This window comes from Megalops cyprinoides, chromosome 6, assembly GCF_013368585.1.
Source record: "Megalops cyprinoides isolate fMegCyp1 chromosome 6, fMegCyp1.pri, whole genome shotgun sequence".
NCBI lineage: Eukaryota > Metazoa > Chordata > Actinopteri > Elopiformes > Megalopidae > Megalops > Megalops cyprinoides.
In genome coordinates, this window is record NC_050588.1 from 29,893,992 (window position 1) to 30,038,170 (window position 144,179).

The 144,179-nt window shown below is 40.7% G+C and overlaps 7 protein-coding genes across 8 annotated transcripts; 2 read left to right on the forward strand and 5 right to left on the reverse strand.

The window, feature by feature from the left end:
* Window positions 1-385: 385 nt before the first annotated feature.
* si:dkey-49n23.1 (semaphorin-3D) lies at window positions 386-44,020 on the reverse strand. Its single transcript, XM_036531773.1, has 18 exons — window positions 43,923-44,020; window positions 23,846-24,086; window positions 10,340-10,503; window positions 9,782-9,841; window positions 9,211-9,330; window positions 8,578-8,671; window positions 7,789-7,917; window positions 7,201-7,343; window positions 6,846-6,960; window positions 6,610-6,679; window positions 5,922-6,066; window positions 4,891-5,113; window positions 3,413-3,501; window positions 2,573-2,614; window positions 2,136-2,293; window positions 1,287-1,351; window positions 1,001-1,134; window positions 386-844 (listed from the first exon to the last, which is right to left on the reverse strand). Exons 2-18 carry the CDS (start codon window positions 23,997-23,999, stop codon window positions 386-388), a joined length of 2,364 nt encoding a protein of 787 aa, XP_036387666.1. The 5' UTR covers window positions 24,000-24,086; window positions 43,923-44,020.
* Window positions 44,021-45,164: 1,144 nt separating this feature from the next.
* Window positions 45,165-57,949, reverse strand: ssuh2.1 (ssu-2 homolog, tandem duplicate 1). Its single transcript, XM_036532134.1, has 12 exons — window positions 57,737-57,949; window positions 52,594-52,695; window positions 52,339-52,423; window positions 51,458-51,587; window positions 48,972-49,032; window positions 48,728-48,852; window positions 48,072-48,134; window positions 47,454-47,533; window positions 47,098-47,190; window positions 46,755-46,860; window positions 46,538-46,645; window positions 45,165-46,206 (listed from the first exon to the last, which is right to left on the reverse strand). Exons 1-12 carry the CDS (start codon window positions 57,759-57,761, stop codon window positions 46,072-46,074), a joined length of 1,113 nt encoding a protein of 370 aa, XP_036388027.1. The 5' UTR covers window positions 57,762-57,949; the 3' UTR covers window positions 45,165-46,071.
* A 1,525-nt stretch (window positions 57,950-59,474) lies between these two features.
* On the reverse strand, window positions 59,475-68,271 carry ssuh2.2 (ssu-2 homolog, tandem duplicate 2). Of its 2 annotated transcripts, none has more exons than XM_036531424.1 (13): window positions 68,171-68,271; window positions 66,903-66,967; window positions 64,855-64,953; window positions 64,526-64,598; window positions 64,158-64,287; window positions 63,061-63,121; window positions 62,562-62,683; window positions 61,683-61,745; window positions 61,456-61,535; window positions 61,262-61,354; window positions 60,795-60,900; window positions 60,371-60,478; window positions 59,475-60,026 (listed from the first exon to the last, which is right to left on the reverse strand). In XM_036531424.1, the coding sequence occupies exons 1-13, from the start codon at window positions 68,191-68,193 to the stop codon at window positions 59,883-59,885; spliced, it is 1,167 nt and encodes a 388-aa protein (XP_036387317.1). In that variant the 5' UTR covers window positions 68,194-68,271; the 3' UTR covers window positions 59,475-59,882. The 2 variants fall into 2 exon arrangements, with proteins under 2 accessions (XP_036387317.1, XP_036387316.1); XM_036531423.1 differs by having other exon boundaries at window positions 64,849-64,953.
* Window positions 68,272-68,572: 301 nt separating this feature from the next.
* Window positions 68,573-77,179, reverse strand: LOC118779453 (protein SSUH2 homolog). The gene is made up of 12 exons (XM_036531575.1): window positions 77,032-77,179; window positions 76,354-76,458; window positions 75,281-75,353; window positions 74,916-75,045; window positions 73,885-73,945; window positions 72,824-72,945; window positions 72,052-72,114; window positions 71,812-71,894; window positions 71,518-71,610; window positions 70,963-71,068; window positions 70,695-70,802; window positions 68,573-69,923 (listed from the first exon to the last, which is right to left on the reverse strand). Exons 1-12 carry the CDS (start codon window positions 77,054-77,056, stop codon window positions 69,783-69,785), a joined length of 1,110 nt encoding a protein of 369 aa, XP_036387468.1. The 5' UTR covers window positions 77,057-77,179; the 3' UTR covers window positions 68,573-69,782.
* Window positions 77,180-80,160: 2,981 nt separating this feature from the next.
* On the forward strand, window positions 80,161-82,872 carry rpl32 (ribosomal protein L32). The gene is made up of 4 exons (XM_036531359.1): window positions 80,161-80,197; window positions 81,123-81,223; window positions 81,424-81,605; window positions 82,688-82,872. The coding sequence occupies exons 2-4, from the start codon at window positions 81,128-81,130 to the stop codon at window positions 82,815-82,817; spliced, it is 408 nt and encodes a 135-aa protein (XP_036387252.1). The 5' UTR covers window positions 80,161-80,197; window positions 81,123-81,127; the 3' UTR covers window positions 82,818-82,872.
* Window positions 82,873-83,553: 681 nt separating this feature from the next.
* Window positions 83,554-92,192, reverse strand: cand2 (cullin-associated and neddylation-dissociated 2 (putative)). Its single transcript, XM_036532217.1, has 15 exons — window positions 92,008-92,192; window positions 90,777-90,920; window positions 90,216-90,370; window positions 89,831-89,954; window positions 89,398-89,654; window positions 88,800-88,905; window positions 88,491-88,636; window positions 87,827-88,119; window positions 87,444-87,585; window positions 85,665-87,176; window positions 85,479-85,574; window positions 85,203-85,372; window positions 84,716-84,880; window positions 84,276-84,383; window positions 83,554-83,796 (listed from the first exon to the last, which is right to left on the reverse strand). The coding sequence occupies exons 1-15, from the start codon at window positions 92,073-92,075 to the stop codon at window positions 83,566-83,568; spliced, it is 3,717 nt and encodes a 1,238-aa protein (XP_036388110.1). The 5' UTR covers window positions 92,076-92,192; the 3' UTR covers window positions 83,554-83,565.
* A 204-nt stretch (window positions 92,193-92,396) lies between these two features.
* On the forward strand, window positions 92,397-99,714 carry sec13 (SEC13 homolog, nuclear pore and COPII coat complex component). Its single transcript, XM_036531648.1, has 9 exons — window positions 92,397-92,563; window positions 93,240-93,284; window positions 93,624-93,739; window positions 93,851-94,002; window positions 94,192-94,325; window positions 94,782-94,915; window positions 95,026-95,146; window positions 97,805-97,951; window positions 99,328-99,714. Exons 1-9 carry the CDS (start codon window positions 92,561-92,563, stop codon window positions 99,436-99,438), a joined length of 963 nt encoding a protein of 320 aa, XP_036387541.1. The 5' UTR covers window positions 92,397-92,560; the 3' UTR covers window positions 99,439-99,714.
* Window positions 99,715-144,179: the final 44,465 nt, after the last annotated feature.

Sequence of the window (144,179 nt, forward strand, 5' to 3'; positions counted from 1 at the left end):
CTCTACGAGCATGGCCAAAACACATGAGGGTCTGGACATCTGGGGTTGAGTGAGAGTGACATACTGTGGCAAGCTTCCTGTGTGACTGAGAGAAGAGTCCTGGGAAAGGGCATATGGCACCTGCTTAGCTGAGCTTGTGATAGGTGCTCAACGCATTCCCAGGGAGACCAGTTCATGTCAGTGAGCTCCTCCAAAATGAGTGAAGAAGAACTGAAGCAGACATCAAAAGTACTAACATAAAATGTCTTCAGGGAACACTGCAAAGACAGGGTCATAGATAGAAACCTAGATTTGGTGAACCTATCCGCTGCACACAGTCAGTTAAAACTAGCTTTAACCCTTAAGAACTCTTTCACCCCCCCCCCTTCCCCCTTCGAGGCGCTCCTCACTGGGGTGGCGGGTACAGGGGGTTGTGCCTGCGGACCCGGGCCTTCCTGCTCTCCTGCTTCCACTTCAGGCTGCGCAGCTTGTGCTGCCGCCGCTTGTCGCGGTACCAGAGCTGCTCGCAGTACTCGTCCGCGGTCAGGCTGCTCACGCCCACCAGGTGCAGGTCCTTGTAGTTCCGCAGGGCCGGCGACCGGCCGAACTGGGGGGGGCTCCCCGTGTTCTTCAGCCCCGCCGTCGCTGCTGCCTCCGCCTCCGCCTCTGCCTTCGCTCCCGCCACCCGGCTGAGCTCCGTGGCCACCTGCTGCTGCGGGATCACCTGCAGGTTATACCGGACCAGCGCGTGGGAGAAGGAGTGCTCCAGGGCTGTGCAGGTATACAGCCCCGTGTCGCCCGGCTCCAGGTGCTGGATCAGGATTCCCCGCTTCATGTGAACGATGCGATCCTCGTGCGACAGCAGCTGAAAGGAACACAGAGAGGGTGCAGGGAAATGTTTTTCTTCAAGACAAGGGGTGTCTTGTTTGCCTGTGTTCTGGCAGAATCTTTAACAACATCTGCAACCAAACCTAACTGTGATAGATTTTTTTCCACCACATGATGTTCCCCACAAACTCACCTCCCTGCTGGTCTGGGCCTGGGGCTGCTGCACTGTCCACTTAACTGCTGTCTGCTGGGATCTGGGCACACACTCCAAGAATGTGGAATTGCTCTCCACCCCATAGATGACCTTCTCCTCAGTGCCTTCTGAACCTGTGAGCACAGTTACCAATTTACCGTGCAATCTTCATCATGTTGGCACATAGACATCACCACTAGAGGGAGTGCTGAAATTTAGGAACCTTATATGTATAACAGTGATAAGGATCTGAATATCCCTGCAAAAGATTGATAATGACAATTACCATCCTCCAAGTCATGGCATTGGCTCCTGGGATCCCCATACCTGACATCCTGTCTCCGGGCACGCCTGTGCAGTAGGAGGAAAAGCCAAAGGCAAGTCTCTTGTAAAGATGTTTGTCTGACACGAGCTCCATTTCAACCCCAATTATTTTGCAACATAGCCCTGGGAGGCGTTTAATTCAGTAAACAACTGTATTTAATTTTCTACTGCAATAAAGAATTACTGGAATACTGGAACCATTCAGCTGCGATGGACTACAGAACATGAATGTGCTTTGAGGACTTCCCTGGATTTCAAAGCTCCTACGCTCAAGAGTGTTTTATCAGAATGTGAAGTAAGATTAATTTCATCTTTAGAAAATACCTACTTTCCTGCAGTAAATTAATTCCATGCCTCATTTAAAATGAAGAATTTGCTGTCAAATTTTTCTTATTCCTCCATCCCAGAGCAATAATCAATTAGCTCTCAGCGGGGGCACAGTGTGATACATTGTACTTGCTGCCTGAGTTAAATCCCTTAAAACAATTTTGTTGATTAAGTTAATATGGCATATAGCCACCACTGTTCACAAAGGCAAGGACTGCTTTGTGACTTGTATAGAAACCAGGGGGTCTAACATGCCAATTCATTTTATCAATGACATGTTTACAGAACTCTGACTGGTTTGATCTGGTTTGTCATTACACAGAAAACATTTGAGCAAGGGGAATTTTAACAAACCCAGTCTTCTTGGACCTAAAAGATTTTTAAAAATGTGTGCCTAAGAACCTATTTTCTTTACTTAGGTTTTCATCCATGGCTGACCCATGATGGTGTGAAGTTGACAGGGGTCGACAGGAGTGGGGCTCACCTCTTGTTGCTAGGGAAGTAGCTGCTGCAGACATTGCCGTCCCAGGCGCAGTAGGGGTCCCTGGCCAGGTAGCAGTCTGCGCAGGCCTGCCCATACAGCTCACAGCGCTGCAGTGCCAACTGGACTACGCCCACATCGCTGCTCACATACAGCAGTTGCTGCACACAGAAATGGAGGGAAGCCTCAGTCTCTCCTGCGAGGATTACTCTGCTTCTTAGTGACATCTCCACTTAGCACTGTTGCAGCAAGGTATATGGATATGCTGCCACATAGTATTAGATTTTTAAGTGTCACAAATCAAATACAGAATCTTTCATACATTGACAGTGAAGCGATTTTCCTTTAATAACCAGACTCATGTAAAGCTGAATATAAAATGTCCTTTTACACTGATCTAAACCCTGTTGTAGTTCACATGTCTTCCATGGAAAACTCACCCGCTTTGTTGAAAGCTCCATTCTGAGAATAGGGGTTGGCTTCTGTCAAGAGAGAAGACATTGTGTTAACACACAGCAGACAAAAAACACCTCTAAACAATTGAGACTTTGAGGGGTGTTTGTTCAGCCAACCTTGTGCAAGTTACAAAACCTTTTCCAGCCCACTGGTTCAGTTCAACCTGGGAAAACTGAAAGCCAATGGCCACTGCTGCTAACACTGACTTTTCTTTTCAAATGACTTTGTGAAGGCTTCAGACGATTAACCCCCAATCACAGACCTCCTGCTAACTCCTTGAGGAATACCACTAAGGCCCAAGCCTTCAGAGCTGGCACCCCACAGCGATGTGATATAACCTCTGTTCTTCCCACAGGAAAACTCATTAAATAGCCAGGGTCCCTTTACCTCTCTGCTCAACATGCCAGGGCCTCTCAAGCCAAACCCTCTAAATTGCTGAGCTCCGTCCAACATCATATTTATTTAATCTTGTTCAGGGCAATTGTGACATGTGCCCCATTGTTTACAGTTCAGTTGAAAATGGGTTATCTCCTGTTTAATTTCGTAAAGAAAATAAATGGGTTCTCTATCTCTGTTTGCTGTTTTTCCACACGTTTTCCCCTAGGCTCTCCATTTTGTACACTTTTTTGGGATCCCTGGGAAAACTTAACCAAACTGTTTTTCCTCTCAGGGGTTATTTCTGTTCTGTCTCCTCACACAGAAAACAACAACCCATCCTGGAGGCATCCCATCGCACAGAAAAGACGCAGATAGGAAAATGCCATGGGTGAGAAACAAGATCAAAGCCAAGTACATTTTTCCACAGTCACACCCTGGTGCCGTACCTGAAACACAGTCAACTCCTCCAGGATGACCTCCTCTGTCTCCCAGGCTTCGTTGGGAATGGAGACGACCTTCAGCATTTTGCTGTTGTCTGAAGAGCAAAGCAGTTACCCATTATCTGACACCTGTCCCCACAAAGGAACGCCTTCTACAGTTACGTGATGGAAATTCAACAACTGACGCCATTTTAGCAGGAAAGACCAATCAGCTGTGATTCTACTCACACAGGCATTTATGCAAAGTTCAGCAGCATTTTATATTTCCAGTTTAAGAGGTATAACCGGAGGGCACTGTTAACATTCTTCTGTGGTACACAGCAGTTACATGGTTACCATCAAGATACCAGCAATAAACATGCCCCATGTGCAGAGCTCCTTTGAGAATTTATGTGGTACCCTTAGTGGCAAAAGCAGCTGTTGCCCTGCTGAAGCTGTTGGCCCTCTCGAACCCTGAACAGGTCCCCATGTAAGCATGTCTGTCAGTCAGTACATAGTACCTAAGCATGTTTGCCTTGGGGTCTCCTTTTGTGTGAGATGATACACTTAGGAATGGCAGAGTTCAGTGACACTCACACAAAGAGGGCAAACGGCAAGCAGACAGGCAACACTTCACTTCAGAATGTCAAGACGGTCCCAGGACATCCTGGTAAAGATGAGTGTGGGAATCGTCCTGTGTCTAAACAAGGAGGCTTGCTTAACGGCGAATGTCTCCAGCCAGGCCATTGAGTTTGTGTACTAAACTGTTCATTTTTGGCTTTGGAAAGTTCAAATTGCTAAACCTATGCAATGCATATTAGCTGAAAGTGACAAATTAAATACAAAACCATATACTATATGAGGTTTGCTGTCTGTGATTGCTTTTGTTTACAAAGTGTCTTGCATTTTTATTTAAAACTTAATCTATTGATTGAGATACTGTTCAGCAAAGAGTTCTCCTAATAGAACACAAGAACTGTGGCAAGAAACATAAGCTAATTGTCAAAATGCAAATTACTGATCAGATAAGTTACTGGTTTCCATTTTCCACGTAAAGGGATTTAACCCTTAAAGTTACAGGTCATCGGTCATTTTAGTCATCCACATGAGCTGGCATATGAGCCTTGTCACTTGTGAAATTAGGAAGGTGCAGGATCTGAAAGCTTTTAACCTACTGGAGAAAGCTGTCGACCTGAGGAGCCCTCTGACCTGGGGTCAGCTTCCTGAGGTTAAATATCCTGGGTCGTAAATCAGTCGAGACAGCTCTGACAGAACACCCCTATCCCCAGTCGGATTTATGAACACTGAGCATCTCATGTGTTTTTTACTTATGAAACCATGACTGTTTGTACATGCTGTGCTATAAAACCCACATCTAAAGGCTTTTTTGCTGATTTTGGCCTAGATTCAGTTTATAATTATTTTTGGGGTTCAGAAGCAGTACCGCTACCTCTCGCATACTGCAGTTTGATGTATGCAGCCTTAATCATAGAAAACTTACGTACCTGTCCCAAGGTAGAGCACGTCGTAAGGACCGTCCTCTGCCTCCACCCTGTCCACCACTATCCTCTGCAGCCTGTAGGGGGCGCTGACCCTCATGAAGACAGGCCTCCTGTTGATGGGCAGCACTGGCTCCCACATCAGCTGGTGTCCTCTCATGAAGCTCACAACATTGTCTGGGAAGTCACGCGTGGACTTGTGAAGGGGGTCATAGGTCTCGCTGGGACACTGAGCAAGAGTAGCACAGATAGGCAAATTGTGAAATCTGGGAAGAGACACGCCTCCACTGGCGTATTTTCACAACATTTCCAAAGAAAAGAATATGAGCTCAATGGGATTTCCAGGCTAGGGGAAATGTGTGTTCAAAGTTAGAATGTTGGAAAATCTTCCTTCAGGCAAAGGCAGAGTTTATTCAGATTGTTCCAGTACATTCCATTCAAAAGGTTTCTAGAATTCAAAATTAAATTAAATTATCCCATATTCTCTGTATTAAAACCAACAACTTAATTCACAGTGTAGGATCCAAATAAACAGGTGAATACATATCACTGTTCTTTACAAATGATGGGTCAGTGATATACCCCAGTGACCATCACAAATATATTGTTTCATAAAGACTATTATCCTTATTAGTTTTCCTGAATTTGCTGTTCTTGCAGTTATTTTACGTGTGTACTGCATGTGCAGTGACTCTACTCAAAGGTTAAAATTACACCATTAAAATGGAAAAACTATTTAATTGCCAATAATTATATTAAGGTGAAATTCCTGAACCTACTACTAAATCACTACATCCAAGAGCCAGCACCACCGCCAAGTCCGTTCCCTCTGAGGAGCTCTCTCAGAACAAAACAACACACCTTGTGCCCAGCGCCCTCCCCGACGCATTAATGCATCCCTGAGAGAATGTGAAGAGGTCAGGAGGGACGGCCAGCGGTTATATCACCGCCCTCTCTCTCTCTCTCGGATGCTGGCCCTCTGTCTGATCCCCCTCTTCCCTCTCCAAACAGACCGCTCTCCCCTGGAGAGAACTCACAGTGCCGGGTCTCGGGTACGGGATCCTCCCCTTGTACTCCACCCAGCGGTAATCTGGACCCTCCTTGTGGGCGTAGGGCCCGTTGAAGGCAGCCCGGATGGAGGCCATGGAGTATACGCAGACGGCGGAGCCCCTAAACACAGAGCTTTTGGGGGAGGAGAGAGAGAGGAAACAGGCTTGAGTTTTCATGGATGTGGGTTAGAATAACACAGCCAGCCAGGACTCTCCCAACACTGACACCGTGGTTACCCTTTTGACCTGGCAGCGCTCGGGCGGGAGTGTGCACGTGTGAGATTGATTGTCCTCATATGTCAGGAGCAGATAGGAGGTTTTCTCTGACATCCTGTTGTCTTTTGGGGTGTTCCTCGCTCATTTTTGGCAATCACAGTCAATTCCATTAAATTTATGAGAGGTAAAGATTTCACAAGATAATCACTTATGAATTGGCTGAGATGTTATTTTTGAATCAGCCATCCAACTCTTTCAAATGTTAACTCCTTTGAAATCAAGCTGGTTTTCATCTGAAAGCATAGTAATCTCAAAAAGGTACCATATTAAAATGTTCACAAGTGAACCATATTCTGTTCAGTTATAAATAAAAAACTTTTTTACTATCTGCAGATAACGTTTTGAGCAGCTGAATCACATTCTGTTCTCCATTGTATGGCACTATACAATTGCCTCTCACCTTGAAGTGGAGAAGACTCCATAGATGATTGGATTCTGCGAGTCTTTAGTTTCCAGCACAAAGATGTCCTCTGAAAGCACACAGAGGTCAACACTGAGTCAGACACGCTTGAGAGAACAGAGGCAAACAGTAACAGAACAAGCTTATTGTACAGCTGGAGCGCAGGTTAGAAGGTAACATCTCAGTTTGATTCGCCTCGGCCCTGCAGAGCAAAGCTGAATGTTGTATTACTGTACCCAGCTCATCAAAGTGCGTGTCCAAGCCATCGGGGCCAGGAACTGAGCACACCAGCCTGGCCTTCAGGAAGGTGGTCCAGCGATTAATCAGACTCCTCTTTCCCCCAACATCATTCTGAGAGGGGCACATGAAGAGAAGCATAATCAGGGATAAGACACAGACTGTTCTACACACTGAGCTGGTGCACACTATAACACAGAGAATCTTACAAAGGCTTGCCTCAAGCTGCATGAATACTGTATGAACTTACGCTCAGAGTCTCTGACTGCACTTCATCATACTCAGACAGGGCTCTGGCGGAAGGCTGCATACGTGTGTATGCCTAAAATCTGCAAACAGGGTCCCGGCTCTCACCTTGCACACCCGTGCCACCCTGCTGTAGATGCGCTTGTCCCACTGGCTGGACTCCACTGCCGTTTCTTTGAAGAAGAAGTAGACCTTGTCATCATCTGGGCTGTGGGTGTCTGGGATCGAGAAGGAGCCCACAAACTCTGGCTCTGTGGGAGCAATTAACACAGAACTGAGTGGAACAGTCAAACGGTGAACAGAAAGTACAGCCAGATGGGTGAACACACACAAGCACTCTGTGTAATCCCCCCCCCCCCCCCCCCCCCCCACCCAAACAGTTTACAGCAGAATTAACTGTTAGATTATTGCCATTTAGCAGATGCTCTTGTCAAGAGAGACTAACAAAGTGTACTTAATAACGTGGCATGAAAAGTTGCACAAATAGGACATCACTAACCAGATGACTGAACAAGCGTCAGTGATAAAAACACTGAGATCACAAGAGTTCAGTACGGTCTTGGGACACAGACTAAAAAACTAAACCAGAATAAGGAAAAAGTTAAGAAGTAATTGTGCCTGGTTGTCATAAACTTCAGTGGTGCTGTGCAAACACGCAGTTCCTGCCTCTGCCCCTTTCCTCTAGGCTCCTCTCACCGTTTAGCCAGTGGTCCTGGTAGGCCTCTGTACGAATGTAGTGCTGGTTGCTGCTGTACACTGAGGTTCGGAATAAGGCAGCGTTGTTGCCCATGAAGTCCACAGATGTTCCAGCATAGAGGTCTCCATCTGGCATGAAACCGTGAGATAACTTGACTTAGAACCACATGAAAGTGAAAATGATAGGTTCCAGAACTAAGGCGCAATTGGTTATTCACTACGCCACATCTCCATCATGGTCAGTTGGCCTGTTTTTCTTTTTAAGAAACATGACCTCAGTTCCATCCATACAGCCAAAGGTAAATTTCAGATTCCACATATATTTTTGGAACTTCAGATACACACACACCATAAAATCTCTAACTGAAATCTTTATCCTCAGTGACAGCCTGCAATTAGGTACCATATGTTTCATTTCCCAAAGTCCAAGGGGACTGGCGTCCCCAGAAGAAGTAAAGAGAAATTGGAAAAGAAACATTGCGATTTCTTTCATTTCCTGACTGCAGCACCGGACAGTTGACTGGCACACCAGCCAGCCCACCTTTCTCCGGGTTTCCTGTTCAATAATAAGCCGCTGAAGACTGCGGATGTGGTTGGATTGTTCAGAAAAGGCAGGCCTGCCAGTAATCACTCAGGCTTGTTCCTCTTAAAGCAGAGGGGCCTGAGAGGGTGACAGACTGGCTGATGTTTTTCATCATGATTAATAAAGGAAGGTAATGGAGAGGTGTTGGCTGTGAATCCTGTCGGTGTTGGCGAGTGAGTGTCTGTTAAGCCTGAGTGGGGGCTCACCACTCAGCCTGGCAGTGAAGGGCTCCAGCGGGCTGTAGGGACATTTTCCCCGTCCCGATTCCACAGAGTGAAGCAGCAGCCGGAATGAAGGCTCCTGGGAGAGATGGAGAAACATCATTTCTCTTTCATCATGCCTTTATTACACTTTGTACTCCTCTAAGGGTCAGCCAGATAGACTTCAATATTAAGATAAAATAAGTAAAATATATGCCAAATATATGTTAAAACATCTCAAAATGTCAAATTATGTGATACATAGGAAATATATCCATTATTACTTCTGAACAGTGTACCGTTCGATATATATATGTATATATATATATATGTATAAAATATCATATATATATATATATATATATGAAATATCTTGTAGATATATGATACATGACAAACATTTTGACATATATCACCATGTTCTTTATGATGATTTACTTTTTTAATTTCTATTACTTTTTCATATGGCACAAAGCTGTATTGTATATTTTGATAGCATGCTCACAGCTCCTGTTTGGCACGCACTGTCTGCTTTTTAAATCACAAACAGGTCTTCCGAAACCAGTGCATGTTTGGATGACAGAAAGAGTCAGGTGAATCCGTCACGTCTCATGAAGGATCCGTGATCATCTCCCTCACCTCTGTGTTGTGACCCAGATCGATGTAGGTGCAGAGCGGGTGGTACGCTCCAGTTCCACACACGTATACATGGGTTTTATTGAAGGGCTGCAGGAGTCTCACATAATTGGCACAATCCATCTGCAGCATTCACACAAAGGAACATTGCGTCAGACCAGTAAGTTATACTGCTCAGGGTACCGAATTTGTGAAAAGCCCGAAGAGTGAACATGCATGGAGGAATGCCATGCTCCCTGCCCTAAATTACATGGCGTATTTCGTTGGTCTTTTTTTGTTATTGCAGCTGAGATGGACGCCACATCCCATGACAAAGAGGACCTACTCAACTCCCCAGGGTCCCTTAAAACTTCAACATCTCCCACGAGTGCAATAAGTGAAAAGGAGTACTTTAGGCCATGTTCCACTTAATGATGGGAGTTCGGGCCTGTTGTAGGGGGGCCTGTAAATTCCCAGTGTGCTGCTGACTCTTGTTAAGTTGCCCAGACAGTCTTATGGAAAACTCTGTCCACTGTCACCCTGCAACCCCCGCCCCCACCACCACCTTCATTATAGGTGAGACTGTCCTCCTTACCTCATTCTTCCCAGCCGACCTGCAGTGTTCGACATGCTCTTTCACAGCCGGCCAACGAATCTAAACGAGAAAGCGACACGTCGCTAGGGCGACACTCACAAGCACATTGCCTACAACATCCTGACACTTCCCTTAAACACAGGCATAAAATTTTGGATTCATTTCAGATTTTGTTCTGGTGTTGACAGATATATGGAGAGTGAGAAAAGAGACAACAAGGGCAACTCTCCAACAAGTCCAATCACTGGCATGGAGCTGTTGTTAAAATCAGCAATGCAATGTCAAAACAATGGGAATGGCCAGAGACCACATACAGCTGACATAAAACAGTACAGGTACAAATGTTCCAATAAAACCTTTGTGATGTGCCTTTGTGGTACAATCCTCAGACTAAACCTCAGCCGTCAATAGGCAACGGCACCAACCGGTTGTGTTGCTGCATTTCACAATTTATGACATCTGTAAAGGGCAAGAGCTGAAAACTAAAATTAATCTTAATTTATAATAACCTCCTGAGCCTACACACACACACGCACGCACGCACACACAGGCACTGACCTTGCGTGGTGGCAGTGCCAGGTTGTCGGAGTGCAGCATGTAGATGTGGTCCCGCCCCCCGACCAGCAGCCAGCCCCGGTCTTCATCCAGCAGCAGTGCCTGGTAACCCCCTTCCCCAGCCTGACCACCCCAGAACACTGCCGAGCTGTTCCTCGCCTGTAGGTCTGAGAGAGGGAGAGCAGCATGAAGAACAGCGGAACTCCATTCCAGACCGCACAATTACAACAAACATCACAAAGTTAGTGCATCAAAAAGCTATGCTCTACACTGTAACCTATTACTTTATCCATTTTGATAACATATGCATTTGATTCTTGAGTTAATGTACTGCTATCCCACACTCTAACACTGATGAGAGATGAATTAGCAGGCTTAGTGAGCTGTACTTACTATAGACTTTCCTATCACTCAAGCCTTGTTCATTTAGTGACAGCAAACCATTCTGGAACCTTTTAAAACTCTTTTTGGAAATGAGGTCCATCAACAATCAAGTTGCTAATAAAGCTGAAAACGTATGCAGAAAACTAATGATATGTGAGCTGTATGTTACAACATTGCCCCTTTTTGCATGCTCAGGCCAGGCCCCGTCATGCACTCACCTCCCTCCCGGGGGACTGGGAGTTTAACTAAGCAGAAAATGACCTGCACAATCACTGCAAATTAACCTCGCACACCCTCCCCTGTCTGCTTCATTCAGCGCTCCGTTCTGGCCTCACTGGGACCGTTCCTGTCATCATCGTGGACCCTAAACAACAGTTTCTCTCAAATGTGTTTCCCATTTCCAGGGAGGAACAACAATGAGGTGGAAACCGCTATGACAGACCACCGACAGCAATCCTGAACACGGTCCAGGTTCAACCACAAAAATTTATTTCAGCTGAGTTTGTTTAACCGCAGAATGCTAGGTTTCATAATCAAGTTCTAACAAGATAAAAAGCTCTTCTTGTGGATACATTGGGAATGTGGATACATTGTCGAGATATTAGCAATGAGGTGTGCAAATCTTCTGTATGAGGTTTATGAAGATAATTATCATATTTAATAACTGATACAATCATAAATGCATGATGCAGCTCTATATTTTGAGGATGACATAGAGACAGTTTTAACATTTCATTAATGTCTTTAAACATTCTCCAAAATCATTTACCTTGGTCTTGACTGGTAAGTACATTTGTCATGCAATGTTATGAGTAATGTCCTGTACTGAGCAGTGAACCTGTTGTTGTAGTAATCCTGCGCAATTCTTAAAGGCATACCTTAATTTTTCACCTTTCAGCTGAGGGAGAGAGAGCAGAACTTTGGCACCACTCTGTTATCTCCTAAAACCCTAGACCCCTGAAGTGGTTTAATTTGGCCCAAAACTATGTTTCCAGGTGCAGGAGTGGCATTATTAATTTCCTGCAGTACACACATGAAACTTCAGAACTTCATTTCAAAGCAATTACTCCTGATTTTGGCTTCCTTCCTTGGCAATGCCCCCTGCTCATCCTTATTTGAATTTTAGTTGGATAAAAAAAAACTCTTTGCACTGTGAGCTCTTGGAGGCAGGCAGTATGTCCCCGCAGCTTTCAGCCTGCTGATGTTTAATTGAGTGGACAAGAGTCCAAGATGAATGATACTCTTGCCCAAATCCAGGGGCTTCACTATTCACATTTGCATAGACAGCAAGTCAGTGTTCTGGAAACTTCAAACTAGATTACAGAGAGCTACAGGCCAAGCGTTCCACTCGGGTGTCCCAAACAACATTCTACATTGGACAACAAACCAGAGCTTCATCTACTCTGGGAGAGCTTGAGCTATGTTAGGTTATAGAGACAACCCTGCACAGAGAGTAAAAAAATTACACCCACTCATCATTTGTGTCTGTTGTGTCTGTGATGAAGCATTGCTAAAGGCAGGTTTAAGACCCAGCTACAACACTGAGATATATTCAGACTTTCAAGACAGAATGGCTAGGTGCTTATTTTTTCCATTTTCCTTTCTACCCCTACACACACACACACACACACATATGAATTCAAATTTCACATAAAGTACCTTCTGCTGCCCTTGGTCCTACTACATGGCCAATATGATTAGAAAACACTAAATGCATTATACAAATCTCCCAGTTACCTCTCACAGCACCTCTTACTATTGACTGTATATGTGTGCGAACTACACTGCTTGTCAGGGCTCTTGCTTCTTGGCCCTGCCCATCCACGCCCAATGTCATAAACACTAATGTTGACTCTACATCTCAGAAATCACCATTAGCATTTTGCCATTCTAGCAATATTTCCCAAATTGTCATTGGAAGTACTCTTGACCATAAATCAAAGTCACCATCAGCTCAACAGTCCTAGGACTTCTGATATTGATCATAACTATATTTCCAACATACTATATTATATATATTGATCATGCTATATTTCCAATAAATTAACAGTAGAGGTCTGTGTTTAAATAGTAAAAGTGAATGGTGAAAAATGATTTGAATAAGGGAAAAAGATTCTTAATACAAGACACTAGGATAGTATTAAAACATGCCAGGTCCTCCCTGAATGCCAGAAAAAAAGATCAGTATCTCTCTAGATGACTCATGTACAAGTGGTCAATCCATCACTATGCTCTAATATAGCAAAAACCTTGTCATGCTGTCATGGCACCTGATACATCAATTTCCATTTCCACAGTCCCAATTTAAATTCCAAACAGCTTTTACAATCCTTTGCCCAGACAACAGCAGAGACTAGGATTTGGAATCCATTGAGACAATGAAATAAATCCAGTGGTAAAAGTCACAGACTGACTACCCACATAATTCCTTTATATTCTAAATATGGCATTAAATCTATTCAATGTTATGTTCCATTAAGGCGTTAAATGTACCTCAGACCTATTTTTAATCACTTTAGGATTAGCCAATCCATCAAATATTTATAACAGCACGAAGGACTTCACACGGATTTGAAAAACCATTTTGTCTGAAGTGGATTCACCCAACACTGTTTACATTCCAGAGCTCTGCATAAAATGAAATCAAGAGACCGTTTCATGAACTGATGACGTTAACACCGGCCACCTATATCAATGCTCTTGCAATGAACTAGCTCTCTATTTTTGTTCCATTTCAAACATTTGCATGACCAAATGATTCCAGATCTGCTCTTTGACCATCAGATGTTTCACTCTGCAACTTTTAGTGATGAACATCTGTTCATAATTCCAGCTACGTGCTGTTATCAAGCTTGTTGTGCACACTCTGGCACTGTGCAGTTTAAAGCTCAGGACATGGCAAAGAAGCCGGAAGGTTAATAAAGGGGTTAACTGCTTTTCTGGTAAATCTGTTATTACGCCACATGATTCACTCCAACAAGGCTGGCTATCACTGTGTTTGTTGTCGTGAATTGTATTTTATTGAGTATGGAAAACAAGGCTTTTGTGGGGGTCGTCTCCAAATGGCATTTGGGAATGGTCCTGGAAAAGTGGACTCATTCCATCTGGCACTAGCTCACACATTCACTTCTGCATGGAAATATGTGTCTGACTGGATGACAAGCAGGAGACAACCAAAACATTAAAGGATGAATAAATATGGAAAAAGATGAATTCTTGTAAAAAGATTACATGACCAGAGGGCAGGAACACAGAGTGCCTGCAGTACCAAAGTGGGTCAAAGGTTAACGCTTTCAGCACACCAGACCTCTTACCTGTGATGAAACTGAGTATGGATCCTTCGTGTGAACTGAATCTGTGAATACTATAAATCACCTCTAACTGATTTTTGCCTCTACAGAACAGTCACTTGAGCAGATCAGACTCAACAAACCCACAATGAAAAGAGTGCATTTTAAATACAGTCTTTACTTCATCTATATGTCTTACAGCATCCTGTGTATTTTTTATCACACAGAGGGATTTCCACACTACTAGTAAATGTTTATCGAAAGACTCCAATGTAATGAAGAGGTAAAACGTGCTTCTCTGTCCATCAAGCTAAACCTCCACTGATTACTTTTGATTGGGCAGAGCCCGGGGCAAGACTTGATTCTGTTTCGTCATAGAGTTTTGAGAGGTTGGCTGCTGAAAGCCCTGGGATTTAAGGGGTCAAGGGTGATTGGTTAATTACTGCCTGTGATATAGTGAAAGAGTAGGGTACCAGGATTAAGGCTCTGGCATGACTTTGGCCACCTGGTAATTCCTATCTACAGAGGATCTTTTCTTCCCCATTCCCCTGGGACTGCCAACTGAACAGGGACATATTCAGAGTTTAAGCCAATCAGATTTTACACTAATCCATCTAACCAATTCCACAGCTGGTATGCTCTAATCTCAATCAGATCAAGTACCTCTTGTATAAGGATTGCATGTGTAAGTATTTCCTTGTATGACCTATGTTAATTATAAAAAAGAAACATGTCCAATGTTTCTGAATACAGCAAAAAACACTGGTTCCATATAGTCCAAACATCTGTCTAACAGAGTTACACATACAATCATGGTTTAAGTGTTTAAAGGACTTTGCTTTTTAATGAAATATTAAAGATGTGAAAGAGTACAGCTTTAACTATATTGAAAGACTTCTGATTTATGTCAGCTCCAGAAATGTGAGGCTGATTGCATAGGTTTATGGAGACAGAATGTTTTTAATTGTGGCCTTTCAGAGCTAAATGAGTTTGGAATGTCTAGAGAAGTCTGGCTCATTAATGTGGTAGACTGATTATAAAAAGGAAGCCATTTGCACTAAACATTAAAAGTAGAAAAAAAAATCACAGCTGTGTTTGCCAATTATCAACTGTAAGGCATCGTCTGTCACACAATTATCTTTTATTGAAATCTCAGCACTTCCAGTGCGGGTCTTTGATTAAAAGAACCACTCCAGTGACACGGAAAACATACTCAAGAGATTTTGTGAATCAATGTGGAAACACAAACACGTACTCCCAAGTGCTTTAAGAGAAACAGAATCACACAAAAAATGCCTTGTTATCTGAGTTGCAAACTTTGGGTAATCAAACCAGCCGAATCCCTTTGATAACCAGTGTTGAGATCTTTCATCCACCTCTATCATTTCTGTAGTCAAGAGACATTGTTATATGAAAAGAGGGACAGATGCCTGAAGAGTGTTAGGCAGTTTGGTGCTCTACTGTGACTGTTAACAGTGGATTGGAACAATACCTAGTGTGTAATGCACCATACTGTATATGTCTGGTAAATTGGAGACATGTGGTAATGAAAGCCACTTGTATGAGAGATGACAAGAGACCATTAACAGAGTTTATAGTTATGGAAGACTGACTGGTGATGAATTAAGGTAAGACTTATGTCAGGATATCACAATATTAAAAACATTATTGATAATAATGAAGTAATAATTACATTACTTAGCTGCCAATGTAGGTCAGATCACTCTCCCTAATATATGCAAAATCCCTATGAATTATGACATACATGGTCTAGTATGTAGTGTGCATTCGTTTGGATACTGTCCAGTTTGACTTTTACACAAACGGCACTGAAACTTTTAAAGTCTGTATTAGTTCTAGGATAAATTTTGTTCTTAATGTGGAATAGGTCAGCCTGCAGTACATCTTTCTGTACATGTACTTACTTCCATATCAATTTGCAGCCAGATTTTTTTTCTCGATTCTTTTCCCAACTGCTCTTTTAATGATGGCCATGCCTTCTTGTTCAGTCACCCAGGACCACACCCCTGTTTGAGTCTTCAGGGCTTCACTTGTCTTGACTGGTCGGTTGAGATTTATTATACCTCTCCAGTATGCATTGTTTTCCTACACTCTTAATTTCGTGAGCCATGTTAGCACGGTAGGAGCATGAGAGTAATTAACACGCTTAAAGGGAATGAGTCACAAATGACAGAACACAGCATGCCTATTTCAGTCTAATCTACCGAGAGTACAGCCAAAAAGTTACTCATACTATATAAAGGGAGGCTAGACCTTGTACAATTCCCTAAAGGGTGTATAAAGACAGTCTTAAAACACTAATTTTATATGTGAAGTCAGCAGCGAGCTGTTGACGTGTAGACATAATTAGAAAAATGCAACACAAAATGCAACAAGGCAAATAGAATACTGCTGTTGTTCTGGTGTGCTGCAGTCTTGTACAGTAACATGTAGTTCCCACTACCATTTACAGACAACCCCTGAAGAGGTCTGCAACATTTTCAATTACCATCCCTATTCACTCCTTCTTCTTACAATCATCACATAGTCCCTTTGAAGCTGAAGAAGTTTCAAACCCACTCACTTTCTCTGTTCTTTTCCTGGCCTCAGTTGAGTTGGGTCAACAGTGTCCTCCCACCCCCAATTACACACAGCAAAGCTCTGAAGAAGGCAGCAAAGGGTCACCTATCTATCAGGGCAAAGGAGGCGACAGAGGACCGAGAAGGAGAGTAGAAAGCCTTTCAGTCTCACTCCGCTGTGCAATGCTGAAAGAACCACACCTCTGTGGGGTCTAGGCTGAGCATGAAATAAAATGAGAACTCTGAGAAGCATTTTTTTAACAGCGTAGCTATGCAACCAGTCCCTGAAACTGAGGACCCACCACCTCCTTAAAATGAATGCCGCATTCACTCTGTTGTCAATTGTAAACAGCAGAACATGAAAGTGAGCTTTTCAAGGAGCGTTCTCATTGTTCCACTGTTTCCAGTACAGTATTTAAAGGTCTGAACAATGGTGCACCGTTCTCACCAGCAGGGTCTTTCCCCCTGGACAAAGCTGTGGAGCAGGGGCAGACAATGTGCCTCCAATAGGATTGAAGAGCTGCCATTCAACAGGGCAATTTTTATACTAGAGTCCATATGGAGAAAAGTAATTTAGGCCTAAGCCAATTTCACCCCCCCTGACATTTAAGGGCTTCTTGTTCATATCAAAAAAATGTTGCTGTGCCAACAGCCTGTTCAAAACTGGACGGTTTTAACAAATCATTAATTTTTCTTTTCCAAAACTGGCAAATAAGAATTCAGTTTCACAATAGTTTGTTTTCAGCACCCCTCTCTGTTTAGGAAACAAGGAGTGGAAACACAGGCATGCATGGAGTGAAAGCAAAAAAAAATATATATGGCTTTACATCTACTAATGCTTCATTTATCAGTCCTGGTTTAACTCTTTGTAGGAATACACATAAAGAAATGGATGAGCTAAAAAAAAACAGGGATGGCCATACACGCATACAGGCAGAGATTATCCCAGTTTGTGAGCGGTAAAACTGTAGGGTGTCAATGTAGCCCTCCTCACAGCCAGCGGATGCTGCATGAGAGCTCTGCCACAGAGAGGCACAACACAGGGGAGAGCTGGGATCGGCTGAGGGCCCATGTCACAACGGTGACGGCTCACAGCCGACGACAGCTCTCACACGGCGACACGCACTCTCCCAGCACTGTCTCTACAACAGTGCCCCCGGTCCTCTGCTCCAGATGAACTCTCCCCAGTGGTGGGAGAATGTGGAGCTCGCAAGCAAGGCCCATTGTTTGCCTTGAAATCTCGCCATGGATCACTTTTCTTTGTGTACATTCCAGGCGGTTTCAACGCCGCGTTAGTTCCAGTGTTTTTGAAAATAAATGATAAGGTAAATTCAACTGGCGTGTGCTTTGATGGCCTTCCAGCTCTAAATTATTAATTGTATCATTTCTTTTCTGGTAACCCAAACACAAGATGCAGAAGTCGGCTGAACAAACATTCCTTGCGCAGCTGGTGATGAACATCCTCTCCATCATGGCCCGCCTAAGCAGCAACCTGCTGGAGTTCATTAACTAACAATTACCAGCGACTCCTGTTTTCAACGAAGAGGTGCATAGTCCATTACTTTGAGTATTTTTACATACATCTACTGAATGTACATAATTAAAGGATGCATATCTGCTCATTTGTAGGGTTTGGGAGTTTCAGAACACTAAAAAAGATTCTCTCTTTCTGGGATGTGTGTTATGTATATACATGTTTGTGTGAGCGCATCCGTGTGTGCATGTGTGTGTGTGTGTGTGTGTGTATTTTCACCAGTCTGTTTGTGTGTGTTCGTATGTGTGTACGCGTGTGCAAATCTCTCGCATCTTCACCCTGAGCCAGACAGATGTGACAAGCTGTCCACAGCCACAAGAGGTCACACGTAAGACACAGCGCAGACCTAGCGCATGGACAGTGAGCTCTGACGGCCACAGGTGTTCAACTCTATTACACAGTGCGCACATTGTTCAGCTCCCGGTGTGACTCAGGAAATGAACTGTAATGCCAATGGTTTTCCTCTCATTGTCTTTAATGACGTCCACCTGACAAAGCTATTCAAGAGGAACAACACACTGTTCACCATGCAGCCAGCAGAACTGAACTGGACAAAGCTGAAGATTCATGGTGACAGAGTGGTGAATAAGTTGAAAAAAGAGTGAAAGATTTTATGTGAAAAAAAAACTGTTGTTGGCTAAGAGCAGGGAAAGCAGCCATAGTATTGGTAGACTCCCTCACAAACTAATTCAATGGATAACTTACAGAGTGAATGGCTCCTGCAGTGACAGTATTTCACCACCAGCAAAGCTGCCACTGCACAGTGCCTGATCAGTTCTTCTTCAAGTAAAATGCCTCTCCTGATAAGAGGTCTATCTCACTGCAGAGGAGGAAATGACAGCAGTTTGCTGCTCCTGAGCGTGATGAACATCGATGTTACACACCACTCATGAGTTAATAAACACAGCTGTCAGTCAAGTGCCAGACAGCATGCCTTCACACTCCATAAACCATCCATAATTACCACAGCACTCTCCATTGTCCCACATCATTCAACGCCCATCCACTCCCAGACACATCCGACATATCATGGTTTCCACAGCACAGGCAAAAAAATATTAAGAGGTCTCTATTCACGGCTTCTCACTTTGTCAGCTGGGCGGATACATAACTAAGGAGAAATGAAATCTAATCTACAAAAACCCACTGTGACTTTTCAACCCTACCATGTATCCTCACAGCCAGACCGACAGTGTGCCGAGCCCCTGCGGTTTCCTGGCCAGAGCCAGACCTCACTCCTCTGTCGTTGAAAAGACAGACCCAGATAGCCATCGCCAGCACTCTGTGATACCTAAGCAGTAGCCATTGTGCTCCTTTCCTGTGAGTCAAAAGCACAGATTCTCTAAGTCGCAGAATCCCTGTTTTTCCACAGCCTTGCTGTTATTGGATCCCACACTTCAAAAACATCTTTGGGGGATGTTGTCATTCATTTTCATTACTCCAATGTGAGCACATTCTCTCTGGTTTATGTGTCATGCCATGCACGTCGGTTCATCAGCTGCACTGTGCTTTCATCTTGGTGGCAAATTATTTGGTTAGATTGCTCTCTGGATGTTATTGATAAAAAGACGGAGAGATGAAAGGATAACTAACCATGCAAAAATATGTAAAATGCTGCATGAAAAAGCAAGATTCACAAATTTCCTTGGCTGGATAAATATCTATTTCTAGATTGGCTACATGTTTATACATGTGTGATTACTTATTTGTTTATCCAACCAGTCATATCCAATAGAAATGCCAGAGGCACAATGGCATGATTTTTTTTCAGTGGTGCTATTGTTTCTCAAATCAACAGAAATGATTACAGGTCACAGTATCACCGCTCTTAAGTGTCCCAGGGGAACAAAGGAATGCATTTGCCCATCAGATGGAAAAGGCCTCTGATCTCCTCTCAGCGCCGCTCAAGCTCTGAACAAGCGTGCGTGTGTGGAGAGCGTGACTGATTGTGCTTGGTAATAATGGCCATGCTGTGGGAAAGCCATCACGATAAGTGGAAGGCATTACTCTCAAGGTGAAATAATCTCACTTCAAAACTTAATTCACAGAGCAATGGCAGCGGAGTCCCGCAATCACCTTCTTTGCAATCAATCGCATTCCAGCCGTCGCTGAAATAAGGAAATGCGCTGAAAACCAAACTTAACCCGCTTAGTGGAGCACTGATAAATTCTCCTTAAATGCATACGCTTTGTCAGATGAAGTATGAGGGCAATTGCTCTGTGATTTGTGGCAGTTCTGGGTGACCTCCCTGGGTTTCACTTTATTAAGGCTTTGATGGCTCTATGGCCCCCCTCCCCCTACCACCAGCCCCCCATCCTCCCAGCAGAGAGCTTCATGGCCTACATATCCCCGCCACAAGTCAAGGATACAATGCGGGTGGGGGTTCTGTTTAGGGGTCCCGGAACTGCCTTCTGATTTCCCAGATGACTTAATGAATTCTTTAAGCTTTTTGTTTTCCTTTCAAAAGCGTATGCGTGTTTAGAGTCAGAGACAGAGAGGTTGTTGCACTCTGCACTGCAGACAGTCCATTGCCTCTCAACACTGGAAAGGGGTCTCACGCCAGGCCTGATCCAGTCTGTCAGCATAAGCTCCAGGAATGATGGGTCATTACTTAAGATCAGATAAGTGCATGCGAGCAGCAGAAGAACCCACATGCCTTTATTATTACTTTTGCTCTCCTGTCATGAGTAAACATGTTTTTTCTGCTTTGCCCTACAAAAAATGAGTTTTAAAAAAAAAATTATTGTAGATTACTATCACTGTCATATTTCTTGGAAGTGTTGGCAAATTCTCTTGGAGAAAGCAACAGTTGTAGCGCCAAGCTTCAGGCTAAGTGATGAGCGTTCTCGGCTCCCTCGAGTGCAATTGAATCCCCTATAAAACATACGGGCTGCTCTGTTCTAGCTGGCATTGCGTAGCTCTGTTTTGTTCGTTATGTTAACAAAATGTTCTGCAACACTTAAGACCCTGGAGAGGGCAAAGGGTGTGAGTTTAATTGCTTGAGTGCCAGAGTGAAGGTGCTAGAACATACATCGCTGCTCTCAGAAGACCACGCCCCTCGCCTGCGGTGCGAGGGATGCCTGACTCCAGCTCTGTGAGTCAACCCAGACTCTGCTGGCAGTCTAAGACAAACTAGACCCCAGCGCTGCCTCTGTACAGCAATGCAATCATTTACTATCTAGCTTCATCTCTTATCTCTCAAAGGGAAAGGGCTGCTGTATTTATCAGCTGCCCTCATGCTACAGGGAGAGAGAAGGGGCACAACAGGCAAGCTGGAAGCAGAGGAAGCAGGCTGGATTCCACACCCAGGAGAAGAACCCTCACGTCAAGAGCCGAGCCGTGGCTGACCGCGAGACCCAGGGTGTTCCCGCATCCATCCCCCCAACCCCAGGACACCCATCCCTAATTAACGGCATTCTTCACTCCAGTCAGCGGCTCTGCTTTGTGTCCAGGTCCTGACGGATTCATTAGCCCCTGCCGAACCAGGGCGGACTGTGTCATCCCGAGTCTTCACGCTCATCCCATCGCACCTCGTTACCATGGACACGCTAGGGTCACAGAGCCAAAGGTCACTACATGACACCACATGGCACCAACCACCCCACTGACAGGCCCTGCTTTCCACATACCTAGCAGCCATTATGTACCAGACGTGCTTGAAACAGCGGCATAGCATTGTAACAGCCAAGTTTTCCAAATGAATGGGAATTTTTTTTGTTTAGTATGTTTTTGCTCATCATATGAAACCCAAAAATTGTGAGACAGTGATGTCAGGATCCTGGTATCTCTGCATTACTTGTATAATTGCAGCTGTCTCAATGATGATAAAGGGTGTGAAGTTGAAACTTTTTTCTCCGATATGAAGTCACTCTCATCTACAGGCCTGTTTACCTTGGTCTTCATCCATACTTCAGGGGAAGTTTCTCATACAAAGTAAAGAGCAAACTTCACACGCAAAAACTAGAAAAAAAGCTGCAAGAGTCATTGGGGTGTACATTTCATCTGTCTGTCAGTGCAGCCTTTGGCTCTTGAGGTTAAATAAGCGACAAAAGAGGAAGTTGACTCCATTCAAAGACAATAAAACCATCTGTGCCAATTACCCATGTAATTTCAACTGCTGTCTATACATAACTGCTACATTCTCTAAGGAATACATGCAAAGATGACAGCAACTGTGTCACAGTCAAACAGTTCTACTTTGACACCTGAGGCCCCAGGTCAAGCCAGTGTGTCAACAGCTGTCTTAAACTGGAGTGAAATGTTCATGTCTTTTTGGCATTATTACACATTTGTCACAATGGTGATGCATTGAAAAGAGTGTCCATGAGACTCAACTAACAGGTGTCAAAGAACCCCCAACCTGCCACCTGAACACACACACACACACATACACGGACAGGCACACACACACACACACACACACACACACACACACATACACACCTCTGTCACTGAGGTATAGATGGTGGAAATGATCTCCACATCTGTTACCAAGGTCGTATGTTGGCTCCTTCATTCCCAACATATCTCAACCTATTCTCTTTTTCCCTAACTTTGAATTTCAAATACATGATACTCTTCCTGTGAGAATTACAAATCTCTCCCCGCCACTTGGCCATCAGGACTAATGCTCAAGTCAATGCGTGCTTGCTGGCCTTTTTGCCATTTATTTACTACATGCAATAAACCCATTCTCTGAAGTAATGAACATTTGCTTTTTGTCCCTGTCGTTATATGGGTAGGATATCATGGGAAGCACACTGGCACTTGGAAATTACATCCAGGCCATTCTCTCCTTGTGCACATTTTCCCATCAGGAAGCCAGTGGAGTCTGTTCAGTTCCTGAGGTCAGTCCCTGTGGTCAGCTGTGACGTGGTGATAGGGAGAGGACTTTGAGGATGGGTCTCCAGACATGGGAGTAAGCCAGAAAAACTTCTCAGGGGATAGATGATGAAACTTTCTTGGTGGTGGTGAAGTCATTGCTATTGTTGCTTTTTGAATGCTCCATCCTTGTCCTCTGCATTCTGGACACTTGATGGTGTTTACTTAAGGTCAACAAAACATACTAAAAATGGTTGCAATCGCGGCTGGGAGAGTATTTGTGTGGTATTTTGTGACGCCACCCTTGAATCTGCAGGCATTAAATTGTGATTGTTTTTTTGCAGACCAACTTGTTTGCTTTTGGCTTTAGAGATAAAATAAGCCGGTGGTTTCCTGTGGTCTTTGTCTAGGACAGCTGCTGTCTGGTGATTTGGACAAAGTCAAATTAATGACCTGTGGATTTCCTCAAGCCATACAGTAGGTAAAGAGAGACAGCATCAAAGCTGATCCTGTGATCTCTCCATTCAGACACAGTGTTGATAGTGCTCTTTATGGTGGGAGTCTTGGCGGTTTCCACAGAGACATTGTTGGACCGATGTCAGGCATTACCTCACATGAGATAAAACAATACAATAAAACACCTCCTCCCCTCCTCATGTCTCTCACATTCAATTTTTAAGTTGAATTTTAAAAATATTTTGCATTAAAAAAAAAACAACACACCTCCAACACATATATGCACTCACTCGTGAATGGCAAAAATGTGTTATATGGGCAAAAATCTTTGAACCATCAACAGACGATCAAAAAGCCTTTCGTTTAGTTCTTTGCTCTATGATGAAGCACACCTATACTCAGTTCTGTAGAGTATGTATTGGGGGGGCGTTGAGCAGTGACCCACCTGCATATGAGAGCTCCATTCTGGGGGCGCTCTGGGTCCAGGAGATGGAGGCCACAGCAGGCAGCAGCAAGTGGAGGACAGACAGCAGCAGCAGATAGGTGTGTCCTGGCCCCACCCACCCACACACATGCTTCCGCATTCCCAAGATGCCCATGTCCGGCTTCTTCTGGTTTGCGCGTGCAGGGCGTTGTCTCTCTGTCACATCACCCTCACGCTGGCCTCAGCAGCATCCGAGAGCAGCCTGGGAGACACATTTACATTTACATTTATTTATTTGGCAGACGCTTTTATCCAAAGAGACTTACAAGTGAGGCAGAGTACAACACAAGCAAAAAGTCACATAAGGAGTCAACAGTATTAGAAGTGCTTCATGACCAGGTTTCAAAAACTGGCCAGACTAGGTACAAGCTAGCTGCTAGAGATATGAGTGCATTAAACCATTAGATCTGTTTTTATAGTAAAGGAAAACAAAGATTAAGACAAGAGAAGTTGTTTTAGGTAGGAATGATTCAGGTGATCAGGTGAGCGTGTCTTCAGATGTTTCTTGAAGGTAGTGAGGGACTCAGCAGAACAGATGAATTGTGGACGTTCATTCCACCTTCGTGCGACAACAGAGATGGTTCTGGATGGTGATTTTGTGCTGCGATGTGATGGGTAACATATGAGGGAGAGGCCAAAGAAGTGATGCCCACCTCACCCCAATGCTGGACTGACACGGTGCTAGAACACCCACAGAGGTGGGAGGCAAGACCAAAAGCTCAGGTAAGCTCTTGAACTTCCCTCTTTTAATCTCTAAACTGAGCTTTCTGCAACCAGGCTTTCCGAAAGATGTATTGCTTACCGCTGCGGTATTTCACACAAGCCTCATAGCTGGCAGCAGGCACCTGATGATTTCCACATCTGGGCATACATCCAAATTGGTAGGCTCTAGTGACTTTCAAACAATGCTGCTATGAAAACAACCCATTCAATCACCGTTTATTACACTGATTGCCAGTTAAGTTGTCCAAAGTTTTTAGTCTTTGCAACCTGAATAAATATCTACAGTGACTCGGTCCACCTTTGTGCTCAGGACATTTATGACTGACAGGTTGTTGTCGCCAAAGACAATAAGATATGGCCATACTGTGGGGGTAAAACGTGCATTTTTCTCTTCTGCTCAGGTCAAGGTTCCTTCTTCTTAACAAGACTAAAAAGCTCTCCAACCAGCATTCCGGAACAATGGTACCAGAGTGTTGACATGCATCCTAACTTGGAGGCTGAAGAGCACGTATCTGTCCAGCACGAGCATTGGGGGGTCACTTGATGTAATGACAAACAGCCACGCTTCACAAAGTACGACCCACTTGGGTCAGTGGGGTTTGGGGAAGTACTTAAGAGGAAAGAGATAACAGACGATCCCTTTGGGGACTTGGCCTCAAAAAACATGCATGTTTATTGCACACTGGACGGAAACCTGATGTCGAGGTGCTCGGTCAGTGTGAACAACATTGGCGGACTCATTTCAGGTTGAGGGAAAAAATAACACATTGTGTAGTAAAATGTTCCCATGACTAATCAGTTCAGCCATCTTCATTTTTTTTTCCTGCCGAGGTCAAACAAAGTAAACAAGTCACTTGTATAACTTCAAACATTTTAACTACTTCCCTCCCTCAGCTGTCAAATAAAGGTGAAGCCAACCCAAATAAACACAGTGCCCCAACAATAATAACAACGAAGCTGGGTTTCACTCAGAAACACCATAGTAATATTGGATTTTGTTATGAATATCCAGCTCGCTTACTTGATTACAACCTCTCTTAAACGGAAATAGGTTAAGAGTTAATAAATAGGGAACTCTGCACAGACTTCCCCCTTAACTGGCTGTTGTCATGGTAACATATTTGCATGGTTGGCTGTGGAACTACGCTGGCGCCATTAAGTAGACTTCCAAAGAAGAGGTAAATGCTGATAGACCAGGGATGGGCAAAACATTAACATTTACACATTAAGGTAGAAAAAGTACCAGAGATATCACCTTACAGGGGATTACCATCAGCTTAAGTGAATACTCACATTGCCCCTCACAATGTCGCACCACGCAGTATGTCAAACTTTATCCATCAAAAGACTAGCATGTATGACACATTCAAAGGTTAATTCACCGTAATAAAGCCAAAGGCCTAGTTTATACAACAGGGCAGACAAATGAACTACTTTTATACAGTCTTTTTTATGTTTCTAGTAGTTTGTCATGTTAATAGCTTCTTTTTATCAAAGTTTCCCAAGAGTCTGATAGATTTAATCAGGATGTGTGGGGAAAAAGCTGCTTAAAATTTGTGAGCATTTCATCCTCAAAGCATTCTGTCATGAAAAGGGCACAACTGGAAAGGCATCAAATGGTAAGAGGAGGTGACACTTTTATGGCCGCTCTTACACAACACGTTAATTCCCCCCCCCCCCCCCCCCCAATTTATCACCCCTCTCTACCTCCACCTCCACCTCCGTGGGCCTGGACAGCGGCCGAGGCCTGCCTTTTACTGCAGAGAGGCCTGGTTGCAAGTGTGGGTTTCAGGGAGAGATTAGGGAGATCGCAGAGTCTATTACGCTTTTCAGACCGGTCACAGAGCACTTCATCTTCTCCTAATGGGAATGAGGGAACAGCCCTGAGTTATTGACTACATATGTGAAAAACGCGCATGACTGAAAAAATCATAACAACAATACCGGAGAGAATAAATGTGATCCATCACAGTTTCTCGGCAATTCATTATAATTTAATTAGCTTTTTTTTTAAATGCAGGTGTCAGCAGTTACCAAATTCAGGTGGGGAAAAAAGAGATTTGTATTACATATCATAAGTTACCATTAAAACAGCAGCTCTCCCTATTTGGTGACCTTGATTTATAAGGAATAACAAAGACATGGCTTCAATCATCATCAGAAATCCTAGAAAGGCTTCTGGCTGCATCTCACTGGCTACTTAAGGAAGCAAGTGCTATTCAAGAAATGACTGCAGATCCTTTACCACTGTAACACAATAGCTCAATGACCCTCTAAGTCACACTTCTCTATAGGCTAAGCTGCTGTATTGCCCATTTCACAGGCTGGCTTTGTCCATTTCTGCATAAAGAACTTTGAAAAACAAACAAACACGTTGTGGGAAAATGACCTGAGCTGCGATGGGAAGAGGAAGCACTCGATATTCGGCCACTTCCAGATGGCATGTCTGTTGAGTGTGCGGTGAAATGTAATGCCTGTTTGTGTACAGGAAATAGGTCCAGTTTCCTTGGACACAGACCTTTCCTATCAGCTTTGTTGGGTGAAAAAAACAGCCCCAGGCCACAGTCCTCAGGTTTGAGAGGTCAGAAATGATCTAACACAAAAGCATGAAAAACACCGAAAGTACATTAATTTGTTTTTACTGACTCATATAAGACTGTACACAACCCAAAAAGTAGAGACAGCTGTTTGTGTTACATTAAAGGAGGGTGGATCTGATTGAGGAGACTTTGGGCATTCAAGTCATAGATAGGAAAGCACAACAAAAATGTCTTCACTATATTTCCTTAGCTGTAGTGGGGGAAAAAAAATAACAAAAAATGAGTAGTGATACAGCTGCATCTAAGTGATACTCAGTGATAGAGGTACAGGGTACTGCTGATTTCCTGGACAGTTGCCTTCATGCCTCTCTCCCTCTCTTTAATGTGCCAGTATTCAGTGAAAGATGAGAAACCAGTGGAGTTCCTGCTTTGGCAGCTCTTTGGCTATCTTTAACCGGAGAAGTAGAATATCTTCCAGAATTAAACAATATGCCATCACTTTGTAAATGGTCTTTGTTAAAAATCTGGACAAGAACATTAATCGCTTGTTTTTTATCAGACTTCTTTGGGGGAAGTATTTCTGAATGATGCTTGGTAAAGAGCGTAATATATAATATGGACAAAGAAATATCACTGAAAGTCAAACCAGTTTCACATGGACATTAAACTGAAGGCTTAACTGTAGCCTCATGCACTAGCTCTTGCATGCATGGCTGATACTGGAGTATCATGCTTGATCGTTTACAGAGGAATAAAAAAAAAACAACATGTAATGCATCCCAGAACACAAAGTTACTTACTTCTTTGAAGACCAGAACAGTCACACCCCCTGTTTACAAAATGTTTTCAACTGTGATTCTGGAGCACAAAGTGTACCTTTCTTCATTATGAACATATGAATTGTGAGACGCCCTTTCATCTCTGCATTACTTTTATAATTATAGCTGATATCAACCTCCTTCCCTGATACAAAGTCCCTCCCTCCTATGAACTTGTTTAGCTTGGTCTTCATCCACATTTCCCCAACATTTTCTTAAAAAAAAAATTCAAGGGAGGGACTAATGCTGCAATAAGTTATGGTTTCAAATCTGTTTGTAATACATTTCACCATTAACAGATGAATATAAAACCCTTTTACTCCAGTAAACTTCTTTAAACTGAATATGAATATCCCGTCTCTTAACAAAGCAGTGATTTTTTTCTGAGAATACACCTCAAATTACACAGACTATTTACAACAACATGTATTTCATGGTGATTTTGAGCGTTTCTTCTGTAATAAACTATTGAGCTGATTTAATTCAGACCTTTAGAGAATCACATCAGTTTAAAGACAGGAATGAAAACATGTTCTGGCTGCCTAAATGCTGATATGAGATGTGGAACGGTGCCTGTCAGACAGGAGATAAGACCTTAATAAATTTCTCTGGATTGACACCAGCTGAATGAAAAGCAAGTCCTCTCATTAGTGTCCTTAGTGAGCTGTGAAAAGACCTGCCACCCTGACAGCTGAGAACACTGAGCCCAACCAGCTGAAAAACAAGCACCCGAGCCCCATTCCTCATCCCGCACAAAGACATCTGAGGATGTGTGCAGCACACCCATTCTGCCCGCTACCTCATTCTGATTCTACCTCCTTCTGATCCACTTTCACAATTCAATCACAACCCCGGCCTTTTCAGTGTAGCATCTCAGAACGGGCCTAACCCTTCAGCCTCTTACTGTAGCCTCATTATGTAGTGTCCCGCCTTGCCTGATTTGAGGTGACAGGAAGGCAAGCCCTGTCCCAGTCCCGAGGGCCTGGGAGCATAAGCTAGGAGCAACACATCTCATGACGCAGGCTTTGGCACTATAAGCTTTTGGCACAACAGTTGGGCTGCCACTTGGTAGTAACGGGCAAGGCTTAGCAACACATACTGAGTGCCAAGTCACACCATAATTAGCCCACTGCTGCGCTCATTCAAGGCCGCGCCAGCTTTTCTAGAGGCCCGACAGAGAGAAAGACTGAATGAATTTTTCCTGCATTCTTCTTTTGTTTTGTTTTTCTTTTCCAGGAACCCTCCCATTCTGCAAGGACAGGAGCAGATTTGAATTGAAGCGCCAACGTTGAAAGCCGAATGAGAAATGAGGTTTGAGAAAGCGTTACTCCTGAGGAGACGACGCTCTGAAGCAATCCTCCATTCATTACACAGCCGGAGTTTCTTTGCATTGGGGTAAACGTCTGGTTCAGTTCACTCCATTCATTAACATCTCTGTGCTACTCAACAGCTGATAAAGGCAGCAAAACAAGGGCTAACATCTGCACTGCTGAGGAAAAGGAGCATCGTCGTTTTCCACCCTCTGCTGAGGACGAGGTGCGAACACACTGGCGTGCTGCCAGGTCACCAAGACAAACACGTCTGTGCGCAATCCGTCGGGGGGCCGACATTCCACGTCCGACGTACACACGTCACAAGACAGACTTTGTTTAAACACACGGAGCCGCACTCCTGAAGCTGGTGCCACAACCTGTCCCTGTCCTGCATGACGGAGAGGAACCAAGTCCTTAGAACACTTTCATGGCAATCAATAACCAACGGACTCAGAATGAAAGAAATGAAAATAAGCGGAGTCTTTGGCTTTTGTTCCTCAGTAGGAGAAAGAGAGGCGGAGCGGGCTAGCAGGCTGTTGCATGCTTCAACTCACAGTATTGCTCTGCCTGCCACACCAGAGGGGGCAGCTGGGTCACAGCACGGGCACTGATGCAGAGATTTGGGGAGGGGAACAAAGCACACAGAGAGCAATAAAATCAGCCTCCTGTTGCTGTTGGTGTCCACTCTTGTGTCCTCCATCTTCTGCGTGGTTCAGAGTCCTTCTTTGATGTCTGAACCGCAGACATCGAGCCCAAGAGGTCATTTAAACAAAACATCACACTGATCACGGGGAAGAGTGTGGGTGTTTTGGGTGATACACATTAACAGAGAACACTCCCACATCACTTGCAATGCATGCCTCCTAAACGCTACAATAAACTACCCCTCTGATCCAGAATTCTTACCAGGTTCCAATCAGCAGAACGGAACATGCACTGACTCATGCTGCTCACTCCTCTGGCACATACCAGACACTGGGAACTACTAAGCACTAGATTCCTCAGTTCCAGATACCAACATCTGTCTGGGTGACTGGGTTGGGTGGCGGGGGGGGGGGGGGGGGGGGGGGGGGGTTAGTGTAGAAAAATAAAGATTTACGGTCCCTTCCGAAAGCCAGGTCTGCTGCTTTGAAAAGACCCAGCACTAGCCATTAGGGTGAAACTGGATAGGCAAGCGTTTCAAGCTCCAGAGGTATCTGCGGAAGCTTCACTTTTCTTTGTGAAAGAATAAAAGAACATCATCAAAAGCCAGTGGTAAAGTTAAATGTTAAACACTAAAACAGGACAAAAGGCTCAGTATCTGCCTTCAGCCTGGTGCTTATTAAAGCCGAATAGCGTTTACCATTGCAAGTCTACTTTCACAAGCCTCCATTGCCTTTATAGCACTGACTGGCGTTGTGTGGCCTGGACTGCTATTCTTTGCTCTATTGTTGCTTCCAGCCCCTCACCAGACAACAACAATGAAGGAGAGAAGGCCATTCTCTCAGGGTGTGTATTTGCGCGTGCACGTGTGCATTCTTGGCCTATTTTTAATTTCCTCACAGCTGAACTATTCATGCACCACGTAAACCTGTGTAGCAGTCTGATCCGTCAGTGCACCTGTGGAATGAATGCAACATATGTATCTGTTTCAATGTCAAGTTAATTTTACACTCTGGTATATCACGCACCTGTCCTAACATTTCAAAATATGGATAAATATGTAGAGATCCGAGTGAGGCAAGCACCCACTTCCCCCATACACACACACATAGACAAACACACACACACACACAGTGATCTTCCTCCAGTGTCACAGTAGGAGCAGTGCACAAAGTAGGGGAAGTGAGGACTCCTCCATGTTCTTCTCTTTGGATTCTCTCTGTCTGTCTCTCTCTCTCTCTCTCTCTCTCTCACACACACACACACACACACACACACAGATGCACACACACAATTCACAACACTTACATGACTAAAATTATATTCTTAGTACTCATGATAAGCCAGCCAGAGTTGCTTTTGTGTGGGAGAACTATTTCTGCACAGTTCCCGTAGGTTTGGGTTGGCATGGTCCAAAACTTGCATTCAATTTATGTTTTCACTAAAATATTCTTCCACGTATGCTTCATCTCACATTATTAGAAGAAACATTAGACACACTACAGTCAGAGCAGAGACCAGTGTCTGGATCACGGGTGCTGAAAGATCTAGTGCAGCAATTTCAACCAAAACTCAGCTTCCTTGGCAGAGATTCATCGGCTGGCCAGTATACAGTCTAAACTCCACAAATCACATAGAACTGGATTCATATTGAAAGGATAAATGATTTTTTTGCTTCTTTTTTTTTTAGAAACAATGAACGAATGTCTCACCAAAAGACAGCTAAACAAATAAACTGACACACTAACATATAAATACATACAATATTACAGCTTTAGTATGCATTTTTATGCGTGTAATTCTAATCTGCATAAAATCAATAAGCAGTACGCATATTGACCTACAATCCAATTATACTGAATTCCAAGATCAATATTATAAGGCCTTCTTGCTCTTTTTAGTCAAAGAAACTGAAAACAAATCATACTCCTTAGAATGTACATCAAAGGCAGAGATTGGCATGCCTCATTAATAGTAATACAATGTTGGCTTGTTTCCCCTGCCTCTCTTACATGTTCAGAGAGGCACTGTTACCCAACCCAGTGCCTTTCTGCCTCATGGTATATAAAATATCCCATCAAAAGAATAAATGATAGTCATTTCGACAGCAGAATCAAGAAACTAATGGCCACTTTTGCTCTTTGATGATGTCATGCAACATTCAAGGCTGTGCCTTAGATCGCTGAGTGTCAATCTTGGTCTGGCCCTGAGAGAACAGGCAGAATCCTGAAGACCCTGGCAACCCTAAAACAAGCAGCTGATTGTAGACTGCATGGAAGGGGCTGAGAAAGTCTTCTTTCCCTAATCCGACAGGGGGGTATTCAGAGTGATTCATTTGGTATTCCAAGACGTCTGATCCCATGCAAACCCGCTGAATGACGTCTGATATCTCCACAAAGCACCCCACTGAAAGAAAGACCCCTTCCTCCTCACCCTGCTCTCCAGCTGGAAAGTAGTAACCAAGACCCGGCTATTGTCTGCTCTGAAACACGTTTTCTTAGGCCTCATTTCCAGGACCATCTGGGAATCATAAGACAACAGCATCCATCTGTGCAGAAAGGTTGGGAAAAAAATCACGGTCAGGTAATCTATTAAGGTCTTCCTTTCTACAAACTGTGAGCCATATACCAAGTTATATTGTACATACTGGAGCACCAATCTCATGAGTTTCCACCACGAGAACTGCAAATAAACAAGCACTGAGATCTGTATATTTTGAAATTGGGGGTTATCTCTAGTCAGAAATGACGAAACAGAAGTTGAAATATTTACAAACCAGAAGCACCACATAAATAACTGACTTTTTGAGAAAAAAAAATCTATTCTGGTCTTCACTCTCTGTCATGTGGGAAGATGCAGTATTTATCTTAATATCAGAAAATGAAATTATGCTTCTGTTTGCCTCTAAAATCCCATGAGCATTCACTGCTCTATTGGACAGACAGAAAGAAAAACTGGAATTAACCCACAGCAAAACTAGAGCAGGTACTGCAGTGCATTATCAGCACCCTTGAGTATGGTAATCCCAATGCACGTGCTTCTCATGACAGACGATACTTCTCTAACGCACACATTCTTACGGGGACAGGAAAAGGAAACCAGTGGACAGTAGCAGCACAATGCACTTCACTTCCTCATATGGTAAAGCAACTGTAACTTGATTTGCATTGACGCTGAAAACAAACAAAAACACAATACACGGTGACGTGACCTTGCAGAGCTCAGTATGCCAAGACTCCTTCGTGGCTGACCTGACTTCCCCACACCCCCCTCTCCTCCATTCCTGTCAGGAATGAGTAAAAATCCTCCTGGGAAGATCCCCGTTGCCTCCAGCTCCAGACCTCTGGGGATGGTCCCCAGATCCGGTGACACAGGCAGTATCCTGGCAGCCTTTTGTGGCGACTTCCTGTGTGACCTCCACACCACTGCGGTAGCACGCAACGCAACCGCACTGGCAGAGGTGGGGCAAACACAGAGAAACGGGCCCTTCTCTCTCTTTATGATCCTTTTACCGTATGTAAAAGTCAGCTTGTAAAGATGGTCAGTCTAGACACCCAATTGTTCCTGCTCTTGTTTAGTCTCGCAACACGGTGCGTCAACAAGCGAACAACACCAGCAGGATGACAGCCCAGCTGTGCTTGGCTAAATATATCAATAGGGACATGTTTTTGTAGATACGTACCTTTGGCCCACCAAAAACATAGGAAGTACCTCAGTGGCAGGAGAACTTCAACTAAAGTGACACAGGAGTAAGTGTTAATACCCAGCATTATCTGCAAAGTTTCAGACAATACAAACTGCTACAGGCGCTGCATAGTTACAGACACACCCTCACATCCAAGGTGTGAGGCTAAGTAAAACATGGGGCACAACTCCTTCTTAACTCCATTATTACAATGACTAATGTTAAATATATTCATCTATTACTTTACATCAATGCAGAGATGAAAACCAAACCCTCCAAAAAAGGACCACAAGATTAAAAAAAAAAAAAAAACAGAAACGTGTGGAGTCAGTACCTTGTAGCACCTGGCAGAGGTAAGAATTGGGTGTGACTGCTGTGTTTGTGGGAGCTGATATATTATATGGTCCCTATTCCAAACAGGTATTTTGCTCTAATCTAATCTAATCTAATTTATCTAATAAGGACACAGTGCACTTGTTAGGTACATACATGCCTACCAATCTGAATGAATCCAGAATCCCAGCCTACCTTAAAACATTCCTCTCAACACTTGTTTATTAAAAGTGGCAGCAGAGCCAGTCTGATTATAGGTGGCTTTCCCATACTCTGCAATGTACTACAGTACTACACATATTCATGTGCATGTGCATGTGTGTATGGGTGTGTGTGTGTGTGTGTGTGTGTGTGTGTGTGTGTGTGTGTGTGTGCGCGCGCGCATGCACAATGGTGATTATTTTACTCTTTTTATGTAGCTCATTAAGTCCTTGCTGGGATCAGAGTCTGTGCATAATGACTTCTGTGCATGTGCACTCATGCTTGCAAACAGTGAGGTGAAGCATGGCAGGGAGTAGGTTTCGCATATGTGCAGCCCTCTGCTCTTCACACTTCCTATTTGGAGGAAAAAGCCTCCACCATTTTCCTTACAGAAACCTAATTAGAAGGCACTGCACTTCCTTGGAATTAGGCAAAGCATTTCCAGAGATCTCTGCTGGTCTAAAGCTGTTTCCCTGGGGCATACACCAAACTTTTACTTAAGGCTGGGATCAGCACAAATTAGAGGGTACAATCTATCCATCTGTATTTGTGGCTAATTAAGATGCATTGGGGAATGTTTTTACTTAGCTATAAAGGAAAGGAACAGACATAAATTGAGGCGAGGGATGAATTCCAAGTACCTTGAGATTGTCCTGGCTGAAGTTTTGAAAGGTATCAACTGATCCCTGTTTGATTTAAATAGGCCAAATTCAGACAGACCTGAAAGTATTGAAGCAAAACACCAAGCCCAATACAGAGCCTGTCTAAACAAATACCCTGTGCAAGGAAAGGTCAGTTTTGTGCATTATTTCAGAACCTGGCACATAAAAGATTTATACAAGGACACCTAATCCTAAACAGATATAGTAAGGAATGTAAAATTATGAGTTGGTTCCTAATCCATTTTCTCGGGCCTATTAGACCTTTGCGCATTTGTTTCCATTAAAGCATCTTACATTCACGCAAGAGCTGAGAGCTGCAGGACACTGCAGGGGGGAAATAAATCAGAGACAAAAGCAGAGGTCTGACAATAGTGTTTTATCTCTGTGTGCACCCCTCCGGACACATACTTTGAGATAATCTGGCTGTGATTTATCTCGAGCCTCTTGGCCTCAAGAATTCCACCACTGCCACTTATAAAGAGAGAAAGAACAGTACGGGTTTGTTGCAGGGAGGAGTGGACTCTTCAGGAGAGTCCAGACTGACGTGAATTGAGCCGCGAGGTCAGGCCAGACTCCCACCCAGAGGCACAGAGCCACGCTGGAGCTGTTCTGGCTCCAGGTGGGGCTCCGTCAGCGGCCAAAGCTGGGAGGGTGTTGAGAGGGCTATAAACTGATAAGGACTCATCAAAAGGTACATTAGAGTATGTGAGACTGCAGTACGAGCAGCAGCACTTAACGGCTACAATGGCAACTGCTCGCCTCTAGAGGAGGTGCAAATGCTCAGTCTAGTAGCTTATCTAAAGCTCAGAGATGGCTGCTGTCCACCCGTTATCTGTAGCTCTGTGTCTTGCTGCGCCTACCACAGCAGTGCCTAACTCCATTGTCATCGCGGACACCAGCACTCTGTCAGATACTGAGCCGCTGCTTGGGATACACACTGGGTCTGTACGGAGAAGGCCTCGCACAGGCCTACCTAACTGGCTTTAAACGAATGACACGCTGGAATTCCAGTCCAGGGGTCTGACTCCAGCGAAGTCAAAACCTCAACAGCTGCTTGATCTGTAGCAATGAAAAGCTTCCCCCCACAACGCTAAGTTCTTTGGAACTGACTTGCCTACAGAGAAACAATAGCAAACAAAAATAGTTCATTCACATCAGACACATTGTTCTCCTGTGATTAAAATAAACTTCTGCAGTTGGGAAATAATATTTTTAGTAGTTTTGCTAACATTTGTTAACAGAATATGGCATGGTTTATCTTCAGCAAGGCATTATTAAGCTTGGTCATATTCTTATTTAGATTAAAAAGGTTGTATTGATATTTCTGAGGAAGCCACCCCCACCCTGGCCCACATGGAACTGCTTTCCCGCTTTCCTGGTTTCTTCCTGATGTTGGCGCCATACCTCAGACTCACTCAGAATCACTACCGGAAGGAAACACACCACTTGGCTCAACTACATTATTGTTGACTTCAAGCAGATAAGAAGCAATTCATTAATATAATGACTGAGAAATACAATGGGTAATTAAGTTTTTTAGTAGACCCTGCATGTGCTGGTTCTCCCCTTTGCAGCATTCGACACGTAACCATTAACTAAAGGATTTTGACTGAGGATACAGGTGAGCCTCCTTTAAGGCGTAAACAGTAGTTAAGAAACCAAACTGTTAACACAACACAGCATTCAGCTTACATGGTTGTTAGAGGACAGGTTCCAGCTTAATGGTTCTTTAACAATAGCAACACTAAAACTCACTCAATATGATCATACAGATAGACTGTTTGTATTACTGTTGGTAACACTGGTTGGTAACCTGTTGGTAACACAGCTGGCTCATTTAGAACTGAAGAACTATACTGAATATAATCTGTGACCTGTAATGGAAAATGTGGGTTGCCAGCCTGTCCACAGCAACATTGATACAACATTTATGCTAAGATCCACTCCTTTGTCAAAAAGACCAAGACCAAGATGACAGACATATTGGGCAGTGCTTGCTGTCAACTCAGAAATGCAAAACAGGATTCCACGATTCCACCAGAGGATATTTTTTTCCACACCAGAGGATGAGAGCAACCCTTGTTCAACTCAGTATCCCTAACAACCCCTCCATGCTCACTCACACCCCCCCAAACCCCAGGGGCAGGTGAGAGGATGATCCACGTCTGTCATCGCCCATGTGAGGTCAAAACACTGACAGCCGGGCAAAACGCAGGCCCTCATTACTGGACATGCCTGTCATGACTGGAGCTACCACTTAAGACTAAGAGGGAGCAGGGGGGCCCTCCTATATCTTAAAAATAGGGTCTCATTTAAAACAGATTAAGGCATGCATTTCCGGCACTTGATCTAAACAGACGGTGACGTCCTCATCCCTTAATGCTTAACCATCTGAGTTTACCATCTGAGCATTAGAGCATTCTCAAAAGTCACATTTGTCACCATATTCAGGCATGAGCAGAGGGAAGATAGGGCTAGAGAGCAAATCCTTGATCTGAACTGATAAATGTCCCTGGAATAGTGAGGAGAGAGCTACTGAGGAAGCAACTGCATCAGAGCGCTGTGCAGTTAATCAGCCAAGATGATAGCATAAAAGCAAGACATACCACCCACGCCATACTCGGCCAGTGAGTATGTGAACAGACAGGGGACTCAGGACAAAGTACTTTCATGAATATATCAAATTGTCCGCCACTGATGTTTTGTTTTAGATAAATATCTGTTGATTATTTTGCTCGATAAAGGACAATCTTAACTGTCAATTTTCCTCATGGTGTGAATGAAAGAGAGGAGCCACCGTGTAACCTCGTTTTATTTTCAGTATCTACTGTCTCCTCCTTGATTTGCATCGTTACATTTTCACAAGTGCTCTCAGAAAACGGGGTGGCTGCTTTCTCTGTGGGAAAAATCGCTTTCAAATTGACCCAGCTACTCTTTCCACGCACTCCCTACAAGTACGGAAGTGACAAAGCATGCTGCTGTACACCAGTGGCTGCAAGGGGACACTGTGTGACATTCTTTTTGGGTGGTCTGCGTCCCCATCTCTCTTTCTCTCCCTCCTCTCACGCGGGAAACAGCAGGGGGAAAAAAAAAAAATCTCTTTAAACAACCGAACCGATAATGACAATGCCCTATTCACAAAGGCCTGACTGCTCATCACATATACTTATTAATGTTAATTCAGCTTCCAACGCAACCTTTGTTCTCAGAGCAGAGTCTAGAACATTACTGCTCCACAGTATGCTCACACAGCTGACACATACCCACACCCGTGTCCACACCCATATGCCCTCCAGAGCAAAATAATATGGGGGGGCGGGGTGTTATATAACAAACACATGTGCTGTGGTCCAGCTAACCAATAGCCTAAATAACCAGTAAGTTTCTTTTTCTGCATGGTATCAATCAACATGGCAACTACACAATTTATACTTACATTAAGTATCAGCCCCTGGTCGCACACAAAACAGCAAGAGCTCGAACGCTCACTTCCGATGACTAAACCCTCCTGCAGCCGCCCTGCGTTGTCCTCCAGCCAGCTCCTTCCCTTACCTCAGCTCTCCAGCAGAACATGCATATATTAAATCCAATAACCGTCATTCCTGCTGTTTGGGGAGTCCACATAAAATTCAATTAAGACGTGTCTCTGTTGATTCTTGGGGCTCATTGTGTTGGCAGAGGGTTCAAGCATTAATTTGATGAATAATACAGAGGGCTAGTACTCAACTGGGGGCAAAAGAGACAGTCTAGTGCCACTGTTGTATCTTGTTTTGCATTGGAATGGAAATCCATGGCAAGAGATATGGAGGGAAATATGCTTTTTTGGCACTCTTCACTTGACAAAGCCCAGCAAAAACAATGCACTAGACTCAGAGGCTCTCTTGCTCTCATTGTTGGCAATAATACGGTCTTTCTGAAATAAGGTGCTGTTTCATCCTGGAAACATTCATGTGTATGTGAGTCAAAACTGTAAACGAACTAGAAATAATCGGAATAAAAACCCTTTGCCAGCTCAGACCGACTAGTCTCAACAGGAGCAAAGCCCTAATCAACAGTACATGAATAATCTCTATGGTGTTAAGGGTATTCCAACCACAGCCAGATAAAAATCTTACATGATAACATTGGAATTAGGGGTAGTTTAAAGTAGTAGCAAAACAGTTACAACACTACGAGAGAGCCAACAGTTATGATACCACAAGGGAAGTCTGTCCCCCATATCGTCTACTTCTAATGTACTTCAGTGTTTTTTTCTGTGAAATTGCTAATCCCCACAAATAAAGTGGTACTCCACCATTATTATTAATCTCTTTACAAAGATCAGGTGAATGTTTATAGTGCTGGAAGCTTTTCTTCAGGAATGGAGTGAAACAGAGGGTCATGAGCTGGACTTTGGGCTAGGACACTGCTGTTGTGGAATTCTTCCCGAGCTGTACACGGATTGTTACTGTCATCAAGTGAACTTGGTGTCAGCGATTGCATCCTGTCACCTTGTCCTGTCAACAGCTAACGGACCTAACTCACATGCTTTTGTGAGATATAAACCTACAGTATATCTCCCTGAGGACTACTAGCAAGATACTCTCATGATCTCAGTCTTTTCTCTCAGGTTTCCTTTTTTTTTTTTTTTTCTGTTCTCAACCTTTCCATTTGTTCATCCTAAAAGTATGATCTAACAATTAATGTTGACAGTCTTGTTCTTATTTGTTTGATGACATAGCCTAAGATGTTCCGGTAAAAATCCAGTTAATGACAGGTGATGTGAAAATGTATGTGACGCTGCCCTCAGTTAGGGCTACTGTCAAGCAAATAAACTCTGTAATGTAATAAGGGAGACCCTCAGACTCCAAGTCTTCCGCTTCCTCTCCGTCTCTCTAAAATATTGTATTCATAATTAGAAGTAAGCAAAAGAAATGCAAGCATAATGCCAAATTAAGTCTCAGTATGGACTGAGAGTCTCGGCACTCAATACGTCATTATTCCCCGGTCAGAAATAAACACAATCTGGTCTAATATGAGACATACATGAAGCTGTTTCAGTAGGTGTTTTTACACACTATTTGCTTTGTTTATTGCCTGTCTTTACCACCTAGCGCCCATATTCATTCCTTTATTTTCAAACATATACAGATGTGACATAATGAGTGATTGTTTGTGGTTCCTCAGAGATACATATTCTGATCGTGGAAATAAGGACAAGAGTCCTTATTGGACTCACCAGTGGAGCCCAAACTGACCCAGTCATCCACCTCCATCACCCTAGCTTTCCCTCACCCCTCACCCACTGCAACCCTGTCAGTCCCGGCTGAGAATAAGCAGACCGTGAATTGGGTAGCAGGACCCTGGGGGGAGTGACTGAGAAAGATGGCAGGATGGTAACATCAGAGCCTGATCCCATGAGAGGGGTTATGGGGTTAATTTGAGGAAAAAACCTGCCTCAAGTTAAACTGGGCCGCGCAAGAGCGTCCTGACTGCCTTCAACCTCAGTCTGAGTCCTGGCAGAGTCCCTTTAGGTAAACTCACATGATTAATAACAATAAACTGGGGCTGCTTGAGAAAACATCACCGAGCTCTCCCTCAACACACTGGGGGCCTATTTGAAACACGCGTGGTCATTTAATAAGTCAGGAAGGATCCACACGTGGCAGCTTGGAGAGTCTCACTCTCTGAAGCAGCTTAGCCTCATCACTGTACGGGAAATTAGAAAGGACCGTGAATGCATAATGCAGAGAAACTAGTTCTGGATAAGACATACTGCATGTCTCCTGAAAGTATTTGACCTGCGTCACAGGAAAATCATGACAATGACTATTTATGACTGCGACGGATCATATGCCAACACTAAATGAACACAGATCTACATAGAATAAAAAACAGACTGAAAGGATCTCTTGTACTATTATAAAGTATATCTCTCCTTTGTCGTCATGCAGTGGTGATTTTCCAGCCCATGTGCGTGTGCATGTTCAATGCAAAGCACATTTAGAGGCTTGATATATTATGTAAGTCTTACAGCAAAAACAGTGTAGTAGTCATGGAAATGGAGTATGAGGGGTATCAATTTCTCCCTCTGTCTTCTAATCTAGACTAATAATAGAAAATCTTGTAAATGCCCATGATTAAATCATCATTTAGGTAGGAAAACAACTGAAGAGTTTGAATTCCTAAGCAGCAAAAGTCTTTCAGAGGCTGTTTTTCTTTTGTGGATTTTAGTTTCGATAAAACAAAAACCTCATTTGAAAGTTTCCTCCAGATTTGGTAAAAAGGGTTAAATACAGCCAATGCCAGGACTCAAAGAACAATTGTTACTTGCATTTTGGAAATTAATGTTAGTTCATGAGCCACAATTTTCAAAATACATTTCATGGTCTATGAAATCAAATCATCTCTGCTTATACAGTCTCACACTTTGCCAAAGCACTAATATCATTTAAAACAACCGTTTTGATGCATTCTATATAGAGGGTAATTATCAGGGATCACAGGCAGCATTTGCCACACCTTGCTGACTGATCTCCTGACCACTGTAATACAGCTACATGCTGCACAGATAAGCACTGTGAACCCTTTAGCAGAGCTGTGCCAGGTGCAGATAAGCCTCCAACTGGAGAATACCCTGTCAACTTAGGATGCGTGCTGAAAAGGTCCATTCTCACAAGCTTGCTTTCAGTGATATTCACATTTCAGAATGGAAATGCCCTCGGCTGTCATTTTGATTTTACAACCCAACAAGAAAAAAAGACTAGAGTGATGGGTGAGAGTTGGGACCATTTAATGGCCTGAATCACTTCATGAGCAAAACTCCCCACAGGAAGGTTTAAACTATGCCAACTGCAAATATGCTCTCTCCCCTTCCACACTCATATCTCCTCCCTCCCTCTCTCTCTCTCTCTCTCTCTCTCTCACTCTCTCTTTCTCTCTCTCTCCCCCCCCCCCCCCCCCCCACTCACTGTTATATTTGAGTAAAAGCCTTTCAGCATTCAACGCCTAACCTATAGCCTTTTGATGTATAGTGAGGAAAGAAGAGTGAGGCTTATTGTTTCACATTAGATAAGTTCTCAATATTTATTGCTTCTGGTTTCACATTCATTCCAGCATGTGCATTCTTGGAGCAACCGGGGCCACAACGTTTGAACGCTGATGACATTTTGTATATGAAAGAACTGAAAAACCACATCTTAGATTGAGAGTGGGGGGGCATACAAAATGTAATGTAATGTATACTGTATGAAAAATAACAGCAAATGTCATAAAATCCACAAAATTCCAGTGGCCTCTAATTAAAACTAACACATGCTGCTTTTAACAGTGGAAAAAGAAGAGTGGGTTGGATATAGCATCTTGAACAGTGTGCTCTGGCATCATATTGGCTGAAATCCCAACAGGCTTTATGCCAAACTACTAAAAGGTCAAGACACTTCACATTAGAGTATAAAACCACTAAGTGCGGCGCAAAAGTTATTCTCTGGTCAGACAAAATGGGCAGATTGCAGCGTTTAAACTCCCCAGTCTCATCAATACACAAAAACACATCAAAAAAACTCAAGACCCAAGATAATATTGCAGATTCCAAATGCATGCATAATCCCAGACCCTCCCAAATCATTGATATCATGTGTGTGTGTGTGTGTGTGTGTGTGTGTGTGTGTGCGTGTGTGTAATGTGTACTCTATGAAAAAAATAACAACAAATGTCATAAGAATTCCACAAAATCCCAGTGTATGTGTGTGTGTGTGTGTGTGTGTATTTATCTATAGCTTGAGCTTGAAGCTTGAGGACCAACAACTGCTGGCATGGCCGGAAACAACAAAGCAGAGTGACACAGGCTGTGTGGAGGAGTAAACTACATAACAGGAAAGGGACACAATGCGAGGGATGTTACTCAGCTCTTACAAAGACCATGGGAACCCTGCACTGCAAGGCCTGGTGTAACTTCACTTGTGCCTTCTTGTCACAGAACGAGCCTTCCAGGACACTTCAGGAACTTTTTGACATGCATATAAGTACCTATTGTAAAGCTTTGGATAACCGGACATTACGGATACGACAGGAGGTCACATTACACTTTAATGGAATTCCCAGTTTTCCCGCAGAAATTTATTCAAACTGTTATTCCCACAGTTCTGTGATGTCCATTTGCCAAAGCAGGTCCAGCGCCTAGAAGCAAGTCACAAAAAATCCTGAAGAACTACAAGCTTTCCACATAAAGTAAATCTCAGCTCCTAAAGAAAGACTGACATGCTGAACGCTTCTCCATCTTGCATCCTCTCTATGGTCATAGAAATATGGAGGTAGGTGGTAAAATGAGGACAAAGTCAAGTATGATCAATAAAGGCAGTCCAGGCCATGTATGGCACTTAAGAGAGACTGAATGATTTGTGTTGCGTCACTTGCAGCATAACAGTAGTTAACCCCCAGTCATTTTCCTTTAAGATAAACTCAGAAACACAAATGTCATCTTATTTCAGTTGTTGGGACGATATGAAAAAAAAAAAAAAAAAAAAAACGCTTGCCACTATAGATTATGTCTGATGCGGTTCGAAAACGCCCATTTAAATCGAGACATCAGAAGACATATCTCTTAAATATAAAAACGAAACAAATGTTATTAAAAGATGGCAGTATATTCTATTACATTGGCTATTAACCGCAAACTTTCAGAACTGTTTACGCTCCTTACTCTATTCTTGTTTCCAAATATTCAAAATAATAGCTTCGATTATCACTGCATATTTAACTGAGGCAATTTTGCTGTTTAAAAAAGTAGTCTATTCCATGGACTAAAATAGGATGAAAATGGATAGCTTTTCCACGTGAGCCGTTGACATAACGGCGCACTAAACTCTCCGTAACTTAGACACACTGGACACACAGTGCAACTAATTTTATTCACATACTTAAAAGCAATAGCAAGGTGGATTACATTAACTAATTAAAGCAAACCAGTCGCTCTCATCGCTTGTTTGCCCTATTTGGGCACAAACCTTCTTTTCTTTTTTTACCCGTCCACTGTCACTAAATCATTTTTGTAATTCAGTTTAACACCCATCCCAGCAATATAACCGTTAAAATATACACAGACGAATACCATAAAAGTCGCAGTATTCGTGGTAAAACTTACCAAAAATGTTCTCGTTCTGTGCCTCTTTGAAACAAATAACTCCACACAATTATCCTCTTATGACGGGACGCAGCCCTTACAGCGCACTGTACCTTAAGCGAAGCAGTGACGTCTATCTCATCTCACTGCCTCAACATCATAAACAAACGTTCGGCGTGTGAGAAAAGCCACTCCTTCTGAGCGTCTTATTCATTTGCCTATTATTTGCTGTCCAAACTGATTTGACTAATGTCCGAGTTGGTGTGATGCGTATTTGCTCTCATAACGCACAGTGTGCAAAAGATTATTTTTCGCAGGTGTTCTGATAATTAAACTCAGTGGACTCTAAGTCGGTTTCTACGGGATGTATAAGTTTAAGGAGGGGAGACTAAAAATGGAAAATGCCTTCGGAAATGAGATGCATTTTATATGACTGTTTATGCCCCTTATGTCAGACATTTATGTCATGTATCCTATTCACATGTTTTCTACCTAGCATAGCTTGATTAACCTGGCTAATGACTCAAGCAAGAATAATTGCTTGATAGAACCCATTTTTAGGTCTGTGATCAATATATGATGTACACTTTGCATATACAGCAAAATGACTACATGTATGTTGTGATGAAATAATTTTGAAAACAAAGGACAAAAGTGACAATGTAGTACACAATGTTTTCTGTTACCCCCTCCTGTGTCCATGTGGTCTCAGATTTGAGGTTTACTACACTTAAGTGAATGGGAGCCCCTCTGGTGATTAGGAGAAGACACGCAGACTAACCACTAGTCCTAACATAAGCAGACCACACGTCAACTGGTACAAAACTGTGAACACATTTCTGGCATGAGAAATCAAGCCAAAGTGCAACTGAGACATGTAAACATTTTCATCACCAACAGCTGAAAAGTGATACATGCCAAGAATGTTCTGGGTTTGGTACAAGGACAAATCAGAAGACATTTCAAAAAAAGACACAGCACTCTTAAATAGGGTCCAGATTTTTATTATTTTGAATGTACAATGTCTTATAAATGTGCTTAAACAATTAAAAATTCTTACTGTGTAAATATAATTTGACATATACAAAACAGACTCACATAAACTGTTATGTTCATGTAAATAAAGAAAATCTCATCAAAAGCACAAACTATGTAGTTCAAGGTGACACAAACCATCTTCCAACTGAGTTCAAAGCAGCCCTTTTTGTGAGAGTAGCACAAAGTGCTGGAGCTTTGTTTTGGTGCAATGCACTTGTGGTCGTGACTGAAGAGTCCTTGGATTTTTTTCCCTGCTAGAGGCCCACTCATCTTCAGGTTGTGGCGGTAACCCCAAGACCAGCGCAATGAGGTGGACCCAAAGTAGACCAAGTGCACATCTGAGAACACCTCAGTCTGCTCCAGGGAGGGTAAACCAGCCAACACAATGGGCCATCACTGAGGGACAGTTGACCATTGAGATTAAAAAAGCTTTCCAGTTTACAGGCTATTAATATGAGCTGACTAACATAACTTAAACCCAACACACCCTCCACCCTTTGGCTTACTTCTAGGATGGTCTTGTGCGTGTATTTAGCCTGGTTAAGGCTATCCTAATTTGAATAGGATGTGAGAGGTCTTCATTATAATGGAAGTGATCTTTCAGACAGATCACAACTGACACCTGTGACTGCACTTCAGCCTTGATGCCAAGCAATGACTTCCACCCCCAGCCCACTTTACCCCACTAAGTGCAATAGTGGGGTAAAGCATCAGTGTAGACAAACATGACCTTTATATACCAGCCGTTAATGTATAAATATACCATTTAAGGTGTCAATGTCTTCTTCATAAGTCTCCTATGAATGCTGAGCAGAGGTTATGTGAAAGTTGCCAGTCTGAATGCAAGTGAAACTTGGAGGAATGCACATCTGTACATGCTTCCCTCTGATTTAAAGAGGAATTATACAGTAAGTGTATAAAGTACCATCCTCAAAATAAGGCCACTTGTAAATGCAGAGCTCAAAAAGGCTGGGGAAGTCATAAATGGTATTGGTTATCAAATCTAACCAATCAGACATAGACTCTTCTTTATTAAATGTGTTAACAAATACAGTTTTCTCTAACATAACTAGGATAACAATAAAATCTGCATTAGAGTCTGATGTATTCTCAACTTTATGCCTCCAACTGACTACAAAATACAGCAACTGGATGGATATTTTGGGGAATAAACTTTGTTTTCGATTCCGTAGACAAAGTAATTGTAGTCTTTCCCATTGTAGCTGTAGAAGGCATGAGTAAGAGGGACCAGTTCAATGGTTTGACGCTGTAGAGAAAGAGATAGCATGTTTTCAATCAAAAGCAAGGGGTTGCAAAAAGGTTTCTATGAATATTCCTAGCTGTACCAAATAATTCATTTCACCAAAGCCAGCTCTAGTCAATAATGACACCTACAGGGAAGAGTATGTAACTACACATTTTCCACAAAATGGACAAAGACAGTATGAAGTGCAAGAACCCCGAGCAATTATTGTTAGAACCCACACAGCAAGTCAACAACATGATGAGTAATTTATCTTTTTGCCTTGAGGGGTATTTAGGCTGGACAGAATATCTGTATAATAGGATATGTTACCACAGGTTTCTGTGCAGCTCACCTGCTGAAAGATACGGCTTATGGCGGAGAACCTGCTGAGGTGCTCCTCACACATCTTCCTGGACATTTCACAGATCTCTTGGTCAGGGAAACCCACAATAGGATAGACCTTATGTGGAGGATCGGATGTAAAATAAGTTAATAAGTTAGTATTCATTGTTGATATTACCTCCACAGACATATCCTGAATGCAAAAAATTTACAGTACAGATCCATACCAGCACACTTTCATCCACGAAAAATGGATCCCCAGACACCTTTTCAAACTTCTTCACTGGGAATTCGGGTAATCGATCTGGGATAAACTCAAATGTGTGGTTCTTCCTGAGGATCAGATAGAGGGGAACATGATAGTAGGGACATTCTGGGATGCAGTACACTATGACACAAAGGAATAAAGCCCAGCCTCTACATAACACTTACATGGCTCACAACTACATCCTGATTGTGGTGCTCTTTGCTGCACTTACAGTTACTTCTGTGTGTATGCTCAATAACCAGTGTGTGAAGGTTACTTCACAGGAATAAACCACAAATCACATTCAAATGAACAAGTTTTACCGTTTGATGGTCAGCTGTATGAAGTGCATCAGGTTCTGGTGCCCTTTGCACGAGGAACATACTTGAGAACCTTTTCCGTGACAGTGGATGCATCTATAAGCAAGACAGTGAAAGCACACTCACTTTGAAATTACCCGTGACGTGCAGTAACCAGCAAATCAAATTATGCCACTTATGGTCTTTGCATCTTACACAACCAAGACATTCATGAAATGAGACATGTTATGGGTCTTTTTTTTGCATTTGGCCAATGAAAACAACATGTCTGCATGAAGTCAGTTTGTGAAACAGTAAATAAACTTTATTCAGCATTAATGAGCATTTAGCAGACAGCCAGAGAATCAGCCTTTTCCTACCTTTTTCTTCCTGTGCCATGACAATGACTGCACCTTTTTTTCCTAGCACGGCCATTACCACGACAAAATGTACACAAAACCTAAAAGCAAAAAATAGACAAACACAAAAAAAAAAAGCACAAATGGCAAAGTTTCCAATGGCATCATGAAAATCAAGGTAGTGGCCTTTGGGCCTTTGGGTCTTTGGGTAAGACTAAATATTCCCCAAAGTTTCAATTTATCACTTCAAATCCCAAATATATTAAATGTATCAGGACAGACCTGATAGCCCTTGTGGGAAGCATTCTGTACCAGAATTTTTATTGAACATTGTGGGAATCTTTGGACTGCCATCTACATTCAATCGCAAAGTATACAAATGCTTGCAGAAAAAAGGTCTCCCAGCACGATGTTTGAAATATACTCCCTTGAGCCACAATCAGTAATACTGCGACAAGTGGGAAAAAAAAAACAGCTGACATTTTCTGACATTGCAGACATTTAAGAGGAGGCACACTGGCAGTGCTTAAACAATGGCGTCTTTGTTCAGTGGAATTACGTGACTATAATGTTGCTTTTGTGGAGTTGCGTGACAGAGAGAGAACCCGAAGGGCAGAACATGGAGGAGTCCTCACTCACCTTCCTTTTGCCGTGGCAACGCTTGCATTGCACCCTGCCCCTGCCCTGACACTTGTGACACATCTGGAGAAGGAACAAAGTCATGGATACAAAAACACCCACGCATGCACGCACACACGCGCACAGACAGACAGACAGACACACACAGTGTATGTATGAATACACAGAAAACAGTCATAAATGTTCAAGAATGAAAAAAACAGAATCACACACAAATAGAACTCCCGGACACATGGGATTCTGACACCTCTGTGAAGTTCTGATTTAATCCCAGTATGTTAGAAAAAGTCTCCTGTAGTGCGATTCTGGTCTGATAGTGTGGTGCACACAGTACACCTGCTGGGTTATGTTGTCCAGATAACCCTAATCATGTGGTGTGAACTGGCCCTGCAACCAGAAAAAAAACCCTACACAAATTGTGGATTTGTTTTCCACCAATTAAACACTTTGATTTATTTCAATGCACTTCACATGAAGAAGATTATGTACCCCACTAGCTCCACTAGTGAACAATGCATTCAGTGGCTAAACCCAACATGATTTAATTTACTGGACTAGCTAGCAGCAGCTATCACCATTACAAAGAGGGGAAGGCTCAATTTTATGTAGGGGTCTGACAGTAGCTAAAACTCCTCAGTGGAAGGAAGATGGTTCACCTTGATGAAGGATGAATGTGGCACACGTACATCCAGAGTGGAATCAACAAACAGGTGAGGGGGCTGCACCATCACGTCCCAAGGAGGAGGGCTCATCCCATACTGGGGTCCATCCACAAACTGATCTGGAAAGACGAAGTAGAAGACCATATCATAGGTGCTGGATTAACAAACTTGGTATAACTTTTCAGACGCATCATGTCATCAAAGCCAAGCATTTCCATAGCGTTAATGTGTGACATACCAGTGTATGGTTCGAACTTCCAGGTGCTTGATCTCGACTCTGTGAATGTTTCCAAGCGGTACTACAGAAGAACAAAAACAAACATTTGTTTCCAAATAAATCAGACTCTGACCTAGCGAGGAATGAGTCTTCACCTGTCACCAGAAAACTGTCCTGACTTGGTAGTCAGTAACATGTTTTTATTCAGATCTTGATCTTGGCAAGAGTGGCAATAAATAAGTGGTCATCCACTGCTCCCTGGAGCATATAAGAGGGCCATCTCTTCCAGCTGACAAAGTCCCTTTATCCTCCACTGGGACAAAATGCAGTGATGTGTGTGCCATCTATGCAGCCCATGATCTGAGGAATTTAGTTTATTCAACTCTCCCATGCACAATGATTACCTTACAGTTCATCTGTGAACATTGTACTGATTCCCAGCCATATACTTGATGCTGCTTCCATTTGTAGGGGCCAGTAGAAATACACAAGGCAAGTGGAACAGGTAAGGTTTAATAAAACTCTCCATAATTTTGCATAATTTGCTGAATGAGATTTGCAACATATGCATCCAAATTTTACCATTACCACCAATCCTGGCTTATGATCAACAGTGCCTGCTCACTTTCACCCATTGTATTGTCTACAAGTGTTTCAGTGTGTCATGAGTAGCAAATTACCTCAGATATAAACTATCAAATATCCATGTTCTGTTTGCTCATATTGATCAGAATAGTTTTTTGCAGTAAGCCACTTTGCAAAATGACTAAGAAAAAGATAAAGTTAAAAGTAGCAACTCTCAAGTCTCACAGATAAAGTGAAAAACATGAAAATTTCCACATGTCCCATCAGGACATTCTGAATACTGTGTGCACAGGAATATAAGTGGTGGTTCCATTTAGTAATCAGAACATGACATGACCAGGATAAGCACTGTTATTCAGAATACTGGGCACATGTAAACACCGTCGCTGTGTGTGTGAGGAGTGTGTGCATGCAGGAAGCCAGCAATTTGCTAATAAGTCAAACCCATCAAATTAAACATGTGGACCTTCAGACTACACGTCTTTGTTCTGTGGGTGTGACGGGTCAATGTGCAGCCTCCTAAACTGTTTTTTTTTTTTCAAATAAATCATTTGGGATGTTTTAAAATTTAAAATACTAATTCAGCCAGAACTAACACAGCTGTCATGACTGATAACCTCTGCAACGCTGACAAAACCTGTGTGCTGATCAGACACAAATCATGTAAAAAAACAAGAAATGTCTTTATTCCAGTGTTACTAAATAAAACAACTTAAGAAGTCAGCTGCATACTGGTTAACAAACAGTCTCTTAATACTTTATCTATACATTACATTTGAGGCTACTACATATTTTTGAGCGTTAATGGGGTAAGGAGAAGGGCAATTATCAATCAGTCATTGTTTTTTAATCTTTTTATAGGCTTTTGCTGATTATAAATGCACAAATGACATCAATCAACACAAATTATGAGGTAAACAAAAATTATAACATCAACAACAAAACAGAAATAAATAGCCTGGTTGCTGTATTACTTCCCTACAACTATCATTTTAGGAATTTTTGTACATTTCTTGTGTTAACACAAGCTCTGTCATCATGCTAGATCGCAGTAAGCCCTGCAAGAAGAACTGGTTTCAAAAGACCGACGAATATGAAGCTGCATTTATCTGTACCTTGCCTGGCCAACCTTTGGAACTTTGTCATGCAGTGCATCTAATATTGTTGACTCTGTATGGTTTTTCGCTGCTGTTGTATTGTACCTCACTTGCAAGTCACTTTGGATAAAAGCATCTGCCAAATGAATAAATGTAAATGTAATGTAAATGTAGTTCAGCCAAAATGAAGAATAGGCCAATTTAAAAGCCGTGGCTTTTCTGTATGAGTCTTCATAATTAGCATAACATGTATTTTGCCATTTTGCCACATTAGCCAAGTTTCATAATCCTCCATTAATTTTGACTAGCTAGGTAACCAAGTTTGCTGGCTGCCAAGTTAGCTAAATTCTAACAGTATGAAACATTATGCTATTTGAACTTGTAGCCCACCCTCTGTGTGTGTGTGTGTGTGTGTGTGTGTAATTAAATGAATAAGGCTCATATTAATACATAATACTGAGTCATTCGACCAACACTCTTAAATTTCATGAATCGAGGTTTTTTTTGTCAAAGCACTATTTTTTCTGCAGTGGAATGTAAAACATGTTTTTTCTATACAGCAGGCTACTCCTGCATGAGACAGCCATCTCTTCAACTGAACTAGAACTGAAATGCTTGGAATGCAAAAGAGAAAGCCTAACCCCTCATAGAATACCATCCAATATCACCCAGTAATGTTTAAGGATATTCTTTTATTTGGAACAGTTTGTAAAAGGTTTGTCTATGATTAGATTTTGCTGCCTCACTTGTGACTGACATAATAATCAATATATTTGTTATATTCCTGTTTCTTCCTGCTCTGACACTGGACTGTGGCACACTTACACGGTACACAGTGAAAGGCCTCAGGTCCTTAAACACCATATTACGGGCTGGCTTACTGCTGTAAGTCCACTTCTTCCCCACAAACTGCAGCAACGCTTCCCTGGCTATATCTTCGGTCACCACAGGCACCCTGCAGGGAACATGGCGACACTGTTCTGGTAAATGTCTTCCAACAGATTACACAGTACCTTCTACTGTCTGATCTGAGTTTACATAGTGCTGTGAGGAAGAAATACTAATTTGGCTGCAAAAATTGTGTCACCCGAGGGTCTAAGAGTTACTGCTCCTATGGTTATTGCTCCCCATGTATGTTGCAAATAGCAAATGTTCTTCCCACTTTAGTGTCTGCAACAGCTAGAGGTGACATTCTAGAAGCTGAAAACATTGCAAGCATGCCTGGCATGTAGCAGAACGATCACTGGTTCCGGTAAGAATCCAGTAGTACTCAGAGTTAAGAAATAGTTTCTGAGGGGATGAAATAAATAAATAAATGATTTTAATTTAAAAACAGGAATTTTTCCACAAACTCTTAGATGTGCAAGCCCTCAATGGAAACAATGTGTTCTGGTTTTCAGGGATTTGCTAAGCAACTCATTCAGAATAATTTCAAATAAAGATGGAGTGTTGTGCTGGTATTGAATAATACTGAAGGGTACAGGTTCAAACTAGACCACGGGGTAGGTTTTTTTGTATTGGGACACTGGCACAAGCCTAATTGGAGTTTGTGAAAACTGTCCAGTTTGGTATGAAAATCATTCGGGAACATTTAAAATAAAGACTGATATCATTGAAAAGGCTCAGCTCAGTATGTTGAGTCTCAAACTGGAATCTCCAATATTACCATGTAGGTTAGCCATCATTATAGTTACATTTGCCATCACCTGACATCAGGGACTGCTGAACCTCTGTCATTCTCTGGTACAGACACATGATCCTTAGGAGGAGGGTATAGCATGTCTGTACAATCTGAAAGGACAGACACAGCACATCAGATAAAACTGCAAAGAGGTAGCTGGGATGAGAGTATAAACAGGGGCCTAATTATACTGCGTTTCACAGCAGGCCCCATCTTTCTCGCTTTTCCAGATGCAACAGAAGCTGAGAGTGCATGGTAATGAATGCGTTCCAGCACTCACCCTGGTCTGGGAACATTCCCTCATATCCTGTAACATTGTCTAACCAGCCAGGAGGAGGCGCTGATGGTCCCTCCTCAGGGAAATCTTGATCAGAGTCACCTGCTAGAATGAAACACCAACGTCAGTACACAGATTAATGATTCAAGATTACCCCTGTAGAGTCTTAGAAAATAAATGTCTGATAGAGTTTAGATGACATCTAAGCTCATTCCCTGAGGCTCGTTTTCAACTACACACTTCTTCCAGAAAGTTATGAAAAGTCATTTAAAACACCACTAACACATCATTTTAAAAATAAAAATATAAACTAAAACAATAACACTTCACAGAACAACCTTAAACACCCTCCAAGGCAACTGAGTACAATGCAATAGACTCAATGCATTCTAATGAATCTTTCACTGTCCTTTGGCACGCTGAAAGAAAAACAAACTACAGGATAAGGAAGTGAGATGGAATTTCCAAGACATCAGGAAAAACTAGGAAAAAACAATTCAGTTAGAGGAAATGTCACTGTCATTCTGGGACACCACCCAAATGATGACAAATGTTATCAATACACCGATGCACAGCTTCAAGTGAATCTGGGTAAACCATGATCATCCAGAACATAACCTGAATGGGGTCTCAAATACCAGTAACAAACACAAATAATACAACAATCTATAATAATAATAATAATAATACTATGGCCTCTGGAACCACACTGCCTGCATGCTTAATTGGTGCCTGCCAAGTACTAAAAATGAAAAACATGTTGTACTGATATGGATTGGTTTTGTGACCAAACACAATGATGTTAAAAGAAAAGACCAGTCCCCTTCAGCTATGGTCAAACTCACGGTTGATGAATAAATGAGGCAGGCTTAACAATCTAACAATGTACCCAAAATACATCACTGTTGTGGCTGGGGTGGGTCTCTAGCAGTTGAAGGGAAGACATTGTTTTCATCTATTTCTGGAAGGCATTTATGGCCCCCTTAACTCATTTTCAGTGGTGGCCTTAGCATTTACAAGGAGCTCATGTTGCTGCCGGTGTATTTCTAACTTCGAATCTACAAAATGAAACTACAAGCTGTGCCCGCCGTATCCTGTTAAAAACAAAACTGTCGGAGCAGACGGGTGGCTCATTCATTTATGAAGTTCATTCCACGCTGCCTTAGTTTTGATATGAGTCCGAACTGTGCCATTCACTGATAATGAACAGGAGAAGCAGTGGAATGCAAATGGATTGGTTAGCCAGTGTCCACTTGTCTCAGCATGTGGGACCATCTAGCACCTCGCGAAGCACTTATCAGTCCCCTAGATGTCATCAGTGAGGATGTGCTTATCCTCTAAACGCCATTTGCTTCGCTGCAGTGTGCTGTGAGACGCGTAGCGTGGAAAAACGGCCATCGCCTGTGCGAGCGTATCTGAGCATTGCGTTCATCTTGCTTCAGTGCTCCTGTGCAAATGCAGAGTCTGTCAGTGGAAACAGAAATGGGCACAGCCACACATGAGGCCAACACAGGGCTTTAAGCCTCGCTCGTGGTCCTGCTCATGCCACAAATAACCCCTTGCAAAGACAATGGAATAAGAAGGCAGCTCTCATTCCAGCAGGTTTCATTCCTGATAGTGGTTAAGGAGCTAGTTTGTGCCAGTTCCTTTTTATCCTAGTGATGACTGGTACAGATTAAATCATTGTGAGCACACAGACAGGCAGAAAACATTGACTATAAACATGATTCCTGGTTCTGCAACATTATTTGATCTTACTAATCAAGGCCACCTTTTCCATGTAAAAAAAACTACTGACACAGGGATTTGGGGAAGGAGACATGAGTTGGCATGATGGGAAAATACTCAATAATACTTACTTTAAAATCTCTCTCAAATTCTAGACATAGCCAGTGAAGTGGTCCAAAAAAACTAATTTACTTCAGTCACACTTATTCTATATTTAGTTAAGTCAAAGTCAAAGTTTTTTATTTGTCACATACCAAGGTACAATGTACAGTAAGCAGTGAAATGATAGTTGGCAGCAGGGCAGACTGTGCAAAACTCACAACAGAAGTTAGGACCATTAGAACACATTTAGGCTGCTTGACAATAAGGCACTGTCCACACTCATCACCCACCGCAAAAGTCTTTTTGAGAGAAATGCGTCTCTCAACTACCTGGAATCCAAATGTGTGTGGATGCTGAAACAGAAGTTCTGAGTCCCAAAGCACTGAGGTGGCTTTAAACTAACTGAGTTAGAGAAGCACTGCTAAAATTAGACAGGTGTCTAGGCATGCTGGTAATCTCCAGTGAATCTTGGGGGCGTGGTTATCACTTGGCTGTGTTCATTGATAATGGCTCGTTGTTCAATCATTATATTTAGGAACATTGTCAAAAACAGAAGCAGGGCTTATAATGAGAAGGTTACCAGTTTGATTCCTTTCATGCTGTTGTACCCATGAGAAAATTACTCCACCCAAACTGCTACAGTAAAATGACCAGCTGTATAAATCGATAAATAAGCTAATGCAAGCTAAAGAAACAACCTCTGATTTTGAAAGCATTGGCTTTCCACAAAAACAGCTCCACGTGAAATTATAAACAAAGCAGAGAAAGAAATAAGCAAAGAACTTCTGAAAACGAGATTCAGCTGTGATCAATAAGAGATGCGTCATTAACAAGCTCTCTGTTCCAATTCATAACCTAGGTATTGTATACATGGCAACGAAAACACAAACATACAACTGGCAATCAGTGAAAATACTTGACCTTTGAAAAGTATTCCTTAATCCCACACAGCAGGGACACAAGTCTGTACCAGCTCTGGAAAAAGTTAGGAGAAAATAACACAGCTGGTAACAGTGGAGGCGTGTCAACTTCTAGTTGAATGTACTCAAAAGAACATACACTTTGCCTGCCTGAATTATCTGATGTGGGACTCTCGAGTGGCTCAGCCAGCAAGGTGCTTTGAATGCAGACTAAGCCGTACAGCCTGGGTTCAGAACTGACCATGTCATCTGTCAACAATGATGGGAAGGCCACAGCAGCTGAAAAAAATAGCTTCATTCTGCCAGAGTTGGAGTGGCTCTGTCAGCATGATTACTATGCATCTCTGCTATCAGGTACCCCTGTGACTCATCAGCCATGCATCAATTGTTTACATGTCATAACTGCAGCACCACTTACGCCCCAAAGAGCACGTACTTAACTACTGTGCAATGTGGGACTATTAGCATGAAAACCAGTCACTGCTGGCATGTGAATACATGTGACAGCTGCATTCACTATTACCAACTCAAATGTGGGAGAGAAGAGGTTATTACAGTGTGACAAATCTAACATGTAACTGGTAATTCCAAACAAGTGATGGGAGAGGGGGGGAACATGCATCAATCTTTTTGTTAAAAAAAGTGAAATTCATAACTTTGAAAGCCCCTGTATTAGAAACTCATTTTGGAGAGTACAATCATTTTAATAACATGTATACATAACCCCTGCAAAGAATGACACTAGGCAGCTGCATGTTACCAAAAAAGCCTGTTAAAACAAAACTTAAGTAGCGCAAAATCCCCATTACCAAAATATTGCATGAGACTGGAGGGCTTCATAAATGTGTGTGAAGGTGGGGTGTTGCAGCAAAACCTACACATAGTGTGTTATCTTTGACTGTCCCACATGAAGCATGGAATTTCACAGGCAATGTCATAACCCAAAGAATGAGACACCACTTTCATTACATACCGTAGGACTACTAAATTCATTTTTGGCTGGTAATCTGGGCCATAAGCTATACATATAGTACATAATTTTTACATCTATGTAAAAACTTCAGCCACCTTGCTATCCAACAAGCTTGTACCTGTGACTCCTGGAGCAAACTTGTGGCTTGAAGGAGTGTCCCATACAGAAAATTGAGGTTTACTGCCTTCTGACAAACTCATGAATCAGCTGACTTCAATTGTACACCAAACTGGTTACTCAGAGGTTGTACAGCACACTGTGAACATTTATTGACCTTTACAGAATCTGAATGGACTAGGCGTACACCTAACAAACCCATTCACATAAAGATTAATGAATATGGTCAGCAGCTGCTGTAAAACTTCACTTCGTACATTTTTTTTTTTCCATGGACAGGAAGTAACTTCAGTTAAACTCCTGAAAGCACCAGACAACTGGTATGAGAATCCGATTCAGAAACAGCTGAGCAATTATATAGGCTAAATTAACATGGACCAACTGTTTATAGCTAGCACTGAACACTGAAGCAATACCCAAATTCGATTTTAAAAAGTTAGACCTTACACGGAGGCTTTACTTACTGGTCTTTTACACTGGCGTTTTATATGCAATGGTCATAAAGGGCCAGTTCAGTCCCATTGGATGAAACCATGGAGCTAGTAGGCGCCCATATTGATGCATTTCTCCTCATCTTGTGACACAAAAAGAGAGCGCGCACTGGTGACGTTTTTTAGTTTCTGAGTGATTCGGGACACACGCAGGTGAGTTTCTTCAACATGTCTCAGCGCTACAGTGCAGCCAGGACACTCCAGCGGAATACTCTACCGTCCACTAGCCTCTTTGACAATGCAATAAAAGCATTTGAAATACAAAATGTAATATTATAGGCTTCTACGTTACTAACCACATCGTTCATTTAGACAAACACTAAGATAATCTGAAATCGCTGCAGCACTACAACGGAAAAAGTCGTAAACCGACATACACAAAGAGGCATAACCACTGCATAAAAGCCGCTGCCAACAAAAGCCGATCCTGTGGTCCGGACCACACATCACGGAATGTTGCAACTCCCTCTTCTCCATTCAAGCTGCAGCACATTACAGTGCGTGTGCGTTGCTTTTCTGTAATGACGTACCATATGTAAAAGGTTATGTGACACACCGCTCCAGACAATGTTATTTCAATTTTGTTCACCCCCACCAACAGCTGTAGTTGTCATTTCCACGATAAAGCGGCGAATTCAATCTCTATTGGGTACAGTGTTGTAAAGGGCTACATCTGAGTGTGAGCAGGCTGAGCAACATCAGTGGAGCAAAAGTGAAACGCACATGTTGACAAACGGCATCAGTAAGCTAGGTTATGTAACATCACCATATACATTTGTTTGTGTATTACATGTTAAATGTTGACCTCAACTCACCAAGATCTTCATATTTTCCGTCCATGGTCTTGTCACAAAGTGACGTCTAAGCTGACACCCCCTTCTCTTTTGGAACGCAAGAACTCCAGCAGAAAGTTTTTAGCTTTCTGCCTGAACCCGTCCTCTAAAATGGTAACGAATGTAGCAGATCACAAGGCATGCAAGCCACGCCCGTTAAGAGACCCTTTGCTTTGTTTAAGCCGTGTAGACGTTGGACACAAATTGCACTGCGGCTGCAGTAAACAGCCTTTCATATTATGAGGGTTAAGGCACTTCCGTCAATTATGGTAGTACACTTCACCCGCGCAGACCTCCTCCTATCAAAAACGTTACTTGATGTAACAGGTATTTCACAACATGAGCCCAAACACCGATGACACGGATTGGAAAATCAATGGTGCCCGAAATTCTGAAGCACTCTCCTAAGCGCTGTCACGATTCCGCCCCCTTTGCGGAAGATGGGAGGGGTCTCTTCGGAAAAGGATTGAAGAATCACTGCTCGCCGAGTGCGATGGTCCGTGTTGTGATGAGTGCCCTAAACTCTCACAGTAGGAAGGAAAAGTGATCAAACCCTTGCATACATTCCGTATAACGCCCAAGCCAGCAGAAACATTCTCCCGGTACCAAATGAGTTATCAACTATATATAGTACAATGTTAGAAAAGTAAAATTGGTTAGGTAGACATACATTGGGTGTACATTTTGGGATAGCTTTTGACTTTTGCCATCAATTCAGACATTAAAATTAAACATTCTTCAGCGTTTTAAAAGTATTTAAACACTGCTACAAATCTGCTGTAGGTCAGGCTGTTAATGGTAATGATAATGGCCCTCCAAATTAGACATTCATCACCACAGTCAGATTAAAATACAAAGTAAAATGTTACAAATTGCTACCAACTACCAAACGTTTCGAAGCAGTACAGTTACTTCTTTAGTGATTCCAATGATGTCATCATCACTAATCAAACACAGTTAATATGTTGCATGCAATTATACTGAAAAATACCTACATACCTTAGACTGAACATATTCCTTTAAGACTGAAAAGATCCCTCTAAATCCCAGTGTGATTGACAATATCCCTGTATGCCTGATCTGATGGTCGAAGTGATTGGATGTACTAAAATGTTAGTTACTGTATTTACATTGTACAAGTTTTCAAGCATTGTGTTTCTACTCAAAACAAAGTCCACAGTCAACTGATTAATTACCTCTACTGAGTCCTGCAAATAGGCCTTTGTCGATTTGTTTATGCCATACCAGTTAAGCCAAGATGTAAAACAGTCAAGGAAATGGGCAGAGAATGTGCATTGTCAAGCCAAAGGACATGGATAGGGCAGGTCAATTTCTTTTTTTTCTTGCGTTTCTTTGCTTTATTTCTTTCATGCAAATTTTTGTATATTATATGAAATAAAAAGCAATTTACGATGGTGGCATTTTTCTGTTACTCTTAACATGACATGATTCGTAAATGATCTGAAGCACTTTACATTTTTATGTAAATATATGGATGTTACATGTCAGATTATATGTGAGTAGTTAAAATGCATATTAATGAATTCTTATGGAAAGGTTTCAGTAACTTTTAAAACAATCAGACATTTATAAAACAGAAATGATTAAAAAGGAATACACACAATTAAACGAATGTTTCCAAAAAACAAAAACTAAGAAATAAAGTGTTCCACAACCAAAATAAACAAAAACAGAATTATCTCAGTATAAAACAGCCCCACTGAGAAACACCATCAGAACAAGTAGGTGAATTAGTCTACATTAATCTCCTTCCACTATGTGACATTGACTTAGATTTTGCTTATGAATGGTGTTGAAGCTCAATGCACATACACATAATGGGTAACTAGCAACAACTATGATGTATTAATATAATGTAATGTAACGCAATGTGATGTAATGCATTATTGTGTTTGCCTGAAAATTATTACATGGATAACTTGCATAGCCTCATCCTTAAACAGTTTGTACAATTGTGCTAATGGTCTTCACTCATAAAAATAACAAGTGTTGGCAGCTCTTTTGAACCCCAAAACACAATGACCTCTGATGTCCACATCATAAGATAAACTACAATCTATTCAGTAAATGGAGATCAGGGGGTTTCAATAATTCACATCTGCAGTTTTCACAAGATGTTGCAACAGCAGCACTTTGCAGGGTAGTCATTAGTGTAGACTCTGTGTTCAGCACCATACACAAAGTAGATGTGAGTTTTCTCTTTCCAGGTGTAGTGCACCCGAGTGATGGGGATCAATTCAATTGTCTGCCTCTAAACACAAGCAGAAAGACCACAAATGTAATTACACATTTTTGTACCATTTCAGCTCATGCTTTTTTCCGATGTTGTCTAGACTCATTCTAAAAAATGTTCTGGTCTGCTTCTTAAGCAGTGTACACACTCTTATCTTTCCATCTCAGACAAAGACAAAGGTATCTTGGTCTTACTCTTTGGCCAACTCTTTGACACAGTGTCAGGACCCCCTATTCCATTCTCCCTCTGGTTTTGAGTTAAGTCTGAACACCATTTCCAAATTATCTATTGGCAGGCATGCACCACTTGACACTGTACATAACACCAGATGTAGCCTTGCTTGACAGCAAACTGCACCCTACCTGTTGCAGGATACGGCACGTGGAAAAGAACTTGGCCTGATGTTGTCTTACAGCCTTTTCTGAGACCTGGTTGATGGCATTATCTGGGAAATTGACCACTGGATACACCTAAAACAAGCAGAGACGTACAAGAATTTCTTGCAAAAGAGACCACTACAAATCCACATCCTGACTACCACAACAATTCTAGCTAAACTCATAATGAAGTAAACTTTCACTTATCTTTATGGCCACTTTAGTTATGACCCAATTTCTTTGTTCAGTCTCACTGTGAGTGATTCTCAAGCTATGTTTGTGTTGTATATACAGTATATAAGAAGAAAAGAAGTGTGTATACAAAGCTTAGATACATTTACTTAGATGGAGCATTGGTGAAAAGTATTGGTAAAACAAGTATTGGTGAAAACAAAGTTTTCTGTTTTACCAGCGGTTGCATGTCACTGAATAGTGTCTCCCCAGTGACCTGGCTGAGATGATCAACCGGGAGCCCTGACTGCTTATCCACCACAAATTGAAACAAGTTGTTTTTCCTAAAATCAACACAAAGGGATTAATTCATAAACATCCTATGCACGTTATTGTTATTATTTTTCATTTTATTATTTTTAATGGGTTTATTCTAAATATACCTGAATTTTCCTAAGGAGATGAATAAAGTATCTATCTATCTATCTATCTATCACCAACATTTCATAATGAGAGGATGACAGGTCCAGATAATAGTACTGTAATACAGTAATTTATCATTTAAAACAAGCAACAACAATGAAAAACAAATTGATGAAGTGGAAAGAACACATTTAATCTTAATCTAGAGGAATTTTATACCTTTTTAAACAGTGCATATTTTTTTTGTAATTAAAGAAAATACCATCAGATAGGTGCTATTACCATTTCACTGTTAGCTTGATGAAGCACAGAAGCTGTCCTTTTCCTTTACAGGTTTTGCAAGTTGTTGAGCCCCGTCCTGAACAAAAAGTGCATCTGGGAAGGAAAAGCACTACTTAATGGGTGGTTCAAGATTCAGTAAGTATTCAGCATACAGGTATCATCCATAAAAAACTTTAAGGGAGCCCAGGTCTCACCGAAGACGGCCAGCGCCATTGCAGGACATGCATCGAGAATCACTCAACCTTCCCACCCCGTTGCACATCGAGCACTGCATCTGTCAATTGCAAAAACATAGGGACGGAACTTTGTTGCACTTTCAGGATTTTTTTTCATTAACAAAATGTCAAAGGAAGGAAAAGGAAATGATTGTGAAAATGCAATTATACTGGACCAAGTCTTCCTTCCTCCCAGTTGTACATACCATTCCTGATGTCACACACCTTCTGCAAGGTGATCTACCCAGTGTCAAGCAGGAGTGACAGCCCTATTGATAAAAAATAATAATTATATTATAGAATTTTATACATACTGTATACATATATATACATATATATATATATATATATACACACACACACAGACACATGCATATATATATATAAATAAGCATTGTTTAAGTGGATGTAGTGCTAAGCCCTACCTCTTCTCTGTATTATTATTAGCAATACATCATGCTACATTTATGTGCTTGATAGAGTGAAATTATTCACGACTGCAACTAGATGCTGCAATCACTTTGTTTCTTTGTCATGTGGGCTGTTGTGAGGTACATAGCTTATCATACTGATGTGTCATCAATTTTACAAATATTAAGTGAGTATATTATATTAAGTATCTTTGTTGTCCTCTATGTAAGTAAATAATAGGAAGTTTTGTTTAAAAAAAAAAAGTATCATTCTTTGTGGGGATAACCTGTTCTCTGTGACATGAGTAATATGGAATGTGCCAACCCCAATTTAGCATATGTGGCACTGTGGAACTAAAATAACATAACCATACTGGAGTTCAAGATGGTCAAAATAGCACAGAACATGTAACAATGCTCACTACACAAATACTATTCAAGGCCATGGCTTGTATGTATTACTCATTAATTGTTTCTATTTCACTGATTTGATTTGATCTTGATTTGATCTTATGTTGATTTACAACTTTTAAAATAATCTCATTAAAATATCCTGAACTAGAACAGTGTTTCAGGTTAAAAAATAGTTTTTAAGGTCAGACATTTTAGGCTGAACTGCTTAGTTATGAGTATGTATTAATACAGTAAACAGAGTTCAAAAAAACAGTGCTCTACCTTAACAGAGGATGTGTATGGAATTTGGACCTGCTTTGTGTTGTCCTGAAAGATAGCAGGAACAGGGACAGCAATGTCCCATGGGCCTGGTGCTGCTCCCATATGCCCATCCACTACCTGACCTGTGAGGGAGATCAGGACAACAGAGGAGGGTGCACATCACACACCAAAAACCTGCTATCTGGTTAGTTACAGCAGGTCTTCAAAGAGGATCCACAGCCCTCATTATTAACTTTGCAGTAGTATATAGAATATTATATAGTACTGTATAGTAGCTGCACTAAGATTTCTGTATTTTCATGAACTGACTGAAAGAGACTCAAAACTGAAACAGCAGATTGCAAATTAGCTATTTTATGTGATACCCCTCACTAGAACCCCTAATTGCACACAATTTTGAGTGGGATAATTATAGCATAAAATGTAATGTCAGTCCCCTGACACTTTTTCCTATTAAAAATAACAAAATAAAGCACATAAAATCCAGCAAGCCTCTCACCGGTGTAAGGCACGCTGGCCCATTCAGTGGACCTGGATTCAGTAAACGTCTCTAGGCTGTACTGTAGGAACATATAATAGAACCACAATCCACATAACAAAAGGACACATGTTGAGCTGATGAATGACAAAGTATAAAGCGATGCAGTTCTAACTGTACATTCACATTGGGAGCTGCGAGAGTGTCAAAATTTGCTTTGGCTGCCCTGCCAACAACGCTGTTGAAGAAGTGGATGCTCTAACGTAGATGAAATAGGAAGCTGCAAGGTCTTTTGGAATGCTTGATCTTGCAAACGTTATTTAAAGGGGCCGCAAAGCAAACAAACGTGTCGACCGGTATCTTTGTGCCGACTGACCACAAGTAAGGTATAAGTTAACCTCATGAAATCTTTTAAATGTGAAGGTAAAAAATGGATCTATGAAGGAAAGAAATTAACAATTATAATTACATGTTTGGTAACAAAATACGACACGTTTACTAGCCTTGGTCTTTAATTAACATTAACGTTAATTTGTGTGTAGCCTACATTAATTATCAACCTCTCCTCCATTGTGCTTGGGAACTAATGTTTGGTGGGAACAAAAGTTTACACGGTTGTGTTCTCTAGAATTCTCTAGAGCGAAGCACTTCTATTCCGATTGGTTGCCGTGGAACCGTGTCATAGCTCATTACCACAAAGTTGCCCGAACTTCAACTTCATTCTGACGCCCACACCGCCCAAGACGTGCCGCCAACGGTCATGCTGCTGCTTGCCGTCGAGAGACGCTGGCTCACATAGAAAATGAATGACTTCCGGTCGCTTTGACGCTCTCGCCACTCCCGGTGTGAACGTAGGGTAAGAATTATCAAGTAGTAAGTATCCAGTCATTGCAACATATAAATGTTACGAGTCCATTTTGGTCTTCACATAGAAATACAATGCAAAAAATTAGAATGAGCTATACACAAGAATGTGATTAAAATTCTTGTAAACTTTTCAAAATATTACATAATATTCACGACATATTACAGTATGTGGTAACAAAGATACAGACATTAAAACATAAAAACTTTAGGTAGTCTGTTTTAGTCTTAGGACCATCCTAAGATGTACTTACCCGGAACGTATTGTGTGATTGCAGGTCGGAGAATATCATCTCTTGAACAGGCTTTTTACTGTAGCAGCACTTGCTGGACACATACTCCAGCAAGGCCTCCATAGCCAGCTCTTCACTGATGGAGGGGATTCTGGGTAAAAAAGTTAAAAGGTCATTTGTCTTAACCCAACAAAGTAAGCTATGACATTTAGTCACTTTGCCACTCTGTTACATATTTATAACCCACTTTCATCGTTACGAAAGACATCATAATTAACCCACCCTTTTGAATTTCCCCACAATACTTTTTTATCTTTTCGGAGAAACATTTGCATTAGAAGCATTCCCCCAGCCTTTAGGCCTTGAAAAAAATGATGCATTGTCCTTACTGCCACTCTCTGTTTGGTGACATTGGTTTGGGGCCTTCAGGCTGAGGTGGCTCTGGGTAAGGGGGTGGAAGGTCTGTGTATTGAAAGATTAGGAGAGGGCAAACATGAGTAGACTAAAGTTTACTCTAAAATGGCATACACAAATGTTAACATTCAACTGTTCTGTTACAACAGACTTCGTTGGAATCATCATGAAACCATACAAGTCCAACCTGATAAATAGCACTTCTTCTTAAACTCTAAAAGTACGATAAATAACCATTTTGACTGAGAGTTTACTCTACATAACCATGTACTGTGGCTTGCTTCTCTATGTCACTCACCATTACCTCCTGATCCCATCCCTTCATACCCAGGCACTCTGTCCATCAGGTCTGCAGGAGGCGCTGTTGCGCCACTATCCATAGGTTGGCTTGAACCCATGGCATCTGCATACAATGATACAGAATCTGTTAATTTCAGTATTCTTCTTCAACCTTCACCTTGCTTCAGTTTCAATTTAATAACCGCATTATGAGAAGTTCAGAAATTCTAGCATCCCTTCATGCTTTACTTAAAAACCCTATCCTTTTCCACTGTTTCTAAGTCTGTTGCTAATCTGTGTTTCTTTTCCTAATACATTTCCATTATTCTTATATGTTAGTTATAATTTGTTTGTTTTGTGCTTGCTTTTGCATATTAAAAACATCAATTATGAAATACAACGCCCCATGGGAATAGGGCTGCAACTAACGACTATTTTGATAGTTGAATAATCGATCAATTATTGGGACAAATAATCGACTATTCGGATTATGAATCGCACAATTATTCAATGGCTCTTATTTATCTATACACTTAAATTTAGCTTGAGGTTGTTTTAGGCATATGCTAACTAACAATAAAGACAATAAAGACGAGAACTTCATTCAAAAATACGTCTTTTAATCAATGGTTACTAGGACTAATTCAGTGAGGGCAGTTGCTTGCTTGCTACAAGTCTGCTTCGTTTGAAAAAAGCCATGCACGGTAGCATTACGAGATCCAACAAACCCATAACTCCTTCGAATTAATTTGAATGCAACCCACACTTGGCACGCATGCATAGACACGAGTTGTAGAAATCTGTCGCGATTTAAAATGTATCAAATTCTCCGGTGTTCTCTAAACTTGTGCACTCGGCAGCATCACTATCTCCAGCCATAAACGTCGCCTTGACAACGATGCAACATTTAAACAGAGAATTTCTAAATAGCAGAAGGGCTCTGGTTTAACATTGTAAAGTTAGGGCACGTTTGGAATATAAACAGGATTGTTGTGAATAATAGATTATTATTTGCTACACTGTATGTTCAGTGCCATTAATAATTTATTGATCAAGAGAAAATGTATTTCAAAATAGAAAACGTTACAGCTCATAACGTGAAGTAACATGGCTTTTAACATTAACATTAGCTATGCTAGCTAGCTAACTAACTTTACGAGACGAGTCTTCATCATCCAGAGAGCCAGCGAGCATAACTGATGTGCTCCCATGCCAGGCAAGGTCAGGTTTGCAAATGTTGCAGTTCACATCCTTCTTGGCAGAGTTAACCCTTTCGCACGTACAGTCACACCGGTGTGGTTAGCCGTTTAGCACATACATGCTAAAACCGGTGCGGTTAGAAAACTAGATTCTAGCTAATTTTAGCTTTGAGCAAACAGCGATTTAACATTAAAAATATAGCAAATGCTAACTGAAAACTATGAGAAGCTTAATAACACTGATGGAAACATAATGAACCATGTAATACACGCGCTATATACCATAAAAAATAAGTTATGTGCGAAAGGGTTAAGAGTGAAATGCTGCCACACTTTTGAGGTCTTTGGTCGTGAAGGTGTTGCCATCTCTATTGTTCACTCCAGTAAAGCAACGTAGCTTAGGCTACATGTCTGAGCATTCTAAGTCAGCACGAAAAACACATGCGATAACATCACCAACTAATCGACAATTAAATTCGTTGGCAACTAATTTGATCATCGATTTCGACTACGTCGATTATTCGTTGCACCCCTACCCAGGAACATAATAAATCTGAAAAGATTAATCAGGCAGCAGTGATGTCAACACAGATAAAGACCTAGAGAATCATTCCAGGTATAAGATTGTGTACGCCAGTGCAAAAGAGAATAACAATGGACATGCAATGCCCTAGGCTGTGAAACAACTTTGATTATGATCACACTTAGTTACTTTTTGACCGTTTTATGCTTAAACTCTAGCACAAATGATTTTTGCTTGATTATGCTTAAACTCTAGCACAAATGATTTCCAAAACAAGCATTTTACTCGATTTTTTTAGCAAATATATCGATTACTTAGTGATTAATACTTAATCAGTAATAACAAAAATACCTGCACCGGCAACAACTGGATATTGCTGGGTGGACGCAGAACTGGCGGAAGGATCATCTTGGTCACTGATGTGGCAAGAAGGGAATTTGAACATTTACACACTTTGATTACTATTGTATTACTATTATATCTGTAACATATTTTATTACAGATATTTCATGGCTGCCAGATATTGACCCTCCTCCCACCTCCTCCTCTTCCTCTTCATGACTCTCACACATGGAGCTGTGAAAGATGCAAGCCAGTTTCTAAGACCATCTAGCATCTAGTCTGTAAGTGTGTGTGGTGTGAACACCATTCAGGAATCCTTAGCCATAGGAAATACGACAGACGTGTTTAGGCTGACATGTCAGGTTCAGGTTATACTGAAGGAATGACACCATTGTGACACTGTGGCTCTTGGTATGGTTTATGACATGTGATAACAAGTGTACTGGCAAGCTCAAAAACAACATTTACAAGCATTATAAACGTTTCAGTGAGATATGCTGAATCACAGAAAATGAATGCACAGTATGAGTGAGTTAACACAACTGAAAACCAGAAATCTGAAAAAAAGAAAGCTGGTGACCCCGCATGACACTAGCTGAGAAAACGTAGGTTTACTACAGCTTATTTCTATGTTGTTTTGAAGCCTGCTATCCCAACTTAAGTGGTCTCAGTTTAGAACTGGCTAGGTTATTTCACTTTGTATGGATCAAAACCTCACTCTATTTAACCTTGCAAAACAGGAAGCTCTGCATTCATTACCTTAAAAACATTCTGCACGCATCTGGAATTCGCACCGAGTTGAAAAGTCACGGAAGAATTACTAGACTGTTGGATGTGCTCGCTGGGAATACATTCAAATCAAAATAAGGCAAACGCGCAACTTTTACTTTATCGATAAATGTTGTGATGATGTGATGAATGAGTGATTCAAAATAACATTTTGTAAATTTGATTTACTGAAACTCGGCTGTTCTTGTAATTGGTGGTGGCATCTGCTCAGATTTCATGGCACAAATGTGTTACAAAAAAGTTCTAACAGCGAAAAACATGTAACGGCAGCCAACAGCAGAGTAGGGCTTTACAATGACCACTTAGTCACCTCAATTAGTCATTTTTCAGAGAAAAAAATCGCTTTTCCGGTAAGTAAACGGGAAGTCTCCTTTAAGAGACTAATTTGAATGCGATATAAAACGCCATGTAACAAGTTTCTGTCTTACAAAAAATATTTTACTATGTGAACAAATGTGACGGTAACATCAACTGCTTCGATAACTTACCTTAACAAATGTTGCCTGTCCATTTTCTCTTATGGATTCGATGCTAATGGCATACGAAGACACACACACCAACTGTACCTCACCGCGTCAATGTTCCACTTTCTCGAAAACGAAACCTTTCGCGGAAGTTGCGACAACACGCGCAAGCCAGTATGCGAGTCAGTGACAGTAAATGTACATTATTACTCAAGGATTGTACCAAGTATGCCCAAATGTTTATGTTGGTTTTAATTAAGCATATTAGTATAGATCCATTAACTACAAACTAGCAAGCACTCTAACTCACAATTAATGCTGTGTGCGTGTATTGTATACAACATATTGTGCGTATAATTTGTGGACTTATTCGTCAAACAGCAAATAGATATGTACAGACACTAAGAACTAGGCATGAATGTGCACTTTCACATAAAACAATGAATGAGTTAACTTTATTCAAGATAATATCTGGTAGTACTTTTAGTTACACAAACACAGACATACACTTCATTTTGTCTATTACCTGATATACTTAGCGGTATATGTCGATTTCCATACAGTACTGAGAGAGACCCTCTAACGATGGATAGTGGTTACACAAACTGACCCTTAAGGGCTTATGTATGGTCATAATACATACAAATAACACTTAAAAGCAGCTCAACAAACACTGCAATCCTAAGCCCGGCCAACTGAGCTGTTGCATATTGCCAGCATCTCCGCCCTTTATATGTATCTGTGGTTCCCATACCTAGATTTTGTAGTTATGAAACTCAATAAACTGTGTTGCAGCTTCAATAAAATGGTTAAAGCCTCTGATTAAAGTTGGAGATCAATTGGACCAGCTAGGCCTTTTGAAAACGGCTTTCTGGCCAGTAGGACTAACGTGCTTTACTACTTTATCAAAGGAAAGTATCAAAATCCACCAGAAAACACTGGCAGGGGCGATGGTATTTAGACATCCTAAATAGAGCTGCGTTCAACCATCACTTTATGAAATTTTACAGTTGCACAGTCAAATATAAATTCAGCATGTATGTAAAAATATTGAAATAATGAAAAGATGGATCCCATAATATTTACAAAAGACAACCATTTTTCAGGGTGGCACTTCACATTACAGAGACTGACTGGGGGCCCTGAACTGGCAAGTGTTCTTGATTCTGAATTCTTCACACCATAAAAACCAGGTATATCAGATACAAACAAATCAGGTGAATCAGGTTAGATCAAATAACTTCTTCACAATTAAAGACACATACAATAATGACTGCTCTTCATATTTATGTTCTGCCAGCGCCTGACTCTTGCGAAAAGCACCATGCAGAGGCTTTACACGAAGTGCTCAAAGATAAGGCACAGAAAATTAAGGAGATAATGGCACTAAAATGTTATGAGGTATGTTTTCACTTGTTCCTGTTAGTACATACATATGCATGCAACATTTTTATACTCGTAATACTCTGCAAAATACTCTACCTTTCTAACATGACCCTCACCTGTTTATATTCAGTATCATTCAATGCTAACTAGGCAATTCATTAACTCCTCCTAAAACAGTATGTATCATTCGCATTAATGCTTGCACTACAAACCACTTTCATTATTGTCTCCATGTGAAGAAAGAACCAGGCTACATTATTGTGCAGCAGCAAGTAGCTGGGTAGTCATCGGCACTGACATGGAACTCATTCCCATAGACAAAGTAGTTGTGCAAGTTTCCTTTCCATTTATATGTGACTTTGGTGATGGGAATCAGTTCGATGGTCTGCCTCTGGAACAAGACAAAAATCACAATATGAGCTTTTGCACTTCAGTGTTGTAACACTACTAGAGTACTATTACATATATACCGTATTATGAACAGGATGAAATGCCTACTTCGGATGAATTACATTAATTGTGTGACATCATTAAGTGAAATTACAAAGTTAATTTGTAATCAGAATGTGACATTATGAAATATGAAAATGTTTGAATTTTCAATTCATTCTGATCAACATTTGAGAAAATATAATTCATTGTACAGTATTCCCCATCATTCATGAAACAAAACACAATGCTCTCGTGAATTTTAAATGTTTTAAACTTTTGTTACATTATCCCCCTGTGTATGCCTTACATCCTCACTGAATATGAAAGTTAAGGATTTAAGTGGGTTCTAAGACTGTGTGTTGTGTGAGGTGTCCTTCATTTTATAAGTTGTGAAATGACTACATTTACAGAATTTCTAGTTTTATATTGTCAAGTACAGTGATCGGGAGCTTGGAAAATGGACTTTTAAATGCAACCAGTTTATCTGCACAAACATTTGTCTTATGTTACATGTTTTATTTTTGCTTGAGCACATTTCGTTTTTAATGCAATCAAGTTTAAATGTTTACTGTTTCATGCAAACCATTTTCTTCTGAAACAAAGCTCCGTCTCAGTACTGATACTATTCTGTATTGTACCTACCTTGTAGACAGTGTACACATACTACGTTAGATATATAAAAATGGTTCAGCTTCATGCGACTAAGCACAATGGGACTTAAGGTACATACCTGTTGAAGGATGCGTGCATTCTGTGAGTATGTGGCCTGGTGATCCCTCACTAGGCGCTCAGCAGCCTGCCCAACTGCAGGATCAGGGAAACCCATCACTGGGTACACCTATATGAAACAGGACATGATAGGCATTGTGACACTGACACTGTGTTCAGTATGGATACCACCGCACCGCCTCATTCTGCACACTTCCTTTACTCACAATTCTAGTGCAGTGCCATATATTTCTGTCACCAAGCACCCTTAATGGAAGTTGGCGCCTTACCATGTACTGGGTGTCTTTGAAGAGCTCTTTCCCGGATACACTGCTCAGGTTTTCAACTTTCAAACCACTTGACTGCTCCACAACATAATCCTCAATATTATTAGTCCTGGATAATTAAAGGACATGTATTAGTACCTCAAAGAAAAATATCTGTATTTGCATATAGGCAAAAAATACATTGACTTTTTAATTTATAAAGTTTACAGTTACAGTTACAGAGGCAGCAGTAGAAGTAGAAAAAAACAGTATCTGCAATTGTACTGTCAACTGGGGTAATGCTGCATTTAAAATTAAACGATTAAATGTTAATTATGGGAAATGCCTTCTAAAAGTACACCTAAAATGCATACCAAATTACAATATATGGCAACATAAAAGTTGAGCATATCAGAGGTTTGTCAATGAAATATGTTTATGTGCATAGTAATAATATTCATGCCACAAAAGTGCTTATCTGACCAATTTCTTTAGTGATGTGTTCTGAATGCACTGATCTGCATTTTGATCATCTGAGACAGAATGGATACAATGCCAGTTCGAATTAAAAGGACTCACCATTTGACCATGAGCTTGATGTAGACCAGGAGCTGTCGCTTCCCATGACAAGTCTTGCACTCATTGGATCCATGGCCATGACAATGGGAGCAGCTGCAAAAACAGAAAACATGACCCTCTAGCTCTCCCCAACCAGTGCCAAAGAATAACTGTTTCACAAGAGAAGATATTTGTATGTCTGTGCTTTGACAGTTAACATTCCATAAACATGACTCCCTTAATCAGCTCTGAATAAGATAGTTGTTTGCCATTTTTTTAATTACTAACAACTTCTTCAGAAATAAGGCTACTTACTTTTCTCTGCCCCTTCCATTGCAGTGACTGCACTGCTCTTCCCCAGACCGCACACCCGAACCGTTGCACACCCAGCAGACTTTCTGGGTTTCCAGGCATGGTGGGAAAGTACAAAAAGTGAACAATTGTACAATCGCTACCATAGAAAGACGCTGTGTGATAAAATGCAAAACAAACTGTAACCTAGAAGGAATACAGAAAAAAGATAAAAAGGACGGAGAAAGACCCTTATAATCTTACATTGCCAGCACCGGAACATTCTTTGCATGGAATCCTGCCTGTCGCCATGCAGGTGTGGCAGTTCTACAAGAACAGGGTGTAGATACAGAGAAATGGTTACAGACTTTAATTCTAACAAACTGGACTTCGTTATCTTATTCAGAAATCAGCTCAGATAAGATGGTCTGATCATCTAATTACCAATTCCCACTATGGACATTTCTCCACCAACAAGACAGCTCTGTGTTGCTACAAGTACATTGCTCAAAGCTGCCACTGACAGCATCTTGAACACAAAGTGTTGTATCCTCATGTACACGTTGGACACTTTTGAAACTACCTGATGTATTCCAAAACAGGCCAATGGTCTATTGGCCTGTTTTGGAATACAATATTTCAAGTGATATTTCCAAAAAACAAAATAGTTGTTGACCACCATCACTTGTACACAGACTGCTCCACTGCAGCCATATGGATATGAAAATCTAATTAGCCATTTACCTAGCTGGTGAGCTTATTAACTAACCTTTTAGTTTGCCAGCTACAACACCCCCTACTGAAGGCAACAATTACAATTGTGAAATACACACTTGAACTGAAGACCTCAAAACAACTGCCAAGCAACAGAAATTAAAGTACTAAAAGACAAATCCGAGGACACATAAAAACATTTCAGTTAGAAACAATACCAAAACAAGTTCTGGAATGATCAATCTGTATTTATGAATCTGTAAATCCTTACATCCAAACAACCTTCCACTTTGCAACAATCTATCTTCTAGCATAGACATACCTTGACTGATGAGGTATAAGGAACCTTGATGTCTTCAGTGTGGTCCTGAAACAAGGTAGGCATTTGAACCTTGATATCCCACGGTCCTGGAGCGGTCTGGGTGAAGGCATCCACAGGCTGACCTAGTAAGTAAAAAATATACTGAGATATTAAGAGCAATAACATGAAGATTAAAAGAGAATGAGTCAGAAATGGCACAAATGGAAATGCACATAGAAAGCCATAAACTAGATGAGATGGGCTAATAAAAGGTACTCTGATTGGTGTGATTGCCATTGGGGACTTGCAGGTATCTGACTATTCCAGTTCATATTTATTTAAGCTTTCAAGGAAAGGACACTGTAAGAGGATGACCTAAGAATGGACCAGTACTAAGACTAGCAGAAGGGTGAGCTAAGAATGAACTGATATTTTGAATAGCAGAAGTGTAAGCAAGTGACCTTAGAAAAACCTGATATTATAAGAGGGTAACCTTAGACTGAACTGTACAAATTGCAAACATCAGTGGAAGATGCTGGGCCATGGTGTATGTGTTGTATGCTAATTATTATATAAGAAGAAATATGAAAAGCTGAAACTGCAAGTTGCCTCCCCTGCGCAGGATGACATCTGCTTAACTGGCATACAGGTATGCAGTCCAGACTTGATTAGGTCATGTCCTTGGCCTTTTGTGCAGAAATTAATATGAGGAAGTTGAGCGCTCAAGTGCTCTACATATTGTCTGTCCTCTATGCAGGACAGAGCCAGCAGATACTATGCTTGTGTATGTGCTGGCTCTCCTCCGGCTGGAGTACGAGAATAAAGCTTTGCTCTCTGGAACCAGCCAGAAGGCTCCACACGAATCTAATCTAGGTTGTCATAAAATGTGTTTCAGATGAAAATGTTTGATGTATCAGGTGAAAAGAACAATGTGGCAAATATACCACAGCAGTCTTACAGAAGACAGGGCACATATCCTCACATTTCTCCTAAAATATGCTCCAGAGACAAGGAGATAAGGTAGGAAAAACTCTATTCTATGGGCATCCATGTGACTTTTAAATCACAGTGTGTCCCCTTACCATGGTACACCTCATGGTCCCACTCAGTAGATCTGGACTCAGTGAATGTTTCCAGACGATACTGCAAAACAATTACTAAAATTACCAAAAATACAAGTCTGTAAAACACAAGGTTAACAGTGGTACAGTGAATTCCATTGAACCCTTGGGCAATGCAAGATTATAGCGATACCTTGTCTGTTACCAAACAAATTTGACCATACTTTATAAAATCAATTCACAATTGCCATTGACACCTATTTAAACCTCCCAAAATGTATGTCACATCAACAATAATCAATATAATCACATTTATTTTATGTATATTTTATTTACAGCACATTAACTTGTGAAATGGCACAACTTGTTTTCAATGCAAAACACATGCTTCAACATCTACATCTAATTCAAACTTCACAAAATCGGTGTAATTTTATCTTTAATTTTCTCATTGATTTTCAGCATGTGTAATTTTGTATTACTTTCATATCACGAAGGACAAAAACATAACATCTCTCTACCATCTCCAGCACTACCACAACCTACTTTTTCCTCTCAGGTGCTCCTCCAGCTGGTTGCCCTGTGCACACTTACAAGTTATGGGTATAGCATGTTTTGGCATCATATGCTGCCCAAGTCTTTATTCCATACTTACCAGGGTTCCTGTGCATAATTTATATCTTGAATGGACAGTGGCTTCTAAAGCAAATGAGACGTTTGTCGACGGTAACATTTGGCCTTTGGCTGGTGCTGGCTTGGCACTGCCATTTTATCATTGAGAAAGATACTTCAGTAAGATAACTCTTGCCACTATCACAAGCTCTGTGGACTTTTTTGATAGACATGTTTTATTGCCACAATCAACTTCCAGTTTCAATTTCAATTTCCTACACTTCCTTCTACTGTCTATCCACTTCAGACACTCCTCAGAAGCTTGTCTTTTTGGACAGGGCTCCATTAGTATTTCTGTCCCTCAGGCTGCATATGCCATGACACCATCAGACTGCGGAATGCATGATGGTTAAGTGAAGAGAGGTTAAACTGCAGCTTACCCTGTATGTGTTGAACGCATCCATGCTGGTGATCACACCATCTTGTGCTGGAGCTTTGCTGTAGCAGCAATGACCAGATGCGTACAGGAGAAAGGCCTCCTGTGCCGTGTCCTCTGTGATTGATGGAATGCTGGATAAAACCAAACAAACTGAATGAGGCTTTTACATTATTCAGTGTGTTTTGTAAAGTTCATTCCGTCATTCCCCAGTTTTGTACTACACACTCTAACCCCACTGGGCATTGTTATAGACGTGTCTCCTGTATATTTGAACAGGGTTATGCCCAAGATATGACACTTAAAAAAATATCATAATATATCTCTAGCACACACTATATGATATAACTGCAGCGATGAGGGCCTTACTTCCATTCTGGCTGCACAGGAGCTGGTTCAGGCGCAGGGGGAGGATAAGGAGCAGGAGGAGGAACAAATCCACCTATGTCATACATGGGGAAAAAAACATGTTGAGTGGTACCAACATCTAATATATGAAGACAAAACATATTAGTAATTGCAGAGAGGCAAGGCCATTTTCTTCGATTGGCTGGCAGTGTATTGTTTTGACTGTGCGTATTACTTGTTCAGTGTTATGACATCAGGGATGTACTGCATCACCTGTGCTTCAGAGCCAGTTCTATTAAGGATTCAGAGAGAATTCTCTTTGGCTATTTTGTTTCAAGCAATATTTTTAATACCTCGAAGAAAACATGGAGAAGGAAGATGCTCTCTCGTCTTTAGATACACGTGTTACAATGAGATTTTCAAACAGTGGTGATTAAATTTGAACAACTATTTGAAACAAGTCTTTTTTGACCAAGTTTTTAATGTTATTAGCTCAGGTGGTATGATAGGGTAAAATGCACAATAGAAAAAAAGAGAGGATGAATACATTGAAGAGCATCATTTAAAAGCATAAAAATAAAAACACAACAAGGAAAACACAACAACACCTCCCACACTCTTTAGCTCCTCTTGAGGGCTTTGAAAATCAACTAAAGAAACAAAACAACTGATGCCCCAATATGCATATATGTTTTAATAGATGATTTACATTTGGGGGGTTTCAATTTCAGACAAAAAAAGTGCAAAACACGGGGAGATCAAATATACAACACACAAATATGCAAATACGTAAGTGTTACTGTTTTATCAGAAGCAAGTACAGGTGGAAAACCCCGGCTTCAGAAAGTAAAAGTCCTGCCATGTATTTGTTCCACCCATGCACTACACCAGCTGAATTTAATTAGCACAACTCTTCAGCCAGGTAGAGGAGCTAATTAGTGAAATCACCTTGTTTAGTGAATGGCTAGCACAAATACATGGTAGGACTTTCTGAAGCCGGGATTTTCCACCTCTGGAAGCAAGATCAATAGTTACCAATTCCTTCAAAAATTCTTTTCAGAAATAAAAACATTTTGCTGTCTGGTTGCACATACCTCCACCTCCGGCCACTGTACCCTCATAACCAGGCACATTATCAAACATACTGGGTGGTGGAGCAGTGGGCCCAAGGAAATCCGTGCCCTGTGGAGCCAGCATAGCTGACAGAAAGAAAAAAAAACAAAACAAAACAAAACAAAAAAATTATTAAACTCCGCCCCAAGTGGACATATTCAATATCACACCATTGTCCAGTTAACATGCTTTTAGCTATAAGATACTTAGGAAAGGGTTACAAAATCTTAATCTGTTGTACGAGCAAAACTGCACAAATCAATTTCGCTTGCACGCAAGCTAAGTGGCGCTCATCAACCATCTTTCTGTAGAAGACAGCTGTGACGGTGTCAGTTTCTGAAGCAGAAAATGTGGCGTCCGTGGGCTAGTCCATTGTGCGACATGCTCTACAGGCTTTTGTACAACTCTTACAATTTTGCTATGACTGAAAACTTGTCGGCCGTTTGGAGAGAAAGTGTGCAGATAGCTACCTTCGTACCATGGTAACATGACACACTTGTTATTTTTCAGTATGAGCCAAACGTGAAGATGTTGCAAACCTACATATCTTTTTAAGGCGTACCCCCAGTGTAAGTAGCCATGACATAGGCTACTCCCAGTTAGTAGTAAAATATTCTAAACGCACGGGAAAGATAGGTTTCTCATAATCAAGCGCTCACCATGTCCCTCTTGGTTACTGTACATCTTCGCGACAATTCGCGTTCAGAAGTGCCTCTCGTAGGAATATGGGATTAAATATTCGAAAATCTTCAGTGTAGCCGTGCAGCCATAAATACCCAGGGCAGTCATCCAAGTGTCTCCGCCTCCTTAGACGCAACCCCGCCTATGGCATGGATCATGCAACACTAAGAGTACACACTGTACAGCATTGTAACCTGAAATGGATGTGAAAATGCTACTCAGAAAGTGCTAACAGATTCAATCTCCCAGAGTAGCAATGAAGCAATCTCTGAAAAGGTCGCTAATCATGACTAAACTAATAAGAACTACTCACAGGGAGCTCTTACAACATTTTCTATTGAATAAACTAAAAATGAAGGCAAATATGCTGGCAATCAAGAGTTTCCTGGCCCCAACAAGTCTGTGCGCATTCAAAAGTATTTGCATTTCCTCCCACTGCAGTGATTTTTAGGCCTTATCCAACGCAACTATAGAAAAGGAAAGGGCATGGATTCCACCTCCAGCTTCCAGATAATTATTGTGAAATATGTAAAACACACATAAGGGCCGTGGGAAGAGGCTTTAAGTTGCGGGTGCTGTAGTGGGGGTGCATTTTTTTTTTTGCCTGTCCAGCCTGGGGGTGGGGGGTTAAGATTAGCGTTCGCTATGAATAGGCTATAGGCGACTTCATACACATAAATTATTTTTTATTTAACGAGTGAAAAATGGTGAAAATTCCATTTATAACGTCACATTCTAATATAACATAAACGCTACTATAATATGAATCAAACGTATGCCAGTCTTGCAACTACCAGACCCCGTTGCACACAGCAGACAAGAACATATAGCCAAATAGCCAAGACACAGTTAAACAGGTCCGAAAGGCTGTCGCGCACAGCGGACAAGAACATATATCCACATACGCACAATGTTTTAACAGCACAAATACATTACATTACATTATTTAAACCTCTGTCTCTGTGACCGGGCGCAGACATCGGACGCGTAATTAGAATAAATGATTATGATCGCGAAACACCGTAGATTCTCTGAAATTTGTGTGCTATAATATTCCGAAAGCTACAGCATGAGATTGTTTAATTAACAAGGATGACAATTTGAATAATTAAGTGGCAGATAATCCCAAATCTTTCTCTTAATTTCTTGTGTTACAAAATTCAAACTACAAAACGGAGCTAAATTTAATTAAATCGATTTAAATGACTGAGAATAAACTTTTAGGTTAGGTTGAGTGCAATGAACAATAACGTTTAGAACACAGACCTCACAAAAGCTGTGATGTGTCATGAGCATTTAACGTAATTTAAATCGATAAATGCCATCCTTGTTCATTAAACAATCTCACGTTGTAGCTGTCGCAAGCGCACAAACTATAGGCCTACGATCGGCGGTGTTTCGCGAGCATAATCATTTATTCTAACTACGTGATTGGTGTCTATTATTCTGTGAATTATTTGTTTTATTGTTAAACAAGGAGGATAAAGGGGAACACGTTGAAAGTAATGGCTGATTTAAAGGTAGTGTTCGGGCTTCCCCTGTTTCCAGCTCACCCGCCGCCACTGATTGTGATAGCTAGCTACCCTGAATGATTCAAAAACTACTAGCTAACTATGACTAGCTACGTGACGTCCGTTGACTATTTTAATAATTAATAATTATTCACTATTGCTAATTATATCTCAAAACTTCCTCAAGCATTAAATTATTAGCCAAATAACAACAGGAGAATTATTTAAAATGTTTTAATACGTTTATTTAAGTATTTATTTATTTTTTGCATCTGGCAGAGTGCTGTGATGTCTGCCTTGTCCAACAGGGGGTGCTGCAGCACCCCTACTTCCCACGGCCCTGCGAAACACATCAACAGTACAAAAATCAACCAGCACTGCAGTTTTACGAGCGTCTAACTTAATCAGTGCTATATATGATTATGTAATATTTCATAAAAAGATCTGATCTGTGCACTGCTGGCACACTACTGTAAATCAAAACCAATTTTAGGCAGAATTGTACAGATAATAATATTCTAAATGTGAAGAACCATTAACTTTATCAGGAGTTGCATGCATATGTTAGACTGTCGGGACAAAACTTAGAAAAGGAGAGGCACCAAAATGTGAATAACTGAAGTAACAGTCCATAGCAGGGTGGACAGCTTTGGCTTTTTTTAGACAAATTAACTTTTCTCCAAAATTCACATCAACATCAACAACCCACACAATTACAACAGCAAGGTGCCTTTATTCCTAAACGGAACATTTGATGTCTTTTGGTAATCGAAGTATTTCTAAACTATAAGGCTTTGAACATAAATAAATCAAGGTTGGGAAGGCCCATCAGAATACTTCAGCAAAAATGTCATTCTTACTGTCATTTTGCCTACGAACATGAATTGTGTTATATGAGCACATTCAACTGTAAGTTAAAATGGTGACACTGTAAAATAAAACACTGAATAGCCTACCAGAGACATCAATGAGTAAAAACTTTGAAACCTAATGTCTAAGAAGGATTTGAATCCTAATTGATACATTTTAAAAGTTGTTTTATACCTCGCATGGCCTACAGTCTATGTAGAAGGGGAACATACCCCCTATGAAATCCAAAAATATATGTGTTGTGATCCGGACGATGCAATTACCTGTCCAAGGTCGAAGTGTTTTCAAGAGGGAGCTGGCTTGTGACATTTTTTTTAACGGAGCTCACAGTACACAGTCACAAAAAAGTATTAAGTGGTAACGGTATGTAAGATATACAGTAGCTAAATGGCCTTCCATTTTAACATACGTCTTACTAGAAATGTTCTTTTTAAGAAATGAACTTAACTTGTGAAACAAAACCATTTTGATAATCAGTAATGTAAGTTACAACATTCATATTTTACATCTAATGTCTGGTCTGAGTTATCCAGTTACACAGATTTTTTACTTATTATTATTATAATAATTATTATATTATATTATATTATATTATATATCTTAATTTTTTTAAACGCGACTGTTTGGTTTTAGACATTTGTTTCCCTAACATTTTCATGACATATTCTTCCGGTCCTTGGAATAATTTCCCAGCAGCCTCTGCGGCGTTTCTCTCTTTCCTCTGTGCTGTCTTCGTAGAAGACAGCCAGTCACACACCGATTGGTGAGTGAGACAAAAATCTATTATCATCCTGTGCAGAAAACTTTATAAATATTGTCAACAGATATACACGACCAGCTATGATGGCATCTTGAATTTCTATCCTATTATTTAGGGAGATTTCTTAAAGATCTTATTAAAAAAGGTGGATCGCAACCAAGTTCGCTAAAGGGTACACTGGTCAGCAACTGTTCACGTTACACATCTTTCATAATTTGGGTTTAATCTCGTGCGAAATGAGCTTCACACATTAGCAACTGAACGTGCAGCAGAAAATTGGATCTAAATTTAAATTGAGAGCATTCGGCATACGAGGTTGTCTGGCTGTTGTGGTTAGCGAGCAATCTAGCGATTTAACGATTTCTAGTTCTAACGTATTATGGCTTGCTAACGTTTACGAAATAGATCGTGTGGTTTGCTTTCCAGATATCGACACATCTTGTCACACAGCTTTTTAGCTAGAAAACAAGATGATCCAAATGTTTAGCGTATTTATATATGGTTATGGTTGATCTACTGAGAGGCTAACTAGTAAATTAGGTTCCACTTGAGTTTCAGAGGAGTCCCGTCTCACAGAACTGACGTACTATCTGCGACAATGATTTATTTCCTGTAGCCTATGTTTTCTGCCCCCGTTTCCCCAGTGTTTACGTCACAGTATGAGGGATAAAAGACTTTAGACTTTAGACTTTATTTTTTGCATACACATAAAGCGTAATGATGATAAAGCAGACCGTGCCGCCGGGTAGAATCCTGGTATTATGAGACCAGCTTTAAAGTATTGTTAGTGGTGGTGAAGCGATCGGTTGATGTCGGTAGCAAAATTGTTTGCCTAAATCTGTCTTGTTTGGCTAAAACTGATTCAGAGGAACTCAGCTGAAGATTTTGTGAAAATGTTGGTGATTTTGGATGTATTTCTGACCTAAAGGCACCATGGCAGCCCTTAGACCTCTAACCAAGCCTAAGATTGTCAAGAAAAGGACAAAGAAGTTCATTCGACATCAGTCAGACCGCTATGTCAAGATCAAGGTAAGCTCCTTGTCCAGGTACTTGTCATTGACCGGTGCAATGATGATGAAAGAAATTGTGATTACAACTCCAGAAACATTCCTGCTGTATAGCTTGAAACAACCTCCCCAGCAGTAGGCGTCACCACTTCTGAATAGGTGCCTTTACTTTGTACTGGTATGTACTGTATAGCACTGATAGCAATTGTGTTTGTCCAATAGAAAAACTGGCGCAAACCCAGAGGTATTGACAACAGAGTCCGCAGGAGGTTCAAGGGACAGATTCTGATGCCCAACATCGGTTACGGTAGCAACAAGAAGACGAAGCACATGCTGCCCTCAGGGTTCAGAAAGTTTCTGGTGCACAATATTAAGGAGCTGGAGGTTCTCATGATGAGCAACCGGTAAGGTCTCAACCTGAATGCTGCATGATCCTTAATGTTGTGGTCATTACCAGAGGATTTATGCCTGTCTTTCAAGTGTTTGCTTCATCAGTTCTAGATTTGATTGCGTGATGGCTAAAGCCTATAACACATTCCACTGCCTCCTTAATCCTCCCTGCAGAGTCCACTGTGCTCTTGCCAGGTAGGACTATAGAGAAAGGAGGTAGAGCACTGCAGAGGAAATACCCATTCCATCCATGGTTCCTGTCATAGCCTGGTGATGGAAGTAAGTCTGCAACAAGACTACTTGCAGATGGGCCTCTGCCAGAAACATCATTTATATCTATACTGAGTAGAATTATGCATTAAAAAAATTAGATATTTTGGTATTCAGTGATCACATTCACAATGTATTAAGAGGTACAACAGACAGCATTCTTCAGAAGCATGGGGATCTATACAAATGCTGTTTGTGCAGTGTTGATTTTATCACAGTTGCATGATTTCATGTAGTAAGGTACTGATGGTTTAGAATTGATGCATGTGATGATTAGGTAAGGCTGTTGAAAGTAATGGGTTGAAAAGCAGAGGAGCACGTTGTGTGACATTTGGGCCAAAATTGGTACCATATATCAAATGAAAGCTCTTGATACGATCTGTGTAGGTCTGCTGGGAAAAAGAGACATTCTGAAATGTCACTTTAAATGCATTGAATAACTTGAGAAAATAAAGTCCCACTACACTTCTCTAAATTTAACAAAATGACAGATGTGTTTGTGCCAGTATGGCGCAGGTGACATTTTAACCACATTTCTGATGTTTTTTTTATGTTTTTGAAAATTTACATACACATTTAATACTGTTCAATCATAAACATAAGTCAGAAAACATAAGCATTTAATGTAGTGTTTGAAACACAGTGAACACTGTAAGTCAAAACTTTGCTTTTGCTCTCCTGTAAAATTTTGAGAATGTCAGTCACAGCCCTCTGTTTCTAAACCCTTCACTTTTTTCATCTTGGAAAATGCTTTCAAGGTGCCATGACTTCAGTGCTAGTTAAGGCTGTAACCACAAAGTAAAAGTGCTTCCCTCTTTTCCAATAGGACCCATTGTGCAGAAATTGCCCACAATGTATCTTCTAAGAATAGGAAGCTGATTGTGGAAAGGGCAGCACAGCTGGCCATTAAAATCACCAACCCCAATGCCAGACTTCGCAGCGAAGAAAACGAGTGATCGTGGCCGTCTTTGTACTTTCATTGTTTGCTGAATAAAAATGTTAAAATACCAATTTTACGTGTCTTTTGTTTAAACACAAGCCCATGGGAAGGTGTTGTGTTGGACAGCAGTTTTCTCCACTAATAAATGAACACACCGTGACAACACAGGTTGGCTTCAAAATATAGGATTTTATTAGGATTGTTCAATGTTTGTAAGTAAGGGTCTTGTAGACCCATTGTATTTTTCACTTAGATCTTTTTTGTTGAAAAAGTTAATCAAATGGTGATCTGTAACTGACTTGCTGTTTTATTTATCATTTGGCTAAAGTCATAAAAGTTGGAAGTATGTGCTGATCAAAGAATGGGAGAAAAAATCATGTTAAAGAGCTATAGATGAGTAATCAGTTTAAGAGTTATACAGTATAGGGCATAAGATGAGTCAGTAAAAGGTAGCCATTAAGACAGCCTAAATGGATGGGGCACATATGAATACAAACTAAGATGAAATGGCTTTTTACTAGCACAAATGCATCTTTCACAAAAGCACAGGCTTTTATTTTAATTCTTAAACGGCACCACTACTAAAAATGGAATACATGTAATATAATTCCAACAAGTACCACCCAGAAGGGAAATTCTTTCATTTTAAGCATTTAATTTTAATAAATACTTTGACATAATTTAGCTGACAATTGAAGGATTTTCTGAATGATGAAAATGAGTAGTACATTGTGGGGAGAGGATAAGTTGGAACACTGTAGTGTCTAGCTGGTGTCCATAGTGTCTGTCAGGCTGGAGGTGGAGGTAGCGTCCCTCTGAATGCTCTCAAAGATGGAGGCCATCTCGGCATTGGAGCGGATCTGGCTGGCGAAGTCGGCCATGGCAGGGCTCTTCTCCACCTCGCTGATGGAGAGCAGCGCTGCGACAGCCCTCATGGCGGAGCGCCGCAGCTCCTCTTGCTTCTCAAACTCCTGTTTCACAGACCCGGCCTTCACCTGCCGTCACACATTTGCACATGGGATTGGCTTTCAGGCGGGTGAAAGCATAGTGGTGGCTGCTGTCATGCCACAACTCGCTTCGCCAAAGATAAAGCACTTTTTTTCCCATGCAGTTTTTCTTGCTACGTGAAGGGAAGTACTGGTACTGCAGGTTTGTGCTGATTTGCCTCCTGTTGCTTCCTCAACACAGTGAGCCGATGGGCACTTCTAATACCAATATAGCTACTTTTGCTGTCTAAATAAAACCCATAAAAGGGTACATAACCTCGCACTATGAAAAGAATTGATATTTAGACAATGGAAAAGATTAAAATAATTGTAGGCTTACATAGGCTTGTGTGCCATTCAGTTAATATCCCTTTGATGTCACATGACATGTATATAGGCTTTTATTTCTGTGGTTATGCCAATTCTTCCACCCAGTCCAAAAATGTAAGGCATGAGAACTTGGAGTGCTGTCAGGATGCAGGTGTTACCTTAGTGGTGCATGTGGCTTTTAGTGGCTCCACCAGTCGGTCCAGTCTCTGCACGACAGCGCTGGGACTCAGAGTGGAGAGTCTGGCTAGCATTATAAAGGTCAGCATCTGAAACCAAAAGTTTACACCCAATTTAATTAATTGTAACTTTGCATTCTAAAATGACCACACACGCTGGATTGATTTAGCTGCCACACTTGTGACAGATTTCTTTTTTCTTTTCCCCCAATTAGAGAGAAATACTTTAAAAGTACACAGTGTAGATATGTACAGGATATTTATATGGACCCCTCTCTATTATTTGTTTCATCAATGGTCCAAGTTTAAGTTATTTTGATGTAGAGTACATAACTAAAAAAAAGCATTTTGTGATATCAATATTGGCATGTATGCACTGTACAGGACAACAGACATCTGCTGCCCTGCCTGTTCATGTTTACCCTAATGTCATAATGATCCTTCAGCCCCTCTTCCACATGGTTGAGGTACTCGAAGATGTCCAGGCAATCTAGGCAGCTGTCTAGCAGGGTGTACATGCACTCAAACGCTGCCTTCCGCACATCCAGTCCATCATCCACAGTGTGTTTGAAGGGGCCCATCTCCACCTGGAGAGGGAGATTACATTCATCCACAGCAACACAACTCAGCTGTGTATTAGATTTGCCCTCCTCTGTTGGTAGTTTTTTTTTCCAGGTTTAAAATGTCAATTCATGTAAACTGTTGTACACAACTGTAAAAGTATATTTTCGTAGACAATGGAACAATCAATAAATCTGACACTAAAAATGGTTAATCAAACCAATTCAAACCTGACATCTTATTGTAAGTTTTTTTTTCATTAATTATATGATTGATTATGTTAAAACTAATAGATAACAAAAGGTTTGACATCCCGATTTGACTAAAATGGCACCATCAGTACAGTACCTCCCGGATGAGCTCTTTCCTAATCTGGGTTTCAGTGTAGAGGTGGGGGAGCACAGAGCCCAGTAAGCCGCGGATCAGCACTGGCTTGTTGTGGGCAGCCGAGTTGAACATCACCAAGGCAACACGGCGAACGTTCAGGTCTGGGTCCTGCAGTGTCTTCAGGAAATCACCTGACACGGGAAAACAGCCTTTTCAGCTTTATCACAACAAGACAGTAAACATGAAAGGCAGTTATTGCAATCTGAAACAACTAAAGCAATCCATCACAACTTTTACCTATGCAGCCTTTGAGGAGTGCATCTATGGGCTGAGGCTGATCGACAATGGTGAACTTAATGGCTGTGACTACAGTGCTACGGGCATGAGGGGATCCTGAAACAGAAAGAGACGTGACTTTGCTGTCAGCTACACAGAGGCAACGTTATCTCACATTTACTGATGATGCAGTAGTGCTCTCATTACCTGAGGACAGCTGCTTTTTGAGCCGGGGCAGGAGCTGTGAGGGGTTGACCAGGGTTAGCTTTCCCAGGCACTCAGCCACCACGTTACGGGTGCCCTCCTCGGCACACTCGCAGTGCTTGAAGAGCAGGGCCCAGATCTCCTCCACATGGGGTTTCAGACTCTCAGCTGAGGAGGCACTAATCACCTCCTTCAGGGAGTGCAGCAACAGGTATTGCCTCTTGGGCTGGCTGCCAATCTCTTTCAGCATGAAGGGAAGGTATTCCTCCAGGTTCCCCACGCAGATGTTGCCCAGGGCACAAGAGGCGGCTGACTTTATCTCCTCATTAGGGGAGGAAAAGGCTTCCAGGATGACGGTCTTCAGCTCCTTCTGCCCACCCAGGTTTGTCGAGCGGCCCACCTCCCCCAGGCAGAGGAAGGACAGGATCCTCGCCGAATCTGATGACTTGGCACTCTTTACTTCCTGGATGAAGTTTGTCACCATTCCCGAAGCTTCCTTAGGGCACGCAGAGGAAAGAGCAGCCACACATTTAGCTACCGAGTAGTAGGACTGCCTGTGCACAGGCAGGGATTCTGTGGACTTCTGTGACCCATAAAAGGGACCCGTAAGAGCTTTCAAGAGTTCATTGAAGCCCATGTTGCTGGCTTTAGTCACCACAAGTGCTTGGAGGAACTCCAGGATAGCACCAAGGGCCCCTCCCTGCAGGAGCGGAGAATGGATCAAAGTGAACACCTCTGGCAGAATAGAGGCACCGATCTTGGACAGAGAGGAAGGGCAGACCTTGGCCATGCAGGTAAGCAATGTAAGGGCCATCTGGGACACATGCATGTCACTCTCGCTGATCAGGGAGGGAAGCTCGTTCAGCACCGACTCTATCATTGGGGGCTTGAGGCTGTCGCTGTAGTTCTTCACCACCACATTCAGGGTGGTCAGAGTGCTCAGCTTTAGTGCGCGCTGGTTCTTCCGTAAGAAGGAGCCCAAGATCGGAACGCCCTCAGTGAGGACCGGCCTCAGGTCAATTTTGAGGGGAGAGGCGGCTACTAGGGTCAGGGTCTTCACCGTGGTCAGCCTGGTGATCTCGTTCTTAAGCCTCTCCAGGAAGATCTGCAGAGTGGGTTGCAGGTCTCCACCCAGCTGGTCTCCTAGATGACAGACTATGTAACCCATGCAGGATATGGCTCTCTCCTTCACCTCCTGGTCGATGTCTGCGGCTTTGAGCCTCTTTAGGGTGCCAGTAAAGAGGTCCTTTACATAGGGTTTAGCATCGAAGGTGGAGGGGGTAGGGCTCTCTAGAGGTCGCATGATCTTCACGATCTGCTGAGTTACCAGGAGTGCCTCAGAAGTGATTTTGTAGAAGGGGTCTTCAATACATGCCACCACTGGGGGCAGAATGACCTTGATGTGGGGGTGGAAGACCGCTGGAGAGTGATTGCACAGCAGAACGTGGAGAAAGGACAGAGCGTCAATCTTCATGTTGGAGGAGGTTGACTTGTCTGTGAGAGAATATACAATACCTGTGGAGACAAACACATTTTCTATAAACTAATTGTACAGAGATTGTTGGTTTGGTTTTATTTTGATATGGTAATTTTACCCCATGGTGTTCCCTTTCCAGTGCAAGTAATACAGTGATTTCTCTTGGAATTGGAATGAAAATAGCATGCTCTGTCGTTTCAGCGATTCACTTTTTTTTTTTCACTGAACTGCTCAGGGTTTTGCACTGCAAGATAATGAGTGAACTTTAGAGCATGAAGAATGTGAATTCTAGTTTGCACAGTCACCAGGGATGAGAGCAGGTATGTGTTCCCCCAGGGCTCCTGGCAGTACATTTGCAAGTTCTGCGAGGAGGCTGAAGCAGCCCTGCCTTGACTTCATGCTTTTCTCTTTCAGCTGTTTGTGTAACGCCTTCACAATGCTGGGAACCTACAGAACAAACAACAGTGCAGAAACACTAACTACAGCACAAATTAATGTTAAACAAACACACTAAACATGAAACATAAAAATGAAAAACACAATGGATAATTCCAATATTCACCGCCTACAGCTACAAAATTTTGTAGGAATATGAAAACATAGAGGAAGCTAAAAATTTCTGTTCTCTATTACTAGGTTTCATCATGGTGACCTCTGAGAGACCTGTGCTGAAAAATTTCCTCCAAACCTGCTTCTTGAGTAGGGCGAGTGAGGGGTCCTCCTTGGTTCCTGCATCGCTGACCGTCAGACACCCTTGCGGGAGCCGAGTCTGCTTAAGGAGGGCGATGAAAGCCAAGAAGATGTCAGTCTTGACGTTCTCCTCACGCTCCTTGAATCGAGCAACCAGATTTGGGGACACAGACCCATAGAGTTCCACCAGCAGATCCCTCCGAGTGCTGATCACGGCTTCTAGACACTTCACAGAGGAGCGGCGCACCTTCCAGCTCATGTCATCATCATCGCTGTATTCATCGTCTGACTCTGCAAAAGAGAGGCAGAGTGGGGGGTAGTGAAGCAGGTTTTAAAGGGAAGGATAAAGGGAACTGGATAACCTTTTATATGCACCAGTAAGAAAGAACAGAACTATTACTGGATTTATTAGTTGAGTCAATAATTGTTCTCTTGTTCATGTGTGCTGAAATATTATGTGTATAAATGTTTCATTACATTAAATCACATTATTACATTAATTAACATATACAGGCCAGTATTTTCTTTAACTGCAGCAAACATTACACCTCCCACTACGTAGGTGAATAAATTTCACAAAATACATATACATGCCACCGGTCCCTTACAGTACCAGTATGTCTTTGCAGACAGTTTAGTTATTTACACATAATACACAACACCTTGATCCTCATCCTCTCCATTCTCAGTGTCCATGGAATCGTCCTGGTCGTCATCAGCATCGTAGTTATAATTGGGGTCGTAGGTGATGTACTTCAGGCACAGTTTGATGACCGTGGGTATGTGAGGTGACATCTCCTTGGGACACCTTTGATAAACAAGTATCATGGTATATGGTCCTGTGATTTAGGTTAAGCGTTCCACATTCTGTATATATTCTTCATTTTGGCATAAATTAACTGAATGCATTAGCTGAATGTTTTGGTTCATGAAATTGCTGAAGGACAGACCAGCTCTACAAGCTGCTTTACCTTCGGACAAATGCCTCAAAGGCCTGAAAGCAGTACTCCCTCAGCTCATCGTCCTCCACGTTGCAGAACTTCACCACCATTGGGATGATCTTCTCCAGGTGCTCACCTGTGACACAATTCATCAGAACAGAGTACAGCAAAGCCTTTTTTATTCTGCACAATAATGCCCTCTGTTGGCCATTTTGAAGATCCTGGCCCAGGTTCCTGATGTTGCAGGCTTAATTTATCATATGATAGTAGTTACTACAGGGATACAATCTTAAGGAACTTTAAAACAAAATTAAATACAGAAACGCAATTTCATAAATTAACCAGTGGTGATGGTGGCAGGGACTTCATATTTCACACTATGACACAGAAATAGCTCAGTTAAATGGCAAGATTCTGACAACTACTAATAATACGTTTAAAGGCTCCTAACCCTCTCACTTACCATAAAGTAGCATTGGTGAAGCAAACCATTAGACCAAAAATCATCAGTATCCTACGTCTGAACCACAAAACCTCAAAATCCCTTACCCAGACATGTAAATACAATCGCTGACATGGCTAGAAGGAGGAATGAAGTACCTCCACCATAACCCCATGCCTGCCTTACCCACTCTGTGCCCTCCCTGCCTGCTGACTGTGGCCAGGCATTGGATGTAGGTGCGGGTGGCAGAGGTGGGCTGGCTACGGGACAGCTCGGACAGCAGATGCTCTGTCAGCTCGGTGAAGAGGGCGGTGCTGCAGCTGGGCACTAGGTGGCCCAGGGCGATGATGGCCCGCTTCCTCACTGCCAGGCGCTGACTCATCAGCTGGGGGAGCAGGCTGCTCAGGATGGAGGGGTGGAAGCTGACCAGAGTGCTGCTTAACCTGCAGTCAGAGGAAGAGCCACGGTCAGTGGTGTCATGTCCTGTGGCTTCAGGGGCTTTGGGGATGTGACCTAAGGGTCAGTGACAGGTAAGGGACCTGCAGTGCAGCAAGGAAGTTGATAACATGCAGTGAAACTGGATCCGTGCTGATAACAGACAATAAATCTGGTCTTTTACCTGCCCAGCATGTCAGACAGAATGTCCAGGGCCTCCAACTGCACAGACACGTCGTCCTGCTTCCCCATGGCCCCAATCAGCTGAGACGTGATCTTTTTGCAGACGTTTGCGGTAAGACTCAAGCCTGTGTTACACACAACACTGTCAGTGACGTTCCTGGGCTGTATAACTGGTACTTCTGGTATTTCTTTCAGCACAACAAATACAAAAAGGAACCTGGAGCTAAGTGCCTGGATGCCTGGATCTGGAACAACAACTTTATCAACGGATGACTCAGGCAGTCATTTGGCTGGCAGATGCAGAGAAATTTACAAAGGTTGCAACATAATCAACACAGTGCTTGGATGGTGTTTTCAGTACAGATAAATGTAAAGACTTTTCTCACCTGTGGAGGATGGGGGGAGCTCAGCGATAACAGTCTTCAGCCCCATGCTGGAGATGTCTCTGAGTTGTTCTTTGTCAGACATCATGTTGGTGCACAGCGTGTCCACCATTGTCTCTACCTGATACTCCTTCACTTTGCTCACAAGTGGACCCAAACTACAGAGTACACATGCGCAACAGTGTAGAAGAGTTAGAGAAAAGGGAAATTGTACATGTACAGTAAGCTTGGAGATTCAATGGGATATCCTTGAGGTATGCAACTTAGATCATAGCTGTATAAATTGTTTAGCATATTCTACATGAATACATAATGTACATTAAAAACAGACATTTATTTTTAAACCTCAGAATATCAAACACAAATATGTATCATCAAAGCAAACAAAATACCCCTGAATATCATAACTCTCATGGCCTTAAAAATAAAACCATGTCTAACTGAAAATCTTGACACACCAAACTGATCTCAACAGAAGACCAGAGGGTACATGACCCAGCTGATGTCATTCCCTTGCAGGGGACTGGTGACGGTGCAGATGTTCAGATGGTGATGTCTCCTCACCATTTTACAGCCAGATTCTGCACCTCTCCGTTCTTATCCTCCAACAGCTTCAGTAGCATGGCTACCACCTTCTTCTCACTGTCCTCGTCCAGCTTGATGGAGTCCTTCTGCAGCTCCATCATCAAATCATTGGTGGCCATGAACCTGGCAGTCAACACAAACACAGCAACAATCTGCTTGAAGCTACCTGGCTACGCATAAAAAATAAATACCCCCAAAATCCACATATAATTATCATATTCTACTGTGTCACACTTGTATACTTCTACTGACCTTTGGTATTTTAACTTGAATGGATACACTTAAGTTCTGTTGTGCTGGATGTCGCATCTAATGTTAAATACATCTAATGTAATGTAATTAGGAATATGCACATTCATGGCAGGGTTAAGGGCAGCCAGTGCCTGGATTTTACTTATCCACACTTAGATGCATTAAAGTATTTTTGTTGTGGTAGTCATTGCTAGCTAGGATTTGCTGTTTGCCTGTGGTGTGCTTATAAAGCCAAATTTTATTTTTAGTATGTCTGGTGTTGTCTTTCACCAAAGATCCTTCCATTATAAGGGCTAATCTAAAATAATTTAAAGAGTGGCATATTGTATCAATAATATCATTATAATTCAGTGAGAAAGACAAATGTCTCTTCCCCTTCTTCCTCTGGGTGCACTGAGCAGAAACATTTACTATAAATACCAGAGACTTGTAATCACAATAGGTATAGTATCCCTTTCAAAAGATGAGTGCAGTTTCCCTTTTACAGTAATTATTGTAATATTTGAGTTGAAATTGAAGTGTGTAAAATTCTAGTCCTACCTTTATCAGAAAATGATGCACATTAACAGTTAGAGAAAAATGTTATTGAAAATCAACTCACATTTAACAGCTTGATTCAGTGAGTGTCACAGATATGGGAGGAGTGTAGTTTTGAAACCACAATAAAAGCGCTCAGCATTCAAAATATCTAAACTTGCATATTTGATCCACTTGTCAACATCGCAACTGAATTTCCCGTAGTATCACTGAATAAACATGAACAAAAAGATTGGCTAGCAAATCAAGTTAATTTCTACCACTCAAACAATTCAACCATATCAGTATAACACAAATGTATTGGGTGGGTTGTACTGTTGACACACTGGACTGCCAGCCCATGAACAATTTATTTTAGTGGCATAATGCAGCTGCCCTGTGACTGATTTTCAAACATGCAAACTAACACACTGTGTCTTACCTAAAATCTTTGTCAGTAGATGTCATTTTCTCCAGCAGGTTGGAGATGTGATAGGACACGTTTGTCATCCTGATTTTGTTTTTAATGTACAAATAGAGAGTAATGAATATGTCCCAAAATCAGAACTTTTGAAAATGGAGAGGAGTTTAACGGGAGAACATGGCGAAAGACAGGGGCAACAGTGACGCTCCGGGGCCAAGAACAAACTTGGAAACATGACACTAGGGTTGCGATATAAATAGATGGAAGCTAGAGTAATGTGTTTGTTGTGCTGCCGCCAAGTGGAATTTATGCTCAATGCAACGAAAGTCAGACGGAGTTTCAGCCGGAACTACGTAATCGTCGAACCTTGTTGCAACCCGGTGTAAAGTTCGAAACGTACACGGAAAGGGGGTAGGAGGCGGGTGGTGGATTTGCCACGTCGGAAACAAGGGAAACTGCTACTGGAACCAAAATTACATTGAAAACGTGAAGAGGAGCGGTGACAGTGAGACTTATTTCAAAGCAAACAAGTCGTTCTTAAGCAGCATTATTGGCTGTTTCCAGCAGAAATATGGTGAGCAAGTTAACGTAACTGAAGACTACCATCGCCGTCCTATCGCTAATGACTGTACCGGCAACTGCGCCGGACCTGTGGGGCTTGTAATCAGGGAGAGTGCTCCGTGGCTTGTTAGCCAGCTAGCTAGTTGTGTGTGCATATGTTTTCATTTCTGTTGTTTGACTTGCTAGGTAGTTAGTTTGCTCCCAAGCTAATTTTAATGTGAAACATCCTGATACAGATGCCACGTCGTAGCTATCTAGCTAGCTAATTCCAGGACAGAGCAAACACCGCGGAGCTAACTGAAGTTCGCTGTATTAGCTAGCTAGCTAGTTGTCTTGACTACCTAACTACCAAGTGTTTTTATAATGCAACTCGCCAGCACTCTATTCTTTCACATAAAGTTGTAAGAAGCGGTGTTTTGTCTTGACAAGCCTAATCATGAGTGGTTGCTAGTTAGCCGATGAAATGCTTATAGCTGGGTGGCTAACTAATATGATAATCAGTTTGCTTGGTAACTACCTTTCCAAGTAACAGAAGCGCTGTATTCTCACTTTATAGTATACACATACAACAATATAATGCTAACTAATCAAACGACTGCTTTCATGCGTGCACACAAGTACAACCAAGATCAACATCACAATTCCCTACTTGATTAAACCTACATTACTCTGTGTTCCTTTACTTTCAGGTTTCAGTTATCAATACTGTGGACACGTCCCACGAGGACATGATCGTAAGTAATACTTGTCTGGACCCTGAGCTATGTTGCAGCTATATTGTAGTTGAAACTGTGTCAGCGACAGTATAGGTATAACAAGATGTTGTGCAGTTAACAACGAACGTATAGTGCATGATGTACATGACTTTCTGTCCATTATAGAACTGAAATTTACTCTACACTAAAGGTCTGATCTGCAAAATCAGGAGCATATCAGATTTCAACCTTTGTATCATGTCAGTGGAAGTACATTATCTTAGCATTGTGCTGATAATACCCCTATCAGCAACTTCCATATAAAAGCTTGTTCCAGCAAAGTGATGACCCTGTTTGTGTTTCTCCTCTTGTTTGTAGCATGATGCACAGATGGACTACTATGGCACAAGGCTGGCTACATGCTCCTCAGACAGATCTGTCAAAATCTTTGATGTAAAAAATGGAGGCCAGATCCTTGTGGCTGATTTGCGAGGGTGAGTGCTGTGCTCTTACGCGTAAGTTCATTGTGGCAGGGATGTGCTCTGTGCTCTGACTTGGGCTGTATATTGACGGATGTGTCCCTGCTTGATCTTTGCCTCCTGCAGACATGAGGGTCCTGTGTGGCAGGTGGCCTGGGCTCACCCCATGTACGGAAACATCCTGGCCTCCTGTTCCTATGACAGGAAAGTGATCATCTGGAAGGAGGAGAATGGCACCTGGGATAAGATGTACGAGTACACAGGCCACGACTCCTCAGGTGAGAAGCAACACCAGACTTCCAGTACAAGCGTTTATTTTTCCAGACAATTATTTTGGAACTTTTCTTCATTTTCTTTTCTCTTTTCCCCTATTGTGATCCTTGTGAGGCTTTGGTCATGTTGGTGTGAATGTCATTTTAGTCAGCGTGCCATTCACCTTGACTTTACATCTCTGTATGTGTCCACAGTGAATTCGGTGTGTTGGGGCCCTTATGACTTTGGGCTGATTCTGGCATGTGGTAGCTCGGATGGGGCCATCTCCCTGCTAACCTTTTCCGGGGATGGCCAATGGGACGTCAAGAAGATCAGCAATGCACACACTGTGAGTACATCACTCTCATATCTTTTTCTGAGTCCAGGCAGACAGCTGGTGTCTTAGGTATTTCTCACTTGGCATTCAATGTCTGTCCTCCAGTGTGTTGTATGACCTTGTCCCTCATCTGAATCTGTAGTTGAGATTATGTTATAGTTGTGCATAAATGAGTAACAGAAATATTATTAATGTAATATATTGATTATATATGTTAACCATCCTTGCATTGATCAAGGCTACTGAGGTCTCATTTTCACATTCCATGTTGTCCTCTTTCCTAATTCAGCATTTAATTTATGATGTTTCACATCCAACAGTTTAATCACATCAACATCTGCTGTTAGACTGTGAGCTAGCAAGTCATGCTGAGAGTCAAAGAGACAGAAAAATGCAGCGATATTATGGCAACGAATGTTGCTTTTCCTTTGAAGTCAGTCAGACATTCTGGGTTTTTTCCCCTGTCAGATCGGCTGCAATGCGGTAAGCTGGGCTCCAGCAGTGGTGCCTGGGAGTCTCATAGACCAGCCGTCGGGACAGAAACCCAACTACATCAAGAGATTTGTGTCAGGAGGATGTGACAATCTCGTCAAGCTTTGGAAGTGAGCATTGCAGCTTAAGGATCGTGTTCTGTGTTGTTTTGAGCGGTGCCTCCTTGTTCCAGGCAGTAAATGATGCACATCAACTCAATTGTTCCGTGTTTTTCCCCAAGGGAGGAGGATGGACAGTGGAAGGAGGACCAGAAACTGGAAGCTCACAGTGACTGGGTACGAGACGTGGGCTGGGCTCCCTCCATAGGTCTTCCAACAAGCACTATTGCCAGCTGTTCCCAGGTAAGCATCATAATAGTACTGGGGTTAAAGCCTCTTCATTTACACTCTTTTCAGCCACCCTGTTGTTTTTTAAAATGTTTTTCTTTGGAACAGAATAGTTATGGAGCACTTCAAAAGGTGCAGCACAGGACAGTGAATGTAAATACTGAAAGTGCACTTTCTTTAATTACTGTGCTGTTGACATTTTTATACACTGCACTCAAGAAGTCTATTTTTTACTCAAAAAATGTGCGTGAGTCTTTTTCATGTATCAATCTACAGACTGTTCTTAACCCTAAGACGTATAACAAATGCATTCCATTTAGATAGAAGTATGTTGATATCCTCTTTATGATTTAAAAATAATTTCCTGCATCACGAGTTAAGAACATACTCTGAGCCTAATCTTTATTGGAAACTCTTAAAATGCAATTATTGTAATTGCTATGGTAGATCTGAACAGAAAATTTAATTTAATTAGGTCTATATTTGGGTAGTATTCTGTAAAGAACTGGATATGTTTCAAGTTATTCATGGGATGGCTATCAATGGCCCTGTTCAATACGTTTTTGGGAGGCAGATTATTAACAGTATTGGGTACAGGCACACTAACTAATGTGAAGGCACATGGATGGTGAAACTTGGTAGACAGGTAGGAAGCATTTCATGTTGCCAGGAAGGGCAGTATATTTAAATGTATTAATTTTTCTTATCCAGAGTGACTTACAAAAAGTACTGTCCTTTTTATCAGTGTTTAGAGACTGTTAGATTGTTAGATGTTAGTCAAGCCTTCTTCCAAAAAAGGGATGGAAGTCTGCTGTATATTTCCTTCTTTTTTAACTCAAGGCTGCTTTGGCAATTCTGCATTCTAAAGCAAAGATTTAGATTTTTTTAATATGTCAAATTTTACAAATATGACATTATGAATAACAAAACCAGCATAAGTAACCATAGTGGGAACTCATACTCCTGATATTGAAGAACTGCAGCTGGTGACTTCGCTCATAGCTTAGACGAGCATGAATTAGAAAGCCATATAGATGTGTAATGTGTCACAGTTACATTTTCATTCAGACTGTCTAGTGCAAAGAGTGACGAATGGGTCAGGCTGCTAGAGCACAGCTGCTGCATTTTCATTTAATTAAATGTTCCATCCGGGGTGACGGAGAACAAGTCTGAAATGTCTGCTCGTTCCACCCCTCTGCCTGTTAAGCCTGGGACACACTGCCTGATTTGATCACTGCTTCAGACCACGTCATTTAAAAACCTGTGGGAGCAAGCGACATGCACTGCATGATTGAGTGGAACAAAGGAAATTACAGCTTGCAAGGTTTTGGTCTATCATTGTTTATTTTATGCCCTTGCCTTGATAAAGAAGGTAAAGGACTATTTTAATGGTGTTTCTTTAAGACGTTCTTATTAATTATCAGCAGTTCATCATTAAATTAGAGGGAACAGGAGAACAGAAGATTTTGCCTACAACAAGCTTCAATATGATTATAATTAGGTCTGTCCATTATAGCCTGGGATATTATTCATAAAACTGATTAATTTCCACACTCATACCTGTGGCAATATCAAAACCTGTTGCAAGTGAATTGTTCTCACCAAACTTTGGAGGGATGCCAACAAAATCAGTTTGGTTTTTGAGCATGTAGGTCACCCTTCTATTATAACCATGCATTGAAAAGGGATTTGCAGCATAAATACTAATGTAATAAGCCTAAAATTCTAATTGGATTCTACTTTCAAAGGACTGTACAGTTTCTAGACTTCATGAGGCTTTCTTTTCCTTGCTTTTGTCTCCTAAACTCTTTGACTATGACTGTATGCCTTTTCTAAACTAGCACTTTCTTGCAATGGGGCAGGTTCAGGCCGGATGTCACAAAATAAAGATGTACAGAACTGCTCATGTAGCAGGCTACATACATTAAGTTGGTACTACTGTTTTTTAGGGGACAGTGAGCAAACTAGGGGAGGACAACTGCTTATGAGCATTTGTAAATAATAGAACCAAGAACAGAGATGTGTAAGTGACAAGGATAAATAATAAAATATCATAGTAACAGCTGGTTGTAAACTTTAAAAACTTTAAAACAAATGGAGTATGAATGGCCCTCTTGTTCAGTGGTCCACTGAGCCCACATTTCATATTTGCCCAAAGGGCAGTCATGTAGTCTACTGCAGTAAACTCGTTGGTTATTAATTCCTCACAGCAGCATATTAAGCATGCTGAATATGTGAGAGCCCCCAAAAAGGATCACCCAATCCTGTTAAATCACGTTAGAAAATATGACAACTCTGCCGGGTGAAAAATTGCCACATATGATAAAATCGGGCAGTGTATCCTGGGCTTTAGTTATTTTGGCAATGGACATTTTGGAGACGTTTCAAACAAATGTTTTTTGGGGGATTTTCACAAAGGGTTTCTCTTCAGACCACTGGTCCTGTATTGCAGTGGCATAACTTATATTCAAACGTGTTGAATGACTTCAGGCTATTATGGGTGTGCAAAAAGCGCCTAGTGTTTGGTTTTCTTACAGTTGTCATAATTGTTGTGATGCTAGTACTGGGAATTGTCATCACAGTAGCAGGTGTTGTGAAGGGAGAGTCGCTAACCTCAATGACCTGGGACATTCTGGGCTCTGTTAAATGTGATGCTCTGCATTGTGACCTCAGGACGGCAGGGTGTTCATCTGGACGTGTGATGACCCTGCGGGGAACACCTGGACAGCCAAGCTCCTGCACAAGTTCAGCGATGTGGTGTGGCACGTCAGCTGGTCCATCACAGGGAACATCCTGGCTGTCTCGGGAGGAGACAACAAGGTGAGACGTCATTCAGTCTGTTTGGTCGTGACTACAGGGTCACTGTTTCTCAACTGTGTTGCTAATGGGTGACGGGCATCTGTCCAATCAACTGATCCTCAATCTGAACATCCGTCCACAGAGCAAAGGGGTCGGTCTGTGCATGGGGAATCCAATTATATCTGGGTTTATCTTTTTGGAATTATCAGAAGTTAATCACGATCATGGTGACTCAGATTGAATTTTCCACACATACTCTGGTTGTGCAACCATGTAATCATTTACTATACGCCATGTTCAGGGATGGTGGGTAAACAGAATTAAAAGCTCTGTGAGGAAAAGGATGTTAAAAGTAGCAGCAGAGGTTAATGAGTGTTTTGCCGCATCTCTTTAATGGTTTTATGTCATTTGTAATTAATTAGAAAGTTGTAGGATGTCAATTTTTAGTATTTCCTCTGGAGCCTGAAGCTAACGATGCAGGAGGAATCTGAACTGTGAGGGCAGCAATCCATGTAGTGGCATTCAGTACCTTGAACGCTCTGATAGTCATTTTTAATGATGGTGAAAAACCATCTTTAATGGCACTCAAAAATGAAAGCATTACTTTGAAATTCCACTTATCTGTTAAACAGATTGATTTCTGCATATGAAAAGCTTATTGGTCTCTTTGTGATCATGCTGGGCTCAAGGATGCAACGACAAGGTGTGCTAGAAGTTTACTGCAGAAGAGTAAATGATGTGAAGGTTTGGTTGGAATGCAGCCATACATAGTCATGCACTGATGAGATTTCTTTGGGGATATTCAAATGCAATGTTTGCTCTGAGAATACTTTTCAGTGTTGAGACGTGATTGATATGGATTGCCCAAAGCAGGCCTGGTAATAATGAGAGTTCCTGGCTTCAAGGCAGTGTAATGCATTCTGGAAGTTTGAGGCAGGGAGAGAGGGTGGTTGTCCCATGGGGCCCTTGATAGCCTGAAGTCAATGGGCATATTGAAGACATCTATCACTTTTTCCAGCACTTAGGTTGGCAAAGAATAAGGATTAATAATGACAAAAATAATTTCACCCGGCACTAACTCTGGCTCTGGTGACAGAAAAGTAAGATGCAAGCAGTCTGTTTCAGGCTAAAAGATCCCTCAACTTTGTAATTGATTACAGTGTTTACACAATGAAGCCGGCTCATTACACTTCTGATATGAATCGTGGGCTTTTAACTAGCACACGTACTACAAATTTGTCTGATGTGGTTGGGCTGTGGAATTTCAATATTTTTATTGATCCTGCATCGGGACAGTCAGATAGATCATGATAACATATTCACTCTTCTGTGACCTTGATCACTGTAAATGTGCTCCTGGATTTTCCTTAATGTAATGTGCTATGTTTCTCCTCCAGGTGACTCTATGGAAGGAATCTGTGGATGGACAGTGGGCTTGCATCAGCGATGTCAACAAGGGCCAAGGAGCTGTGTCGGCAATCACAGAGGGTCAGCAGAATGAGCAGTGAGGCTAGAGGGGGGCAGAGGCACACTCTGCCTCTTTGCCTGGACCATGAGGCCTTGTGCCGTATCTACAGCAGAGCGCCTCCGTTCAGTGGAGATGCCTTCTCTCCCACACAGACATTGCTCTTTTATAACTTTTTTTTCTTTGAGTCCCTGTATGCATCAGCAAATTAACCTGGACCAATCCAAGATGCAGATTTGTCTTCAATGTAATCTTGATTTTCCCCTCCAAAGAAAACATTTCATCAAACTCAGATCTATCTTGCCCATCAGATGACTCCATGCAAAACACAGTATAAATAAATTATCTGTATTAAAATGTTTTTCATGGTATTGGTTTATGAATTGTGTTAAATGTACACAGCCTTCTGAAACAGGCTCCAATAAACCTTTTGAACTGAAATAAGAAAAAAAAAAAACCTAGAAGTTGAATTTTGCATAACAATTGAGGAAGCAGGGTTGATTTGACTCATTGTAGCACAGAACTGCTCTCCTGATGTGCTTACACATTCTGAGACTGAACTTTTTTCTTGAATATTGAAATTGCCCAGGAGAAATATCCAGACACCCTATTTAAAATCCAGCAGAAACACTTGACTGAAACAAATTTCTGTAATTTGCTGTTAGGAAATGAAGCTTTACGTTTGCCTTTTCAAAAAATGGATTAACTGAGCTTGGATGAAATCCTGCAAGTGATTTTCCTTTTGGATGAAAGTCAATTCAAGGAAAGTCAAAACAAATCTTTACCCCTTGCAATTTTTTTTAATTTTTTGAAGTGACTTGCCAGTTTACAAAATTAAATTTGAATTCCTAAAAAAAAATCACTTACCTCCAAACAGTTCTCTTGAAAGAGACATATAGTACTTACACCACAGGATATGTGTTAAGTGATTCTTGCTAAGTACTTTGTTACTCTTCTTAGTGCTGGGATTGAGTGTATGCCAGTGGCACTGGTGATGGTTTGTGGACTTCACCATTTGTGATGAAGCTGGCTGATGCTTCAAACATCAGACAAGTTTTATGCATGAGGCACAAGCAAGGCCCCCTTGTGGCAGTTTTTACTTGCATATCTTGCACATCACAACAACCAATTGGTAGTTTGATCATCACATACTGCTGTTTTGACAGGTAAAGAAGGGGAAAGATAATATCTCTCTCTCTCTCTCTCACACACACACAACATATAGTTTGATCGACTAGGCACGGGTAGATGAGAGGTAGTCTTTTAACATAGATGAAACAACTGAAAGGAGGGGCTGATTGAGTCAATTGTTACTAGCACATTTCTTCCCTAATGCTGTAAGAAATGGAATTCATGCACTGATTAATATCCCATAAACCGTGATATGTCCAGAGATTGGTACTCAGCAACTTTATTATATAAACCACCTCATAATAAATAGCACTTCTGATTAGAGTTTAAGATGTACCATAGCATATAAACAACTATGGTGTCATGACTCACAAATACACCAAGCAGTGTAAACCTGTCATGAAAATGTAAGAAACACAAGCTGGAACGTTTGCTCTCTGAGGGTCAACATCTTAGCTGTGCGCCCTGAAACCAAAGCATGAGAAAGGGGACAACTGGAACAATGTCACGTGATGAGAGAAAGCCTTTTGAAGATATGCAGATTGACACAGCGTTTCATAACGCCAGCTACATACGAATACACGCATACTGTTAACTTTTCTCACCGAGTGCAATTTCACATCTGGACGCGGCCTAAACCTGGACACAGTAAGTTACTGAGCTGGCTTTCAGAGATACCGTTTTAATTGTGGCTGGCCACAATACCACCCAAGGTCTAGATAACCATATAGATCTTCACTGTATCTATAAATGCCCCCTAATGTCGTGCCTTTCAATGCGATGCCTTTCAATGTAAACATGCTGGTATATTCTAGCATTGAATTCGCACATAACAGGGCCATTCGCCACGCAACTAGGGGCAAACAATAGCGAAGGGAACGTATGATCAGCTGTGCACATTTCATGAGGTAAGGTAACTGTTACAACTTTTAAGGGCGTACTCATACTAGGCCCGGTTGCCTTGTACCGTGCCCGAGCACGATTGTCCCCCCTCCCCACTCCCCCGCTGGCCTGCACTCACATTGTGCTTAACGTTCTGGGCCCGAGCACGCTTACGTCATCACGATGCAACTTTTTGTGTTGAAGAAAAGTGCTCTCGCACAGCGCAATGGAGTTCATGATCGTACTTACTTTGTTGCTTATTTGGAGTGGCACACGGCCCTCTCACATGCCTTATAGATTTATCGATTATGCAACGCAGCGATTTTCATTTAATCGTGCTGCACGTATAAGAAGATTTTTACGGAGGCAGCTGACGTTTCAGTCATTATGCTAAGGGACATGTTTAACAATGTTTAACATTCGTCTGTCCCTTAACAGTAGCCTAATCACAATAATGTTAGCTAATGTTAACCAGTTAGGGCTACTACTTGTGTGTGCGCTACTGTCATCATTACAACAAGCATCTTCTATTACTGCTTGGATAGTACACTAACCAAACAGAGTTTGGTTATGTATGCAGTAATGAGGATGGGTGCCAAAATCAAACCTCAGGCTTGTGATAAATTGAACAACTGATCAGAAATGGTAGGTAAGTAACATACCAATATGTTGTTATTTCAAATGAATACAATTCTATAGCTAAATGTTGGTGAGACATGGATCAATATAGGCCATAGCTTCTTCCTATTCCTTGCAATTCACAGTCATGAATTTTAGGTAGAAAAGCTCTTCATCATAAAAAATCTCTATTGTTTTCCACTGAAAAAAAGAGAATAATTTACTATCCTCATGTTGTATTTTTGATATTCAACCAGCAATGTGTTACAGTCTTGCTTGTGTGAATCGTTTATCTGTGAGGCAAAAAAATGCCAATTAAGGATTTAGCCTTTATATTTAGACAAATTAAAAACACAGATTAAGGTGCAGACTTAATTTCCCTCTGCTCTTCTCAACCTGGCATGTGGAGAGAGAAGAAGCTGACTAAATTAACACCTCATTATCTGCCGTTGCCTTGTGAAAGGCGAAATTATGATATTGCGGATGTCCTTTAGCATAAGGAAAGTAAATACAGAACACAGAGTGACCTGTGATGACACGAATGTTGTCATCTCTCTGACTGAATGAGATAGGTATTTTTACCAGCAAGGCACTCTTCACTACAACAATGGCAGACCAATGCTGAAGCCAAGCTCCTGGCTTGTATGAATCCATTAGGGGCTAGAAATGAAAGGGATGGTAAAAGGAAAGTAAAAAGCAAACAGTCCTCTGCCTCTCCTTGTCAGGAAGGATGAAATCCACACAATCTTCTTCTACAGAAACCGAGAGTGAGGGCTTGGTGTAGATGGGGGGTTTAGGTATGATGGGAGCAGTACTGTGCGGCGAAATCCTGGGGCCCTCCTGCAAAATTTGGAAGGGACCCTTTGCAGGTTGAACTTCTAGTTTTTTTCTAGTACTGTTGGTTGACCCTTAGTGAGGGACATACACGTAGGATAATTTCATTTGTAACACATGGACTGAACTAGACTGTTTGTTTTTTTTTTTCCCCTCAAAATTTAGCTCCAAAGCTGACTTGCTGCATCATAGTGCCTCATAAATTAGACTGTCCCTGGCTTCAGTGACAGTTCTTATGACCTCTGCACTGCACCCCCGTGTGTTTGTCCTGCACACCACACTGGGTGAAAGGGTGGTGGTGGTGGTGGTGGTGGTAGGGAGTCTTTATGTGGCGTTTCGATTACCGAACACAGACAGCATCGAGATGAGAGGGCAAAGGCACCCTTCATTAATCTGAGTAGAAATGGAAAATGCAGTTAAAAGATGCCAGAAGCATGAGTGCTGGGCTCTGACCCCCCGTTTTAGTAAACAGTGTGTTTGACCTCCATGGTGTGATTATCCCACAGACTGCAAGGTTGCTAGTGAGACAGCAGAGCAGATATTCGTACATATGTATGCCCAGATGTCACAGGAATGCTTTTCAGGAGAGCTGCTTGCTTGGCTCAGTGCTTGACAGATAGCCATTTCATGACCCAATGCATCCCAACACATCTTATTTACAATAATGAGCTCCTCTGGATCTATATAAGTGCTCTGTATGTCAGTTTTCATCAACATTTCTCTGACCGTCTTTCTGTGAATGCAACAGATCTTGCCTCCAGAGTCCAGCTTTAGTAAAGGTTTGGATATACGTGTGGTGTCATGTCAGAGAAGCTCAATTCGATTCAATTGTTTGTTCGGCGTACAAGAAGCCGACCTACTTTCTCAGGGCCCTGATGCTAGTCATGTGTTATTAACATCCTTGATAGGGAAATGTGTGTATGTGTAGAAGCCTCTGACATACCCAGTTCACTTCATTGTCACTTTTTTCCACTGTGGTGATTGATGGGGTCAAAGAAGATATGTTATTCAAGACATGTTACTGTCAAACGCATATTTCTGGAAGACATCAGCAACTGTCCTTTGGCTCTTTCAGATGTCATAGCCTCCCCGTGGCCCGCTACTTGTACTGCTTAATATAATGCAGTGAACATCTGGGATCTTTGTTAATAATAAGTTATTTCCATGCAAATATGCATATATTTGTAACTTATACATATAACATATATGTAACTTTAAAAATTTTATCTCATCTTTTTTTTTTTTTAATCATGTGCATCTCTCACAACTCTTATCACACTCTTACCTTTATGTAAAAACCTCCAGAGTCACTCCAGACTTCTTTCACCACTTATCAACATACATGCTCTCTGGCTCTCTCTTGCCAGTGCCGCTCAAGTACCATTTATAGAAAATTATTTCTTAATTAATGTAATTCTCACTTCTCTGGTGTCTAGTACAGCGTTTCCCAAATCTCTCCTTGCCCTGCATGTTTTAGATCTCTCCCTGCTCCAACACAGCTGATTCAAATGATCAACTCGTTATGAACTCCTGAAGCTGCTTAATAACAAACTGATCATTTAAATCAGCTGTGTTGGAGCAGGGAGAGATCTAAAACTTGCAGGACAAGGGGTCCGCATGTTCTCACTTCGAAACTGTTGCTAATTACGATTTAAAAGAATACAGAAAGTATACTGGCCATTATGATGTAATAATGAGCAGAATACGTTATGTTTTCTTTCTCTTAGCTGTAACAAGGCTTGTACTATTCCTTAAGGTCCCAGAACTCCAGAACAGCATGGTGTACTGTTTTTCTCCAACCAACTCTTCCACGCCGTTTGGGTCTGGACGCAAATACCGGCGTGTTCACGAGCAAGCAGCGCGGCTTTCACACTTTGTCGAACAATTCTATGATAGTGGCGCCTGAGTGAGTGGCTTTACGCGTCTGCACTACAGGCTGTAGTTGTGCTTATGCGTGTCCAGCGGTGGTGGTCAGAAACAGGACTGCTTCTTCAAATAGACCAATGCACTGCAATTTTAGCGCCCTACAGTCTCCTGTCAGAATTTTCTGCCACTCACCTGCTCGTTTAACTGCCGCAGAGGAGGATTTTTCATATTTAATCGCAGTCTTTACCGCTCGAGCACAACGTGTTGTGGCTTGGTTACCATCGTATTTATTGCTTTTTGTTTTTTATTTGTTCCTCTCAACGCTGATTCACCTTCGTTTGCGATGCCAGGCTGGAGGAGAAACCTGACTTTGTGTCTGCAGCGAATGCACGACGAAGGTAAGAAAGGGTTGTTACAGCTGCATCATGTTTATGTGGACTAGCTACGTGTTCGTTCTTGCATTCAGCTGAAATACTGTGAAATTGATTAAATGTTAAGGTAGATTGCATAGATTTTCAAACTTGGATTCGAAGATTGGTTTGAGTGGGAAATAAACCACGACGGGTGTTCTCTTACTGCTGTGACCGGTATTTAAATGTTGCCCAGACGCACAGGCTTGTTCAGAATTAATTGCTGGTCGTTTCAGTCTCCATTATTTTTCTGTTGTACGGTACTTATTTCCAGGTTGACTGAAAATGGTCAAAACTGCCGAATGTGGATTGGAACTGATACGGTGGTTTATACGAATACTTTTGGAATTTAGTAATGCAGACTAAATTGCGGTACTACTGTTGGTTCCAAACTTCAGGATTTGCCGTGCATCCCAGGTTGTCTGTGCGCGTCCGGCGTTACACATGCAGGCTTGAAAACTTTTTTTTCCTTGGAACTTTAAAGTATCGCGCAAAAACTCGCACATGTTAAGCTCCTGCGGAAAGGAATTGGTCCCTAACTGCAATGTTCCTTAAAGGTACTTGATAGTGGTAGCTTTTGGTACCTGTTCGAGTCTAAATATGGTGTCTGCCGGTATCGGCTGTTGTAACATCAAGATTCACACACCCCGCGGGTTATTGAACTATCAAATCGACTTTGGGCGTACTGTCACGTACTGTCAGCCATGTCTGGTAGAGACATTTAGCTGGTAAGTTTTATGTAGCGAAGAACAGGTACTCTTTTCAACCGTGCAAGAATAGAATATACAGAAGTTAGCCCAAGTCCCTAAGCAACCGTAATGGACGATAAAGCCTCAACGTCAGTATATTATTATTATTTTGTTGTTGTTATTAGTATTATTATTATTACTGCAATGCTAATATTATATTAATTTAAACAGGTTGACATTTGTTGTTGGTAAATGAACTTATTTTTTATCTTTCAGTCATGTCTCAATAAAACATGCTTATACAGCTAGACATACTGCTGTCAGACTCATTGAAAACCTGGCTGAATTTCCATCATAGCTTATCCCATTATCACCTCTTTGTATTGTCTTTATCGTCACTGGTTGGTCTAAATGTTTCTGTTTTGCAGAACCATAGAGAGAGGTTGGAGGAGCCTCACTGTGACAGTAGAAAGCAACTCTGTCCCTTTTCATTCAATGATATGTCTTAAAATGAGGAGTTATGATGTTTTGTGATTGTAGTCTTTGTCCTGCTTTCACAGAGGTAGAATTTTGTTTCTGTGTGTTCAGGAATGATGGCTTATCATAGGAAGCTGAACCTCCCGTTGCTGAAACCACTGCATAATTACCTCCAACCTTACCCTGGCTCAGAAGCTATGCCTACTTTTTTGATAAATGCTTGTCTTGCATGGAAGGAATGAAGAACCAGTTTAACTGTTCAATATAAAATTGACTTCCATTACAGAGAAAATGCCCTCCATTAGATGGGAGTGTGTGAAAATTCTATCATTACACATTGATGTTTTGTTTGGGTGTATTCGGGGATGGGCGTTTTCTTAGAGTTTGCATCCACACAGCAGTACTTTGGAAATGCTGAAAAAACACTAAAGTAGAAGAAATGCTGTTGAGGCCTTGAAGGCAGGTATACCACTGAGGAAAAAGCTGTGATCCAGCACACCTCTTTTGTGTAGTCTAGATGTGTTTTTACTGAACTAGAAAGCCATATGGATGGGGCATGGAATATATAAAGAGTGATGCTTGTTCTTATTCATATCTTATCAAAATGCAGACAGGAGATTTGTACACTAGTGGAGATTAAATAATACCTTATTTAAATTAGAAAAGCTTCTTTAAAGTTGAGAGGAATCCTTTGCTCTGTGTGTGTGCGTGTGTGCGTGTCGTGGGTCTGTGAGTGCAGGTATATTCTTCTCTTCAGAGAGCAGATTCATACTATGGGACTGATTGAAGGTTGCTGATCTTATCTCCTGGGAAGTGAAGCAGGGACAGCAGTAGCAGAGTGGGTTTTTTAACAGCCACTTGAGCTTATCTCTTGGCCATAGCAGTTTTTGAAGTTGTTTTATCAGATTTTTTTTCCTGCTGGAGATGAGGAAGACTGGGCTACCAGTACTACACTCAGGCTTGGATTATAGAGTTCACTAACCTGCTTATTGCAAATACAGGGACAGTGTTGAAGGAATGTTTCCTCTACTGATCTTTGGCTCTTAACTGCTGATACATTTTTTGCCTGTGGTGAAGCTAAATTTAAACATCGTACATTTTGTTTCATTGTTAAAATGACAGTGACGTTGCAGTGATGTACAACTAAAATGGCATAGTTTTTCAATTTCAAGTGTATAGGCAGGTATAGCAAACTGGTCAGAGATTGGATGTTGCTAGTGTTTGTTTTCTGAACTACCTCCATGCTCTGTAACAATCTATGACTGTCAGATTAAGTCATTAAATAAACGGCTGATTTCTTTTCATCTTATCGGGTCATCAGTGATCAACAAATGCCACTGGTTTTGAACTGGGAAGGAATATCAGAGTGTTGGGTCAGTGTGTAAGAGCACAATACAGGGGAAAATCATTGACAAATTCAGCAGTGCCAAAGGCTTTTCTTCATTCTCATCATGCTGTCTGGGCCTCAGCAGTAATACTCTTGTTTTTTTTTCCAAACTCTTTGCTTTATTATCTGAAAATAATTTGATACTGCTCTTTTTAATCATTTGGTATGCGGTAAATGCAGGTATAGTCAGGGATAATGGGAGAGACAGTAGACAATTGGAGTTGTGGAACAGTTTGGGGACAAAGGTGAATCGGAAGAGCTTGCCTTTCTTTTGTTTTGAAATGATCATATTTAAATGCTTACAGCATCACTAACACATGCCAAAAACTTTACATAAAACTAACAAGCTTTTATGAGGCATTTATTTGCAGATTTAACAGTCATGAATTGGTTACATGTGATTTCTTCTCTTTTGAAGTTATGTGCTGGTTATCACTAGCCACAAATTTTATAAAACACATGGGTGATGACTGAATTGTAATTCCATCCACTCCAGTGTTACAACTGAGACTCCTCTGCTAAGATATTTCAGTTCATGCATTCTGCTCAAGCTGAATAAGGAGCTGAAAGAGCTCTGGTGACTCCTGTTACCTGCATCTACTTTTTTCGTGACACTATGTTAGATGCTGTTTTGTAAACTGCTCTGGAAAAGAGTATCTTCTAAATGATAGCATAAAGCATCAGGTGTCATTTGCAAATGAGAAGTAGTAATAAAGTGCAATATTCATATTCATAACATTCCAAGATCGGAGCATGTGGACTCCTAATTTAAGTTCAAATGGTACAGGATATGGGACACAGCAGCTTTTTTTTTCCAGCTTTTATAATTATGGACAGTCACCTAGGCTGTATAGAGCAGTACAAATGGGGGTGAAGGAGATGTAGGCACTCATATTTTTAGTCGCAGGGCCCTGAATTTGATGTCACCATACAAAGTCCCTAAGATTGTGCCTTCCAATAATTTCCAATGGGAGCAACTATAGTGTGTGTGTGTGTGTGTGTGTGTGTGTGTGTGTCCTCCTTAAACTTGACAATATTTATCTTCATTGGAAAAATTGTGGCGTTCATAAGGCCTTATGGATCCAACATGCAAACTTATTGTAGTAATTGCTTCATCTAGTGAGTCTGTAATTAATAGTACTACTAATTCAATAAATATGTATGTAAATTATTTCCATCTAGGTATATTGTAATAAATTTCTGTATTTGAAATGTATTCTTCAACAGCAGTTTTGCATGGTAACTTAAATGCTTTTTATGGAGAAGAGGGTGGTATCACAAATGGGCCTGACGTCACATGTCGCAAGCATTGCTGCTTTTATGAAAGTTATTTCCATAGCAATGAAGACTGATATGAGCATTCAGTGCATACTAATAAGCACTTTAGATTTCAAGGAATGAAACTACAAATATTGAGCAGCACTGAGCAACACACTGAGACTCGTGACTGGATTGACATCAGAGGCCTGTAGGACTTTTTTTTAGAGATTTGTGCTGATTCCAACAAGGAAGTCGATAATCTGAGTTGCGGGTACTAATCTCTTTTGTGCTCTGATTAATGCTGAGGGTTTCCCTAAGAGCCCAAAGAGCGACCATGCATTTAGAGAGCAGTTGTGTAAACCACTTAAATAGTAATTCTCCATCCAAGACAACACAGAAAACACCCAAGAAACCCCTTTCAGTACTTGCTGACTTTTTGTTGCGTCATGGAAACAGTAGAGAAGCTTCTTGTAGCTGAGATTGTGCTCTACAATCCAATGACAAATTTAATAGTCACAAAATGTTCAGACATGCATCATTGAAGCACTGTCTTTTCTACTTTCTTTTACTTCAGGCCTCCATGTAAAATTAATTCTCTGTGAATTTGTTTTTTATGTTCTCTTTTAAGAATAATTGAGAAATTCCTTCTAATTATCTTGTCTCTTTTCTGAAAGATAAGAGTAAAACGTCCAGAAACAAGTCCTGTTATATGTAATAGAATTATATCAGCTTCTTTTTGCTCATTTGGTATTTTGTGAACATCTTTAGAAATATGTTAGCAGTAAAAAGCTGGTGATTATTAACAGTGAATTTTTAACACTTTTTAATGACCTAAGAGATTCCTCTGACTCTGTCCACAGCAGGCACACAGAATGTTAATGTTTTTTTTTTTTTTTTTTTTAACAGTACATGAAGGCTGAATAATTTTATTCATATGATATGGCCTTATGTGACTTCAATTTCAACTTCAAGTAAAAAAAAAAATGCATTTAAACCCATTTTCATTTTGACATTCTCCAGAGATGTAAATGTTTCAGTACATTTCTGGTCAAAATTAGATATATATTGGCTCTCTTCTTTTCATAGATTGAGCAGATATCAACACGAGTGAGTGAAGATGAATAATATAGGCCAAGTGTGCTATGCGTTAAGGTGTCAGGAAGGGGTCTTAATGAATATCCAAGTAAAAGTTGTTTATGCATGCAAAGGAAGTAAGTTACTTCAGAGCAAATTACATTCTTCTGTTAGCACTATTCTTTTGTTGCTTTTATATTGAGCCATGGTGTGGTCTAGATTGACAGGGATCATCAGGAGAGAGAAATTTTTAGTGGATATGGCTATCCTAAGAGAGGCACTATTTAATGTAATGCACAGTGTTCTTTTTATGAATATAAATTGTCAGTTGTGAATTATTGTGGCACCAGGTTTGCCTAAATATTTTTAAAAATGTATTCAAATGAGGAATTCATCTTAAGGGAGAGGACATTAAATTCGTAGTCAAATTACTGAATCATTAAGATGAACACATTTTCCAAACAACATTTACTCACCCAGGTGTTTACAAAATAAAATGTAAGTTGTAGTGTGAATAGATATTGTTAAAATATAAGCAAGGATGAGTTAAAGACATTGAGAATATTTAAAACTGAACTGTTGAACTCAGTCTTTGTCAGGCTCCCCCCTTGACTGGGCACAGCAGGAAATTGTGTGTCCATCTGTATTTGCTGGATATGGCTGGATCTTTGGCCTCCCCAGAGTAGGTTGCATCAGGACACAACTGGATCCTTTGCTCTTTGTCTCTCTCTGAACAGGAGTCTTCTCCTGTTTGTGGTCCTTCTTGGTAAGAGATCTTCCACTCCTAATTTCGTTATAAGTCTGCCTAACTTATGTTACCGTGTTGACATGGTCTCACTTGGAATCTTTCATCATATACTTTAAAAACATGAGTTCTGGCTACTTTATTCACCAGATGCCAGCTTCTTCTTCAGGTGACAGAGGCAACACTCACTGTGTAGTGAGCGCAGCGTCCTATAATAGACCCAGGAGAAGGAACAGTGGTTATCACAAAAACCTGCAGGTCTCTCCAATATCCAGAATCTCTCCTGAAGATGTTTTACATAGATTGTAAGATAATGCAGCATGGACATCAACCACTCGCCACATTTTATGCCTTTGAAAGTGATATCTGTAAGAGAGGGCCCCAATTTTATGACCCTTTGTTGAGCACACAGAAATGGAAGGGTAATTCCTGCATCTCTCTAGTGTGGTGCAGAAAGGGAAATTTTGAAGCTCAGACAGATACTAAAAGCATCACCTTCACTACAAATTAAAATTCTTATTTCCTCTCTTCTGACTAGACTGTGATGCAGCAATATTTTGAAGGGCATGCTGTTGATGCTATTGCTCTATTCACAAACAGAATTGTGTGAATACTGTTATAATTTAATTGTTTCAAATAGAGAATTCAGCTTTTATGAAAGATTCATGCTCCAAAATAACAATAGGTTACCTAAATATGTTTTACAGAACTGTTTTACATACCTACTTTTTAGGTATTGATTCCATTTTTGTCAGATGGGATGGACAAACTTTGCTTCATTCTTTATGGCTGTAGATTTTGCAATATTGTAGAGTAGTGATTAAGGAACAGGAATTTTTAGTAGGTGGTTGAAGGTTTCAGTCTGAGGTGAGGCTGTCTTTGAAGGAAGGTACTTAACCTGAGTCGCTTCAGAAAAATTAAGTCTGCTCAGTAAATTAACTGCGTTGATATTTTTCATCTCAGAGGGGTGGACCTATTGGTTGTCTGTATTTTTTTTTCAGTCCCGTTATATACTGCACAACTCTTGCGAGTATGATTCGCTGCATATACATCTGCTGCTCTTCAAAAGTTGAATTATACTAAGAGCTCATGCCTGAGTTCATTGGAGGACAATTTCATGGTAACAGAATTATGCTGAGACAGTTTTTAACTTTCACATGCATGCCAAACAAAAACCATTGACTGAAAAGTGTGAGAAACCATATAGCTCTATGCAGTATACACACTTTTTAACAATTTCCACTCAATATAAAAAAAACACACATCTCCCAAAGTGTTTTTTTTTTTCATGAAGGCACACTTTTTAAGAATTCTGTTAAATATCTGCTCTGAATAAAGATTCAAATATGCCTGCAGAAAGAATGGTTGCTAATTCACTGTTACCCAGAGTTTTGTGCTTGGTTGTAACAGGTAGTTCACAAACAGCCAAGATTTCTCAACTCTTATAGAAAATTACAAATGAATTCTTATGGATGACTTACTGTATCTTAAATATCTTTGGTCTTGCCAACGCAGGAACAATGTGTTGCAGTCTTGCTGCAATCACGGCATGGTGCTGCTCCATCAGTCCTTAGCTCTTTGGGCACAGGCACCCTTTATTGGGAGCTGTTGGAAAGGTCTTGTCCTTTTGCAGGACAGACAGTCTGCGTGATGCTGCAAAAGACGGCATGACATTTTAAGGCACCTGTGAAATATTACAGGTAGTTATAATTTTTATGATTAAATGCAAAATGCTAATCAAATACCTACAGTTCCATTGCAAATGAAACAGAATTTTTTTTTTTGTTTAAGCAAAAGCCTGCATAGTGACATTCGTAACTCTGTGAGTCCCTCTAAGCTCAGTTGTCATGTCACATATAGATGCTGCATTCACAGCATTGCCAATTTGCTGTCAAGCAATGTTTTCCTTTGTTTTGACATGCTCCCGAGGGGTTCAAACAGCATTGTTCTTTTTTACATCATCGCTGATATTAAAATCTTTATCTCAGCCTCGGTATTTCTTTTTTTCTTCACATGCTGCTGTGAGGCCATTGTATTACCCTGTGGATTTGCGATTTGCTCCAGTTTATTCTAAGATTGACATATGTCAATAAGATATATATTGACATATATGGCATAAGTCTTCAGTTTCTGTGTAAAAAAATGCTTGCATGTAAAAGAGAATTTAGAATGCTTGGGATTCATCAAAAATATCACCTAAATACATGCATATATATTTTTTTCATACGCATCAATATTAAATCAGGTTTATGCACCTTTCTGAGCTACCACATTTCTCCCCTCCTAATGTCCCTCTGTTTTCTGCTGGAAACGGCATGCATCCATTTCAAAAAGCTGGTCCCACAGCCTACTGGGAAGCAAGGGCAGTGGCTCCTCCCTACCTTCAGTCCATCATCAGACCCGACACACTGGCTGGGTCTCTCTGTTCTGCAATTTCAGGATGCTTGGCTGCCCCCCCCCCCCACCCCCAATTTATAGCCACATACTCAAATGGCGTTCTTTGCCTGTTTTGTGCCAGTGTAGTGGAGTGAGCTTCCTGTAGTGGTCAGAGCAGTGGAGTTGCTGGCTACCTTCTGCTGCAGACTGAAGACCTACCTCTTCATACTGTACCTGGGCTCCCCTGGCCAAGCACAACTCATCTTCCAGTATTTGCTTAGTTTTACTGTAGGCTATTTTGTTCAAATTTTCTTACCATTTTATTTCATAGACTTGGTACCTACTCTTCATTATGTCATTTTAAGTCATTATGGGTAAATCTCAAGTTGTAAACACACACACACACACACACTGCAGTATGTAGTCATAGTCTAATCATAGTCTTAAGTGAAGAGGTTCGGTCATGTCAAATTACAGTCCTTGTCTAGCTATGGCATCCAAATAGCTGAAGATGAAGTAGATGAAGATGAATAAATGAAGACAATAACAATACAAAATCTGATCTGATTATTAAAAGACTGTTTTTGTTGAAAATTGAAAATTGAAGGCTTTCCTTGTGTTCAAATATCTTCTTTGCAGTAAAGATCAAGGTCACAAGGGGACAATTTCCTGTAGCAGGGGATGCTGTATATTTAGAATTAGAATTTTCCTAAATGATTTGTCTGGATGATTTTTTTTCACCATTCACCTCTAACACCTCTTATTCACCTTCAGGTCACCTTTTATTTTGAATAAAACCAATTGTCAAGGTTTATTTTGAAAACTTGGAACAGGAAACTGCTAATTGTTGGTAGTAAAAATTGCCACCTCCTTGGAAGTTTGTAAAGCCAGGCCGCCATTACAAGGCAATGTGAGGAGAAGCAGTCTTATTTAAAGAGGAAAAAATAGTTCACAGTTTTGTAAACATTATTTAATTTCATTATTTCATTATTTGATTATTTATTGAAACATTGAAACAAAATTGGCAGCCAGGCAACATGAAATGGCTGCCAAAATATGTTCATCAGTGAAGTTTTGTTGCCGTGACAAACTGGGCAACCATTAATGTCAAGCCTTGACTATAAACCAAATCTGATTGGAAGTCTAATGTTTACCAGGTTACTAACCTTGTTGGCTATTGCATGACAAAAATTCTGCAACCACTCGATTCAACTCTGACATCACTGAGTTGCCTAAGATACTGATAAACTCCAACAGAATGTGTGCCAATATTATTTCTCAAGTAGTCTGTTGTGTATACATGTTCCCGGTGTAGCAGTGTGTATTTCATTGAATGTCATCAGCTCATGCAACAGATTTTGTGCACTGTAGGTTTCTATATTGTAAATTGTGTGGCAAATTACAAACTATTGTATTTGGTCATATAGTATTGTACTTTTTCCTGTATTTTGTAAATATGACACGACACATTGCACAGTACAGTACCCTGTTTGATCCTCTTAATGAAAAACTGATTTTGTCAGATGATCCCATTTTTCAGATCTTCATTTTCAGATCTTTCACCTTTGAGTTTCCTTTTGCTAAACTGTCGCGGTATAATGTATCGGTTGATGGAAACAAAGATTGCATCCGAAAGCATTTGTCCTGCTTTGTGACAGGTTTGGTTTACGCTGGGTTGTACTTTTCAGTTCTCTTTAGTGTCACTGGCCACTTATTGGCAATGACAGAATGTTCCTCTGAGCTGTATTCTTTCAGATGATGCTTAAAGTCTAAACCTACTCATATGTTACATGAAAGAGTCAAGGTAAAATCAGGTAGAAACTGCAGTCAGACAGCCTCTTGATTTCATTGTATGTGAAAGCTTCATTAACATCTGAGAAACACATATCTTTAGTTCATTAGTATCAGTGCAGAGGATGTTGATTTTAGCCAGAATAAATAAAATTTTGAATACCCTGGTGACTAGTTGGTAATCCATTGTTGATGTTGAATTCCCTCTGGGTTAGGCAAAGTTAGAAATGCTGCAGTGTGTTTGATTATCATTTGGATAAATTATTGTGATGTGACGGCTGGCAGTATGGCGTAGTGGTAAGGAGCAGGGCTTGTTGCAGGTTCATTTCTTTGCTGGGGCACTGCTGTTGTACCCCTGGTCAAAGTACTTGACCCAAAATTACCTCAGTAAATATCCAGCTGTAAAGGGATAAGATTGTAACTTATGAAAGTTGCTCTGGATAAGAGCATCCGCTAAAAAAAAATAATGCCATAATGTGATGTGATGCCAACTGGAAATTTTGAAGTTCAAAATCGCACAGTCGGTCATGTACTTGTCCTCTGAATATTAGATCAGTATCCCTTGTATTCCCTGGCATGGGCAGATGACATTTATGATTTTGTCTCTCAGAAACTCTCTTGTGATCTGGGTTAACTCACTCCTAAACTGTGAAAAATCAAGTGTCTTAGAAGTGCCATTTTTGGGAAAGCTGTACTAATGAGAATCACAAATCTGTTCCAGGATGGATTATGATAAAGAGTCTGATTTTCAAATAAGTACATTTACATAATTTCCATTAGTGTTGCTCTTTCTAAATCCTTTACCCTTTACATGCAAACTGCCTTAATGAAATAGGTTCTTTCTAACCATCAATTTTTTTGATTTTGGTACCCAAAAAGCAGCAGGTTCTCTTCACATCCAAATCCCTGTATATTATGGTGTTCCTCTCTGTGGTAATTAATAAAGACGTTCTCTGAAAGGCCTCCTTTTGTGAAGGCAAACACTCATACCAGATCTATCCCAATATGCATTCAAATCACACTGGAGTGTGACATACTGAGCTTTTGAAGCACCTCTTGTTAATCTTTCTGGATGATGGGTCTGACGTTTTGAATACAGGCCTACTGAAATGCAGCGGAGCTGGTAATTAACTTGTTCTTCAGAGTTTATGTAATGAAGGGTAGTGAAATGGTCGCCTTTCACCAAGTGCATCGGCTTTGTAGAAGAACATTGTACAGCAAGTTAAAGGATACTCTTGGGACATTAGGTAGCCTCAGCTAAGGCACAGAATAAGGTATCTAAGCATGTTATGTTAGGCAAGTGATATGTGTTGTCAAAACGTTTGCTACATTGCTTCCGTAATCATTCCACCATCGGGTTATTGGGTCTACAAGAAATTGGAACCGTTCTTTAAGTGCAATGTCACTAAATGTCTGAATGACATGGCTGACTGAACAGTGAGAATGGAAGCGTAACAGTGTTTTTAAAAGTTTTCCTGTTTTCCATTTTATTACTACATTTTGTATTACCTGTATTGCTAGGGATTGATTCTAACATGCATTTGCCAGGGGTAAATCATCAAATTAGATGAGACTTTCCAACCCTTTGCATGAGGAGGATATTGGTTAACTCCCATAAAGGTTGTGAACAGAGGCAGGAACAAAAAGACATGGCTGTGTACATGACCTCATGTACTGGGTCAGCAGGAAAGAGCCTGGTGGAAACGTAGATGGCAGTTATAAGTTCAACAGGAGCCAGAATCCCCAGACCTACCTGCTGTGTGTCACAGTGTCCCTTTGTCATCACAGCATGGATAGGAAATACCATTGCGGTACATTGAGTTATGTTTTCTGTGCAGGTGACTGTACTAAGGAAGGATTTCTGCTAGGGTATATTTTCAGCTGTCACAATGACAGGCAGAGTTGAGAATTTTTATGTCATTATGGAATTTTCTCTGTCATCAAGTCACTGTTTCATTAGGATCAAATGAAGTATCACCAGAAATGCAGCGTATGATACAGCCGTACTTGGTACGGCTGTATCATGCTCGGTAATTCCTCTTGATTGACTTGCTCTGCTATGAATATTTGTTACGCTATTCCCATTTACTGAACTTTGCAATGATTTCTGTGAACAATAATGTGCACCACTGATCTGAAATGCATAATACAATAATTCAACAGCTATGAATTTATTAAAAACAGAATGGAGAACATCAATACTTGAATACTGACAGGACAATAAAAAGAAACACTAATGATTAGGAAAGTCAGTGGCTGTTGTCTGTCAAAATGTCAGATGAGTTTTGAAAATTTTACAAAATTGAGAAAATGTGGAGTAATTGTTGGTTAGTGGTTAAGATGTAAGGCTAGGCTTTGATGAAGGTGATTTCATTGGTAGTACATTTGTTATATCAATATTTTTGTGTGTGTGCACTGTGCATGTGCTTGTGTATATGTGTGTTATGTTTATATAGAAAAGAACACTGGTGTCTGAGTTTGGTACTATCCACTTTTGTGTCATGAACACATTAATCATGTTTAATTCTGACTACATGTAGGCACAGCCAGAGTTCTGTTACTACATCATACTGTGATCAGGTCATCCACCTATAACCAGTTTAATGAATGTTTTAGAATACAATACTGTAAGCTGTATATATGCGTAGCAGTTATTATAAACTTTTGAACCTAGTCTGTAGCTGTGTTTAACCTAGACAGACTTAAATGACAGTGAAAATGGATGAATATTTTAGTGCCCAGAAAGCTGAATACTGCATGATTATTAGCCTTAAATCTCTTCATTAGTTTGCAGGACCTCACTCAGAATACAGCTGGCATGAAACGTGTTGGCTTCACTGCCGAGCAGTGAGCAGTGTCTGTGAATAAACAACTTAAACAAATGTTTATATTCCTTTGCTTCAGTTGTAGTCTGTATTTCAAAGTGGTTCTTTTCAGGCTTGTCAACTCGCACACCAGCTCACAGCTTTTTTTTTGTTTTGATGTCAAGGATGTATTTATGTTTAGGTTAGTAAGCATATATGGTTGTTTTTTGCTTTCTCACAGGCTTGATCATTGATACCTTTCAGCCCCTGAAGTCCCATCCTGGTTAGTCTGTGTCATGTAAATCAGTGGAATTAACCATCTTTGAAAGCAGCTAGTATTCTCTCCAATGAAAGTTAACCCTTGAAAGGGGTTTTGATGGATGTACCATGCATTTACCAGGGGTCAACCAGTCCTGCTTATTGTGTGTTTGAAAAATGTGACCACTTTGTGTACACTTTCAACCAATGATTAACTTTAAAAATTTAAAGAATCAACTCTGATCAGGTCTTTGTGTGATTTCAGTGGTATTTCTGAAAATTTGTGGCAGTAAAACTCTGTCCCTCATTATATGTCTAACCTGTGTCACTATCTGCAAAGCTAGTAATGTTTTTACTATGACACATCGCTGTCTCACATTCACTGTAGTGAATGGCACATTTTACCTGTGCTAAATGGTTTTAGCCAGTGAACTGCTAGTCTCCCATAATGTGTCAAAACAGTGGTCCAGGTAACAGAGAGATCTTGTCTAAGGAGAAGTAGGAGGCAAAATAAGTTGCTGGTATACAGTAACAGGGTTATGCTGTTGGAGACATCATAACAGACTCCTCAGGGCATTGTTTAATTTGATGTACAAGTCATGGTGATTACTTTCAGATAGGGGAATGATTTCATGGGTGTGGTATGTTAACTAAATTGAAACATCCCAGCAAGTCAAAGGAATGGGTTTTAACAGCTTTTCAGATTGTCATCAGTGAACCATGAAAAGCAACAACAGACAGTTTCATGATGAAGAGGTCTGGAAGGGTAGGAGCAGGTTATTTAAAAGTTATGAAATTTAGTTTTTTTTTTTGAGTCTGTGGCACATTGTGGTCTGAGTTTTCTTCTGCTTTTCAAAATCTTCAAGGTTTGTTGGCTTCAGTCCTTTCACTCATGTTGCAAATTGATCTTGTTGGTTTGGAAGCAAACTATCATGGATGTGTCAATGTATGCCAGAGACTCTGTGCTCTTCATCATATTATATCATTCAAGGTTTGTCTTTAGTGAGTTGCTCCAAAGGATAGGTGGCATCCTGAACCCCAAATGAGCTGATTTGCCTTGGCAGGCAGTCAGCTCTGAATGGGGCAAATGGTACTGAGACAAGCACACATTTAAAATGAAAATGTGTTACAGTAAGACAACACAGCTTTGTGGAACTCACTCTATCACCCACAAATTACAGGTTTCAGGAAGAATACTTCTGCTGTGTCCTTTAGCAACATACTTCACCTCAACAGCAACTATCATAATTCGGTAGGACAAGTGTGTAACAGAACGTGAACTGTGCAAAAAGCTGTATGTCTCTACATGAAGGCTTCAAATGAGAAAATACATAAATACGTAAAATGTGGATTGCGTTTCTTAGCTGATCTTGTTTTCTGAGACTGCAGTTACCGTCCTTAAAATTGACTCACAATTAAAAGAATATGTTGCTTGTTTCTTCACAAACACTTGGCAAGAGCCGTGATCACAAAAAGTAATTAAAGATAAGACAAAGACAAGTGCTGGTTTAATCCAGTGGTGAATCTCATCAGACAAAGAGTCGCTTTAAGTTAAAAACAACTTTAACTGTGCATGTTGTTGAATGACTGGCAGTACTTCATTAGAGAGTATCTATAGTAGAGAGGGTCGAGTGCAGGGCAAATGGCCACAGCTGTTTACTGAGGAGATAATGTATATCTGGGAATTGAAATTAGGTTGTAACTGCTGCTTTACGATGGTCAAAGAAAAAAAAAGTGTGTTGAGACTTAAGTATTTTGATTTATGATACTTGAAACCCTTTCATTATGCCTAAGATAAGTCCCTGCCATATGAATAAATTATGAATGGTTTGAAAGGGCTATGAGTGTGTGAGATAATTTCATCAAATGAAGTTCCACAGTGTTAAGTTCCAAAACGTGTAATAACCACCACTTGGAATTTATATCTGGATGTGTTGGCCTCTCATTTCTACATTATATTACATTATTGTCATTTAGCAGACATTCACATACAGAGGCAAATACAAAGCTTACAATTTTATCCGTTTTTACAGCTGGATATTTACTAAGGCAAGTGTGGGTTAAGTACCTTGCCCAAGGGTGCAACAGCAATGCCATGCATTGCAATGTTGTTTAAGGCCTCACAATGACAGATCACTTTTATGCCACTGTGTCTCATTTAGAAACACAAACTTCATCAGTGTATTTTTTCCACTTCATATCAGCCAGCACGTCCTTCTCGATGAATCATGTTGCGGTCCTTCTGGCTTCACACACCATTTAATTTAATAGATAACATGTAGGCTTGGAGGATTTTGACATTTATTTTTGAAGTATGTCTTACTCTTAAATTTGCCAGCTAAATGTAAATTGTTTGGTTTAGCTGAACCCAGTAGGGTTTGCTCTCACAGACGGTTGAATCCTCTCTTTTGGACAAGCTGTGTAATGAAAAATTACAAAATTGCTTGTTCATGTAGGAAATCTGATAAAAGCATAGTTTAATACTTACATAGCATGTCCTTTTATGGGAATAAATGTAAAATCAGTTCATTCTTTTGTGGAAACAAATATCTGGTAATCATATATCCCCACTTGAATTAAGTAAATGTCAGCAATACTGTAAACCTGAGCAAGTATGAAAGACAGATAATGGAAATATTTGTCTAAATATGTGTAATTCCAAATTTAGAAGAATAAGATAAATACACAGTAATTAAATATGTGGGGTGGTGTGTTGAGGGAATAAAGTGCCACAGTGGCTATTGGGATGTTTATTTTCCTCCTCTGAGGTGAAACAGAGACTGCAGGCTCTGCTCTGAGATTGATGGATGAAGCCATAATATCTGAAAACAAACAGCTTCCAATTGATTTTTTCTTCAATTCAATCACTCCTGCCTCAAGGGTGTATGCAGTGTGGCTCCCTCCTCTCTGTGAGGCCATGGCCTGTAAGCTCACTGGGCAGCAGACAGGGCAGCATCTCTGAGAGCACAAGCAGAATCAGTCTGCATCAAGCTGTGCTGAGATATTCAGTGAGCTGTGCAGGGAGGCCTGGGTGCCTTACCCTGAATATATGTGATAAAGATATTCAAGTGTTCATTACCTGGAATTCAATTTCCAAAATAACAAGTGAAAACGGTGGGAAGACAGAAATTGTATCACAATGAGAAGTGGAAAAATCTTATTGAAGCAATTTTTCTTTTTTTTCCCAGCAGCACATGAAGAGATCCCTGCTTTGCACTTGTGTCCACTTTGAAAAGACAGCAAAAATTGGTTAAAGAGAAAATGGAACCCATGGGTCATTTTTTGTTGAAATGTGCTCAGTACTGAAGAATTTGTTTTTAATTTGGTGGTCTTTTGTTAATAGGAGCCATCGGTGAATAAGGCTTACTGTACTTGATATTTTGCACAGTATCAGTGTTATAGAAAACTATGACCAATGAAGTTTACAGACCTTGAAATGACCAAGCATTTTATCTGCTTGATATGGGAAAGGCCTAAAGGGCTGAATGTACCAGATATCATAGATAAACTCAAAAGTTTTCACAGTTAAAGCTTTTAATGTATGCAAACTGGCCAGATATGAAGACATAAAAAGCCCTGGAGTGGAGGTCATCCAGAACTTCAGAAATATATTTAACATTAAAGGAGACATAAAACATTGATCATTTAAAAGATGTAAAAAAACTAATTATTTAACTACATTACTATGGCATTTGTAAATATAGCCATCATTCTAATGCAACACATTCTTTTGAATGCACTTGCATAATGTCAAGAAGTAAAAAAGGCAAAAAGAACTGAAACTTAAAACATGAAGTACACATTTTTGCCCCAGCGTTGCTGATAAAAGCTAGATAACTAGCTAACAGGTGGGTTTTCTAAATCTTATAATCCCAGTTTACTTCAGTATTTTTCTTATTTGCTTTAACACTGCTAAAGAGAGAAACTGCAAGTATGGTTTCAAAGGTAGTCTTCCTAATAATATGTTCTTTAGCTATGGTATATAAGTCCACACCTTTGACTATTTTTGGCATTTCACTTTTAACTGTCAGCTGAAAGTGTCATCTCTTCCCATTCATAGGTTGCTGTGTTCCTGAAATGCTTTTTCAAATGTTATTATGTCCAAGTTTCATATTGACTGTTTGGTTGACTGGTCAATTAACTGAGGTGTTTATGCTGTTTGTTCTGTAATGCACTTTACCCATCTCTTTTTAAAAAGCTCTCAAAAGGGCTCTGTAACAAGGTTTAGGCCTTTACTCCATGCAGTAAAAGACTGCAGACACTGCAGTGTAACGTTTCAGTGCTGCATTCATGTAACAGTGGTGCAGTGCACCAAGGGTGTAAAAGGGCACACCTTTAAATTACTGAGAAGAACCTTTATGTAGGTGTTTGTGTGTGTGTGTGTGTGTGTGTGTGTGTGTGTGCGCGCACATGCGTCTGTTAATAAGTGTTAAACACAATACACATTGTGTTCCCCTTTGCTTGCCTCATAGCACTGAAGTATGCAGATACAACAGATATGTCCACAGTTCACATGTTCTGTATTTCAAAACATTGGCCATTTCTTGTCTGTTGGAAGAAAATCTAATTTATCTCTGGATCCCTTGTATAAGCTGGGAGGGATGGCCAGGCCTAGAGTCTGCAACAACACATCATCAGGGGCAGAGACATTGAGCGTCAACCAGGGACAATAAAAGTCTCCCTTTCACAATTTATAGGCACCAGCTTTTCCTCTCCGGGATAGCTGTAGTCCTGTAAGCTTGATGAACAGCCTGTGCTGCAGGCCGCGTTGTTAATCTCAACAAGTTCTGCCCATCGGAGAAGCAGCTTCAGAACACTTGTGCGCAACTTTTACAACTTTGGGCAGAATTTACAAAGAGATGGAGGAGGCTGGTGAGAAATCCAGGTTAATGAATGAAATATCTATATATAAGGTTTATGTGCAATATACCATATATTTTAGAGCTGTAGTGATGCGTTTGTCAGTCCACATTTGATTGTGTGCATTTCAAATTACAATGTCAGAACTGTGGAAGTGATTTTTTATTTTAGTAAGCACTCAGAAGAGTGTTGTGGTGTTCTACAGTTTAACAGCTTTTTTCTCTTAGCCATGTGTAATTTATTTTCACACCATTTTAATAGCTTTTGAGAAGAGAGCAGCTACCTACATGAGCTGTCTAAGACAATGCCTAGCCTCTTGTTGCTTCTCCATGCAGATTCCCGTAACAGCACTGATGTGTTTCTGATCCAGACTAAACTAATAATTGAAGTAAATGTCCTGAAGCCTAACATTCCATTTAATTTATGTGTAATTATGTTCACATTCTGCCTTGGTTAAAAACCCACTTATTGCAGAGATGATATCGGCTCCCATATAAACTCCACCACTTAGAGGATATATATATGTCGTTCAAGTACACTACTCAATGTCTTTAATGCAGGTTAGCCAAGATGAAATTACTTTACTTACTATTTAGATTAATTAATTCATCAGAGAGGACTACCATTGTTTTGATTTGCTGTCATGAAAAATTAATATACACGTTTCTATTTAACAGAAAAAAAATATGAAGTTGATAAGTTTCTACTCTGACATCTTGAATATGATATATTCCTCAGTGATGCAAGTTATTTCTTATTGCAGCACCAAAGACAGTGACTCCTTACATTATGGTTTGCTCTGAGTTCATTTTGGCTGAGCTTTTAACAGCCTTCCCTCTCTTCCGTCTAATTACTCATAATTTACTGTATGTTAGTGTTTAGGTGTTAAATTCAACTTGAAAGGAAGACCTTCTTTGCAGTTCAGGGCATCATAACACATATCTACAATGTGGAAGTCGAACAGGTTCTGAAATACAGTGGCAATCATGACTTGCTGAACTGTCCTTGTTTGTGTACATATTCTTTGTTGAGGTAGCCCATGTTCATTTCCTATTTCACTGCATTGTAGATTTAGTATAATGATGAGTGTTTATGTCACAGGGATTTACCATGGCTTCATAATTATTAATTGTTATAGAGTTAAGCATCTGGTCCTTTTAGAAAATTTGCCTATTTGTGGAACAGGAAGTGATTCCTGGCAGGCACACTTGAACAGCTTTTCTCCATGCTCAGTTGGCTCACTGACATTGGCTAAATTGAGCTTCTTGGGTGTTTCAACTGTTGGTCTGTGATGTAATGATTAGCTCCTTGATTAGCGACAGATATGGGTCAGTAGTACATGGTGATACAAATGTTTCTCAAGCAGTAATTTTAGCTGGAAGGCTAACTAACAGTAAATAATATGGTTTTCTACCTCTCACCATATCAAACTGTTACAATATGATTTCACTTTACAGCAATTGACTGAAATCAGTGTGTCACTGTAACTTATAGCTATATCTTAGAGAGCTAAACCTTATTTTGAAGGGTAATGTTCTGGACATGCAGAAATACATTGTATTCATGATACATCTGACTGGTGTTGCCTACTAGTAATCAGCTTTGTTGTTTTTGTAGTTAAAGATAACCACCTTCAAATCACATGTCATATGAGCATATAATAAGCAAACGCTGATTAAAGAGATATTAGAGAGCACAGCACACATTTTCTTGCCTGGATAATCAATACAGACAGATGGCCACTAAACAGGGCATGTGCTCAAGTGGCTTTTTCATGCATTTTATTGCAGCTCCACAGGACACCAGCTGTTTGTGTTGTAGAAATCTGCAGAAAGGTTATACTGTATTAAAGCTGAAATTGAAATGAACGTGCATGTATGCAATATGCAAGTGCAGTATACCTCCCCATATTCATAACTGACCTACCGTTGTAGTGGAGGCAGTGGGGGTCAACCAGGCCAGCATTTATTCTGTTTATCTCACTTTGCATGTTGTAACTGAATATATCAGCCATCTTACTCTTGATTCTAGGAAGCCTCTATGCATATTGAACATAAATGTATTGCATTTACTTAGATTTTGCCTTTGAAAGAAGCCAAAGTTAAGAGTTTGTCTGATATCATCATCACGGAAGTGTGTGCTCAAATTCTACTTTGTTCTTTGTTTTATTTTTTCCTTTGTCTGCCAAGAAACATCATCTTGAGCTATATGGAAGTGCAGACAAAAATGAATAAAAATGGTTCTAAGATTGGTTTCTGGTTTTCTTACATATGTGCATTTATAAATAAAGGGCATGCAATATTCTTTTATGAAGACTTAGTTCAATGCATGTCTTTTTGCAGTGTTAAGCATCGCATAGCATTTTTTTCTGGTTGGATATATTCAATGTCATGTCAATGTTAAAGGAAAATCTCTTCCTCTCTCCACTCCTGCAAGTAAAATGTTAGGAGATACTCATCCACAATTGCAATTGTGTCCTTAGTAATTTTCTTACATGACATCCTGACATTTTTAATGCTAAAAAGGGGATAACACTGCTGACCCCTACAATGAGGCATGGACCATGTCTAAAATTGGGGTCATAGGGCCATGCCTAAAAACAGGAATGGGGACAGTGCAAATAGCTAGCCTATAATGTGTACTTCTAGTACACAGGAAATATGCTCCTATTTTTGTTACCTCGGGGTAGGACAGTGGTTGCAATGTGCGATTATTGCTTAGAATCCTGTTCTGTGGGATAGGATGCTTGGCAGCACAGGGGACATATAACAATGAACGAGGGCAGAGGGTTTGAACCCATAAAGTGAATGCATGCATGAAGCCTCTAGATTGAGATGATTGACAGGCTGCCTGAAGAAAGATAGGATGGAAAAGGAGCTGGAGATTGCACAACTGTTGAAGTTTTCATGTTTTTAGGGGAAGTATGTAACAGGAGATTACTTCTTCACATCTGATCTTGGGTCCAAATTAAGTGCATATCTGAGTCAAACGTGGCCCTTGTGCTCAGCTTCAGCACTATCTGCATTGTATGACCTGTAAACATCCTGCTCTTGTACCTGTTTGCCCACTATATGCAATTTTGTACGTTGCTTTGGATAAAAGCATCTGCTACATGAATGAATGTAAATGTTGTGGTTTGCGTATGAAGGATCTGTAGAAGGGCTGAAGTCATAGCACTGTGTATGTAAGAACTTATTCTCCACAAGTCGCAGTCAGTTTACTTAATTCATGATACGCTGATTCACTCATTTTTTTTAATCAAAACAAACATTTTGATTGACATTGCTAACATCATATATTATGATTAGTTACAATGTGCATGGAACCTCTGATGAATTCAGTGTTTTTGTTATTGTGATAACGGCCCAATGATTTTGTCCTGTTGATAGAACACATGTTTTAGCTCTGATCGACTATATTTTTGTATGAACTCTGCAAAATCCACTGTGTGGCAGCTTTCAGCTCTGATTGGCAAGGACATAATAAATTAAAGTCATAAACATTTTTTGAAGAATACATATATGCATGAATTCATTGACAGATGAGTAGCAGTTGGTCATTCATTTGTTTATTTATTCATTTCTTGCATGCTATGAAGTGTTCTTATTGCTGTGATGGGTGCAGCTAAAAGGGATATTTTAAATAAGTTATCATAGATATTATAAATAGAATAATATAATCTCATTAGCAGTCTGACTGTGATTTGTAAAGCGGTATATTAATCTCCTTTTGAGTCTGTCATATTTTCCCCTGGTATAATTGTGTTGTACAAGCTCCTGCTTTCCCAGCTCTTGAATATTCATTTAGACATTATGCTTATTATGCATAATGGTCGAAAATACATGTAAATGAAACCATCTGAAATGTAATGACATGCAGACGTAATGACTCAAAAGATAAAACAGAGGGGTATTGGTCCTAGGTAAGATCTTTTTTTCTTTAATCATGATTATTTTACAGAATTAATTTACAAACCTTTTATGTATTGTTAATGATGTTTCATTTTCCAGTGGCATGCTGAAGCAGTCCTGCAGATGAACTCACAGGACATGACCATTGGGCTTGTCTGTGTTTACACAATAAGCAACAAAACAAAAGTATGGCCTGATCTAGTAAAATACACATTAAATTCCATGAAATCTTTCCTGAAATGCATGCCTACACACACACACACACACACACATGCGCACACACACACACATGCGCACACACACACATGTGCACACACACGCGCGCACACACACAAAATGGGTGGAACAGTGGCATACACACAGCCATGTGAGATTGTAAGAGCAGGTTCATTTTGGAAGGCAGTGAGGTGGCTAACACATTACCAAGCCTCTTGTAGACTGCAGATCACTGACATTTCAATGAATAACATCTTGTCACTAAGTCTTTCTTTAAATGTTGTGCAAAGGCAAATACGTTATTTTTTTTTCCAGAGTAACGGTTTTACTGATTGACCTCAAAAATCCTGACTTGGTCAGGAAAACATTTTTGTGTTTGTCCTTGATTGTGTATATCAGCATTTGTTTGGCAGCAAACTTTGACAGTTATTAACGCAGGATGTTAATTTTTCTCTGAACTGAAAAGGGCCATTATTCTGTGCTTTTCTGCTCTTCTGCTTGGGTGGTTTTGTGCCTGCAATATGCAGTCAGAGGGCACACATTCGTTTGGACTGCAGGGGCTTGTCTCTTGCTGTTTTAAGTTTCAGCTTCATTTAAAAAAGTATTCAACCTGCCCAGTCCCTATCCCCAGCCTTCAGCTTTAATCTCTCTTCTCTGTGTTTTTACCCTGGTTCCTTTGTGTGTGTGTGTGTGTGTGTGTGTCTCTCTATGTGCGTGTGTGTCTATGTGCGGATGCGTGTGTGTGTGTCTGTGTGCATGTGTGTGTGTGCGTGCATGTACATTCATGAAATTGTCATTCTTCTATGTCAAATTCTAAATTTACAATATTTTTATTTTTTTGCAGTGGTTTACTCATTGTGTCTCAAATACTCATAAATGATTCATGCAGTGTTTCACTGTTGGCACGGCATATTTTGAATCCATTATAAGGTGGTTAGTAAGCCTAAATACCATAGTTTAGGTTATTGAAGATCAAGACAAAGCAATCCTTAATGCGTCACCACAGCAGAAAATATCTGTGTGCTCAAGAAAGAAATTTGATTTTATTAAAGCTCATGATAAAAACAACGGAGCATTTCAGGAGAGGGGATGTGCAATATCCAAGGTCCCAGAGCTCTGTGTGGATCTGGTCTTGCTTCAGGGAGCTGTCCAGCGGTATAACAGATTAGGAGATTGACTGTAAGCAAAGAAGCCTTGTTTACAGAATTGCATGTCTGTTCTCAGAAAACATGATTTGAGCTCCAGTCCACTCACACCTATGATTCATTTGAAACTTAAAACAAATACTTCTGAAGACATCAGTGCAATTTTTTACACAGTATGAATATGCAAGAATCTAGGCAAAAGTGTTTCATCTGTTGGGTTCAGTTGGTTATTCTGGTTCCAGATGACTGTGTGGCCTTGCTCCTGACCCTGTACTCTTCAAGTGGACCATGATGAATCAGAAGGAGAGGGGGGGATGTTTTCCCTGCTGCAGCGAATGGGGCTCTTAGGGAAGAATACGCTGACAGCGCACCGTGGGGTGTTGGGAGTGTGGAAGGATATGTAGGAAGCAGTGCTTTTGTAGGCTGACATTAAAGCAACCTTTAGGGCAGGAAAAGCCTGCTCCCGAGTTTGCTTCCTAGGGAGATGAGGAATATAATCAGAGATGAAAGCCAGAATTGTGACTACAGCCTCAAACCTACTCTTTTTTTGTAACTTGAAAACTAGTCGGAATCCACATGGAGCCCTAATTCTGGTGGCTCCCTAGTGAGAAGCCAGACTTATCTTAACGTAGTCAAAAGCAGAATAAGCTGCATGTTTTATAATATGTAAAACTGTGATTAAGTAGTAGTTTACTCCATAGCTTCCTCAAGCATACATTGTGTTTATATACTTTTCTTTCAAGACTGAAGCACAAGGCAGAATGTTAATATGAAGAAACAGATGCAACAGTTTCTCATAAAAAGAAGGATGAGACTGAATAACCATGGTCAGTCACATCCTTGAGTCACATATCCCCACAAATTACTTGTTGAACCTTCTAAACAGGGCTTAGTACAGCACTTAAATGTTATCATTTAGATTCTTTGTTTTCAATTTTGTTGCCATGGTTCTTACTTCTGATCAATCTACTTGCACCCTGTTGCATTTCTTGTCTAAAAAATACAACATAGATCATCTGGCATATCTGCACTAGGAAGAGAGTATGAATCTGTTTATCCCTAAAACAGCACAGCTTTATATATCCAAGCAATAGAAAGGCTTCAAGAAACAAAACCATAAGACCAACAGGGGAAGAATTCACACCTGTTTACTGTTGGCTTTGAATTGAACTTGACTTGCCTAACCCTCTGGAATCAGGCTGCCCTGTCAGCCAAATCTCTGGCCTGAACCTTAAGCTCATTCTGGCTTTGTGAATGAGCCCAGGAGCAGGGCCTGGCACAGCAGAGTGCCAGGTGTGATTTGCCTCAAGGCAACAGAGGTGCAGGTTGGAGTGATGTTAAATGTTGTGGGTCTCAGGAATGTCTTGGGATCTATCCTGCCTGCTGATGATCTCGCTGACTCCTTAATTAAGTTTTTAAGCTTTTGTAGGGCATAACATACATTTTATCCAATAAAAACCCAGAACTGGAGATACTCACATTTATGATAGTGCTAATATTTTCTAAAGAGAAGCATGTGCTTAAAAAATGCTTTTTTTTCACTTGTTACCAGGATACAGCTTCTTTTACAGCTGCAGTTACAAGTTTTCAAAACTTGATTGTATATGTTGGACATTTTGCCATGGAGTACGTTTGTAAAAGAGGGATGATGTGTTAAGTGAGTATTATTATATTATTATATCAGATTATAGCTCTCTCCTATCCAACTAAGAGTTGATGGCACATGGAAACTAAAGTAAATTAGATTTCCTAGTATGCTTTAGAAATAGACATGACAATATACAAATGTCAAGTTATAGGAATATTGGCCTTATATGGGTTAGTACATTAAGTACCATTTTTAGGGAAAATATACAGGAATTTCAGACCTACAAAGTACACTCACTGAGCACTTTATTAGGAACACCTGCACACCTACTTATTCATGCAATTATCTAATCAGCCAATCGTGTGGCAGCAGTGCAATGCATAAAATCATGCAGATACGGGTCAGGAGTTTCAGTTAATGTTCACAACCATCAGAATGGGGAAAAAATGTGATGTCAGTGATTTTGACCGTGGCATGATTGTTGGTGCCAGACGGGCTGGTTTGAGTATTTCTGAAACAGCTGATCTCCCGGGATTTTCACGCACAACGGTCTTTAGAGTTTACTTAGGATGGTGCCAGAAACAAAAAACATCCAGTGAGCGGCAGTTCTGCAGATGGAAATGCCTTGTTGATGAGAGAGGTCAACGGAGAATGCTCAGACTGGTTCGAGCTGACAGAAAGGCTGCAGTAACTCAGATAACCACTCTGTACAACTGTAGTGTGCAGAAAAGCATCTCAGAATGCACAACACATCGAACCTTGAGGCAGACCACGTCGGGTTCCACTTCTGTCAGCTAAGAACAGAAAGCTGAGGCTGCAGTGGGCACAGGCTCACCAAAACTGTACAGTTGAAGACTGGAAAAACATAGCAGAAATCGAGATTCGTCAGACCAGGCTGAGGCACACAGATGGTAGGATCAGAATTTGATGCCAGCAATTGAATCCATGGACCCAACCTGCTTTGTGTCAACAGTCCAGGCTGGTGGAGGTGGTGTAATGGTGTGGGGAATGTTTTCTTGGCATGATTGATTGGTCTATTAATACCAATCAATCATCACTTGAATGCCACAGCCCATTTGAGTATTGTTTCTGACCATGTGCATCCCTTCATGGCCACAATTTATCTTCTAATGGCTACTTCCAGCATGATAAGGCATCATGTCACAAAGCAAAAGTCGTCTCAAACTGGTTTCATGAACATGACAGTGAGTTCAATGTTCTTCAGTGGCCTTCCCAGTCACTGGATCTGAATCCAATAGAATAGGATGTGGTAGAAGGGGAGATTTGCAGCATGAATGTGAAGCTGACAAATCTGCAGAAATTGCATGATGCAATCATGTCAACATGGACCAGAATCTCAAAGGAATGTTTCCAACATGCCATGAAGAATTGAGGCCGTTTTGAGAGCAAAGGGAGGCCCTACCCAATATTAGTATAGTGTTCCTAATAAAGTGCTCAGTGATTGTATGTTTAGACACTAATCCGAAGCGTCAGGGACTTTATGGTTGACTGTGCTTGGGTTTGTTACACACCAACCATACATCACATTCCTTATTACACAGAATATTTATTATATTTTCTATGAGGGGCATGATTCTATGAGGGGAAGCTAAAAGTCACATGCTGCAATCATTGCTATCTCAATAGAATCCAACCCACTGATCTCCCATTTGGGAAAAAGAACATACTCCTACACCTACATAGACTTGTAGGACTTGTCTTTCCTTGCGGAACTGCTATCATTTCATCAGGGAGAGCTGCTTCATGAGTGTATTTTAGGCATTACAACTGTACGTAATAATAATCCTAAAGATTGCAAAGGCTTAAGCTTCTGATGCCCCATGTGTGGTTTTCATACAGACCCAGGGCTAATCCAGACTGGTCATCACATAGTTGCAGAGTAGATCTAAATTTGGTTTAGTAAAATTGGACACCACCACCAAGTTCTGATAGGTAATAGAGCTTTCATACAAGATGTGTTAACAGTCATGCTAACTCAGATGACCATGAAACTATGCATTGTATATTTCTATGGGATTTTGGGGTTCATTTGCCTCAGCGTCTGGAGCATGTAAATGTATTACTGTAAAAGAATAATTGCCAGTTTTAAATTTACCATTGCAAGCACATTACCTACTTCAGAGGCATTACCACGGTTGAGTTGCATATAAAAGTGACATGTAGTGGGTCATTTTAATTTATTAAATTTGGGAGGGAAGTGAATGTTAATTTAAAAATGCCATGCCTGTTTGTCTTTGCAACTGTTCAGTGGCATTTTGCTTGAGATAGTGCTGGTGAAATAGCTCGGTACAGCTCATATCAATGCATTATAGAATTTAATAATGTGAGTAGCTTTTCCATTTAGACACTTTGCATAAGGATTCCTTCAAAGGATAAAATGTGCAATATATTGACAGCCATAAAAATGATGTGACCAACCTCCAAATAAAATAATCCTGCTAGGATGAAAGGTACAGGCAAACAATGAATATTTTTGTCAGAGAGTAAGGCAAAACTCAGTTAGCAGTGGAACAAGTTAACAGCTATTTTGTGACCCCAGAATTGGCACATGGTTGCCATTTTTACTGAACCGTCAATTGTCAATTGATCTCATAGCAGAAATGTGAACAGTATAACGGTGATCCTTGACTTCAAGTGGAGGTGTATCTGCAGTGAATTCCATTTTAAGAATATATGAATCAATTTGTGAATCAGTTTCAGTGTTTTGCTGAAGGATATTTCAAATTAAAACAGAAACTTGTGATTAGATTTAACCATGATACACACGGTACACAGTAGTGGTTTATTGACTTAGAGTCAAGAGCTGTATTCTCTGACTGTCAATTGAAAATAAAAAAGTCAGTCACAATTCATTCTGCCCTAGAATGAAAATGAAATGTCAACTTCTCTGTCATTTAGAAAGAGTAAATTGATATGTAAAGCAAAACTGTTGTAAGAAACTGCAAAAATATTAAGACCGTACATCAATAATATGATGGTTCATGATGGTTATCACACATTTTATACTCAAGGTTTGTTCATGGTTTTGAACAATAAATTAGGGATATTAGGGTATAAATACTGGGGCTCGGGTAATAATAACCTACAGCATATGAAAGCAACATTGAAAATGTGTACCTTGTTAACAGCATGACACAGTTGCCATTGTTATTATTTTTTTCCTGGTTTGTGCTATTTTATCATTTCTCTTTTTACTATGAGATACACTGCATTCATTGAACCATGAACAATCTGGATCTGAAATGGGTAGAACTGTCCCTTTGGGCCTGAAGACTGTGTGTGTGTGTGTGTGTGTGTGTGTGTGTGTGTGTGTGTGTGTGTGTGTGTGTGTGTGTGTGTGTGTGTGTGTGGGGTGGGGGGGGGGGGGGGGTGAACTTTGTGTGTGTGTGCTTGTGCATGACATAAACAAGGAAAAATATAAGTACAGAATAATTAGGCAGGATTGAGGAGATAATTAGATCATTAGCAAATGGTGAGGGATACAATCAAGGTAAGGTTTCAGGCTAACCTCAGCTCTGGGGCCGTCTTTGAAAGTAACAGGCTGTTAATTATTCCCTCTGTAATACATGTATTGTGCAGTTCCTTTCCGAAGGGGACAAGTGCAGGAATATTCATTCAAAAAGGAGCTTTAATAGAGCTTGTTCAACACAAACTGTAGTGCGTTTCCGCAGGAAAGGCATTGACTGAGTTATCGCTCTGTGGGAGAAGGTTCTACTTTCCAAAATGATGAATCCGGTAATTTTGGCCAACTAAAGCCATTTCCCTTAAGTTATAATAGCTACAGGATCCAAGCTGGTGGGCAGTAGACTCTGATATGCTCCACTTGCTTCCAATTTTTTACTTCACAAAAGAAATTTTACATTCTCTGCAATCTCATGTTGTTGGAACCTTCCTGCGTGTCCAAACCGTTAGGAAAGCTGAAAGTCTCAGATGTTTTGTGCTGATTATTCCTGAGAGGCTTGAAGGTCACTAATGCCCTGTTAGAATCCACAGCAGGTTAGTCAGCTTAGTGAACTCCTTTCACGTACAGCATTCTGTTGCCTCTGATCAAGTGTAACGTAACATAACCTTCTTTAGAAGAAACCAAGATTGTCTACATTATAAATGTCATTTTACTGTATGGGAAATCTGGCTTTCCATTACCTGCATATTGCACTGAGGGAAAGGACGTACATTGCTATGTAAGACAAGACATGTTACTTCTTTTAATGCATTTTAAAGCAGTTGGTAGTCGCTGTATAAGTCAGAGAGCGAAATGGAAATGTACAGCTGTACAGTATTTTTTTCTGGTTTTGGCATCAGTTCAGCTCTCTTGGGAAAAGAGACTAAATCAAGTTATGCTACAGTTTTAAGCATCCAAACGTCTGAGTGACTCACAGCACATCGTTTAGATGGGCTCTCTGATGCATTGAATATGCCGGAATGGCCCAATCTGAGCTATTATTTCCCTCGTGTCTCTGCTGCATTGGGCAATGGGGAAAGAGGAGTTGGGGGGGGGGGGGGGGGGGGGGCAGTTTGCATATTCAGCGAAGCGCTCATGTGTAGCTTCCATCTCCCACCGACATACAGTACAGACAGCCTCTGCTGCCCTGCCTTACAGCTGTGTTGTCACGCATGGCTGAGGCTTGAGTTTTTTCGGCATGCCATGTCCACAATTATTCAGGCCAGTGACACTCACAGGGCCCGTGTTAATTCAGCAGCGCTGAGCTCCTGCGCTGGGAGGTTCACAGAGGTGTGCAAGATACAGCGATGCCGCAAATACCAGCTTACAAAAGAGCTAGTGCAGTGTTTACTCCTAGGTTGGTTCTCATCCAGGTTTCACTCCTCCCGTTTTTTATGTCACACCTGTGCTTTGGCAATATCAATACAGGAAAAGTGCAATAGGATGTTGCAGACCCTTGGCCTTTTGATGCAACCTCAACCTTCAGTGGTAAAATGTCATTTCTGTGTATGTTTTGTGTAGACAGAAGGATTCTCAAGACATACTGAGCCAAATGTAGTACCCTCATGGTCAGGTTAAAAAGCAAGCAATGTCTGTACAAATATTTATGAAAGCATCTTATTTCATTATTTACAGTGTATAGTTGTACCGCATTCATTATTGTTACTTAAAATGCATAAATTGTAACAGTTTATCGGCTGGTAAGGAAAATGTGGCATGTAGAGTAAGAATCATATTAAGGTCTATCTACTCCATCCGGATGGCCCCCAGTGAGCCAGGACAGGCAATTCTTGAAGTAATTATCATTCTTTACAGTACAAGGCATGCCGGAGCAGACAGGAGCAGCACGTCCTTTCCTGAATCTGCTCGGAGTCTTCGTGAAGAGAATAAATTAACACCCCAGAAGGCAGTGAAGCTGCTTTTTCGCTCAAATCCTCTCAAGTCATGGTAAATAAAAAGGTTTAGGTCAAACTGTGTCCATACTTCACTGCAAAAACAGACGTAGTGCTGATAGCAAGGAAGGAAAAGCAGTTCTAGAGAAGTTTTGTAATTGAGCTTGTATAGAGGTCCATTTAACTCTAATTCAAAACATGAGACTTATGCAAGGGTACATCCAGACCTCATTTACAGTAGCTTCCATTTGTTCTTTAAATTGTTCAGTTCCTTCCATTTCTTTTAATGCCTGAAACCACTGCCCATACTGCCCTTTTCTTTTATAAAGCTAGCTTCCTGCCCCTGGCTCAGTTGTTGACCCACTTGCCAACAGCTAATCAAGATTCTACATGTAGACTTGGAAGTGATGGCTCTGTACAACAGACAACTGGCATGACTGGACTGAATTTTCTGCATTAACCATCTGATATCTTATCTGCTTGTCCTGTACTGGCCTCAGCATGTTTAATGAAAACTAGGCAAAGCATTTTTTGTTTCATTCAGCAATCTATGTATAACTTGTATGGAGATGGGTGACGATTTTTTTCTCATCAGTCTTGCTATACAGCTTTGTTGTAGTTTATGTGTAGTTAGGTGTTTAAAGATAATGGTTAACTGGGTCCTGAAGTACCATGCACCTGTTGTTGATAGTTTAGGCGTCTTCAGTCTGCATGTTGTTGCTATCTCACTGGACCCTGCCTGTGTTTGAAATGTCCTGAAGCCTACCAACACAACCCCTCTTGTAAAATAGTTCATCCTGAGCAATGAAAATAAAATCAGCTTCCCAAATTGTCCTCCTTCATTCCATGAGTAAAGAAATTGAAATTGGCACTCGGCTACTCAAGAGTGCCAGTTACATATTTATTCATATATCCTCTTCAAAGACTGTGAATCAGCACTTCAGGTGTGGATAATCTACTGCATTATATGCCTCAGAGAGTGAAAAGAAATAGCCTCAGATTCCAAATATTTTCTGAAAGCTTTATCTCCTGGAATATGAAGAGATTAACTATTCTTGCCAAAGAGTTTCTAGTTCATTTCTTCTCATTTTACTGTTAAATCTGTGAGACTTGCAGCACTGACAGATTCATTTATGTGGAAACTTTCACTTGAGTATAGCACTACATACGCAGCTTTAAAATGCATACAACTAAATAATAAGTTATGATATTCATGTTTGTTGTATCCGAGTAATTTCTTTAAACGTGTTATTGTTGTCTTGTTTTTTCCTTGGCTGAAACTATAAATTTGTATGAAAATTGCGAAATGAATGAACTGTACTCTTGATATGCAGAGCGTGCTGGCTCTTACCTGTGTTTTCCTTTAATGGTCTTCACCAGGCTTGAGTTTAAGCATGTTAAATCACTTAATTTCCTCGGCCCCATGGATGTTCTGAGTAACAAGGTAATGTAGTGGCTGTGCAACATTCAGTTTCTTCCACTGTCAAAATCAGTCATTAATGACCAGTTATTCAAACTGGTATACAGTATAACATATAATACAATATAAAATTATTATAAAAAACATACTGTACTCTTCTAAAAGGACATACATATATAAACAAAATTGTCTCCTTTAAATAGTGTATCTGGAAAAAATGTTCTTTAAATTCTGAGTATTTAAACACTTTTCACTTTAACATTGGAAACAGGTGGTGTTTCCCTAATTTAAAATTCAGGCTCACAATTGTGCAGCCTAGAATTCTCTTTGAGTGGCAAATTGGGGCATTTGTTTAACACTTAGTGACCTTGACAAGGCTCCCGTAACTGAAAGAGAGACTGAATTCATACAGGAATTCCCTGCAGTTTCTTCTTTTGTGCTGAATTTGGCCAGGAATGGCTAGCTGTGGTGAAACCTTGATCTGTACAGAGTCCTGCTGTGGTGGGACTTGGAAGGGCAAGATGGATGCAATCAGTGATCAGTTTTGAACAGAAGAATGTCTACTTGAAGAGAAATTGGTTCATTTGCATGCCTGCCAGGGCTAATTATGTCTGGCTGCTGTGGGCTCCTGGTCATAGTTGGCTGTAGGGCTCAGCCTCTGTTCACAGTGAGTGACTTTACCTGCTGAGCCACCTGGATGTCCAAGAAAAAACTGCATTCTGTTTTGTTTAATTAAACATTTCCCTGGACAGGATACCACTACTCTTGCCTCTGAAACATATTTTACAAAAGAATCTGTATTGTAAAACTACTATAAATATCAATAATGACCAGATGAATTGCTTTTATCAGTTGTTTTACCATTGCACTCTGCTTTTGAGTTTATTAATGTACTGTGTTAATGTAGTGAGTAGACTTTGTGTTATGTATATTATGACTACAAAAAGCTGTAGCAAGTTATTTTTAATATGTAACAGATTACAAATAGAATTTGGAGATTTCTTTCCGCTCTACCAATTGTTCTAACAACAAAAACAATCATCTATATACTCAGAAACAGTTGCTATATGTCATGTGCTGAATTTCTAAAGGGTGCACAGCTGAGTACATCCATAAATTCACATCTCATCTAAATATATTTAAGCATCTCTGGTTCTTGTCTAAACCTCAGTGGACTCCTTGCCGTTCTTGCCAGCTCCTTTTAGAGAGCACGGACCCACACAGGCCTCTTGGAGCTTGAATATCGCACCTCAACTTCTAAAACGAACTCCCTAATTTCTGTCTTGAGCTCTGGAGGTCTGAAAGGCCCGCAGCTGATTCCCAATTCCGAATCCAATCTTGCTGCCTTCAGTCTGAGCAAGTGGCACAGGAGGTGGGAATGCCAGTGTGAGTCCTTTTCAGGGGGTTTGTTTCTGTCTCAAAGTTTCAGCATGTGAGAGGTAGCTCTCACAGAGACAGGGCTCTGTAAGGGAAACCCAGATCAAAGTAAAGGCCTTTAACATTTGTTGTAATGTGTTCCTAAAGAGTAGTCATTATGTTTTGTGTCTCTGTGCTGGGGAGGGATGTCATGGCAGTTAAAAACATACAAAAACAACATTTAAAAGGGCTGGCTTCCAATGCTGCATTCTCTTGAGACAGCTTTTGAATGCCATGTAGCAAAGTAACTCATGCCGCTGTTTGAGAACAAGATGATTTCCCTCCTTGGAACACTGATCAGAGCTAACATCAAACTGCTTTTGGTGGAAACTTTATTGTTTATAACACTCCACCGAATGAGTGCACACCATTTTTTCTTAGTGACTCAATTTAAGTGGTAGATTTCTAAGCATTATGGCGTTTGGTTGTAATAGTTGCAGTCAGTCATTTGTCTGCATGTATGCTGATCACAGGCAAATAGCAAAATGCTATACAATGAGCTGCTACAAGGGATCCATGGTGTACAGTTTTGTTGTATGTAATTATATTTGGTGTTTTCATGTTAGAAATGTATATTTTATTGGTCTGTTTTTGCAGTCTCCTTGTATCTGTGCTGCTGAGCTGTCAACACTAGTTCTCCATTGGGGACTGGTCTGTTTTACTGATGTTGCTAGTGCCAGGGCCATATTAGTGATGCTGTTACTAGCAGGAAAATGTTTGATTTTGTGCTGTGGTTAAATATGTGAGTATGGTATTTTCAGTTTTTGGTTGGTTGATAACAAAAAGCAGATTGCTCCACTGTATAAGTAAATAACATATGTATGATTGCCTTATTAAAAATGTGCTGCTTTCATGCACAATAACACACTTTCAAAGGCTTGTACTGGCAGCTTTCCTAGTGGGGTGCATATAAAGAGTTTGGCCATAGGTTGTTTATTCGGTACACAGTACGAGGACTATTTAAACAATGGGTTATTGGGAGGACTGGTTGTAATAGCTGTGAACAGAATGATAAAAACCAAACTCAAAAATAATGTTTTAGACTAAGTAATGTTTAAATTATTAGTTTATGTACTTTTTCGGCTGCTTTGTTGTTTTATCTCATTTTAAACAGAAAGATGGCGATGATAATGATTGGTAATTAAATATTGATAGTTGTTGTAAGACCATTAATATTTAACTACCGCCACACTGTTGTTTTCTTTGTTGTCATCAATGGTGAGGTACTTTTTCAAATACCCCATAGTGAGCAAAGATCTTAAATGTGCCATTTATATCTATTAATGCAGTGTTTCCTTTGAAGTGTATGTATGTTTTCAGTTCAGTTTCAGTTTTTTTTTTTTTCATGTGAAATTCTATATGCAACCTCAGGCTTCACATTCTTAAGCATTTTGTGATTGGACATGGAAAAGTTTATATATGAAAGTACACAGAATTGATTTGCATGGTATATTTCATCCCAAATAACCATTTTCTTTCTTAGAACATTTGGAAAAGTGAATGTGAATTAAAGGGGTTTTAATGTCTGACCACTTTGAGAGCTGTCTTCCCATTTAACACTAAGAAAACAATGAGTGAATATGAGTGGATTCTTTGGCTTATTTCCATCTTCAATTTGGAGGAATAATTCCAGTTAATCAGCAGCTGATGTATCCTGTTACCTTGTTGTGCCAAATGACTGAAGCCAAGCAAGCCTGGTCTTGGTTGTTGCCTGGGCAGGAAAACCAGGCTGCTGACAGAAGTGGTATTTATGGACCAGTAGAGAGTACATTCCCTTCTGTACCAAGCAGAGCCACTGCTTTATTGAAGTGATAGGAGCACTGTGATAATAGGATATGCTGTCTTTCTGATGAGAGGCTGAACAGTCCAAAAAACGTCACCGTTTTGTTGGATGATATTTATATGTGCAAGGTGTCACTGCTTGAAAATGTAAATGTATTATATAATGTGAGGACTTTTTTGTGGACACTCAATGCACTTTGGTGTTGATTGGTTTAAACAATATTAATCTGTTTGATTTGAACTAAATTGAACTATACAGTGTATTGACTGAAAGTTGTATTCAATATTCCAGTCATGATAAGTAATTTAAACAGGGCAAATTAACTGTCATCACAAAATGTTTATGTGTATGACTTAACTGTGCCAATCTAATTTCTTCGTAACCTTGGTGGTCTCAGGTAAAGGAAGTAGCTATCACTGTGCTGTACATTCAGTGTGAGTAATGACTGAATAGACTTTGTGTATCTGGGCCCTGGAAGCAACTCAAGTCAAGAATATTTTCCCTGCAAACAGAATTGAGTGATATGTGGATTGTTTGATAGGAACAAACAGCAACTTTTCGAACAAGCAGTCATCCGTGTGCTACCAATGCTCAGCCCGCTGGACGAACCTGTTGGGATAACGTGTCATATTTGTTTCTTAAACTTACATTCATCCCAGTGAATATCCTGCTGTTTTTGATTTCTACTCTCTCCCTTTTTTGTCAGGTGTTATTCTGGTTGAGTGGGTTTCTTTACTTAAAGACTGCTCAGTATGTTTTTATTAGCACTGTTCCTGGACAGATAAGTTAACTTGGAGTGTCAGGGGGTGATGCAGCCAGGTTGGATTATGCTGCTGTTTGGTCATGTATGGCCTGTGAGAGAATAGAGTGTTATTAATCGCAAAGTGGTGGATACTTTACACACACTGTAGATATATCTAAAGTAATGTAACTCTATTCTACCTCCATTCGGTTTGAACAAACAAACACATTGGATATGTGCTGCTCCTAATTTTTTTACTATCATTTCTTCCCTATTCTTCATCATTTTTCAAAGTATTACCTTCAGTCCATCTGATTCTCTCATGAAATTAGCTTGGATTGCAGATGCCTAAATCACCACCAATCAATGGCAATGTTGAACGTTTTACAAGATTTTTTGGGGCAAAAATCTTGAATACAAGTAGAACAGAAATGGAAAATAATTCTGATATAAAGGTAGGCCACATTGCCCATCATTTATATATTAATTAGAAAATACCGAGTGAAATGATGAGTTAATGATGAATTCTGTGTCTGATTCTAGGTTTGTGAAATTTGAAAAGGATATGGCTGCCATCAGCCAATTCAGTTTCAGCATTCCTGCATTATAATTACAACAACTGATCTTTCATAGAATGAGGACCCTGTTCCCCTTGGAAATTGGAATATCAGCATGGTATTGTTTCGCTATTGTCTTTCTCATGGACTTCATCCATAATCTGACAGTGATTTTAACATGTGGCCCTCATAAATCACTGATTGAGGCTGTCATTGAAATTGTGTTTTTCTGGTAATTTCATTGTGCTAATTAAATCTGATTGTGTAGAATTCCATGCAGATTGATCAATACCAGCCTTTTGATTGCTTTGTAGGTCTTTCACTGACTATTGAAAGCTGTAAATAGCACATTGATGAAGAGAATATATATATAGCTTCTATCAAGAGACCTTTCTTTCTATGTCTTAATCACATGGGTCCTCTGGTGGTTTGTGCCTTGTCATGTTTTGTTCTTTTCTTTCTCATTGTAAACCTTATTGCAGATCCTGCAGATTGTATTGCAAGCCTCTGTATTGTCTGTATGTGTTTATTTGAACAAAGTAGTCTTTGGGAAGAAGATATGAATTGAGCATGTTGATACTAGCTGATTTGCAGCTGGTTTGATTGTATTTTATTGCAGCATTGTTAATGTAAGCCTGCATGGAGTTGTTTTTTTGGAGTAGTTGTTTTCATGTATCAACAGCATAAGGAAGGGTCGGTTAGTTTTCAAACAACATCCAACACAGGAGTAACAACGGGTGTCATGGCCATAAGTGCCACAACTAACAAATAGCATTGTGCTCTTTTCATTAGCTTTTAAAGGCATTTTATACTGTAGAACATGAATCAATGGCAGAAATGAAGTAAAAAAATGTCATATAGGATCATTTGGTAGCTCTAGAATATTATGACAAACAGGTGTATCACTGCTAAGTTATTTCTGTAACTATGTCTTGAGGAGCAGAAATGTGCAGTTCATTTGTAGCAATTTTGCCCAAAGTAATTCAAGAATTACTAAAAAGTATCTCTATATTAAGATACAGTTTTTGCAATGAAAGTCATAATGAAGAGATGCATTCTCATAACTACAAGAGAGCAGCACCTTGTAATTGGCTCTTTTTTAAAATAATGACTCGGTATCTCATAATAATTGCAAATTACATAGACCTCTCAGACAAAATGATTCATGACTACAGGAATATGTGGATTCTTTCTCAAACAATCATTTTTTCAGTGAATAAGATAAGTAATTTGCAAGAGAGGATAGTGGAGCTTTATGCAGAGAGAGCTAGGTGTTTCAAGGAACCAGTCAGTGCCATTATGTCTTGTGGAATAGTGCTGCAGAGGGAGAGATCCTAAAATGAATAGTTATAACTTATAAAGTCATAATTATGAGGAAACATTTTATTATTATGACCTGGAAAATTCATTTTCCTTTTATAGAGGAAATGGAGTCATTCTTCCCATTATTCTACTTTCTAGACTGAATTATTTCTAGCTTTTTAAGGGGAGAATCATTAGAATGTAGCATGCCCACTTGAGAGTCATAAACCCTGTGAGTGAATGATGGATTACCTGTCAACTTGTGGTGGAACATGAAAATGAAACTGCAATCAATAAATAGGAATGTCAGATGAGGAAAGGGAAAGTCAAACTAGAAAAGGGAATGATAAAAGATGAACATATAAAGAAAACATTTTTCTTTTGAGTTAATCCTTTTGTTTTGACTTTTTGCTTTTTAACAATCCTTTTTTGCATTTTGACAGTTTGTTTCCCACTTGCAGATTGATTCTGTTTGTTTTCCTTTCCTATTTGCTAACCCTGTTTAGTTGTAGAACTTTTTTGTTGAATATTTGGCATAAATTGTCCCTGTAGTTATGGGTCTTTTTTGCACAACGTGAGTATTATGACAGGACAGATAATACCAAAGATGATGATGACTATTATGAATTATTGTTATTATTCATGTGTGCATAGAGCATTTATGAGAGAAAAATTCATATAGAGAAATGATTAAGGTAAAAAAATTACCTTATATTGATACAATATGACTGATTGACAGGCATGAGACGTTCAAGATCAAGTTTTAGGAGCCAAGGTATAGTCTTAACAGATGTCTTTTAGTTGTTGTCAGAAGATGAGTTATTCTGCACTTCTTTAAACTGCTCATTTTGTCACTGGCTGGCCAGTGAGGGGAAGAAAAAAGCTCAGAATGTATGGCCACAGAAGAGAGGAACTGCCAGGTAATCAGAGGTCTCCAGATGTAGGTTCAGGTGTGTATGGTCTTGTGAAGGACTGAAGGGAGGAAAGGGCTCTGTGTCCTTGGCTTCCTGGTTGGCTGGCACCAAGTTCTTGAATTTATATGAGCAGCAATTGGAAGTCAGTGAAGGGAGACAAGGGGAGGTGCAGCGTGTGCATACTTTGGGAAAGACCAGCAAAGCACTAGCATTCTGAATAAGCTGAAATAGTGTGTTAGTGTGGGTAACAGAGACTGGATAACAGAGCACTGAAATTGACAAACTGTGGTATAACAATGATCTGGGATAGAGGCTTAGGGAATGTGTTGGAATGATACGGATGTTGGAATATTCAGATTGCTTATATAGTTTTGAGAAAATCCTGTGGAATCTGGTCACTGAAGTGGTGTTCTCTTTGATGGAGAGCTCGATGTAGAGTCGACTAGCGTAGTTTAGAGTTGTAAGAGAGGCGAGGGTTCAGCTGCTAAGCAGAAGAGGTATGTCTTGAAGAGATTGTGTTTAAAATGATGGGTCAAGATCCAGACAGAGATGTCTACTGTGTAGTAGTATGTAGAATTGTGTGAGACAGAGGGAGGATGGCGGATAATGAGTTCAGCATCAGCAGTGTAATTCAGGGAGGCCAAGCACTGATACCTGGGGAACTTTTGTTGGGAGAATGTGAGGAGTTCAGATGGAACCTCTCAATGTGACTTGGTAGGAACAGTCCTAGAGGTGTGAAATGAAACCACCAAAGGACAGTTCTTAATATTTACCTGCCTGTCAGAGTTGAATGGAGGATCTGATGGTCTACTGTGTCATTACAGAAATGTCCAGAAGAATGACTTCCTCATTGGACCTTATTTAAAGAGAGCACATTCAGTTCTGTTAGAACGTAAGTGAAAAGTAAAACAGGGCAATAGTTTTGAACAACTTAAGTGTAAAGTGTCTTTTTTCAGAAGAGGTGTGATGTGCC

Excerpts from the sequence above, each read along its gene's own strand:
- si:dkey-49n23.1 (XM_036531773.1), bottom strand. The coding sequence starts at position 23,999 with ATGGGCATCTTGGGAATGCGGAAGCATGTGTGTGGGTGGGTGGGGCCA. Across the intron at positions 10,504-23,845 it reads AATGGAGCTCTCATATGCAG|ACCTACAGGCGAGGAACAGC; the intron begins GTGGGTCACTGC and ends TCCCTCTCTCAG. Across the intron at positions 7,918-8,577 it reads CTTCACTGCCAGGCTGAGTG|ATGGAGACCTCTATGCTGGA; the intron begins GTGAGCCCCCAC and ends GTTTCATGCCAG.
- ssuh2.1 (XM_036532134.1), bottom strand. The coding sequence starts at position 57,761 with ATGGACGGAAAATATGAAGATCTTG. Across the intron at positions 48,853-48,971 it reads GAAGTTCGAACCATACACTG|ATCAGTTTGTGGATGGACCC; the intron begins GTATGTCACACA and ends TCGTCTTTCCAG. Across the intron at positions 47,534-48,071 it reads GTTGCCACGGCAAAAGGAAG|GTTTTGTGTACATTTTGTCG; the intron begins GTGAGTGAGGAC and ends TTTTGCTTTTAG.
- ssuh2.2 (XM_036531423.1), bottom strand. The coding sequence starts at position 68,193 with ATGGACAGGCAACATTTGTTAAG. Across the intron at positions 62,684-63,060 it reads GGCCAGCGTGCCTTACACCG|GTCAGGTAGTGGATGGGCAT; the intron begins GTGAGAGGCTTG and ends TCTCCCTCACAG. Across the intron at positions 60,901-61,261 it reads ATCAAGCTAACAGTGAAATG|GAAAAACAACTTGTTTCAAT; the intron begins GTAATAGCACCT and ends TGTTGATTTTAG.
- LOC118779453 (XM_036531575.1), bottom strand. The coding sequence starts at position 77,056 with ATGTACAGTAACCAAGAGGGACATG. Across the intron at positions 71,611-71,811 it reads AATGGAAGGGGCAGAGAAAA|CTGCTCCCATTGTCATGGCC; the intron begins GTAAGTAGCCTT and ends CTGTTTTTGCAG. Across the intron at positions 69,924-70,694 it reads ATGCACGCATCCTTCAACAG|AGGCAGACCATCGAACTGAT; the intron begins GTATGTACCTTA and ends GTCTTGTTCCAG.
- rpl32 (XM_036531359.1), top strand. The coding sequence starts at position 81,128 with ATGGCAGCCCTTAGACCTCTAACCAAGCCTAAGATTGTCAAGAAAAGG. Across the intron at positions 81,224-81,423 it reads ACCGCTATGTCAAGATCAAG|AAAAACTGGCGCAAACCCAG; the intron begins GTAAGCTCCTTG and ends TTTGTCCAATAG. Across the intron at positions 81,606-82,687 it reads GTTCTCATGATGAGCAACCG|GACCCATTGTGCAGAAATTG; the intron begins GTAAGGTCTCAA and ends CTTTTCCAATAG.
- cand2 (XM_036532217.1), bottom strand. The coding sequence starts at position 92,075 with ATGACAAACGTGTCCTATCACATCTCCAACCTGCTGGAGAAAATGACA. Across the intron at positions 89,655-89,830 it reads CTGTCTGACATGCTGGGCAG|GTTAAGCAGCACTCTGGTCA; the intron begins GTAAAAGACCAG and ends CTCTGACTGCAG. Across the intron at positions 88,637-88,799 it reads TTTGAGGCATTTGTCCGAAG|GTGTCCCAAGGAGATGTCAC; the intron begins GTAAAGCAGCTT and ends TGTTTATCAAAG.
- sec13 (XM_036531648.1), top strand. Across the intron at positions 94,003-94,191 it reads CACAGGCCACGACTCCTCAG|TGAATTCGGTGTGTTGGGGC; the intron begins GTGAGAAGCAAC and ends ATGTGTCCACAG. Across the intron at positions 97,952-99,327 it reads TCTCGGGAGGAGACAACAAG|GTGACTCTATGGAAGGAATC; the intron begins GTGAGACGTCAT and ends TTTCTCCTCCAG.